The sequence below is a fragment of the Delphinus delphis genome, chromosome 11 (assembly GCF_949987515.2).
Source record: "Delphinus delphis chromosome 11, mDelDel1.2, whole genome shotgun sequence".
Taxonomy (NCBI): Eukaryota; Metazoa; Chordata; class Mammalia; order Artiodactyla; family Delphinidae; genus Delphinus; species Delphinus delphis.
Window position 1 is genome coordinate 4,444,092 of NC_082693.1, and position 144,179 is coordinate 4,588,270.

General features: G+C 50.5%; 1 protein-coding gene across 1 annotated transcript; it reads right to left on the bottom strand.

The window, feature by feature from the left end:
- Nucleotides 1-6,767: 6,767 nt before the first annotated feature.
- CRACR2A (calcium release activated channel regulator 2A) lies at nt 6,768-108,971 on the bottom strand. The gene is made up of 18 exons (XM_060024134.1): nt 108,827-108,971; nt 76,568-76,818; nt 66,941-67,052; nt 65,664-65,847; nt 61,888-62,034; nt 47,579-47,669; nt 43,937-44,032; nt 42,397-42,584; nt 36,586-36,657; nt 33,757-33,802; nt 31,446-31,552; nt 28,048-28,366; nt 24,510-24,642; nt 19,303-19,384; nt 19,082-19,196; nt 10,632-10,733; nt 8,395-8,471; nt 6,768-6,886 (listed from the first exon to the last, which is right to left on the bottom strand). The coding sequence occupies exons 2-18, from the start codon at nt 76,781-76,783 to the stop codon at nt 6,802-6,804; spliced, it is 2,172 nt and encodes a 723-aa protein (XP_059880117.1). The 5' UTR covers nt 76,784-76,818; nt 108,827-108,971; the 3' UTR covers nt 6,768-6,801.
- Nucleotides 108,972-144,179: the final 35,208 nt, after the last annotated feature.

The following is a 144,179-nucleotide window of genomic DNA, read 5'->3' on the forward strand; positions in this document are numbered from 1 at the left end:
CACCCAAACTTTACAGAACAGCCCGGCAACCCATGGACTGCCATGTTGGATCACCCCAACCCTCTGCCCGTGACCTAGCTCTACACCTGCTCGTTGAACCCCACTTCCACAGTCACATGACGCCAACTCATTCTTATGCCCCTTGAGCACCATGTTTCAATTCTTCTTTCTGAGTCAAAAAAGATTCCATCCCCTCTCTCCATGTTCTTTGGGCATTTTTGCTTAGGAGGGCAGTGTTTTTATGTGTAGTATGTATTTTTATAGGTCAGATGGGTGCAGTCATAATCATTGTGATAGCACAGGCCTCACTGGACCTAGGAGTCTTTATTTTGGGGGAGTGGAATCTCCCAGTGCTGTGACAAGGGCCTGCAATGACCACTTCTGGATCAGAGCCCGAGCCCTGATAAAGCCGCAGCCCTTGGAGGGGATCAGTCCCTGGACCTGACCCAGTCCTGCCCAAGGATGATAAATGGTCCAGCCTCACGAGCGCTCCTCAGGCTCCACACTGACCTCTGGTCCTCTGCCACACACCGTTCGGGTCCTTCCTAAACAGGGCACTTCGATTATGTGCCCTATTTGTGTGAAAGGTAGAGCTATGGTGTTCTTTGTTACTGCTGCTGCTAATTAGCATGTCTATTAATAGAAACATTCATAGTTAGGAAGTGGGGAGGTCTAGAAAGCTCCCTATCCTGCCGACCAGCATCATCCTCACCCCACCAACACACACCCCAGGATAAGGAGGGAGGGAATAACTAACGAGTATGGATTTTGACTGAATTGGTTGGAATTTGTAGAGCCACTTTCTGTTCCCCAGAATGACAGGAGGAGAAATAGCAGGAAACCTAGGGCCAGTCAGCAACAGGACAGCTGAGTCATGGTTTTTGTATGCTTATATACTGTGATTTCATTATTTTGAAGTAATTAAACTGCTTTTTAAATAAGCTTCTGATTTGCAGTCTTCCCACACCTATCCCTTGTGAGTGAAGTTTTGTGGAATGTCTGGATTCCTGGCAGGAGGGGGAACACTGCGTGAGGATTTCTGGCCTCCCTTCACTTCCCCAGGGAACTGGACACCTCCTTGAGCGGCTCATCTTCAGCAGGGCAGCCAAAGGCTCGAGGTGGAGGGGAGGGTTTCTCAGATCTAAACAACTTCTGATTTTAAGGTCCCTCCTCCAATCTAGAAGAGAAGAAAGACTTTGGGGGGGAGGTTTGGGATGGGGCTAAGGAAGGAGACCAGAGTCCTGGCTATGTTGTGTGAAGTGGGAGAAAGAAAGCAGGGATGGCAAGCAGAGCTTCATTTGTGCACAGGGCAGAGGGCTACCAGCGTGAGGTCTTTGAAATTTTAAATCCAGCTATTTAAAATATGTTCAAAGACCTAAAGGAAACCATGTCTGAATAACTAAAGGAAAGTGTGAGAACAATGTCTCACCAAATAGAGAATATCAATAAAGAGACAGAAATTATCAAAAAGAATCAAACAGAAATTGTGGAGTTGATAAGTACAATAATAAAATTCACTAGAAGTACAATGAAAAATTCACTAGAGGGTCCCAACAGCATATCTGAGCGGGCAGGAGAAAGAATTAGTGAGCTTGAAGATAAGGCAATTGAGATTATCCAGTCTGAGGAACACAAATAAAAAAGAAAGAAAGAAAAATGAACAGAGCCTCAGAAACCTGTGGGACACCATCAAGCATGCCAACATATGCACAGTCAGGTTCTATAAGGAAGGGAAAGGGAGAGAGAAACAAAAATAATATTTAAAGAAATAATAACCAACCCCCCCCAAATTTGATGAAAGCCATTAATTTATGCACCCAAGAAGCTCAGTGAACGGCAAGTAGGATAAACTCAAAGGGATCTATTGTTAGACACATAAAAATCAAACCACTGGATGACAAAGACAAAGAACTTTGAAAGCAGCAAGAAAGAAGCAACTCATCGCATACAGAGGATCCTCAATAAGATGAACAGATGATTTCTCATTAGAAACCATGGAGGCCAGAAACAGTGGGATGGTAAAGTCAAAGTACTGACCGGGGCGGGGAAGAAACCCTGTCAGTCAAAAGTTCTATATCTGGTAAAACTATCTTTCAAAACTAAAGGATAAATTAAGACATTTCCAGATAAACAAAATTGAGAGAGTTCGTCTCTAGCAGACCTGCCCTACAAGAAATACTACTGAACTAAAAGGACACTAAATAGCAACTTCAGTCAACATGAAAAAATAAAGAGCACTGGTAAAATTACATAAATAAATTAAGATGCTATAAATGTATTTTTTATTTGTAACTCCTTTCTACTGACTTAAAAGACAACTGCATAAAGCAATAAATACAAATCTATGTTGATGGGCATAAAATGTATAAAGATGTAATTTATAATAATAACAGGGAGGGGGGAATGGAAACTATACAGGAACAAATTTTTTATACTATTGGAATTAAGTCATTATTAATCCAAACTGTTGTAAATTGAGATATTAATGGTGACCCCCAGGGCAACCACCAAGAAAACAAATAAATTATACATAGTAAATAAAATTACAAGAGAATTACAGTTGTATAGTAGAAAATAACTAATACAAACAACAAAAGAAGGCAGTAGTGGAGGAATAGAGGAACAAAAAGGACATATGAAATACAGAAAAGAAATAGCAAAGTGGCTGACACAAATCATACTTTACCCATCACATTAAATATAAACAGATTAAACTTTCCAATTAAAAAGCAGAGACTGGAAGAAAAGATTTAAAAACGTGATCCAGCTACACGCTGTCTACAAGAGAACCACTTTAGATTCAAAGGCACAAATAGGTTGAAGGTAAAAGGGTAGAGAAGATATATCATGCGGAAGATGTATCAACCAAAAGAGCTGGAGTGGCTGTACTAACATCAGACAAAATAGACTTTAAGGCAAAAACTGTGACTAAAGACAAAGAAGCACATTTTATGATGATAAAGGGTCAATTCCTCAAGAAGAGATACAATTATAGACATACAAGTGAGTGAAATAAGTCAGACAGAGAAAGACAAGCATCATATAATATCGCTTATATGTGGATTCTGAAAAAAAGAGTACCAATGAACTTACTTACAAAACAGAAATAGAGTTACAGATGTAGAAAACAAACTTATGGTTACCAAGGGAGGGATAAATCAGGAGACTGGGATTGACATATACGCACTACTATATATAAAATAGATAACTACTAAGGACCTACTGTAGAGCACAAGGAACTCACTCAATACTCTGTAAAGACCTATATGGGAAAATAACCTAAAAAAGAGTGGATATATGTATAGGTATAACTGATTCACTTTACTGTATAACAGAAACTAACACAACATTTTAAATCAACTATATACTCCAATAAACATTTTTTTAAAATATACAAGAACTTAGAAATAGAGCCCCAAAGTACATGAAGCAAACAGATCTTTAAGAGGATACAGGAGAAGCAGCTCTCTCCTAAATATTTGACCCCCATGACTCATTAGGGTGCTTAATAGTCTAGCACTAAGGATTTATTCCTTCGAGTTAAAGTTTTCTCTCCTTTAGAGTTCTTTGTTAAAGTATCAATATGGCCCTGAACACCACTGGCATTAACACCTTAGCTGAAATTGGTTTAAGACCCTTTGGAGCAGTGACCCCTCATGATAGAGACAAAGGGTTGAGCCATTTATGATGGAGGATGCAGACGCCGCCTGTAGGCCTGGGGGAGAGAAGGGGGGAGGGGACTCCAAGATTGGGCAGAGGTATGAACACTGGGGAAAGAGTACAGGGCGGGGAGAGTGGGAGAAAGTCGGGGTATCACAGAGGAACAGAAAAGACCCCAGAGGGGCTGTGAGGGGAAATAAGTGCGGGACAAGGAGCAAAGCGACAGGGCTGTCGGTGTGGTGATGGAGCTCGTGGTGGCCACTCAGGGTGAAGGCAGCAGCAGACCCGGGAGAAGCCCAAGGAATCAGAATCGGGGAGCAAGCATGGGGCCAGGGATGCCGACGTGCACAGGGCATCCCTGGGTAAGCACCGGGAACGGGCTGAGTCCGGGAGCACCACGGCAGGGAGGGAGAGTGGTGGGACGTGGGCCCGACTGGAGAACCAGGAAACCCGCAGGACAAAGATGGGCAGGGCCAAGAGGCAGCGCTGGACACAAGCTCAGAAGCTGGGGGAATGGGCTGGACAAGCAGGTGCACAAACGAGGTGGTGTCCGTGCAGTTCCCAGTTATGGGAGGACGCTTAGTGTTAGCTGCTGCTCAACCTGAAACTGAGGCAAGGCCAGGGGTCTGGGCAGAAACTCGACCTTGACCATGACCACAGCCCCTCCTTGTCAGCACCTATGTGTCCTGGGCACTTCACACGCACTGCCTGCCGTGATCCCTAAACATCCCTGTGAGGTAGACATGGAAACCTCCCGTCTACAGACAGACAGGAAACCTGCTTAAGGGACTTGCTCAGGGTCATGCCAGCAGCAAGGGGGTGGAGCTAGGAGGCTTTTCTGACACACTGTGCTAGGCTCTGGGCCGGGCTGGCGGCCACTGGGGTTGCTTCAAAGGAATAGGGAGGGAAGGGGCAGCTGACCCAGGGACACAGAACGTCTGAGAGTCTCTCTGAGGTCCCTCTCTGCCATTGTTTTTTCAGGTGGGGCTGGAGAAGGAAGCAGCAGAGGCCTAACGACCCTTCCTGCCCCTCTTTCTGCCTGGATCTTTGCGGGTTCGTGGGGATTTGCCCAACATGCCGGAAGGCCAGGCACTAGGGCCAGCCCACCCTGCTCGAAACCCAAGCCAGGGACTACTGTCTGGGTACTCAGGGAGCCCCGGCTACAGCCTGCTGGCCCCATGAGTCCCGTTGACGTCTCTGTTTTTTGTCAGAAGTGGGAGAGCTTGTTCACTTTCTCCACGCTGTCCCCTCTCTTCTACCTGCCCTCCACATGCACACACTGACATTGGAGAGCCACTTCTGGGTGACCCGTCCCACTATGAGACCATCAGCAGTGCCCTCTCTTAGGGAAAGGAGCTGCCTGTGGGTCCCTGCACACCCGGACTGGGGGCCAGCATAAGTTAGACACAAGCCCTCTGAACAGGAAGAACCTGAAGCGTGAAACAGCCCACCCCTTATTTTACTGATGCGACGGGGGCCCGGGAGGGAGCAGGCTTGCCCAGGGTCCTGGGCACCTCCTGGTGCCCAGTGCTGGCTTTGTCCCCCACTTCTGTGGGCTCCCAGGGGCCTACGAAGGCTGGACGAGAGAGAAAGTCTGCACGCGGCGGCTGCCGCTTGCTTGTGGCCCATGGGCTCTGACCCTGAGGCTGGTTTGGGAAAGAGGCCACAGGAATACCCTTGGGAGCTCTGGCCAGTGGCTTTCCCTCCCGCCCCGCGGTCGGGCTGGCTGTGTGCAGGTGTCTTGAATCACCTTCTTGGAGGCCCGTGGATACTCTCTGCTCCCTTCCTTCCTGCATGCCCCACCGCACATGGACATCACCCAGTTTCCTACGGGGGGCCTGGGTCTAGCCCTAGAATGGTCATAGGCAGTGATATTTATGATCATTGCATTCAAACTCCCAGCCGGGGCAAGAGTGCCCTTGCCAACCCCCTGGACACCAGCCAGTGACGCTGGAGCGCTGCCAGGGGTTGGGACCTCACCACCTAGCGGACGGGCCCCCACACGGGCCCAGATCAGTCCCCTCCATCCAAGTGCCCTGTGCCGGGGCCCTCACAGGGGTGCCAAGGCCGGCAGCTACCCTCTGTTCACGCTCAGACCCCAGCAAAATGTCAACATCACAGCCACACTTTAAAAAGAAAATAGAGCCTTCTAGAAAAAAGTAACATAAAGTGAAATCAGTAACTGCGGACCTGGTGTTGGGCCTCCCTGCTCGCCTGTCAATCTGCCCTGTTAATCATCATGTACGAATTTTGAAGAGCTGTTTTGAGAAACATTTAGAAGATGGCTCTTACATAGCTACATATCCTTATTTATACCCTCAGACATGGCCTCTCTGTTCAGCAACAGATGGCTTTGTTGCCCTGGTTTTCTTTTCGTCTCCTAGTCAAAGTCAAGCAGTTAGAAGCCACTCGCTGACCCCAGGCGCACATTTATCACCCACGCTCCAGCTTGGCGTCAGGGGTCTGGGTGGGCGGCGGGGAGCAAAGACTGTGGGTTTTGGAAGGCGTGGCTTCAGAGAACCCCAGGGGACAAACACTGGAGGCATGGTGGCTGCTGAGAGAGGAGGGGCCCGGGAGCTTGGGAAGGAGCAGGACCAGCGCAGGGAGAGGCTGGAACAGGATGCAGGTGCCCCAGTGTGCTCTTCTCAACACCCGCGGGCATCTCGACGTCCACGAAGCACCTGCCAAGGGTATCCCACTGCCATCCAGAGAACAGGCTCCGAGGCCAGACCAGCTGCCCCAGTGCTGTGGCTTTGGCCTACAGGAAGCAGCAAGTCTGCCTTGCTTAGTTGCCATGGCAACCTCAGTGCCGAGGCTCCTAAGGGCAGGGGGCGAGAAGGGAGGTGGGAAAGGCACGTGGTGGCTTCTCTGGAAAAGCCCATCTGTTGTCTCCCCAGGAAACCAAGCTGGGGGGAGAAACAAGAAAGGAATAGGCAACTGGGTCTAGACAGAGAAGGGGGAGAAAGACCCCAAGAGGCTCCAAGAGCAGCTTTCCTGACGGGATGTGTTTTCCTTCCTTTGGGGTGGGGGACATCGCTGACAAGGATAAAGGTCTGGGTGGGCCCTGGTGAGGGCATCTGTGCAGGAGGCAGGGTAGGCTCTGTGGCCTCAGGCCTGGGTGGGAGTCCTAGGGGACCTGTATCAGCCGCAGCAGGCTTTCTTCTTGGCGGGGCGGTCAATCTGAATGGTGTCCTCCCTCACTGTGTCTTCTTGTTCCTTGAGGATCCTGGGAGAGGGGAAGGTAGAGTGTCAGCAGCAGAGAAGCTGCTAGGCACCTCAGGTTACAGGGTCATGAGGAGGGACCCACCCTCCCCAGAGCATCAGAGAGTCCTCCAAGTCTCCCCCGGCGAGCACAGGTGCACGACTATAATTTGTAAAGCCAGAGTGTAGTCAATATGCGTCCTTCATGACACCTCCTCCAGGAAGTCTCCCCTGATGCTCTGATAGCATGTGGATCCTTTCTCCATTATAGCCCCATCACTGGGTGTAATGCCCTGCTTCTGTGCTGGCTCCCTCAGCAGAGGGTGAGGCTGATGGCAGAGACTGTATCTTTTGTCTCTGCAGCCTATCACAGTACCCAGCACACAGCAGAGGCTCAGAAATTATATTTATTGGTTATTAACTTTATGGTGGGGCTTCCCGCATGAGCACAGCTCCAGATTAACTATAAGAGGTGAAGGATTAAAAATAGCATTAAGTATCTTATCCCTGCTTTATACGTTCCAAGAGCTTTCACCTGAAGCATGTCTTCTGATTTTCACAACCCTTGAGTGGGCAGGGAAAATACGATGGATGTTCCTATGCTGGGGGCAAAGCTCAGAAAGGCAGGGTGACTTGCCCCGGGAATCAGTGGCAGAGAAAACCCTAGAATTTTCCCCATAGCTCCCTACGTCTTCCATAACCCCAGCGCCTCTCCAGTGCATTGAAGAAGTTGTCCTGAGCTCTTAGTTACTCAAATAAAAATATTTTTTAGATGCCCCAAGGTGAAGGCTGAGCGCAAAATGAGCGCTAGTCAGTATTTGCCGGCTGGATGGATGGACAGATGGATGGAGGGAGGGATGGATAGATGGATGGAGGGGTGGATGGAGGGAGGGGTGGACAGATGGATGGGGGGAGGGATGGACAGATGGATGGAGGGGTGGATGGATAGATGGATGGATGGAGGGAGGGGTGGAGGGACAGATGGATGGAGGGGTGGATGGAGGGAGGGATGGATAGATGGAGGGAGGGGTGGATGGATGCCTAGATGGATGAACGAGTGAATTGCCCAAGGATTGAGATGGGGCTTGTGTGGTTCTGTTTCTTTACCCTCAGTGTAGGCAGAGTGGGGCCGATCTTTTGAGTGCTGTCCTCTCGGGTGCCTCTGTGTCCCCCACCGCAGCCCCTCTCCTTGGGTTCCCCTCCCCCTCCCCCAGGAGCCCACGGTATAACCCAGCTGGCTGCCAACTAATCCCTGCTAAAATAGTAGCCAGCATCCAGGGGCCTCTGATCTGACCCTTCCCAGGAGGATTTGCGTTTCAATAGAGGATCGCTGGGAAGAAGGCAGGCTTTACGGCTCAGAAGACTGCAGTTGGGGGGCGGGCGGGGTGACAGGCAACGAGGCTTTCTCTTTGTCACTGTGTTTCGGGGGGCTGTCCCTCACCCCTGGGGTCCCACACAAAGGCCTAGGCCTCCAGCCGCTCTACCCAGATGGCTCAGATGGACAGAGGGACCGGCTGAGTGGTGTCCCTTTACCTGGCCAGATGGAGCACGGACTCTTGGGTGTTGTGACCGGAATAGGCACTGCATTCGTAGAAGATCAGGTTGTGCTCCTGGAATCAGAGAACAGAGGGCATGAAGGAGAATATGGGGGGGGGGGCTGGAGGGAGCCATGGGGGGCATGGGAGAATGCCCCTCTGCACTTACCACACCCTCACTTCCTTGTGTCGTCCCCTCCCCACTCTGTACCAGGTTGATTTCTGTCCCTCCTGCTCCCTGACTGATGCAGGCTCTGGAACTATCTCTCAGGGGAGCCGTAACAACTATAAAACAATAGGACCTACACTGCTGCCTTCGTGTTTTACACTTTCTGGAATTGCTCTCCGGGATGTACGGGCTCCTTTCTTTTCACACCAGCCTGTGATGCAGGCCGAGACACAGAGGCCAGGGTGGGCAACATCCGTCCCACCTTACAGGCAGGGAAACTGAGGCTCAGGAGGGTATGAATGGCGGGTGGGCCTGTTTGGGTCACAGCGGGGCTCCCAGCAGCCTGCTTTCCCCAGGACACGGGCACAGTTAATTCATACACCAGTTAATTAATACGCCACTGCCCGCGCCATCCGCACTGGCTCCACAGGACAATTGTCCATCACTTTGCTAGGCAGAAGCTGGACTGTGAGAGTGGAGGTAGGGGTGTCGTGGCCAAGGCCCATCTTATTCCACTTGTCACTCCCATTAATAGGTTTCCTGCTTCCTTAATGACAATGCTAATGGCATCTGGCATGAGCCCTGGAGGCTGACGCCCTGGGGGGTCGGGTAGCTGAGTGCAGACACTTCTGTGGTTGCAGATCAGGAGGCCCCGCGAACGCTGGCCCAGCTCCATCCTCTGCCTTCACCTGGTCTGGTCCCTGCACGCCTCGGTTGGGCCCTGACTCCCCTTCCATCTGTGGATGGTTTAAGGCTTTGTGTGGGTGCGGGCAGCACGCAGGACCTAGAACTGGGAGACGTGATTTGCCTTCCAGCTTCGAGTCCTGACCCCACCCCTGGGGCCGGGTGAGAATTTGAATAAATCACTTAACTTCTCGGAGCCACAGGGTTTTTTTCCACTAGAAAGGAAGAGAGAAAGAGAGAAAGACAGAAAGACAGAAAGACAGAAAAAGAAAGAAAGAAAGAAAAGAAAAGAAAATGGGATGACAAACTAAAAACACAGGTCTGCACTTCCTTAATCAAAAACCTTGGATCCAGATGCATTTTGGAATCCAGAATTTTTGAGTTTTAGAAAGTGAATACTTGTCTATAATACATATTATATAATAGCCTCTGTGGATCTGGGATAGCAGGCTATAATCAAATATATTAATAATTCTTCAGTGAAATATTTGAATATTTATTCAAAGTGAGGTAAACAAAACCCATAAATAGCCTCACATCGGTTCCGGTCAGGATTTTTCTGCCAAACGCAATGCAAAAACCTCTGTGCTCAGAGCTCCTTGGACTGGGAATTGTGGATGCAGCCCATGGACATGCAGCTGTGGGACTCTCTTCTTCCTTTTTCCCTTGAGTTTCACCACCTGTGCCTGCTTTCCTAGCCTCTGAGGTCCTGAGTCCCTGTCTGGAGCAAAGCACACGGAGAATTATGGAATCCTGGGGCTGGGAAGCCCTATCTCCCCAGACACACAGTTCCCCAAAAACCACTCTGAAGCAGTAGAGGAAGCAAGGAGCGAGCATGGCTTTTGTTGCTGCCTGATTGCCATCACGCCGCGACAGTTCCCTGCTTGGGCAAGAGGGTCGATGCTCATTTTAATGGCTGGCTTTGCAGTGCCCGCCCTGAATTTATCTGGAGTTTGCAGCTTGGACGCTCAGTCTCGGTAGGAAGGATGGATGCTCTAACAGAGCTGCCCAAGGAAGAGCACGCTGCCCGACAGGCAGTGAGTGTTTCATCCCTGAAGGCAACCAAGTAGGGAAACACAGATGATGGGATTCAAGGATCAGCTGGGGGACTGAAATAAGTAACCTCCTACTATCTGAGGATTCATAGTTCTGAGTTCCAAGGAAGAGAATCTGGGAAATTCCCCACACCTGAGTCAAGTTCTCTGCGGAAACTTCCACTTGCGGCAGCTGGACCAGCCCCACGATGCCAGGACACCACCCAGCCCGCCTGCTGACTTCACAGGGGGCTCCCAGAGAAGGTTCCCACTCCGGCTCTGGGGTGCATGCCCGACTCCCCTCGGGGTCCCTCCCTGTCCAGAGAGACGGGGATGCGCGCCCCTCACCTGGGCCAGCTGCTCTCCCAGGCCCCGCGGCACTTCCCGCTCCTTCTCGTTGTCAACTTTGTTGCCCAGCAGAAGAACGGGAATGCGGTCTCCCACAGCTTCCTGCGGAACAGATAATCCCCCAACTGAGAGAAGCATCCTTAAGGAGAACCGGGAAGGGCAGGTGGAAACACTGGCTGCAAAGACACAAACTAGCTTGCGAACCCACTGCTGCCACGAAGGCTGGTGGTAGCAGAGTCACCCCAAAGCACAGAGGGGACCACCATCTCCCAGAGCCCCAGTTTGCCGGGCTTCTGCAAGGTGCTCAAGGCTGCCTCTGGGTGCCTCCCAGCCCTCTCAGTGCAGGGACCCCCCCTTTACCCCGCTCCCCGTGACCTGGCACTGGGAGCAGGCTAGGGCACAGCTGGCGCTGGTACAATAGGTGTCCGTACGGAGCCCCCGAGGGCGTCCCCAGGTGATCAGACTTGATCGATGTGACCAGAGTGAACAAGGAGTTGCTCAAGGGGCTTTTGAGGAGGCCCAGGGGCTGCACGGTCAGCAGTGTACCTCTGGCGGCCTTGAACTGGGCACGTAGCTCCCCGAGGGCTGGGTCCACATCCGAGTCACGGTCTTGGGTCCACAGCACGTGATCCGTGACTGTCATGTGCCTCCCTGGAGGTCACCCCATGGGGACCCCTGTCCTGGGTGCCCTGGCTCTGAAGGAGCCCTGATCTGCAAGAACGGGAGCCACAGCAGTCGCACTTCATGGGCCAGAAGGACAGGTTTATTCCAGGGCTCAACCCTACTGACTCCTCCAGGGGCTGTCCTGTGTCATATCAGCCAGGGGCCTGCACCCCAGGGTGTCTGCACCCAGGGCCCCTGAACCCTAGGGTCTTTGCACCCCAAGGTCCCTGCACCCCAGGGTCCCTGCATCCCAGGGTCCCTACACCCCAGAGTCCCTATATCCCAGGGTCCCTACACACCAGGGTCCCTACATCCCAGGGTCCCTACATCCCAGGGTCCCTACACACCAGGGTCCCTGCACCCCAGGGTCTTTGCACCCCAAGGGCCCAGGACGCATAGCTACTGAGTGAGTCAATATGGTAATGTTCACATTTACGCAGGTTATTTTTGCTTTGTGAGATATTTAATTAGGGGCTTTTAATCATAATTTGGTAATAAATAGTTATTCACTGCAGCTCTGTTTCACTAAGTAGAGAAGGCCGTGGGACACCAGAAGCCTGCCGGTGGCTACTTTCGCCAACAGTTCGTCTGCTTTACCCTAGACCCCATCAAATAAATGTCCATGGTCCGTCTGACAGGTCACCTGTTTTGGGTTTAAATAGCATCACATTCGAAATGAAGCGTCCGTGGTTCCTCAATCTACACATTCATTTTTTTTTATTTTATTTTTTTGCGGTACGCGGGCCTCTCACTGCCGTGGCCTCTCCCGTTGCGGAGCACAGGCTCCGGACGCGCAGGCTCAGCGGCCATGGCTCACGGGCCCAGCCGCGGTGCGGCACGTGGGATCTTCCCTGATCGGGGCACGAACCCGTGTCCCCTGCATCGGCAGGCGGACTCTCAGCCACTGCGCCACCAGGGAAGACCATCACATTCATTTTTATTGTAGTTCAGTAGTGAAAAGCCTCTCACGTATTAAATGAGAACATTAAAGCTCAGAGAATCCAGGAGCACCCGGCGAAGTCAGCGCTCTGAGCACCCACCCTTTAGTGCACGGGGCCACCTTTCTCTAATCCTTCGCTCTGAACTACTATTTCCAATGACCTCTCTGCTATTTAGTGTCTCATTAACCGGAACTCTCTAAAGGCAGTATTTCCACATATTCGTGGTGACATGGTAATGAACATTCGTGACGATGACTCAGAGGCCCAAGATCGTACAGTGCCCTCAGCAGTAGATTGACTTACGCACATGGTGGTGGATGTGTTGGGTAGACTTGGCCACATTCCAGTTATCTGCAAGTAAGAAACCCACTGATGGCTACGTGTGTGGACCATAAGGCTCCCTCTTAACCGGACTGCGGGTACTGGGAATACCCTGCTCCCCACCTGTGCTGTGCCGCAGAAACTTGCGTGAAGAGTTTTTCACAGAAAAGGAAGAAAAGGGGAAGAATCAGGAATGTGGGCCAGAAGACTTGCTATTTGCAGCACACGCGCGCGAGAGATATTTGTAGATTGATGTGTGAGGAATGACTAAGGCTGGTGGGATTTCTTGACATGGAAATGCTCTGAAAATAAGAGCATCAGACTTGAAATCCCAGGGTGGGATTCTAGCCTGGAACCTGGTATTACTTGTTACGGGCGATGGCTTGTTCCTCCCTTGTAAAGGGGATGCCAGGTCCTGAACGACCAAATAGGATGAGGTAGGAACAGTCAGCCCAGCATCTGGGCCCCGCACCATGAGCAGCCGGGCTGCCTCTTGGAAAAGGAGAGGCAGTCTTCCTTCCTAAAGTGCTTCCTGGCTAAGAAAATAAAAATAAAAGAGCTTAGAAGGAGCAGGAAAAAAAAGCTCAGGCCCCAGCTGGAGCGGTGGTTTTCTGCCCTTTGCAGTGTTCCCCTCTTATACAGACTCTCTGGACCCCTCGTTTCCCCTCCCAGGGCCCTGGCCTGTGCTGATGTAGGAGAATCAGGCCTATCTCCAAAGACGTGGCAAAAATAAGTGAGAACACACATAAGGCCAGGGCGTGTGCTACCCGTTGCTGGCAGCCAGGCACCCTCACCACGGCCCCAGGTCACCCTTTGACACAGGAGGCACTGGGGCTGGGCTGGGGGCTTCATGGTCCTCTCCGACTTGAACCTCGAGACGTGAGCTTTTTGCCTACACTTTACATCATTCACCTACTTAACGAGGGTGTTGGCCTGTCCGCTGCTTGGACAAAGGGGCTCATAATTATCCACCACATGAAGCCACACTTACTTTTAAAAGTCCAAAGGGCACCTCCTTTGGTGACTAAGTCTAAGGCCACCCAACGTCTGTAGACATTTTTTTTTTGCGGTATGAGGGCCTCTCACTGTTGTGGCCTCTCCCGTTGCGGAGCACAGGCTCCGGACGTGCAGGCTCAGCGGCCATGGCTCACGGGCCCAGCCGCTCCGCGGCATGTGGGATCTTCCCGGACCGGGGCACGAACCCGCATCCCCTGCATCGGCAGGTGGACTCTCAACCACTGCGCCACCAGGGAAGCCCTGTAGACATTTTTATAGATGTTGCTGAAGTCCCATGGGCACACCAGGTCAGAGGGACAGGTCTGAGGGCAGCTCCCGGGCTGGGCACAGGCTCTGTGCAGGAGGCCCAGGCTCTGTCTGGCTCTGCCACGTCTCTCCGTGGGACCCACCCGGATCCCTCCTCTCTTCCCTCCCTCTTCCCTGAGCTGTGAGGGGGGCTCCAGAGCTGGTCTCACACACAAGCAAGTCTCTCCACCTTCCACCACTTCAGTTACCTTTCTCTGAACTTGAACTTCGTGGAAGACAGACTTGCTGAAATGCAAAAGATTCCCCGTCTCTGACTTTCGCTTACAGAAGCTGTCAACTCAGAGCAAGGGCTGGCTTTCAGCTCAGGACGTGCAGCTGTTGCATGTGGTTGGTTGCTGTGTGTGCGTGTGCGTGTGCGCGTGTGCGTGTGCACGTGTGCGCGTGCGTGCGTGTGTGTTAATATCTATTTGCTAGGAGGCAAGAAAAAGCACTTAGTGCTGCTATTTCTCCAGAGGCAGAACAAAAAAATTTCTCAGCACATTAAAGCATGCATTTATGCTCAGAAGAAAATGACTGCAAAATTATATATTGGGGGTTTCCATATTTATCCGCCCCCCCGGACGATGAGTCAAAACAAGGTTTATTTGCGTAGTTCGTTCTCAACCGCCAGCACTTTGAGCTCAGCTCGGAACGTGGGGAAAAGGAAAATCAAACCGCTGTTTTTTGCCGTGTGCTGTACATTGTCACCGGTGGCAAAGATCACAGAGTGAGAGCCAGTCAGCCGTCCAGGAAGGGAGAGGAAAGCTGCAGAGCTATAAAACAAGAGGCTGCGTGAGATTAATCTCCATGGTTTTTTCTGGCTCAGAGGCACTGGTCCTGCTGGTTGATGACTTGGGTCAGATGCCACTTCCTTGATGTACAGGCCTAACAGGACAGTGCTCCTGGGGACGACAGAAAGATCCAGACGAGAAGTTAACACGCCAGGACTGCAGACAGTGCGGACCAAACATCTGGATTCGGGAGGAATACCAGCCCATCGGGCTTGTACCATATCCTATCTTCTCTATCTGACACAGGCCCCAAAGTCTTCAGATGTCCAGGGTGCCTCACGGTCTAAACATGGGGCCCTTAGAGCCTGACCAGTTTCTCCTCTAGATTGGACTGGTTAAACCAGCACCACGCAGCCGAGATGTGGTGGTCAGGAGAGTGGGGGGTGCTGAGTCGGTAGGAAGGTCTAACTGCTTTGATTCCCTGGACGTGCACAGGAAAGCTAAATGGCGGGAGAATCAGCACAGAGCGTGTGTGGGCCCCGCTTGGGTCTTTCCTGCAGGAGACCTGCGGGCCAGGTAAAGGTGCTGAGGTGGGAGAGGAGGGGCTGTGGGGCAGGACACCTCATAAGGCAGAGCAGTCGCCCCTTCTCTTGTGCCCAAGGCATTCGGTTCCCTCTGGGCTGGCAGGGTTCTCCCATCCACACACACCTGCTCCATCCCGGCCCCCCAGAGAGTCAGGTGCCAGACCCTATAGAGCGCGGGGGCCAGGAGAAACCTTCCAGACCCTCTGGTCCACCCCTTCGTGGAGTGACTGGCCCACGTTTCACGGCCAGGTGGTGGCTGGGCTGGGACGATGAGAATATCTTTTGCAGGGAACTCCACGCCTCCCCAGCCGCTGTTCCTGCCCGTCGCAACCTGGGAGTCAGTCTTTGCCGTGTATAATCCGTGGCAATGTCAGCCCTTTCCTTGGGTACGGCTTTTCAGGTTGATGGGGGAAGGGGCGCTGGGAACAGCTGGCCACCATTCACTTAATAATAAGGCTTCTGAACCCAAAGCCTGTCATTAAAGCTCCCCCTCCACCCTCCCTTCTCCTGGCAAGGGGCTGGCGAAGCGCTGGGGGTGCTACGGAAATTCAAGGTGCGCCACAAACATCAAGGGCCGATTATTCTCAGGTCCCCTCCGATCCAATTAGGTGTGAAGTTTTAATCTATCACCTGATGTCTCTGATGGCTGGTTGCCAAGGCGGAACGACTTAGCTTTTCAAGAATCTTGAGAACAACTGCATTTATGACGCCACGGGTCCATATCCTCAACACACAACCCCACCTGACACAGCCTCCAGCACCCGCTCGCAGAACCCTGGGGCCGCTGCACCGGTGCATCACACTGAGTCCCCCAGAGCGCGTGGCGCGGGCTGGGCACGTGGGTCGTGCCCCGCAAATTACAAACATCTTTGAAAAGGATTTAGAATCTTGCTTCTCCAAGTGTGGTCCCTGGACCAGCAGCGCTGGCTTGTTGGAACTTGTTAGAAATGCAGCATCTCAGGCCCCAGCCCGCACCTGCTGACCCAGGGTCTGTATTTTAACCAGGTCTCCAGGAGAGGCTTCGTGCATATTAGAGTTTGAGAAGCACTTGTTTAGGCTGGAATCCGTGGTGGCTGAGAAACAAAACCACCTGGGGGACTTTTGCTGTTTGGGGGTTTTTTGCATTTCCGGGACCTGAACCGTTCTCTTTGGGCCCTGGTGTCTGTTTTGTTCGAAAGCTTCACAAGTGATCCTGATGTCCATCTAAGTTTGGAATCATCATTTAAAATTTACCGGTACCTTCTGCTAAGATTTTAAAGCAGGAAAACGCAAACTACAAAGTGTACAGAGGAGCCCCATCCACATGGGGATAATTCTGAGTTAGCCACAGGTGGATCTGCCATCTCAGCCCAGCTTCCACTGGGGAGTGGCTCTGGCGGGGTGCGTGCCGGAGATGCTTCCCAGCCCTACCCCGGGCAGGATCAGGCCAGCCACGCAGTGCTCGACCCAGCGTTCTGCAGAATGGCCGAGCTCATGCTTCAAGCTGCAACGATGGCCCTCTGACATTTCTTCACCTCTACCACCTCCTTCCAATTCAACCAGACGCTCCACTTCCTGGCTAGATCCCGGGCTCTCTGCAAAACAGGGGCCTTAGAAACTACAGCCCCCTACTAATGGCAGAAGGTGTAGTTCTGTAAGTTTCTCTCCATCCATCCCTACTAATCCCAGACTATCTGCATTGCCTCTTCCCAGCTCTAGTATACGGTTGTCCCTCCCTATCTGCAAGGGATTGGTTCCAGGACCCCCGCGGGTAGCAAAATCCACGGACGCTCAAGCCCCTTATATAAAATGGCGTGGCCCGGTCAGCCCCAGCCCGGAATCTGCAGGTCCTGCGTCCTCGGGCTCAGTGCACGTGGAAGCCCCACTGTGCACTTATCAAAATTTAGATACGGGGAACGAGTAAATGTCTGTGGCTGGGAAGAGAACAGGAGACCTTGGCCAGGTCGGGGCCTAAATGTCTTCATCTGGAATGAGACGGCTGTCTTATGTCAGTCATTTTCAGAGGGAAACCCTCTTGTCTAACAAAATTGTGGCTGAACTTCCAATAAGCAAAACTGAAAGTCGTAGAGGGGTTCTGAGGTGGGGGGAGAAGGCCCAGACCTGTGACCACCACCCTTCCCTGCCTGTCTCTGGCTGTGGGCAAGGTCAGCCTGGTTCCGGGGCTCCAAGGAGGAAAGTTTCAAAACCACCGGGTTAGGTCATCCCTAAAGTCTCTCCTGGTGCTTAACTTCCGCGAGGAAGAGGAATCTGCTGGTGCTATCAAAACTCATGGCATAGGGCTCCCCTGGTGGCGCAGTGGTTGGGAGTCCGCCTGCCGATGCAGGGGACACGGGTTTGTGCCCTGGTCCGGGAAGGTCCCACATGCCGCAGAGCGGCTGGGCCCGTGAGCCATGGCCACTGAGCCTGCGCTTCCGGAGCCTGTGCTCCGCAACGGGAGAGGCCACAGCAGTGAGAGGCCCGAGTACCGCAAAAAAAAAAAAAAAAAATCATGTCATAAATTACAAAGTTTAAAGAGGGTTCACTTCCGGATCACCCCACCATCTGTCTCCACTCTTAGCTCGGTATAGAGCCATTCACTACATTTCAAAACGTACATTTTCTCTATTGTGTTTTAGACGCAATAATTTTGAAAAATAACTTGTATCGAGCACATTTCTGAGAAACTCCTGCATCTGGCTTCCATTCCTGCTCCTCATTTTTCTTGGTAACGACAAGGATGTAGATTAACAGGAGAGAAAGGAGCGGCCCATCCAATCCAAACTTCAAGAGAAACAGATTTTGGTGCGAGGAAGCACAAATCTTAGGGTTGAAACAAGTGAAATGAACAGACCCCCTATCCCGCCTGCACGGTGACACGGCATCCACGCACGCATCCAACATTTGCCCAGCACTGGGGGACCCAAATACCGGTCACGATGACAAAGATGTGCAGAGGGCAGCGGGGGCCCGGGCTGGCAGCTGCGTCCCGGATAGCAGTGTGGCAGCCTGAAGGATGAGTAGGTAAGGGGCTGGCCAAGGCCTACGGGCTTGAGCAGAGGGTTGAACATAAGCTCCATGGGGAGAGGAACACTGTCTCTTTTATCTGGTGCTGGAATGCCCAGACCCCAGAACAATGCCTGGCAGTGTTTAGAACAAATAAACGAACAAAGCACGGGTCCTGCTGATGGAAGGAGCTGGGACCATTTGACTGTCTGTGAAAGAATCGGGCGGGAGGGGGCCTGTGAAAAATAATAAGTGGCTTGGCACACTGCCCTTGGCCTTGAGACATCTGCATTCAGTGGCAGAGGAGGACGTGCAGGTGGTCGGGAAGTAGAAAGCGCTTACAAAGCAGCATGTTGCAGGGATAACAGCGAGAGAGCGGAGTCTTACAGAGAATCCAGAATTCAAGGAAGAGCCCCGTGTCTCGAGGGCCCGGCCTGAGGTGACTCTGGGGGGGGCCTGGGTCCCACACATTGCAGATCAGCCTCCCCTCGTGCGAAGGGCTGTGACCCAGGCCCCCAAACCGTGAGCACAACGGTCCTGGGCTGGTCACGGCGGGACCCCCTGAAGCTAGAAAAATGCAGGAGAGGCGGTGGTGACTCAGTTTAAATGCCTTGGGAACCCACCCATCCTTGACACTCCGTCCCCTAATCCTACCCCGCTTTTCACAATCTTAATGACACCATTATTGGTTTAATTGGTATTTGTCCTGTGTCCTTCCCCCAGCCCCCTCCCCCCATGAGGGCAGGGACCGCACCTCTCGTGTTCACCTTTGGGTCCCCAGTAACCAGCCTGGTGCCGGGCACTTGGGTGGACTGACGCATGGACGCCTGAACCGGTTTTTTCCCGGAGAAGGTGGGGTGTGAGTCAGGTGTCCAGAGAGGGCAGCAGGCCCAGGAAGAGGGGCTGCCCGTAGGCCCCCAGCTCACCTCCACGCTGCTCAGCCACGGGCGCACGGCCAGGAAGGACTGCCTGGCTGTGAGATCGTACATGACCACGACGCCGTCGGCCTTGCGGAAGAACTGCTGGGTGATGCAGCGATACCTGCGCAAAGGGCCGGGTCAGGTGTGCGGCCTCCTCTGCCGCCACAGCCCGCCCCCGCGGGGAGAGGAGAGGCGGGGTTACCCGGGGTGGGGGTGGGGATCCTCACCTCTCCTGCCCCGCCGTGTCCCACAGCTGCAGGGCCACCCGCGAGTCGTCCACACGCACGGTCTTCATGCGGTAATCGATGCCTGTGGGGGGAGCCCAGCATCATGTCCAAGTCCGGAACCCACGCCCCAGCCTGGAATCCCATCAGCCCGAGGGCGCAGCCCTCACCCTGCTGCTCCTGACAGGTGGTGTGCGCGGGACAGAGCATTGGACCGGGAGGCCCGGGACCTGGCTTCTGGTCCTGTCTCTGCCACTGACCGGCTGTGGGACCTTGATCCAGTCATGGAACCTCTCTGAACCGCAGGCTGCTCCCTGCAGTGTAATCCAGACCCTCTTTAGGGATCGAATGAGATCACATATGGAAAAGCAATCTACCAACGCAAAGAATTATCATTCACTCCCTCCTTGGGAAGATGAAGCGACAGAAAGACTGTCCTCAGATTCCTTCCTCACTCCCTCCCTTTTCTTCTTTCTCCCTAAAATGCTTTTCAAAGTTCCCATAGTACAATCCGAGTATCCCTGGGGGATGGATCGCACTCCCAGACTCCCACCGTGGTGATGCAAAGGTAGGTGGGGGAGGAGGGCGGGAGGGGAGGGCTTGGCAGGTGGAGGGAGGGACAGAAGAGAAGGAAAGCGGTGGGGGCGGGAATCAGAGGCAAAGCCCCCTTAGAGATGGAATCAGAGCTCCTAATCCCAGCCATCAAGCCACTTGCAATCCTCCCTCTGAGGCTGTGACCCTACCTGGAGTCGTGGATCCCAGAGAGAGGATGCAGGGCAGGCAGGTCCCACAGCAGCCCTCAGACAGAGGACCTAAAGGCAGGTGCTTTGATAACAAACATTCCTCCCTCCTACACCCTGTGAGAATGTTCACAGATGCTCAACCAGGTTTAAAACGTTTTTCCCCCTTAAGGCATCAGATCTTGGAACCAGAGGGCATCCCCTCCCAACCTCTAAAAGGCCCAGCCTCTGGGGTCCTTACCCTGGAGGGCTCAGGTAGGGACAGCAACAGCAGCCTGGCCAGACAGAGACAGACAGACTGACAGACAGACAACCAAGAGGCAGTTGATGGAAAAGGGCATCCCTGCCACGGTCTCCAGGCAAAGGCGAGTGTGTGAGGGGCTGGGCAGGGGAGGAGAGATGGGAGGGTCATCCGCTCCTAGAATGTTAGCAGGACTGCAGAGGCCTGGGCTCACAGAAGAGAGTCGGAGAGAGGATGCGCGTGTCTGGGTGAGGAAAAGAGGGACGTGTCCCATTGGTAGAATGCTTGGCATCCCCAGTTTCCATGTGCCACCTCTCCCTCTTCACCACGCTCCCCTGGGACATCCGTGTGCGGGTTGCTATCTGCACACACACGCACACACACACATACCCATCCTCACACGTGCACACACGTGCACCCCCCTTCTCCTCCTCAACCATAGAAGGATAAAGAAGCGGGAGCCCAGCCTTGCCCAAGCTGGTCAGCAGCCTCAATGACTTGCAAACCCAGTTCTGAGGCTCATTCCTCTTTTCATAGCAGTACCCTGGGCACAGGGTCCCTGGCAGCTCCGTTTCACCTAGAAAGTCCAAGGCTAAATGCTCCCATCAGAACAGATGGAAACCAAACCCAAGGGTGTTTTCTTAGCTAAAGCGGTAGGGCTTCCCCCATCTGTGCTCTGGGAGGCCGGGGGGCTGCCCACAGCCTGATAACAACCCAGGGGAAAGCCAGCCTCAGTCATCACATCTTCGGGGCCTGATCTGAAGCCCCCGAGGATGAGCCCTCTCTCTGATGGAAAGGCAGGTGGTGGAGGGACGGCTGGGTCCCTCGACCTCACTGGTAATCGCTCTGCTGGTGGACGGGGAGCTTGGCGAGTGTCCGCTGGTCCACGAGGTACCCGTCCCTGCAGCCTCAGACCCGCAGGCCGGGAAGTAGACCAACAAGCCCAAGGGATGCGTGGGGTTTGGGAGGACACGGGGAGTCAGCGTCCAGCAGGCTGCACAGAGTGACGAGGGACCAGAGGGATTTCTGAGACCCCCCCGCCCCGCACCCGTTCCAACGGTCCGGGAGCCCAGACCTCATGTTCCTGCCTCAGTCCTGCCTCTGACCAGCTGTGTGGCCTGGACGACGTGACTTCCCCCCATCTGGGAGGCTTCGCTTTCCCCATCTGTAAACTGAGGTGTGACGCGGGTGCTGGAAGGGAGTTGGGTGTCCATGGTTTTACGTCCAGCTGTAGCGTTCGGCAAACACGTGGAGGTGACCCCCGACTTGCAACCTCAGTGGTTCCTGAATGAGGACTGGACCTCGGGGGCCCTGTCACCGTGGAGTGTGCTGTGTGTGGGATGTGTGGGTCAGAGCTGTGGGTGATGGACCCCAGGAAGGGTGTCCTTTCTGGACAGGACAGGTCATTCCAAGCAAGAGGGATTGGGAGCGGGGAGTGCCAGTGAGCTGTCCCGGAGGGGAAGCTCTCGGGATTTCTCTGTGGAGTGGAGGAGAGGGATGGCAACAGACTGGTGCCCAGGAGAGGGCAGAAGAAACACCTTGGGCCATGGGCCCTGGTTTAAAGCAGGGCCATGAACCAAGGCGGGGCCTCGGGAAGGGCTCTGGACTCAGAGTCCTGGGTCCTAGAGCCTTAGCCTCTAACAGTCAGTCTTCTCATTGACAAAATGAGCTCCAATGTTCTGCAAGAACATTTGACGTCTCCAGGACACACGCAGGGCCCACCCACCTGCTTTACAAGGGATCCGCTGGTGCTAAGGTGGGGAAGGCAGGGGCGCCCCAAGACAGACTGTTGCATGATGGAAGCCACTTCACGCACAAGCCGGAGGTCGAGGACGGGTCACGTGCTCCTGAGGGGCTGGGCGATCGGGAAGTCCCTTCGGTGATGGAGGAGAGCGTTAAGGCACCACCGCGCCCCTGTTGGTGCTGTGCTGAGGGTCCAGGGCTGCTGTGCTCGACAGGGGTTGGCCTGCTTGAGCCCCGGGAGCCCAGGACTCGGTGGCTCATCTGTGTCTTTAAAGGGAGCATCTTCCAGGCGGCTGGTGTGACATCAGCGCCCTGACACGTGTGCCGGGGAGGCTAATTCCAGCTGCTACTCTGGCTCGTTTTGCACAGCTCGATGAAGGGCGTCCCAGATTTGGAGACTTTGATATTTTTCCCCTTCCTAAATTGTAGGTGTTTCCATAATTGGCCTCCTGGGGAGTGCGAATTAGTCTGATTTTCTCTTTTTCAGAGCTTTCCATCTCGGGGGCATCAGTTGGAGGCGTAAGCAGACCCCGATTCCCTGATTTCACCAACAGGAGAGGCACCAGGTGCACTGCCAGAGGGCCGCCCCCGGGGGTACAGCATCCCTCCCCTGCCCCCACAGCCTACGCCCGAGCTGTGACCTCAGGTTCTGGGGCCTCCCCATGGAACGCTCCAGGGAGGGCCAGTCCAGCTCTGCAGCCGCTGTTTCCTGTGTCACCACACTCGGCACATGGGGGTCACTCCTAGCCATCCCTTCCAGCCGCACAAGGCCAGGCTCTTCTGAGCCGTCTTCCCATCAGAGTCCCGATTCTTCACCGTGGGATGCACCCAGTCTCTGGGTGGAATGGGGCGCGGGGTGGGGCAGGAGGGGGCTCCGGATTTGGAAACTGCAGAGGCTCAGCAGTAAGAACAGGGCGCCTACAGTCGTGGGAAGAGACCCATCTGCAGGAAGAAAGTTGCAAGGAACGGCCCATTCAGGTTATCCTGGAGGAAGAGACCAGACTCTCCCCAGGCAGGCTCTGGGGCAGGAGAGTTTGTCTCGGATTGTCTTGGAGGGCCAGCTTGTGAGACCTCCAGGGGTCAGAGGTGGTCTGGACAGAGCCCTGGGCTTGGAAGCAGTCTTGGCTGGCCCGGTTCAAATCTCTCATTTTTCTCAGGTGAGGAAAGACTGAAGCCGAAAAGGAAACACCTCCTCCCGAGGTCACACAGCTGGTCGGTGGCAGCGCTGAGATGAAGGCCCGGGACCTCCGATGCCCCATTGGACCTTAGCGGCCTCCCCTGCCCGTGCTAGCCTCCACCCGCCTCCTGTGGCAGAAGCTGGGCTCTGAGCACGCACAGCGCAATGTTGTTAGGGAGGCAGTGGGCTGGGACAGCAGAGGTGCATGGGGTTGCGGGGGGACCAGTATCAGCACGGCCAGCTGGTGGGAATGAGGACCCGTCTCTGGGCCTCAGCATCTTGGTCTGTCCATTGGGCTGACAGCAGTGCTTGCCTTTCAGGGTTGTTGGGAAGACAGATGGAAATGATAAATATCAAAATCCACGGTAAATATTCAGATCATATCAATGTATTTTTGTTAGTTCGTTTGTTTGTTTGTTTTTTTCCAGTACGCGGGCCTCTTACTGCTGTGGCCTCTCCCGTTGGGGAGCACAGGCTCCGGACGCGCAGGTTCAGCGGCCATGGCTCACGGGCCCAGGCACTCTGCGGCATGTGGGATCTTCCCGGACCGGGGCACGAACCCGTGTCCCCTGCATCGGCAGGCGGACTCTCCGCAATGTATTTTTAACATAGCTGACTTAGCGTGGTTAAATGGCACATAGCAGGCACCCAAAGGATTCATTTTTTTTTGCTCGAGTGATTCACCTGGGGAGAACCTAGAAGGCCAATGTGCCTTTGTGTCTTCCCACACACTCCAATGCAAGGAGCACCTCTGGGTGAAGGGGCAGAGGCTCCTGTCTAAACACAGAATTACCCGAGATGATAATGGAGGCGCATGAAGCCCTGATCAGCTATTAGCAGCTGAGCCTAACGAGTGTCTACAGTGGACTCCAGCTGTTACCCAGCAGGCCCGGATGCGAGACGGGGAAACGTGATGGGTAAAAGAAGCCCCCAGAGCACTGTCCTCCATCCTGCACGTCTATACACGTGTGCATGCACGCGCATGCGCGCACACACACACACACACACACACACACACACATGCACACACATACACAGAGAAAGTCGGGAAGGCATGACTGAAGACAGACAGGCTCAGAGAGGGAACAAAGGGCCGGAAGTCCATCTCTGCCAACTTCAGAGCCCCTCATCTTGGGCATAGGAACCGTTCGTGGTCCCACAGCCGTGGAGCACCAGGCAGAGGGGGGCCTCGCCTACCAGCCCAGCCCTCAGCCCCTCCTACGGGGCTCCAAGTCCCTCCTGGGCACCCTTCTCACAGCCGCCCCTTCCCAGAGGTGGGCTGGGGTCCAGCCCAGGGCCGAGAACTCACCCATGGTGGCTGCTGAACCCGGGGAGAACTTGCTGTCACAGAACCGGCTCAGGAAGGACGTCTTCCCCACGGAGGAATTGCCCACAAACACGATCTTGAAGAGCCGGTCTGGGGTGGACACAGAGCCTTCCTCCTGTGGAAGACAGACAGCAGGGTCACATGCTGGGACGGCCGCCGGCCAGCCCTGCCCCTGACCTGTCCCTGCGGTGTGCAGGGAGGGACCCGCAACCAGCACCGGGGAGGCTGCTCGGGCCTCGGAGGCAGGAAGCTTCGGGCTCAGCGCACCAAGGCTCCTTCCAGCTTCAGCAGCGGGAAGAGAGACTTTCACTCCACCACCACTGCTGCCCACGTGCTGCGCCGCAGGCCCTGCGCTGGGCCGGGCATGTGGTGCAGGGAAGGCAGCCACGCGTACACATAGTCACGGCACGATGTTCCGAGTGCCCAGAGCACGGACCAGGAATCAAGGGGCTCGGGCTGCGGGGGGGCTCTGGGCTGGGGCTTAAGGAGGAAGCAGAGATCCTCTGCAGGGGCTGGGTGGGGAGGACAAGGTGGAGTGTTTGAAGGGGAAGGGGAGATACAGAAGATACAGAAGGCTTATCTATACTCGGGGGCAGAGGCATCCCAGGCTGGGGTCGGGCCTCTCGTTTCTGCCCCGTCACTGGAAGCCGGGACCGGATGGAGGACACGCTCGCCTCCCTGCATGCTGCCCTTCTGTCCCAGCTCACCTTCCATCTAGGGTCCCTGTCTGCCCTGGAAATAAGGCAAGGCAGTCTCCACTCAGTAGCTTGGGAAACCCCAAGATGCCAGGCTACGGGAAGAACGTTCCAGAACACAATCATGGAGGTCCTTCTCCACCCGGCAGCGGGACAGACTGGGAACTGGCCTGCCTGTTACTCTGGCGTGTACGGTCCAGCGGGAAGTGGACTTGCTCCAGGATGCTGGGTGAGTGAGAAGCAGAGTGAGGACCGGCACAGGGCCCTTCCTCCGAATGGTCATTAAGTCCAGAGAGCCGCGTGCTCCCCCAGCACTGCCAGGCCAGATGAGGAGGCTTTGCAGAATCTATTTGGAAGTGGATTTGGGGGGAATTAGCTCCTTTCACCGAGCAAATACTATAGCGGAGTAGCAGCAGATATTAGCAGTACTTGAATTTCAGAGAAAAGCCATTAACAGCCTTTTGGGGAGACATCAATTCCATGCTGTACTTAGGAGGGAATTCAAGGTCAATGACAGAAACTTAAACCCAACTTAAAAAAAAAAAAAAAGAGAGAGAAACCCACACTCAGAAACGCTGCCCTGGCCCCAGTTTCTTTATTGCTGCGAAGCACAAGCACCGCTCTCTGCCAGGCTCGTGCTCCGTTTGTCCTTTGTTTGAGACCGAAGCTCAGTGCAGCCACTGGCCCACTGCAGGCCCGGGGCCGGTGGGAGGAGATGGTCTTGGCTGCAGACGCAGTGGCGGACCTTCTCTGTGCTCCCCTCACCCTGGCCCCCGCCTGCGGCAGGACACTTATTCCGCAGACAGGATATGATCAACCCGGTGATGGCTCCGTTTGGGGAGGGACCCACCTCACAGGAGCAGCGAAGCTGTTCCAGTTCTTGCCCTTAACCTGGGGGACAATCCACCTGCCCGCGAACGACAGTGAGACAACAACATTGTGGGGAGGGGCTGGAGAAAGGCTCCCTCCACTGGCAAGTCAGGGGATCTGTTCTCATTCTCCTTCCCACCACTGTTTTTATTTTTTTTAAGCTTTAAAAAATGAAAGTAATACATACTAATTTCTAAAATTAGGAAACTTAGCAGAGAGGAAATTAATGACTATTCATAATTTACCCCCCAACCCTGAAACGGTCACTATTCCTATTTGGATACATTTCTTCCAGATTTTTTTTATATAGATGAATCAATATATGTTTTTTTGAGAGAAATTTGAGGTACTATGTATACTTTATTTATATTATTATATATAATATAAATTTATGTATAATTTTCTATTTGTTCCTATGTTATTGAATTTTATATAAATATTTCTGAGTCACTGAAGTTTTCCAAAAATGTGATTTTTAATAGCACTATAACATTCTATTAAATTACTATAGTCTAATTTATGTCCCTACTGTTGTTTTTTCAGTTATTTGCTCTTATGCACTTACATTCTTGGATTAAATTTTTGTCTGGTTTTGGTTATTTCCTTAGGAAAGGTTGCTAGAAGTAGGAGGGCTGGTTCAAAGGAGGCGGACTTTTAAAGTTCTTGATTCCTATTATCAAACTACTTTCCCAAAAGCTGGTACCAATTGATGGCTCAGCGGCCTTGCAAGGGGCCCTCTGTGGAGGCTGCTGTGTGACTGGCTTCCAGCAGACACACTTCCTCTCTGCTGCAGCTTCTGTCCCAGCTAAACAGCACCGCATCCCGGTGCAGCCGGTGGGGATGCAGAGCGGTGGGTGCGAAGGCTGGGCTCCCCTCACTGCGGGCTGGGTGGGCCTCCTCGCTCTGGGCTCTACTTCCCCACCCGCCTGAGGGGAGAACAGATCTCTGATGCCCATCATCCAACAACCGCAAGGATCAGGTGCCATGGCAGACACGGACGCTCAGCCTCTTCCTTCACCCCATCTCCCATGGCCCTCTTAACACTTCTTTCACATTTGGGGGGCTATCGTGGGGTATTTAAAGCCCCATTTGTGCCCACTGCCAGCAAGTGTAGTCTGTCCACTTTTGGGGATGTAGAAGGGGGTGTAAGGGGGCTGCCCCACCCACCAAGGGCCCTTCAGAGGAGTGGTTTGTAGGCATGAATCTTAATCCAGGCCCAAGAATGATAACCGAGGCCAAGAAGTCCCCGTGCAGGGGCTGGAGAGGGCTCACCGGCACGCACGCCAACGCCTCACTCGGACCGCTCAGCTCTGAAGGCCGCCACAGGGTGAGGGAACTGTTCTAGAGGGTCCGGCGGCGGGCAGGGGGAGGGCTGAGGGGCCAGTTCCAAGGCCTGGGTCACAAACAAGGTAAGGAGTATCACCTGTGATCCAGAGGAGGACGGTCCACGCGGCCCCCTTCTCCCGGGGAACTCAGCGGGGAGAGCTGGTGGGGGTCACGGGGATGGAGGGTGGGAGTGCAGCGTCACACTGCCGGGAGGGCCGAGCTGATTAGGAACCGAGAGAGAAGCGATGGTGCGCAGACTTGCCCCGCAGGGACTGGCCTGCAGGGGGCGGTTACAGAACGGACCAGAAGAGGTACCATTTTTAAGGCGTGTGACAGCTGACGCTAATTGCCCAGCAGAGGCTCGGTCCTACTCTATAAATGCAGAATCTGAATCAGAACAAAACACATAGGGGCCAACAACAGAAGTTGTTAGGAGAGTGTCCCCAGACCCCCGAGTCTCCACCATGACACTCGGCAGAGCAGAGAAGGGTGGTACCCGAGGGACACAAACTTGCTGCGTCACCAGGCCTGCTGAGTCTGGCTTCCTGAGCGGCCTTGGGGCTCTTGGGCTCACACTCGAGGGACAAGGCCCAGGGTGACCTGCAAGCCAGTGAGGGATGCACCCTTACCTCAGATGGGGTCTCTTTTCCGACAGGCTGCCCTCGGGGAGACGCAGGCATGAGTTCCAGAGGTCGGGACGGCCCGATTTGTCCCTCCGCCCCCTGGTCGGAGGCCTCCCCTTCTTCCGGGCATTGGCCCAGTGGCTGCTCAGAGCCGCCCCCCAGCAGCTGGGGCAGCGGGTCCTCTTCAATGGAGATGATTCTGCGGAGCGGCTGGGAGAGCAGACCCCCGGTCCCCGGCCCCTCTTCTGTAAGGGGGTGCCCACTCAGGCCCAGGGAGCTTCTCCTCCGCAGGATGCCAAACACATCTTCCTCCTCCTCTGACTGGCTGTTTTGGAGAAGAATGAAGAGTGGGGAGAAGATTGTAAAATGTATCAGAATGGAAGCTGGGGGTCTGTGACAGAGAGCTGAGGAGCACACTTTTTGGGGGCAGAGAGGAACCAAGAAAGGGAAAACCAGACCCAGCATTGTTCCGCTCATTCATTCAATGTCCTTATGATGAGGGTGAGATGAAGGCGAAGGTGATGATGAAGGTGAAGGTGGTGAAGGTGATGATGAAGGCGAAGGTGATGATGAAGGTGAAGGTGGTGAAGGTGAAGGTGGTGAAGGTGATGATGAAGGTGAAGGTGGTGAAGGTGAAGGTGGTGAAGGTGAAGGTGGCGAAGGTGAAGGTGATGATGAAGGTGAAGGTGGTGAAGGTGAAGGTGGTGAAGGTGATGAAGGTGAAGGTGGTGAAGGTGAAGGTGAGGGTGGTGAAGGTGATGCCGGCTCCCAGGTATTAAGCTAACGACAGTCAGCAACAGGTGCACCAGCCCCGTCCTCATGGAGCGCTTAGCTTAGCAGGGCCAGAGCAGTCATGACACACTCACTGCGCTGTCCCAGACTGTGGGAGGTGCCGCAAAGGAGAAGCAAAGGGTGAAGAAAGAAGCACAACAGATGTGGAAACAAAGCCTCCTGGGTTAAAGGGCGGTGGCTTCTGCCCTGGTCCCATGCCAGCCCTTACCAGCTGTGTGTCCCCAGGTAAGACACCAACTCTCCAGGCCTGTTTCCTCACCCTTCCGCCCTGCCCACCTCCCCAGTAAGCCAGTGCATAAGCCAGACCCGTTAGGGAAGCAGCCCTCGGGATGCAGGCGAGGGAGACCACTGCTCTGGGAGGGACCCCGGCACGGCAAGCGTCCACCACCAGCTCAGGGTGGAAGGAAGCCCTCCACCCGCTTCTCCTTCCTTTCTCCTTAGGATCAGGAGCGAGTGGCCTCAGAGGTCTGAGTGCACGTTTGCTTCCAGAAACACCTGAGCAACAGAACAAGGAGAAGCAGCGGGGGGGTGTGCAGCACTCGGGCACCAGACGTGGGTCCAGGGCACGGGCTGTGTCCCCAAGGTTTGTGAGCAGAGGCCCCACGGGCCCTCCTGGTGCAGCCCCCTCTCAGGCCTTTATGAACAAGTCAAGCTGAGGACTGTTTTACGGGGAGGAACCTGAGTCCAGAATCGAAACACACACACACACACACACACACACACACACACACACACACACTCGAGAACTAGAAAATCGAGCAGGATGCGGTGGTGAGGCGGAAGTGGGCGACGGACACAGAATATGCAGCACAGGGAAAGCCCCTTCACTTTGCCCCAACTCCCGCCCCCCCCCCCCGCTCCTAGCATTTCTGGCCCCTAAGGACCAAAAACAGAAAAAAAGAGAAAAAAATGCGTGTGTCACTGTTCTGAACTCCGGACACTTCTAAGATAAGTTAAGGTATAGCGCTTGCTCACAGAAGTGCTGACTCAGCTCGGATCCCCTGATATAAACTAAAGGATCTGCAGCAATTCAAGGACTCTTACACTTATTTATAAAATCAGCTTTTTACGGAAACTGACTGCCATCTTTCTAACAAATTTCTTCTACATTCTGACGAGCCTACTAAGTGCCTAGCCACGTCGGCACACAATTGGTGCTCCCATCTGCTTTCACTCTGCTCACACACACGAGTGCACCTGTGTGAACACGTGTTGTGAGCATGCATGCACGCGCACAGATGCAGAGCATGGCTTTTCAAAGGCCTTGCAACTAGAAAAGACATGGACACTGAAATGACCCTAAATGAAGCGTTTCTTGGCAAAAGCTTCTTACTTGGGAAATTCTCAAGCACTATTACATTCCAGAATACCTTCAGCTTAGCATGACTGAGCTCCTTTTTGGTTTTGCCACCAAATGCTATGCACCAGCGGCAGACAGCAGTCACCTCTGACAAAGTCTGCATGGGAATTCGGGGTTTGCAATTTATCGATGACTCATCAATTATTGTCTGTGTCCTCCACTCAATTATAAGCTCCATGAAAGCAGAGACGGGGTCTATTTTGTTCACTCCGTACCCCCAGCACACGGCACTGAGTCTTGCACAGGGCAGGCACTCAGTAATGGATATTAAGGGCAGGCCTCGTGTCTAATCGATCTTTGGAGACTTCCCAGAACTCAGAGAATGTCAGTTACAGAGTAGGCAATCAGTCTCTGCTTGTTGGAAGCACATATTCCGTTCCGAGGAAACAACAGGTGAACTGTTGATGCAGGAATCTGGCTCCCATGTTGTGTCTCCTGGTTCAGCGATTTAGAAGAGGAGTTCACGATGGTCAGGTTCAAGGTCTTGAGCCGTCAGCGGATTGACATCCCCAGGGCACCTCCGCTTGGCATGTCTATTTCATGCTTGCTGTCCCCAGGGTCTCCCAGATGAGCAGCTTTACACACTTCGCCCCAGGTTTGATACGTGGGGGTCTGGCAGCCTCCACCTCTCTGTGGCCACATCCATGGGAAGAAGCACGTGCCCCAGAGAAGACAGGGCAGGGGGAGGGGAGGGAGGCTGGCGTGCCTCCTTCGGGGAGCAACAGGCCACCCCTCTGGGGACTTAAATGCAATCGTGTGCTGTCCAACAACAACCAAGCAAGTTATCCCTGAGTTAATTAAATATGAATTATTGAAAGGAGTCTTGTCAAGTACAGGCCCCGTTCTCATCTGTAAAGGACTTCAACGATTGGAGATTCCGTACTACACTCTAATTACCCTTCAGACTCACGCAGTCCTGTCCCTGGAAAACCAAGAGCATCCGTTCTGCTCAACAGACAGCAGAGCCCGCCCAGCACCCACTCCCTCCCTCTCTCTGACCCCTCTGTCCCTCCCCTGATCTGCAGCCCCTCTTCAGCGCCCCCTGGCAGGAACGGCCTGTCCTAAGTGCTTGCCCTGCACCTGGATGTCAGAACAGGAAGGCACGCGTCCTCCAAGACTCAAGGGGAGCGATAGTGGCTGACCCCAGGCTTCCCGCCAGGGCCAATCTGCACTCAGCTTGGGCTCAGAGCCTGCTCGCAACCTGGCAAGACCCAGGAACAGGTGATGAATGAGCACAGCAGGGACGCCTTACCTTCTGAGCACCCCTCCGCCATCCACGTATTTGCCGATCACAGAGCCAGATCGCTGCTTCTGGCTTGCCTTGGAAGCAGCTGTGTTTGCCTTGGCTGCCTTGTCTTTCTGTAGAAACACAAAATGCCCTCAGATCCACGCCTACTGATTTGTCCCAACGTTGGAGCAGAAAAGGGCTCAATTCCCCCACCTCATAGTACAGGCTTCAAATAAAACTCTAAAGGAAGCAAGCGATGGCCTGGGCTCCCTGCGAGCTAGCCTTCACCCACTCTTCCCTTCTGCTGTCATCTCTCACCATAATTCCTCCATCTCCCATCTAATAAGCTAATCAAAGTTCCGAGCCTGGGGTCTGCCAGGTTACCCCTCCCAGGAGTAGTGCTAATTTGCAAGAGGACAAGCTAAAGGTGGGATGCACTGGAAAAACATGTATGGGCAGAAAAAACGCTGTGCGTCTTTAAATCACACACCTTCTGCAGTGGGGTTTCAATCCCTCTTTATTTCCAAACCCCCAGATAGGAGGATCAATGAACCCAGAGCCTTGTCCACAGCTACGAAGCCAAGACAGGGTACTTCAGATCTTTTGTGGAAGTAGGCTGGCTGTAGGTAAATTGCTCACGTATCTGCAATGGAGAGACTGGGTGGAGTGGGGGGCTTACACCTGCCTCGCCAGGGCTCCCCTGACAGATGTCTTCCAGATAAGGGGGGGTTAGATCACAGGAAGAATCTCTCATTAACCAGCCAGCCCCGTGGTTCCCAGGGATTCTTCCTGAAAGAAGGAGGGGCTCCAGTGCCCCAGGGCCCCCGCAGGTATGGCTGTGATCCCAGATTAATCTTTAATTGTGATTCGGCATGAACATGATTTTATCCCTCTTTCTTCCATTCCCCACAAGGGTTCTTACTCCCTTAATTCCATTCCCTTCTCAAAGCAGAATGAGTTTGGCAGGTGAAGGGAAGCCAGGTCAAGGAATTAAGGTGACATTTGTTAGGAAGTTTTAAAATAAATTTGGTGTTACTTCTTAAACAATTAGAACCATTACCACCATCAAACAAACGTGTAGGCTTAAGCCTTGCTCTGATAGTACACATAGGTGGGCGGCAGAGACGTGTTGCTGACAGCCAGTGGTAGAAAAGACATTGTGATGTACAAGGTCCCTAAAGGATCTGCACTTCTAAACTAGGTTGCACCGAATCCGGGGCAAACTAGCTGCCGTGTACTGACCACATTTAGGGCACTGAACAGCTCAGAGTCCAGCGCAAGACCTTCCTTTCCAAGAGTTTTTCACACGCACAAAAATCCCTACAGTATGGAAAAAAGGATAGAGAATCTCCTTCCTCATGTGATAATGGGGGTCATGGCCCAAGGAGGCTAACGATTTGCCCGAGGACACACGTGAAATTCACCGTGCGATAATCCTGAAAATCAGAATGTCACATCAATCCATCCTGCCCGCCTTTTCCTTCCCTTCACGGCTTCCACAGCTACGGTCTAAAGGGGAGGATGTTAGGGGAATGAGAAATCCTAGATTCTGTTTAACGCAGCCGGAAGTGAGATTCTTTAAATAAATACAGGATTTTCGTGCTATTTGGGAAAGTATGTAACTGTGGCAGTCAGGGTCAGAGAAGCATCGGTCCCCATAGGGTAAAAAAATTGTACATAAAATCAACTATGTAAATATACTTTTTTTTTTTTGCGGTACGCAGCCCTCTCACCGCTGTGGCCTCTTCATTGCGGAGCACAGGCTCCGGACGTGCAGGCTCAGCGGCCATGGCTCGTGGGCCCAGCCGCCCCGCGGCATGTGGGATCTTCCCGGACCGGGGCACGAACCCGGGTCCCCTGCATCGGCAGGCGGACTCTCAACCACTGCGCCACCAGGGAAGCCCGAAATATACATTTTTAATTCTTTCTACGACAGTGTGTAAAAATGAAAAATTTTCATCAAGCGATCAACATGTTAATGAAGAAAAAAACTGAGCATTTTGGTTTAAAAGTCATGGTGCCATTTCAACTGCACCGTCTCATGGATGGTACGATCATTTCTACATCCAAGAAATGTGGGACCCTCCCAAGTATCCTGGTCTCGTGATGCCAAGAGGAAAGTGTGTCACTTCACGGGAAATTAACACACTATGACCCTATAGGTCAACCTGAATTTTTACTATTTTCAAAAAATCTTATGCCACCGTCCTGCCCACACAAAGGAGTGACCAGATTCCAAGCCTAGAATCTTCTTGGGCCAGTCCCAGCGCAGGTCTGGCTGCCACTGGACCCCAGTCTTCGTCTTCCCCCAGGGGAGGGGGCACTGGCCCATTACCTGAAAACATATGTCCCGTTCATCCCGAAGATGCTTGTTCCTTTCCCTGTGGATGGAAAAGGGGAATCTATTCAAACATGGGGCTTGCAGTCAACAGATCCAATAGCATTGGTTTGACGGTCAGATGGGTACAGAGGAAGGCCGGGCATGGAAGGCCCGGGGAGGGCGCGGAACCGCTTCCCTTAGTGATTGTGGCTAAGGGAAATTGTGTATAAGTCAGGTCAGAGGCAGGGGGATACACAGAATGGCCTTGTGACACCCAGGGCCCTTCAGGATCCTGCATTGGTCCATCTGATCACGAACGGAGCCTTCCACAGAGCTGACCAGGTGTTCCAGCTCCGCCTTGAACTTGCTGTGGCCCCCCCCCAAACCTTTCATTCATGAGTGCATGTGTGGCTGCATGCCACACGCGTCTCCCTGAGCCCACACTGTGTGCCCAGCACTGCTCCAGCTGTCAGGGCTACACCAAGGAATGGAAGAAAAAGTTCCTGCCCCCAGGGCATTTGTATTTCATTGCTATTGAGAAAAATAAAGCGGGGAAGAAGTGGCATAAAGAGGGCCAGAGATGGAGGGTGGTCAGGGAAGACCTCACTGAGGAGGTGGCATCTGAGCAGAGGCTTAAAGGGTGCGGAGGAGAGAGCCCAGCAGGGATGGGGGAGAGCGTCACAGGCAGAGGGAACGGCAAGGGCAGGGACTGGGGTTGGGAGACACGTGGTGTGCAACCAGTGGAATGGAAACGAGGGAGCGGATGCTCAGAGTGAGGTCAGAGGAAAGATGGGGGAGGAGGGGACCTGCCATCCCCTGCCTGTGGGCCACTGTCAGAACTCTGAATTCATCCCAATGAGATATGAAGCCATGGGGGGTGGGCTTTGGCCGAGGAGTGTCCTGACCTGACTCAAGTTTTAAAAGGAACCCTAGAAACGCTGGGCTAAGGGTGATGTGCTGGGGACAGGATGGGGCCCTGAGAACTGGCCCATATTTTAAGCAACGTGGAGGTCATTGGGTCCACGTTCGGTGGAATAGGGGGAGAAAAAGCCTGGTGGAGGGTTGAGAATGCGAGGCTGGGAGATGGAGGCGGCCGAGTGTAAATGGAAACAACTCCTTGGGAAGTTGGGGAGCCGCGCCTGCGTCTCTTGTCTCCTGGAGCATCTCCATGCAGAGGCTCCGATAGGCAAGGGAACGTTCTGCTCTGCACATGTGTCCTCTGTCCTTCGTGGCACGGCTCTGTAGCGACGGCCGCACACCATCACCCAATTCTCCCAGGAAGCCTGCGACACAGGCATGTCCAGGTTGTTGACCACTGCTCAAGGTTGCACAGGTGATGAGGGGCTGGGCTGAGTCTGGAACCAGATCCAGCTCCAAAGTGCACGTTCCTACCAAGCGCCCTGAAACTGCTTCCACGTGCCCCCATTTCCCTTAGGACGGCAGCCCCTCGCCGCTGGGTCACACCCCGGCCATGGTCCCGATCCCCCCCCCAACAATTCCCGCTGTCCTCCCACCCCACCTGCTCCCAGCTCTCTCTGTCTCTCCCTGATGCCCATTTCCCCCGGCTCTCTGTCTCTACCCGGAGATCTCACTGTGGAGGAAGAGTCTGCCATGGGCTCTCCCACCACATCCGGGCTCTCCCCGGCTGGCTCGGGGACCAGGTGACAGCACAGCAAGGTTCAAGCTGGGATTCTGCACAGACGCTGGTCTCCATGAAAAAGACCCCCAAGTGTTGGCAGAGTACTGCCTCGTCATCCTCCCCTGCGCCTTCACACTGAATCTGCCTCTGTATTTTTTTCTAAGTACAATAGAAAAAAGGGAAAAAACCCAACCAAACTCGTTCTTGTACATCTTATTCTCTGCCTTCACTAAAGCCTTCCTGAGAATCCACACCTTCTCTCACAGGGATTAAAACTTGGCCCCTAAGAACCACTTCCATCTCCCTGGCCTTTGGAATCACATCTTGAGGGAAACAAATCTGAAATGCATTCAGTTTGAAGAACTTTTCTATTTGGTGGCATCAAAGATGCCAGATGCAGTGATCTTACCTTGCTTTCAAATTAAAAAAAAAAAAACAACCTAAAAACCTTCGAAAGGTACCCAATTCAAACCCACCTGCACTTTAAAAATCAGGACCCAAATTTCATCACTATTCCCCAAGAGGTGTTTGACAGGCAGCAAGTATAGTAACTTAGAAAGCTCAGAGGCAAATTGAACATTCCATTTTCCCCACACCTGTTTGCGTTTGGTTGTTTTTGGGGGGGGGATAATCCAAACCAAACCAGTGAGCTTTGAATCTACAGGTAGTGTAACAGGCTGAGGACTCTCCGAACGCCCTTCTTGCTGCTCTGTTTGTGACTCACTTACTCATTCAACAAACATGAACAGAACACGGCAGAGTAAAGAGCGCCAGCCAGCTGGGGACTCAGTTCCGGCTCTGGCCGCGAGCGTCCGGGTCACTCCGGTAAATTACTCCATCTCTCTGATATCTGCTTCCTTGATGGCTAACCCCTGTATTAACAGCTGCCCTACTTCCCAGGTTTTGTTGAAGATGAAGGAGATACTACCTCTGGCATGGACTAGATGCTCCATAAACTCAGTTCTCCTCCTACCTGAGCAAGTACCGTGCCAGGTACCAAGCAGGAGGAGGCAGCGCCTGCCTGCAGAGGTACAAACTGGAGAGGGGGCTGGGCACCTGTGTAAATGGACCAAAGGTAATGGAGAGGTGGTGCTCAGGTGTCCAACAGTATGTTGGGGACCAGGGAAATGTGGGTGCTCCCTCAGCAGGCAGGGGAGACTCTGGGGGTGCCCCTTCCCACCCAAGGCTCTGGGATGCGGACGCACCTTAGGAAATCCAGCTGTTTCAGGAGCCCTGACTTCTCCCGCTGCAGACTCTCCGTGACGCGGTACACTTCCCTGCAGGGGATGCAAGATGGCAGTGATGAGTGACATGTGGCGGGAGGGGGTGCTACCAGGGCACGAGGCAGTGATGAAGTTGGACCCGGAAGGTGGTGCCTGGGCTGGCCTTCCTCTGGAGAGCACGGCCTCGTGCAGGCCTTATAGCCAGGTCTCACCAAGTCATCTCAGACACTCTATTTGGAAGGTGAAATGATCCCTGTTTTTTGGGGTTTTTTTTTGCGGTACGTGGGCCTCTCACTGTCGCGGCCTCTCCCGTTGCAGAGCACAGGCTCCGGACGCGCAGGCTCAGCGGCCATGGCTCACGGGCCCAGCCACTCCGCGGCATGTGGGATCTTCCCGGACCGGGGCACGAACCTGTGTTGCCTGCATTGGCAGGCGGACTCTCAACCACTGCGCCACCAGGGAAGCCCGATCCCTGTTTTATAGACACAGATAGTCAAGTAGGTTTGATAACTCTCCCTGGCAACCCAGGACTGAGCCAGGGTCCTAATCTAGACCCCCAACTCCCTGTCCCAAGGATACAGCTTGATGATAACTGCACTGTTTTCTCAGGCTCCCAGTGGTCCTGCCCCGCCCCCACCAGAGGTCAGGGAATCAGAATCAATACTCTTCTCCAGCCCAGCCTCGGAGGGTGAGAGCAGAGCTGGTGTTTCTCCCTCCCCCCGTCCCCCCCCACACTGGTTTAGTTTGTATGCAGGAGCTATTGAAGACCTATCTTTCCTTCCCCACTTTCCCCCAACAGTCTCCAATCTGTTCCCGGAGATCTGGAATTTCCACTGTTGCACATTCATTTCTTTGACTAAAATTTCTTATCTCTAGCTACAAAGCAGAGATTTAATGTATCAATCATAATCCGTCATTTACATCACAGTGTGAGCGTGTCCACCATAGGAGTTTTGAGGAAGGGGAGAGAGAAGCTGAGACGTACACAGCGTGGCTGGAGGGCAACGCAGGCTGCGAGGCAGGGGGCTGTGTGTGCCTTGTTTACATCTGTATCCTCGACTCGGTGGCTGGCTTGGAGGTGCAGTCAACAAACAGCAGTGGGAAGAGAAAAAAGAGAGAGGGCTAACGGAGGGGCGGGGAGGGCAGATGGCAGGGATGGAGGGAGGAAGAGAGCTGGAGGGGGAGGGGCGTTTAGGAGGAAGCCAGCACCACTCAGAGAAGAAAGGAAAAGAATAAAGCAGGGCTTCCCTGGTGGCGCAGTGGTTGGGAGTCCGCCTGCCGATGCAGGGGACACGGGTTCGTGCCCCGGTCCGGGAGGATCCCACGTGACGCGGAGCAGCTGGGCCCGTGAGCCATGGCTGCTGAGCCTGAGCGTCCGGAGCCTGTGGTCCGCAACGGGAGAGGCCACAGCAGTGAGAGGCCCACGTACCGAAAAAAAAAAAAAAAAAAAGCAGAATGGGGTGATGTTGGAAAATAAACCTTGCTTAACTGCACAGTTCTGCTTCCATCCTTCCCTCTGTGCTCTGCACCACAGTTCAGAGATTTTAAATCTCCCCCAAACTTACGGCAAAGGGTCCCGTATTTCCAAGCCACAGCCTAGTAAATGCGTCACTGCCACGGGCCGTCAGGGCTGCCTTGACTGTGCGCAGGCTGAGCTGCGTAAGGACGGTCCCCTGGCAAAGCCCATCCACATCACCACGAGCTTGCTGGGGCCACAGAACTCGCAATCGCCTTATTCCTTGAGCGGTATCTGTGGGGTTTCCCCCTTTATAGCAGAATTATAAAGTCACTTCGCGACAGTAACAGACTGTCTCAAATACCAAGTTCACCTCAGACAGTGCTTATTCAGTAACAGAACTTCTCTGGCTCCTGCAGAGCTGCAAACTCCCAACATTTTATTACCAATTATATTTAATGTTAACTGGAGGGAAAACAATGTCTTCCCTATTATCCAATCTGGGTCCCTAAACGCCATCTGGGACTCTGCTCCGAAGGGCACCAGGTGAGCACAGCTGTCTGGTCGCAGCCTGGCGCCCTGGGAGCTCAGGTTACCTGCGTCGGGCTTTGGGGCTCCGCCACCCCCATCCCAGGTCCTGCTTCTTCCTGGGGCAGCCGAAAGCAGAGGGCTTTCCCCGCTGAGGACAGACACTCACACCGGAGACCTAACCTAATGGGTCCTCACAGTGTCTGACCGAGTGGCCAGTTCCTCCACAACCAAGAGGACCTCAGTCCAAGCCTCCTCTGGCCCTGCTTACAAGGCACCAGGGACCTTGGCACCGTGCACACACACACAACTACACACACATACGTGGTATGCATCGGTGCAAACCTACATCTGTTTGTCTAGTAGCCACACATCTGTCTAAACATGCACACATATGTACATTCAGATAGATTTTTTGTGTTAACAAATAGAAAAGCATTTCTGCAAAAAAAAAGACACTTGGATATTTGACTAAAATGACCTTGAAAGTCCTTCTAACCTAGATGTTCCACAAGTTTACGTCTGGCTAACAGGTGAAGCGAAGGGCACAGAACTTGCCATTTTGCGGTGGTAACTGGTGAGAGGTTTCTGGCTGCTGGAGCGAAGGGCTGTTGGCTGGGTTTTTATGAGAAAGAAAGAAATATGGAGCGTTCTCCAAAGGATCCGTCAGTGGAAAATGCAGGCGAATGTAGAACTGTGTGTGCTGTCGCTTTGTAAAGAGTGTGTGTGTGTGTGTGTGTGAGTGTGTGTCTCTGTGTGTCTCTGTGTGTCTGTGCCTGTGTGTGTCTCTGTCTCTGTGTGTGTTCGTGTGTGTCTGAGTGTGTGTGTCTCTGAGTGTGTCTATGTGTCTGTGTATCTATGTCTGTGTCTCTGAGTGTGTCTGTGTGTGTGTGTCTGTGTGTGTGTGGGGGGTCTGTGTGTGTGCGTGGGTGTGTGTCTGCGTGTGTGTCTGAGTGTGTGTGTCTCTGTGTGAGTGTGTCTGTGTGAGTGTGTGTGTCTGTCTCTGTGTATCTGTGTCTGTGTCTCTGTGTGAGTGTGTGTGCCTGTGTCTGTGTATCTGTGTCTGTGTCTCTGAGTGTGTCTGTGTGTGTGTGTCTGTGTGTGTGGGGGGGGGTCTGTGTGTGTGCGTGTGTGTGTGTGTGTGTGCGTGGGTGTGTGTGTGTGTGTGCACGCGCACATGTACAGAACAATCTGGAAGGAGCCAGGACTGGTGCCCTCTGGGTGACGGGAGGCTGGGAGTCAGGGGTGGGGGGCAAACCTCTTTCTGCCACATTTCGCGCCTTGTCATAAACCACCTCTCCCCCAGATACAAGTTAATTAACAAAATAGCGGTGTTGCCTTCCAGCCGACCTTCATCTTTATATTGTCTCCCCGGCTCGACTGCTCCTTCTTTATCTGATTTTAAAATCTAGTTCTCCTTCCTTGGGCATCTTCAGAGAACAGGAAAATTCATTTTGTCCATTCAGAACTCCAGCTGATACATGACAGGGTCTGTTGATCTAGAGGCCCACTCTCCCCCCTCCCAGCAGCATCCGGCAGCTGGACATCATCGGGGAAGCACAGGGTATCAGGAGGACAAGGCTCTGACCTTCTTTTCTGACACTAACTAGCTGGGTGGCTGCGGGTTGCTCACTACCCCTCTCTGAGCTTGTTTTCCATTTGTGAAATGAAGGGGTGGCTTCCAGCACAAAGGTCCTGTCGGCTCTGCTGGTCTGGGATCCTGCTCTATGGAGGACAAGCTAAGCCTCTCCCTGCCCTTCTCTCCGGGCCGCTCTGGACGACACACGCTCTCCCGGGCTCTAGCAGGTTCCCCAGCTGCACAGCTGCTGCAAGCTTCTTATTGAAACAAAGTCGCGAAGGTTCTGGACTCATTTATCTCTCGCTCCTAACCCTCCTTCCCTCTTTTTCAATTCCCAGCCTCCAGAGATTGTGTGTCTGGCTTGCTTAATTAAGATAAGACTTCAGAAAGATTTTAATCCTCACGCTGTGATTCGTTGCGCCGGCTCCGGTGCTCATTTCCATTTGCGGTTCTCATGCCTGTGCCTTTCAGATGTTTGTCGCCTTCAGGACTTGATTGAATTTTAAGAGCCTGACTCCTTAATTCTGTATATAAAGTTAAGCACTGGTTGACCTGATCTCAACGGGGAGGGACCGATTTTGCTTGTTTACAATGAAATATACTGTCCTTCCGCCGGGCATCCAAGCCTTGAATGGAGGGGTTGATTTTAGTCAGCTGCTTGGGAAGACATATCTTTTGCAACTGGAGATGTCTTCCTAGGGTAAAACTCTAAATCCAAACACATCCCCTCCCTCTCACTCTAGATCATTCCCAAACAGTACAGGACATCATACGTGAGGCAGACAGCAGAACAATTTTTTTTTTTTTTTTGCGGTACGCGGGCCTCTCACAGTTGTGGCCCCTCCCGTTGCGGAGCACAGGCTCCGGATGCGCAGGCCCAGCGGCCATGGCTCACGGGCCCTGCCGCTCCGCGGCACGTGGGATCTTCCCGGACCGGGGCACGAACCCGCGTCCCCTGCATCGGCAGGCGGACTCTCAACCACTGCGCCACCAGGGCAGCCCCAGCAGAACAATTTGATTTAGGTTGAGGCACCGACGATTGGCCAGCCGTCAGACAGTCAGGGCTTTTGAACAAAGAGAGTCAACACAGGTAAACGTCAAGCATTGGTGAGACTGCCCTGTTTTTGAAATCAGACTTTATACCTTCCCTCACCCAGGACCAGGCACCCAGGTTCTGCAGAATGACTACATGAGTCCTCGAACAAACGAGTGAGTGAAGGGTGGCCAGTCCTAGTCCTGGGCACAGTTTCCCGGCTGACTCATTTGTCACTGTGGGGAGTCAGCAGCGTGTGTCCAGCACTTAGCGTCTCAGGACAGGTACTTAACACCTCTGAACCTCAGTTTCCTCATGCATAAATTAGAGTTGATAACAATGGTACCTGGCACATCAGGGTGCTGAGAAGGTCAAATGAGATAATGTCAGATTTTCGACGTAAGTGAGGTACGCTGAGTGCCCAAGACAGTGTTGAAAGCACTGAGTAGCTTTCAACAAATGTTGCTGATGTGAACCCGGCAGTGAATGCACTGGTACGTGGGTGAACAGATAAGCAAGTGAGATTCCGGGGCCTCAGAGAGCCCTTGTTCTCAAAGCCTAACACTCCTGAGACCGATTCCTCACTGACTTCTCTGGGTCAGGTGCAGACCCAGCCTGGGACTGTTCCCAGGGGCACCTCCATCCAGCAAGCTGAACCCAATGGCTGGACACCTAGTTTATCAGCAAACCAGTCCCCAGAGATGTGGGGCTGCCCACACAGGGCCCACACAGAGGAAGGCTGAAAAAGGAAGGAAAAGGAGGAAGGAAAAAAGTGGGCAGAGCTGGGGTGAAGCGTCCAGGGCACTGTCACACGCCCTGTCGAACTACATGCTGACCTCGGAAGTCTTCCTGGCCCACCCTGTTCTCCCAGGTCTCCGAACCGTGACAGTCACTGTCTGGTCGTTCCACTCCCTCAGGATTTTCCCCCAGACTGCCCCCTATTTGTTGGCTGGATAACGTCTTTCTAATCACATAATACATTGTCTGAGAATGAGGCTGTACGTTTCTCATCAATCCTAGGGAGTGCTCGGCACAGAACTGGTCTGCTTCACAGTCTCAGAATCCTAGAAGGTTAGAAGAGGTCCCAGGGACCAAGGAGCCCCATCCCCATGTTATGAGCAAGGAGAAGGGTCTGGGGGGCGGGCTAACACGCTCACAGCGGGGGACGGATGTGGAGGGCACAAGGGTGACACTCACATCTCCTTCTCCTGGTGGAGTTTTCGGGCCTCTTGCTGGAGGCTTTCCAGCTGCTGCTGGGCATCCTGCAGCTCCCAGGATGTCCGCTCCAACTCCCCGGCCAGCTCCTGGTTGGTGAGTTTCAGCTTGGTGTTCTCAGCCTTGGTTTCGTGCTTGTCGTTGTGCAGGGCGGTGCACTGGCCTTCCAGCTGGAAAGGAACGGGGGCGTTGTGCAGAGGGGAGCGATGAGCGAGCTCCGCCCCCCCATCAGGCTGGCCTTTCCCAGCCGCGCCTTGCTTCCTCCACCTGGTGAGCGGGAACCCATGCTACTGCCCCTCACTGCCCTCAAGCCTCAGTCAGCTTTGTCCTGCCCCTTAATGCACACGCACACACTTCTGGAGGCAGGAAGGATAAATTCAGTTTAATGAATGTGGCCAGTCAGCGAAGAAGGAAGCGACAACAAGGAATTGTGTGTGACTCTCAAGAGGCCCCTGAGTAATCAGGCAAGCATGCAGTAATTAAGTCGAGTGGCAATCATTCATTGGAGGGATAAATCTAATTGGTAAGAACTTAATGCATAATAGTGAAGAGGAAAGAGAGGAGGAGAAGCCAGGTACACTGTGCAGGGCGGGGGTGGGGGTGGGGGAGGGGGAGGCAGCTGGCAGTGAGAGCGTCTTGCTGCAGGAGAGAAACCGAAATCTACAGGTTGGGTACTCAGAGGACTGGAACCGTCTCCAGCCTTAGCATGGGGGTGTCTTCAAGTGTATTTTAATGTGCTGCTAAAAATATCCCTTTCTATTCAAATGGAACCAATGTCTCTGTGTCTGTCCAGGGCTGGATGCCTTCCAGCACCAGACAAAACAAAACAGGAGGCCAAGCGGCATCCGGGCCTCTCTCTCCTACGAGCCCCTTGCTTTGGAGACGAGGCTGCGGGCGCGAGGTTTGCCTAGGTAACCCATCTCCCTGGGGTCCTGAGCCATGCACTCCCAGCCACAGTGGGTGGACCCTGGGACACCACCCAGCCTGTCTCTGGGGACTCAGGTGCACCAGGGGCGCATCTGGTGTCTGCATCCACCCTGCGGGGTGAGGGGAACTGTCCCAAAGGAGGCTGACGCACCTTGTACGGGCACACAGGAAGACAGCTGGAGGCACCCCTGGCCCTCCTGGCAGGAAGACATCACAGTCTGCAGCCTCCCCCCAGATATCAGTGTCTGTGACCCCTGTACCGCAGCATCCCCCTTATCTCTCATACAGGATGCAGGAAACAAAGTAACGATTTGGCATTCTGGCGGCTCCTGGGCATAATTATACCACAACGCCTGCGGAGGGTACTTGGGAGAATTCTTGGCATTTTTTCCGAGTTAAACACCAGGCATTGGAGAGTAAAGGCTTTATCTTGGGATCACCTGTGATTTCAGATGCTCTCTTTTGTACAACTAAATGGTTCTTCTCAGATTTAAGAAAAAAAAGTCCTTAAGTGAACGGCAGGGAAAGCGGGCAAGCGCCAGAGGAGGGGATGGAGTGCAGAACAGGTGCTCTGAGGACATGGACACGAACATACCCGCTTCTGCTTCTGGATGAGCCGCTCCAGTTCCTGCTCCTTGGAGAACAGCTTCTGTTCCAGCTCCTGACTGCACGCCTGGAACCTCTCCGTGTCCTGCCAAGCCAGGAAGAAGGACACGTGAGGCCCAGATGCACCGGGAGGGAGACTTTTTTCCCCCCACCTTGAACCTGCTCAACAGCAGGGAGGGGCCCGCCCATCCTTTGGGGTCTTCCCACAACATCCCAGGGCTTTGGTCACCCGCCTGCCCTGGCGGATGGAGAGTGTGCACGACGCCAGCTCCCACCACGTATGACACGTCGGATGACTGCCTCTCACGAGAGAGGCAGCGTCGGTTAGTGGGCGGGTACCGAACGGGGAACAGAACAGGGGCTGAGCTGGAATCTCAGGCCTCAGGCTCCTGTCTGTCCACTGGAAGATGGAATGTCCTTCCGGCTGGGATATTCTGTCCATGTTGGGCGCAGTCATTCAATCCTTTAAACTGCCCTCCCTCTGAAAACACAGGGGCCCCACTTCTTCCTCCTTCAGGTGGGTCTACGCCCTCGCTGTGTCCCCGCTGGGACGGAGGGCTCCCAAGTCCCGGGGAGGGTCTCTCTCGTGAGCTCCACAGCCCCTCCCTCCTGCCCTAGAACCGGCCTTCCCCACTCAGGGATGCGGAGACCCCAGTGATGCAAGCGGGAAGGGGCCTGGTCGTGGGACAAAGAGGAAAGTGTGTAGCTGGCAGGATGCCTGACACTCACCAGAGCCTGATCTGGTGTAAGGGCCCTGAGTGGGCAGCGGGAGACTCGGGGTCCAGCCCTTGCCTTGCCCAGCCTCCCTGCTTTTTCCTTCCATGTCGCTGTTTCTTGGGAAACATGCTCTCTGCTTGTCCGAGGCATGGCCGCGGCGCAGGCCAGGTAGGAAGAGGAGAAAGCGTCACAGCCTCCATGTAACCCACCACAGGAGCCCCGCGGGCCTTCCGTGCCGCGGAACGACACCTCCCCAAGGAGGACAGTGGTGAGACGCAGCCCTGGGGGCAGCCCTGTCTGGAAGCAGCAAGGTGAGGGGACAGCAGCCCCCGTCAAAGCCCAGGGCTCTTCCTCAGCCCCTCATCTGGGGACGCCACCTCGTTCCTCAGCCTACTTTTTTTTTTTTTTTTTTTGCGGTACGCGGGCCTCTCACTGCTCTGGCCTCTCCCGTTGCGGAGCACAGGCTCCGGACGCGCAGGCTCAGCGGCCATGGCTGACGGGCCCAGCCGCTCCGCGGCACGTCCGGGGCACGAACCCGCGTCCCCTGCATCGGCAGGCGGACTCTCAACCACTGCGCCACCAGGGAAGCCCTCTCTGCCCATTTTGGACAGGTCAGCGGGGCTCGGGGGGAGCCCGTGACCGTCCTCGTGTCGGCCACACCTGACGGTGGAGGCAGGGTATGACCAGGCAGCCTCTGCTCCCAACGTTTGCTGCAGGGAATCTTGTCCACCCCACTGGCTGGGGGTGGGGCGAGCAGCTCCAGGACCCCCAGCTGATGCCGGCAGCCCCACAAAGACCAGACGGAGTGTCTTAGCGGCCCTGCCGGGCACAGAGTGCTGAGGGGGTCACGGCCAGTGGGATGCCGAGCGCCAAGCCCTGGCCAGAGGGTGCAGCCTCTCACGCTGTCATGAACTGCGGACCACCAGCCTCACACGGTGGCCAGGCCACGCCTGCGTGCCCCAAGGCTTCACAGCACGGCCGAACACGTGTTCACGGCTCCCACGCGTACGCAAACAGCATACATCGCAGCGCTGAGCCTAAAAGGCGTTTGGGCCTCAGAGGCCTTGAGAAGGGAGAAGCCGGGCTGGGGGGTGGGGTGCGGCAGCGGGGTCAGACCCCCCAACTGGGGCAGATTTGCCCTGGAATTTCCACCCCCGCCCCGACCTCTTTCCGTTCCAGTCCCCAGGCGTTGACCCACCTATTGCTTCTGGAAGCAGCATCTTTCCTTAGCTATGACCTTTGACTTGTAGTCATGGTGGGGGGGAGGGGGCCGAATGCCGCCCCCCCGCCAGAACTCGGCCCCTCTGTGCACAAAGCCACTGGGGTAAAGGGAGCGGGTCTACATTGCAGGGGATGCGGGGGGGGGGCGGGTAAGGCTGAGGCTCCCGGAAGCCCCCCCACCCCCGTAGGGTCTGCTCGGTGAGGAGATGCGTGTTCTCTCTGCCTGTTCTGTTCGCCTTCACTAAGGCTGGAAGTCGGGGGAGGGCGGGGTCAGCCAGGATGCATTAGCGCTCTAAAAATGGAGGCGAGAGGGAGGTCTGGAAATACTGCCCAGCCTCCAGAGGGCTCTGGGTGGAGAACACAACCGGCTTTTTCTGGAAAGCATTCTGACGCCCTCTCAGCTGGAAGGGCATCTCTGATAAGAAACGGGGCCCTGCTGTGGATAATGGGCAGCATGAAGTGAAACGCTGGTTTGGACCCACCTGCCTTAAGGAGCAGGGAAGTGATGTGACAGCGGCTCCGCAAGCCGGTGATGGGGTCTCTGTTCAAAATTCATACGTTGAAACTTAACCCCAAGGAGGTGGGCTCTTTGGGAGGTGATTAGGTCACGAGGGCAGAGCCCACCAGTGTGGGATTAGTGCCCTTGTCCGATACCCCAGAGAGCCAGCTTGCCCACGTGAGGACACAGAGAAGTTGGCAGCCTGCAACCCGGGACGGGGCTGTTACCTGAACCCGACCACGCTGGCACCCTGATCTTGGACCTCCGGCCTCCAAAGCCGTGAGAGATGAATGAATGTTGCTTATAAGCCACCCAGGTTATGATATTTTTGTAATGGCCCGAACTAAGACAGGAGGCCACCTTTCAAATCCAAGACTTTTCCGCTGAGAACCCAACAAGTGGATAATCCGAAAATGGATGAGAGGGAGTTTCCTGTAGCTCCGTCTGACGAATATGTTCCCCGAAAGGATCCTGCTTAGCCTGGAACAGGAAGGGATTTCACCAGTTCTGAGCTCCCAAGACAAACGGCAGGGCTTGGTGGAAGGCTGAGTGCCTGACTGAGAGCAGGAATGTGAGTTTTACATTTTCCCCCGTGGAATTCGAGAAGAGTGGCACTTGAGTTGTCTTGGGAATTAAAATTTCTAGGCTTCCAAGGGGAAAGGATGGGAAGCATCGGCTCTAACAAGGGTCCCCTTAGGGGAGCTGCTGGGCGTGGAGTGGCACGGGCTGCCGCGTTCATGCAGGCTTGCCGTGGAGGTCTCGGGGGCAGCCAGCGTCGAGCCAGGCTTCAGGCTGCTTCAGCTGGTAAAGCCCCTGCATCCTTCTCTGCACTGATTCCTTGTTCATTCATTCACTGATTCAACAACTCCTTGTTGAACGCCTGCCTGCTGTGCTCCAAGCACGGTGGAAGTGCTGAGGGTACATTAGCACGTAAAGGTAAAGATCCCTGCTCTTTGGGGCTTACATCTTAGTAGGACGAGACAGACCACAATCAATAAAAATAAACCGGGAAATCATATGCCATATTTGAAGGTGACAACGGCCTTGAAAAAAATAAACAAAGCAGGGAAACAGGAAATCAATAGTGCCATGGGGCACTGCAATCTGAGATCCGGGGCTGGGGAGAGGGCATGCTCAGAGCAGGTGGTACCGCAGCCTGGCCCGCAGAGCCAAGCCCCGGGAACGGACTCTTGCCTTCAGGAGAAACTGCTTTTCCTCGCTTTTGATTTGCCGTTCCATCTCCTCGTAGAGGTGCTGGATCTCTTCATCATAGGCAGCACTTTTCCTGCACAGGTGACAAAAAGAGAGCGTGATAAGACGCCTTTATCCCCCAGTGGAGCTCTGGGTGGCGTGGGCGACCATGGCGGCCGGGTCAGCCAAGGCTGCAGGGTCAGCTCCCCAGGATCAGCTGACCACTGGGGCCCAGCAGGACCCTCTCATCCTCCTGTCTCCCAGCTGTCCCTCCCAGGCATCCCCGGCTCCACCTTCCTGTCCTCTGCTTTATCTCAGCACCCATCCACGCAGCCTCTGTGACACTCACCGTCCTATTGCCCACTGACCCCTATACGCTTGTTGACAGCATAAAGGTGTGCGGTGTGGGCTTCTTTTCTGCTTGGTTTCTTGGTGTATCTGTTTCCCACTTTGGGCACTTTCTCTCTACCTGGTTCCATCAGTACCACCTGAACTGTACTCTCCTGGAAACTATGTGCTGAACTTTGCGTGACCCTCATTTCTCATAGGATCTCAAAAGGTTCCATGGTGGCGACCACCGCCACCATCACGACACCCCTAGAAAGGAAGGGGGCCACACCTGTCCAAGGGCTCACCCATCTCGGCACCGGGCCATGGGAAGGGTGAGGCTGGGTAAGTGCTGATGGCAACAGTGACACGCTGGGTTCTCAGCGTCCCCTCCTACTCCGACGAACCCCGCAGGATAGGAAGTACGTAGCTGGCCTCTTTGCTCCTACACGGAGATGAGGACAGATGCGGCTCTGGGGACAAGGTTTGTGGGTCACCCCGGGACGGCTCCTCTTTCTCTCCCAGTGATAGATCCTCCTTCAAGTACTCCCCCAAGTTCAAACGGGAAGGACCAGGTATTAGCATTCGAACCAAGACTGGAGACAATCACATGTGACATTCCCAGGGGGTTGCACCTCTACACCTCTTCTCTGACTGGGCATGGAAGGCCCTCTCTGCCCCTCGCTCCCTGCCCTCTGTCCTGTTAAGGAAACTCTAGGCTCCAGCCAGCAGGCTTACGTCATAGCTCTCCAGGGCTGGTTTGAACCTGCAATATACACACCTACTGCCAATTCTGGCACCTGGCATTCTAAACTCAAATGCTGGCGCGCCCTTGTTCTTTATTCAACAAAGGAGGCTTTTAAAATTGAACAAACAGCCCTGGTTCTCGGTTCTGAGAGGTACCAGAGAGATTTCGGAAGAAAACATCAAGGATAGGAAAGCATTCATTCCCCTGAGCCTTCCATCATTCAAAGTCCCACCTCCCTGTAAGCCCAAGTCCCCCGGGACTCCAGTCCAGCGCCAGGCCTCCCCCCCCCGCCCAAGGCTGCACCACAGCCCATAGGCTGCCCCTCCCTCACTCGCTACCTGTGCACCACATGCACAGGCCGCCATTTTGACTGGCATCCTTCCAGTTCCACAGAAACCACACAACTGACCCAGACGAGGGAACCGGTATGGATCTGCACGGTCAAGGTCACTCACCTGTCTGAGTTCCCTTTCTTGGTTGTATCCCCAAGACCACAAACCCCACTCTGAGTGAGTGTGGCACTGGCCCAGGGTGTGCTCCGCAAGAGGACATAGCTCTCCAAGACTCCTCCAAGCCAAGGCTCTGTGTTCACCACTGGGCTTCCCATCCCAGGAGTAACAAACGCCTTTCTGGTGAAGAGTGAGAACTCTCTTCTTGGTAAATGACAAATGTTTGGATTGTTACTTTGGTTCTTAGCTAGCCCATGACAATTACAAGAAAACCTTGGCAGGAAATAAGGAGCCGAGGTTCCTGCTGTTGCATAGGGACACCTCAGGGACAGAAATGATACAGTGGAAAGGAAATTTCAGAAACAGAGATGGTCTTCCCCTGGTGCCTGGAGTGATCTTCCTGTGCTGGAAGAAATTCCAATGCTACGAGGTAAACGGTATCCAGGAAAACTTTAGAGACAGTGATTCCAGCTATATAAGCACCAGGGAACTAATAAAGTGATATGAGAAAAACTTAAAAATGGATTTGACGCTGCTAAAACAATACTAGTTACAGTCAGGCATATAAGCTGTGTACCGTTTAGGCCTAATAACCATGCAGAGCATTAATTCCACACTATCATTAAATGTGTTATATTAACTTGAAGTTTTATTGGATTAAATTAATAAACTCTATGCTTCTCATGCTCACATGTCAGTCTGTTAGTCGTGAAGTAATTTTGCAAATTGCTACAAACAAACAAATGGGGGGAAGAGAGATGTAGCCTCTGAATGGCATCTGCTCCCAGCCCTCAACACGAAGGATGCGCCCACCACAGAGAAGTCCTGGGATGCCGGTGGGCATCCGCGATCCTGCGCCCACACTGGATCAGACATGGAGCTCCTTCTTTGCAGACGCTCTTGAACAAAACCGGCCAGCATCCCGGGAGGCTGCCGAGGCCTGAATGTCTTCAGAGGATGAGCCCTGACCCAGGGCCGGACACCCGAGCCTCGGCGATGAGATCATTAAGGCGCTGTGCACACCACTCCCATCACCAAACCAGCTCAGAGGGCAGAAGACCTCCTCCGATCCCAAAGTAGCACCTGTACCCCCGGTTCCTCCCAGCATGATCTCGATGACCAAACGAGAGAGCAGGTGTGCAAGGTATTTGAACTGCAAAGTCCTAAATGGATGTAAGGGATTATTTATTATCGTAATTATTATCATGGGCTGCGGGGGGCAAGGGCTAACACTCCCCAAGGGGAGGAGGGTCTTTGTTTCAAGAATAAAAGGGTTGCTAGGTTTGGAAAGGGTCAGAAGCAATCAGCAAGATGGAGAACAGGAAGCTTAGTCAATCAAACCTCCCGTCGGAGCGAGATCCATTCAAGATGCAGGCTGTGTGTGAGCAGGGGCTGCAGAGAAATTATTTTTCTGGGAGAAACAATGGCTAGAGACACTCTCAAAACACCTGGGCAGGGCTTCCCTGGTGGCGCAGTGGTTGAGAGTCCGCCTGCCGATGCAGGGGACGCGGGTTCGTGCCCCGATCCGGGAAGATCCCTCATGCCGCGGAGCGGCTGGGCCCGTGAGCCATGGCCGCTGAGCCTGCGCGTCCGGAGCCTGTGCTCCGCAGCGGGAGAGGCCATAACAGTGAGAGGCCCGCGTACCGCAAAAAAAAAAAAAAAAAATATCTGGGCGTATGGCTTACGGTGCTCCAGCCGGGCTCACCACGTTCTGCCATCAGAGGAAAGAGGCAACGGATTATGTTTGCTTATTATACACCCCTTTGTTGCCACTATTTCTAAAACCACTCAGATTGCCTGACGCACACAAACACAGACTTTGAAGTCTTCTCATGAGTCCGTTCCAACGCGCTGACGCCCTTCTCTGACCTCGGAGGACACCGTAAGTCTTTATTTGAACATTTCAAAGTCCTGAACTACTCTTTCTTTTCGGTTTATGCTGTCTTCACTAGGTTACGAACACTCAGACATTGATGTCACCCACAGGGCCTGTGCTCAAAATGTTAATGCTGAAAATCTGCAAGAAATAAATTTAAGACTTTGGATACCAGACTCAGAAGTCCATGGGTGGACCACATGGCAGGAAATACCAGATTCCAAAGAATTGAAGAATTTCGGGGTTGGAAGGCTTGTCTAATCCAACCATCTATTTTTCCAGTGTTAAAATCCTCGCCACAATATCTCCACCAAGTATTTACCCAGCCTGGGTTAGAACACCTCCAGGGAGAGGGAATGCTGGATCTCTAAGCAGCTCTTTCATCTATGGACTATTCTGGCTCATAGACATGTGTCTTTCTATGACCCTATCCTGCCTCTGTGTAATAACCCTTCATATATTTTAAAACAGCATTAAGACGTCAAGGAGTAGCCTTGGGTTGCGGTCATGCCTCTCCACTTCCTCCAGCCATGTCTCACATGGAATTTTTCTTTTGGAAGTCCCTTCACCATCCCCTTTACTCTTCTCTGAACGGGCTCTAACTGAGCTTTCTCAAGCCATCGAGTCGCAAGCTGAACGCCCAGTGTATGAGGGCTGGTCGGTGCAGATTAGATCTCTCTCGCTCTAGCTGCTGCCTACCTATTCGTGCAGCCTAAGAGCACATTCACTTTTCTGGGCAGTCACATCACATAGTTGATGAACGCTGAACCCATTTGTCGACTAAAACCTCGAAACTTGATGGCAGAGTGATGGTTTTTGTTTTAAAGATGGTGCGACTGAGGGACTTCCCTGGTAGCACAGCGGTTAAGAATCCGCCTGCTAATGCAGAGGACGTGGGTTCAAGCCCTGGTCCCGGAAGATCCCATATGCCACGGAGCAACCAAGCCCATGAGCCACAACTACTGAGCCCATGTGCCACAACTACTGAAGCCCATGCACCTAGAGCTTGTGCTCCACAGCAAAGACAAGCCACCACAACGAGAAGCCCACTTGTTACAACTAGAGAAAGCCCGTGCACAGCAACGAGACCCAAAGCAGCCAAAAATAAATTAATTAATTTAAAAAACAAAGAAAAAGATGGTGTGACTGAATCATATCTCTCCCACCTTGTGCTTTGGCCATTGGTGTTTTGGATTTGGGCAAGATCTCAAATGTAATTCTGTTAGATTTTATGCCTGTTAGATTCAGTCCATCTTTCTCAACTGTCACTATCTTAATGGATCCCAACTGGTGGCCCAGTGTATTCAATGACCTTCCAAATTCTGTTGATACTTAAAGTTTTCAATCATAATGTAATCTAAATAACCTATAATGTTGGTTTTGATTAGTTAATTTATCTGAGATTTACTTAGAAGAGCATTTTAGGGACTACTCTGGTGGTCCAGTGGTTAAGACTCCGAGCTCCCAGTGCAGGAGGCCTGGGTTTGATCCCTTGTCAGGGAACTAGATCCCGCATGCTGCAACTAAAGAGCCCCCATGCTGCAACTAAGGAGTCCACATGCCACAACTAAAGCTCCCGTGTGCCATGACGAAGATCCAGTGAAGCCAAATAAATAAAATACATAAATATATTTTTAAAAAGAAAAAAAGGAAGAGCATTTTAAAAAATATATAAACTGTTGGTTTCTAGTTTTATTGTATTATAGTAAGAAACTTTATTGGTAAGGGATTACTTTTTGGAATCTATTAGCCTTTCCTTTGTATCCCCATATTGTCAATTTTTACATAAGTTCTATAACAAGAATGTGTATTCTACTGCAAGGCACACAACTCCCCATTCATCTCTTAAATCAAGCTTGCTGGTTGATGGTTTCAAACACTTTGTATATTTGATGTGCTTTTTTTGTTTGTTTGTTTGTTTTGCGGTACACAGGCCTCTCACTGTTGTGGCCTCTCCCGTTGCGGAGCACAGGCTCCGGACGCGCAGGCTCAGCGGCCATGGCTCACGGGCCCAGCCGCTCCGTGGCATGTGGGATCTTCCCGGACCGGGGCACGAACCCGTGTCCCCTGCATCGGCAGGCGGACTCTCAACCACTGCGCCACCAGGGAAGCTCTGATGTGCTTTTTGCTTGACTGATATGTCAAATTTGAGATAAGTTTGTTGAAGTCTTTTAAACTTTTAAAACGCTTTTAAAGTCTTGTTTTTATCAAATTTTCTTTGTTTTTCTAAGTTTCTGCTTTTCGTGTTTTGCTATGATGTTTGGCACATACAGGTTTATATTTGTTGTATCTTCTCTATGGATGGACCATTTTTTTTTATTACTACAAAATATTCTTCCATATCTCCCTTAATTCATGCCATTGGTAAACATGTTGAACACAAGAAGAACAGTGTGTAATAGAGCTCTCTGAGCTATCACTTAATTACATGTGGGCATAAATATGCAACCTGTCTTCTATTAACCACTCTGAAAACACTCCCTTCCCCCAGGGCAGTGTCTAATGATTTCATTCTATGATATCTATGCCTAGTTATTTTGAACAACACAGGGAGGAGGAGACAGAGAAGAGATAGATAAGAGAAGGGAGGGAGAGAGATGAGAGTTCTCAGGGGGGCGGGGGACATATGTGTGAAGGAGCCAGGGAGAGTGAGTAAGAGTCACGAGCACTAATTATTTATCCTCTCCCTTCTGTCTCACTATGACAGCTGTGGAGCCTCTCTTGTGTAGTCCAGGGTCGTGTAGGTCTTAGCCCCCTGCTGACACCTACAGTGGGCTCAGAGTTCATTAGGGCCAGAGTGAGAAGTTCTCGGTTCAAATCCTGCTTTTGACATTTATAAGCTTTCTGGTCTTGGACGAGTCACATTACCTCAATGAGCAACCAGATGGTAATACCTGTATTAGAAAGAAGTCATGTGTAAAAAATGGGTACCCATGAACTTATCTACAAAACAGAAACAGAGTTACAGATGGAGACAACAAACTTATGGTTACCAGGGGGTAAGGGGGGGAGGGATAAATTGGGAGATTGGGATTGACATATCCACACCACATATATAAAATAGGTAACTAATAAGGACCTACTGCATAGCACAGGGAGCTCTACTCAATACTCTGTAATGGCCTATATGGGGAAAGAATCTAAGAAAAGAGTGGATCTATGTATGTGTATAACTGATTCGCTTTGCTGTACACCTGAAACTAACACAATATTGTAAATCAACTAGACGCCAATAAAAATATTTTGAAAAGAAAGAAATCATGTGGACTTAGTAAGATCATGCATGTGGAAGTGTCTAGCAGGCCCATGACGTCACCACCAGCATTAACAAGTACTGATTGACTACTTCATAAAACAACATTCTGGGCAACATAATTTAGACTTACCGAATGGTCTCTGCCCACCAGGAATTCAGCATTTATGAACTCCAAGTCTGTGCATAAGTGGCGTGGAGGAAAGGAACAGGCAGAAGAGGCCACACACCGCCCCACGGTGCCAACCCCACCCCATGGTGCCTTCCTGAGCTCCAGCCGACACAATTCTGTGACCACACAGCCTTGGTGAGTTAAGTGGAGGAAGCTACCTGCTCCGGCAGTGGGGCAGGTGTAGAGCTATCAGGGGAAAAGTTAAGAAAGGCTGAGTCCAGAAAAGGGAGATTTTCAACAGTGGGGGGAAGGAGAACAATTATATACTGAGGATGCTGCAAGGGTAGTGATGGATTTGAAAAGGATGGAACCTACTGGAAGCCAGGGTGAGAGGCCCAGGTCTGACCTCGAGGATGCAATGCCACCCAGGACGTCTGACTGTGGTGGATGCCCCCTCTCAGAAGGATGACGTATGTGTGTGGGTGTGTAGTGTGCACGTGCATGGTATCAGGGGTACTGGAGATCTAAGGATGGGACACGTGGGAAGCAAAATGGGCTGGGAATAGTGACGCTCATGTCAATACAAGGCTTAGGTTCAAAGAGGCCTTCAGAGAGAATTTGCAGCGAGCAAGAACTTTCCCTGCCAGCCTCCCACAGGTGCTGTGGGAATTAATTAAGCTTCACAAAGCGCACTGCACACAGAGAGGCAAGGTGCCAGGCTAGAGCAGAGCATTAATACGCAGCTCCACCGGGCTTCCAGCTAATGGCACACAGGCCGAGCCTTTCTGCTAGAGAATATTACTTGGTCAACATATTTTTTTGCTGTTCCCTCTCTGCTTTGCCTTCACTTAGGAACAAAAGGGTCTCAGAAAGTCATCTGGTGCCGCCTCTAGGCTCTAGGCGGCGTGTGCTGAAATCATTCAAGGAAGAAAAGTAGCATCTTCCTTCCCTAAATGAAAGGATAGTCTTAACCTTGGACAGAACAAATGGCATTCTTCTACAGTTCAGATAAATTTCAGAAGCTTGAACTCAAAGCAGAGCTTCAGAAACGGCCACTGGCCTTGGAGAGCAGTCGCTCCGATCTCATGTGGTTCCGTGTGGACCGACAGTGGTCTGATCCACGGGACTCTGGTTTGCAAAGCCTGGGGAAAGGCAGATGCCGAGAGAGGAAGAGTTCCCCTCCCATCACAGACAAGTGTCCTGTATCCCATGTGAAGGAAGTGAGGATCGGGGCAGTGCAAGCGGCCTGTGTGTGGTCACCTGGTTCCCTGGGCCAGAGTGGGGGAAGGATCCAGGCCTCGACTCCCACCCCATGTGCATCTACAGCACCGCACTGCCTTCCCACCATCCTCAGTTTTAAGACAAATATCATACGATATTATTTGTGGAATCTAAAAAAAAAAAAGATACAAAAGAACTTATTTACGAAACAGAAATAGAGTCACAGATGTAGAAAACATCTGGTTTCCAGGGGAGAAAGGGGTGGGGGATGAATTGGGAGATTGGGATTGACATATACACACTACGATCTATAAAATGGATAACGAATAAGGACCTACTGGATAGCACAGGGAGCTCTACTCAGTACTGTGTAATGACCTATATGGGAAAAGGATCTAAAAAAGAGGGGATCTATGTCTATGTACAACTGATTCACTTTGCTGTACACCTGAAACTAACACAACATTGTAAATCAGCTATACTCCAATAAAAATTTTAAAAAAAGAAAAAGAAGGAAAGACGAGAAAAGAAAAAAAAAACCTGACAACTCCAAACCTCTGCATAGGATTGTCAGCATCTAAATGCCATCTGGGGTCTGTCAATTGTGGAGTGAGCACGCCCTGGGGTGAGGAATGGGGCCGAATGTCTGGAGGTTGCCCCCTTTCCCGGGTCTCCACCCACCCCCCCGCCCCCGCCCCTCACGTTCTGATCACGGAGTGAAGACCCTGGGCCAGAAACATCTCAGCGAGTCTGCTATTTGCCGGAGAAGAAAATGGAAGCAAGTTCAGCCTCCGCCAGCTTTGCCGTGGGGATGAGAACAGTCGTGAGGGCCTCAGACTCACCACTGCCCCCTGCCGCCTTCCCCACGCAACTGCGGTCTCCGGCTGCAAAGGGAGGCTCTTACTAGAAAAACCCACTTAGGGTTCCCTTGTTCCCCTGAAATGAGTCTCTCTCAGTGAAATCAGTCTCTCTCAGTCTCTCTAATGCCTCTCTGTCTCTGTCTCTGTCTGTCCCTCTCTGTCTCACATGCACACTGCCCCACACGATTAGGGTAGGGGTGAATGAAAGGCAAACATAAGAGTTTGTAGAAAATTCTGCAAAGGCTGTAAAATCGCCAATTGGATCTTCAAGATGGATGGTTTCTCCCTAATTAGATTCTGCTGCCTTGTATAAACCAGCTTTGCAGCTCTAGTCCATCCGATAAAGCAAACCATTTCTCATCAGTCAGGTTTACAGATCACGCCCGCGGCGCACACAGCGCACGAATCGACCTCCCCTTTCCATCCGCTCTCGGGGCCAAGTTAACAATGTGCTTCTGCCTCCGATAATAATACACCAATAAAAGGACACGTGCGTGACTAAGCTGTGGCCTTATGGCCCGGAGCCCTCCCCGAGAACGTCCCTCCACGCTGAGAACAGGAGTGGGGAATTATAGACTGGAAGGGCTCCTGGACGCGCCTTTTGCAGGCTGGTACCTTCTGGAGAAACAGGCCAGAGCAGCATTTCTCAGCGGGGTCTGGGGTCTGCCTGCATCAGAACCCCAGGGGAACGTGTGCTAAGATGCACATTGCTGGGTCCCCTGCCCCCAAAACACACTGATTTAGACCCCCTGGAGGAGGGACCTGGGAATTTACTCTCTAATCAAGAGTCCCTGGTCATTCCGAAACAAGCTAACATTCAAGAACCACACAGCTAAGGCTCGCAAGTGGTACATAAGGGCCACCTGCCATGTGTACGATGCTTTAATTGCTGCCCTACCTGGAAGCAAGGCCAAGGAAATGATGACCTCCCCGCCCGCACACACACACATCACAGAACACCAGTTCCCAGGCTGTGTCAGGTGCCGGGATCACGGCTGGGCTGCCTGTCAGGTTGTGAGACACATTCCCTCCTGGTCTGGACACCCTTGCAGAGCCGAGGAAAATTGGTCTAGACAGAAAGCAGCAGGATAGTGGCCGGGTGGGAGCTGCAGGCGAAGCCCTCCCAGAGCCCCACCCCCCATGCTCCCGAGAAACTGCCCGAGGCCTGAATCATTTGGACGAGGACAGACTGTGCAGAGGAGGGACTGATGCCCGTGAGGGTGTGGGGAGCTTCGCAAAACTTGTCAAGGCCAAGGGGGGTCCACCGAGGATGCAGAACAGGCTACTGAGCTGCAGAAGACTGAGAGACGGCTGCCTTTAATCTCGAAAGCACTTTTCTTCAAAGAGCTCAAAGCACTCCCCAGACACAGCCTAATCCATTCTTACCCCCATCCTCCACGTTAGATCTTGGTAAGGAACTCAACCAGGGCAACTCCTCTGGCAGATTCCAACTCGGGTCCAAAGTCAGAATCCCCCAGGATATTTTATACGCGCAGACTCGGAGCCCTCACCCCAGACCAAGGCAACGAGGCCCTCCTGGAGCAGGGCCCCAGCATCCCCTACTGGTGAAAGGTCTGAAGTTCCTGCTGCCTCCAGGCAGCATCGTTCTACTTCTGGAGAGCTCAAGTTTTTTTTTCCAGATCAACATAATTGGGCAGGGTGCTTTCAGTGGCAAAGGAATTCGTAGCTCTGACGGCCAGAAGCTCCTCCTCACGTCAAACCACGTCTCCCACGGTAAAATGTAAGGTTCGCCAAGCCTCCGCGTGGTGCACACAGAGAAAAGCGGCTCGGCTGCAATCTGACCCTCTCCTCCTCCGAGGGAAGTGGAGGGAATGCAGTCACTCTGGAGGTGCCGCAGACGAGCTGGGCACCAGCCCAGGGCCCTGCGTTCCACCTGGCCCCCACCTCACCCCGCCGGGCCGTGGCTGCTTCTCGGTGGACACGCGCCAGTGTCAAACACGGAACCCAGAGTCTAACTCAGATCTGAGGTTTTCTCAACTTCTGTCCCAAAGGCAAGAGGGTGGGAGGTTGAAGGCCCCCAGGCTTGCCTCTTTCCTCTGCTCCCGACATGCAGGGTCAGAAAATAAAATACACGGCCGGGAGGAAAGGCCTGGAGTTGCTTCTGACACTGCCCTAGAGCCTGCGCCTCTGGACATCAGCTTCAAGATGTCAAGCCCAAGCACTGCCCCCGCTGCATCCTCCCTCCTAGAGGCTGGAGGTGACCCTGGAGGATGCCGCAGGGGGGCCTTTCTCACTCACTGCAGTGAAACTGTAACCCTGAGGGACACGGCTAGGCTGGGGACCTGGGACCAGGACTCCCCCCAGGTCGGTCGCAAGTCTCTGGGCCCCGTGAGACAGAGAAACGAGGTGTGTGGTTAGGAAAAGGGGGAGGCAGCTGAGGCCACTGCTGCCAATGGCCACGCTGTCAGGTGTTTCAACAGCACGGGGATTTCCTGGTCAGCTGTGCGGCAGAATTTTTACGGCTCTGCCTCACTGGTGTGATCGTAAACTCCTCAAAGACGGGGACTCTGTGCTCCGTTGGCTCAGCTCAGCCTGGCACAGAGTAAGTGCCCGTTACATGGCAGCTACTAGTCACACGCGACGGTAGCCCGGTGCCCAGCCCTCGGCTGTGCACAGCAGTCAAGTCTCGTCGCCCTCTCTGGGATGAGCGCTCATTTCCCAGATGGAGTGACATGTTAGCCCCTGGACTGAACAGCCGGCTAATGGCGGAGCCCGGGAGATGCGTTGACAGTCAGGGCTCCCCAGACTGCTGCCCGAGTCAAACGATGCCCCAGACCTTCCCTTCTCTCCCTTCACCAGCCAGAGTGGGCCCCTCCTGCAAACAAGCCCAAACCCCCAAACTCGCCTCCTAGATGTCCCAGAATCACTCAGCCTCGTGCTGAGCCATTTGTAAACCTCCCATCTAACTATTCTGCATCCCATTGGGGTTTCAGTTTTTTCTTTGACTTCTACGCTGCAAGGACCTTCAGGGATCCCCTGGTCCAGGAGGAACCTGGAAACAAGATGTGAACAACCTTTTTCTTTCTTTAACAGAAGAGAAGAGAACACAAGAGACTCTGAGAGAAAACCTCAGAGCCCAGCACATGTCACGAGGGTGAACACGTTTCATGAAACTTTTGTCTCAGTTATTCACACACACAAATGTGTGGGAGCTGCAAAGTCAAGCGCGTGTCTTCTGGCCAGTCACAATCAGAAAGTTTGAACAACACCAATCCCGTTCTCGAATGTTGCCGGTAAGGAAACAGATGCACAGAGAGGTAAAGCACATTGCCTGAGGTCACACAGCTGGTCAGTGGCGGTGCCTGGGCAGGACCTCAGGTTGCTCCTGTCTCCTGTTGCAGTGCTCTGCTCGCTACAGGTCTCTGGGAAAAGGACTGCCAGAGAGCTCAGTGAGCCCCGAGCCCACCCGAGTCCCCCGGCCGGAGTGGACTCCATCAGCTGACCTGGGGCAGGGGTAGCTGGCAGGCATATGAACGGAGGATGGGCACAGAAGACTGGAACTCCTGGCTGAGCTAGTTTCGACCATGCAGCTGAGAGTGACCTTGACCTTCAGCTCAAGAACTTTTTAACCATCATTGAATTGGAACCAAAACACGAATGCAGGCCACTTAGAGATGGATGTATGGCCCAAGAGGCTCTGCAGTAAGTCTCTCCCTGCGGAGGTGTAGGCCAGCAGAGGGGCCCCCTGCAGGTAAGATTCTGGGCCCCGAGCTGGGTCACTGCAGCCATTCCGGCCCTCGTCTCCTTAGGAAACAAGGGAGCCGTCCCCTCTGGGGGTGCCCCTGACTTTCACTGTGGCTCCTTGGGGTGAGCAGTGCTGGACTCAGAGAGGGGGGTGGTGAGGGGCAGAAAATAAGCCTCATTTTACACGTGAGACAATCGAGGCTCAGAGAGGCCAAGAGACCAGAGCAAGGTCACAGAGCTAGCTGGTTGGAGAGCACACACGACTCTGACCCAGAGCTCCTGATTCCCTGGGCCTGCTTCTCACATCCACGCAAGAGGCACCTGGACATCTTGTTAAAACGCAGAGTCGGTAGGCCTGGGGCGAGGCCTGAGGCTCTGCATTCCCGAGAAGCTTCCAGGTAATTCCATAGACTAGACTTCGACAGCAAAGCTCTACACTGTGTTGTCTGGAAGGATAAAGGGATCCTTATACTTCACCTCCAGCTCTCCACTTCAGCCAGGCAAATCCTCCAAGACTCACAGACATACTTATTTAAAATAGTAATAAATGTTATTATTTTAACGTTCATCGAATACTTACTAAGTGCCCACACTGTTCTAAATGCTGACATGTAATCCTCACAGGTCTATGACACGGGTATTACCGTCTCTATCTTACACATAAGGAAGCTGCAACTCAGAGAGGTTAAGTAACTTGGCCTAAGTCACACAGCTAGTAGGCAGCAGAACCAAGATTCGGACTCAGCTCTGACTCACAGCTTATTCAGCTAAAGGCTCTATAGCGTATACCCTCAACCCCTCTCTCTCCCAGCCCTGGGAGCCTCACCCCAGAATGCTCTGAACACTCCTCTAGCCCGACCGTGTTCCCTCCAGCACCACACGGCCACGATTGCTCATAATTCAGGGTCTGAAAGGTCCTCTTCCAGACCTGTGTAGAGCCAGTGGGCCTCAGCAAGTTACTTTAGAGTTGATGGGGGGAGGCATGAGATGAAAGGGAGCTCAGGGCGGTGCGTGGACAGCGGTCCGCACACTGTGGGTCACAACATCGAGCTAACGATCGTTGATGAGTGTGGACAAGCACAGCGCCCCGCTGGCACACTCGTCCCCGCAGGCCAAGGGACACCCACCTGGCGAGCCCGCACCTGCGGCGCCCAGGGCCTGGCCACTCGGGCTCGGCTCCCAAGCAGCTTCTTCAGGTCCCAAGCACGTTGCCTGGGGCGGCGTCCTCCAGTACAGGAGGAGTTCTAGAAAGCACTAAATATCTGGAGAGAGCCCGGGGCCAGGAGGGCAGCAGGAGAAACTTAAGACCATGACGGAAGTGAGAGGGCAGGAGGGCCGGGGGCTGGTCCAGAGATGGGGTAGGTCCCGTAGGCCGGGGCCTTACCGCCCCGAGGCAGACACAGTGGTTTCTAATGGGTCTCGGACACCAGACCATCTCGCTCTGAGTCCTGGCTCTGCCGCTTCCACACTGTGTGTTCTGGGGGCGTGTTCCTCACCCTTTCAGTGCCTCGACTTCCCCATTGGTAAATTGTGGATAATGATAAATGCCCCAATGGGTTGTGTAGGAATTTAGGATCGCGCCTAGCACATGGTGAGGGCCTAATACATGTGAGCGGGGGCTTAGAAATAGATACCGGGGACAGCCACAGGCCCCCCCCGCTCTGGAGGGTGGTCATAAGGTGGCGTCACCGAACATAAGACAGAAGAGGTGTGTCTGGTTTGCACGCGTCTGTACAGAGGGCGGCTGACACTGGTACCCACCTTTTCAGGGCGCACTCCAGCTCAGTCTTCTCCTCGTGGGCTTCTAGGAGCTGCGAGAAGATTCTGGTCAGGAAATCCTCAAAGCTGGACAGTAAGTGAGGCTCGTCCTTCTTCAGCTGCAGCCAGAGTTGCTTGACGTCATTTTCACTGTGAGAGAAAAAGGAGCATTAGGGTGGGGGCGTGGACATGAGGCTTCGTGGGACACACGGAGGTCCCGGGTGTGACACCGATGGCTAGAGCATCATTACCACCGTCCGCACAGTGACAGCAGGGGCTGACATTTATTGAGCGCTTGCTGGCTGCCTTATGCGCGTCTGCTCACTTGACCTTCCAGTGAGGCAGGTGCTGCTAACACCCCCGTTTACGGGGGAGGGGACGGATGAAGAGGGGTGAGGCGATTGGTCTCGGATCACTCCGCTGGGAAGTTATGAAGCCAGGAGTCATGCCGGCCTCCTAATGGCCACACTCCACAGCTCTGCTTTCTGTCTCCTGCGATGAGCTGGTGGTGCTGAGCACACAGCCGCGGACCAGGAGCATCTCCAAACGCCAGGAGGCAGCGGGAGGACGGGAGCCCCGCGCGTGTGAGGACAGGCGCCGTGGAGCTGGAGCAGCGAGCCTGTCGCCCCAGGAGGGATGGGCCTCACAGCTGAGAGCGAAGGACGTGGCATCTGACGGATGGCAGGAAGCGGTTGTCACCGCAGGGAGTGGAAGGGAAGATGCAGCAGCCCACTGGGGCCCGGAGGCAGCGGGCGTGACAGGAGAAAGCAAGGGAAGGAGCAAGCCTGAGAGATGTGTGTGCACACACGGAGAGACAGGTGGGGAGTCGGGAGGACGGAGCCTGGCAGAGAGGCACAGACACAGAGTGGCGTGCCTAGAACCGCTCCCTCCCCAACAGGCACGCTGGCGCTCACCAGAGGAGACACACGGGCCACGGTCACGGTGATGGGGGTGGGGGCGGGAGGCGGCACACCCATGGACCTGCTCTGCCTCTGGAGAAACTCAACAGTCTACAGCCAGTGATCAGACAGACAGCCAGAGGGGCATCTGATCTCACTCATTAAATTCTAAAACCACTGTGATCTGAAGGCAGCTACAACTAGGGACCCTCAGGATAAAGAATAAAATCCCTTGTGCTGTGTAACAAGCACTATATCTGAGAAATTTTACTCAAAAGTGATACTTGATAGTGTCATGTTAGTAATGTGCCTGGGGTGTAAGTGTTACTCTCTGCGCCCAGCAGAGAAGAGGCCCACTGAGAAATGAACCTGCTTCTGGTCAGTTACCTGATCATCTATCCAATCATCCCTCCTTCCCTCTTTCCTTCCCTTGCTCCATTCCACCCAAACATCCACCAACTCATCTAGACCATCCATCCATCCATCCATCCATCCATCCATCCATCTATCCTCCCACCCATCCATCCACCCACCCACCCACCCATCCATCCACCCACCCACCCACCCACCCATCCACCCTCCCATCCATCCATCCATCCACCCTCCCATCCATCCAACCAACCATCCATCCCTCCATCCACCCTCCATCCATCCTCCCATCCATCCACCCAACAAGTATTTATTATTTGTTGAAAACCTAGCACTGATCTGGATGACATGAGAGATCTAGAAAACGAGAGAAGGGGAGGTAAGGAGCCTCCTGTTTCCCAGAATAATTTCCATTTTCCCCCATACAGAACACGCTGTGGCTGTCGCTCTACTGGGCTGTAGATACAATGGGGATTGCACAAAGGGTTCCGAGATAAAGGGTCTCTGGGAGATACCACGATGACTTCCCCTCACTGTGGCAGGTTGCCCCTCACAAGGTAAATGCATTATGAAATCAAGATGCACCTTGCTGGCCGAGGTCTGTCTGCTCCCATCCCCTGGGTTCCTGCTGCAGCCTGGCAGAGAACCATTAGGGTGAGGGCCTCCAGTGAGATTTGCAGACCTACCTGACGCTCTTCCAAAGCTACCTGGACCTCCTGGTCGTGGCCACATCACCTCCCGCCAGATTTCTGGAGAAGGGATAAGTCTCTCAACGCTGGATGAAAATTAGGCCAAGGCCGATGAGCTGTCTAATCACTCAGCCAGTCGGAGCACCGAGAAGAGCCGGGAGCCCAGGCGCTCTGTCCACCACTTCTGGACAAAGCCAAGGCCGCTTTCTTGGAAGGATACAGGGGTGCAGGGTGAGAGAGGGTTCCGGGTGGTCAGTCCATCCATCTCCCTGCTTCCAGAACAGTACGCAAACCATCGTGGTCGCTGAGATCTTTAAAGACCTCTGAAGTTTTCCAGCCTCCTCTGTTTCCTCATCTGGGGTCCTACAGTCTGGACCGTTTTCCCTCACGCTGCAGCAAAAGCCCACTTCCTTCTTGTTTAACTTCAAGGAGGATGACAGTGGCCGGGCACCATCTCCTGTTTGTGGGTTTTTATCGACCACTCTTGGAACCTTCCCCAGAGCCTTCTCTTCTCCAGGAGCTCTCGTGTTGGCTCGGCCCTGCGCGGGCCTTTGTCTGACGTCCTCAGAGAAACCTCTGGTGAACTCTGATTTGAGAGCCCTGCAGGAGGGTGGCGGTCCAGAAGTGATGGGTGGGCAGAGAGATGCCTGTCTTTCATGACAGTCCCTTGGCTCACCCACACTGCCCTCTCCTGCCCCCTCCTCCAGGACGAGCCTTCACGGGGTCGTGGGCATGGTCACTGGGCTCTGGTCTCTTGTCCTTGGAGCAGTGGAGCTAGTGTCCCCTCTGGCTTGCCCAGGCTTCTGCCAGCCTGTCTCAACTCTGCCACAACCTAAAAGACGCCGGGAGCTACACATGCTTTCTTGGCCTGCATGCTGTGTGAAGGCCCCTCTCTCTTGCTTCCCCTTTATCATTCTCCTCCACAGTCTTCTTCTTCCCAAGCTCCAGACACATCAGCTCCAACCATCAGGCCATTCCCCCCTCACTCATGAAACACACACCCAACCCAAGACCTGGAGACCCCAACACAAAAAGGCAAGGGGCGGAAGTTGCTCCATGTTTTTCGGGCGACTCTCTGGTTTCCACTAGCTACAACATCACTTGACTTCATTTCAATTAATGGCAAAGGTCTGGGTTTACATCTATGCGTCTCTTTCTTACAAAACACTTTTTGCAAAAAAGAAAAAAAAATGGGGGTATGACGTTTGGTTTGAAGCGGCAGCCACCTAAAATTTTCAGCTGAGTTACTGACCACCCAAGTGATCAGCTGGTAGAAACAGGTTCACCTCCCACCTCGGCTTCCAGAACAGGGCTGGTTCGCCTCAGGGATCTGACGCGCAGGCGCTTCCGTGTAAGGTGGCTTTGGCGGGAGCACAGCACGTGGGACGCACTGCGGCCCCAGAGACCCAGCAGAGGTGGAGATGCTGGTGAGCTGATGGTGACAGGAAGCCTTCGGCGGGACGCACCGAAACCCTCAAGGGTTTCAACCCTTGCACAGCCCTCTGATGGGCGGGCAGCCCTCAGGGAGCAAGGCCAAGCCAAAGACTGTACTGACTGTGGACGGCAGGGGCTGAGGAAGGCGTGTGGGAGATCAGGGGATAGGAGCGTTTCCCTGAAAATAATGCAAAAAGCAGAGGTAGAGCCCTAGACCCTGACGCAGACAGGTCATGGCCAAGGGCAGGCTGCACGGGGCCGGTGGCCCAGCTGGAAGCAGGGACCCAGGGCTTGGCTGAGGGCTTAGCAGGCGTTAAGGTTGGACAGAACAGATGGGGAGGCTGCCCCTAGGCTGGGCTCCATCCCCCAGACCACAGTCGCCACTTACTCTTGCCAAACCTTTTGGGCTCCAAGCCTGTCCATCAGCATCTGGAACTGGCCTTCCTCATCTCCGTCCATGTCACCCAGATCCTCACACCCTCTGGTCTGATACACCTTCTCTTCCTGGAGCTGGGCCAGGTGCTCAGCTCCATCTTCCTCACTCGGCTTCTTCTGGCTGAAGAAGAAGTGACCTGGGGGACGCACGGGCACGAGATCTGGATTAGGCAACACTCGCCCAGGAAGACCTGTGTTTCCTCAGCTGCCAGGAATCGACTGAGGTTCAGCTGAGAGGAGAAAAGGGGAGGCCAGACTCCCTGTAGCCAAGCTCCTTGGAGGCCGTGCTCCGGATCTCATGTCTCTGCTACCTGGATGAGATTCTGCCAGAGATGCTAGAATCTGGGAAGGGCAGAGCGCATGGCGGGTACTACGGCACCTTTGTGGTTCTTAACCTTTGAAAGGCCGGCTTAGAATCGTCTCTTCATTGATTTCTTCTCTAAACAAGACCTTTCCCCCGTCGCACTGAGCAGCCTGCCTGCCCACGCTCTGTGTTATCACCTAGTCATCCTGGCCGCCAGCATCACTGTGCTTCACATTTACACGAACGTAAGTGAATTCAATTGTATGAATTCAATGATAAATTCCTGGAGGTCAGGAAAGGCCTCAGATACTTCCAAGCAAATACCTGGCACCTTGAAGGAGGCACATGTATGGTGATTTATCTGACCCATACTTGTTGTAATCAATATCTGATCAGTATTGGATCTGATGGTGTATTTGTTTTTCTTTTTTTTTTATCTTGTTCACGCCTCTCAGTTGTTTTTCCTCCTGGTCACCTTGAGAACGACTGGTCTATTCCAACCCTTTACAAATTCCTCTGAAAGCTATTGCCCCTCAACCTGGAGGACTCAGCCACACTCAGGTTGAAACGAGCCGCACAAGCCTCCCACTCTTGTCCACTGCTTTCTCGGCAGAAACGGACAGGTTGGAAATCCCGTCTCAGCCCCCTCTTAAGCTGACCTTCCCGCGAGAGCTTCTCCGCTCATTCCTCGCCACTTTCCAGTAGGAGAGGACCTCGCAGTGACAGCGCGGTGGGCACCGAGGGGGCAGTGGTGTGAGCAGCGGAGGTGGACCATGAAAAGAGAGCAAGTGACCCGCAGCCTGGAACCTTCAGGAGGCAGGAAAGCCTGTGCTTCATGGACCCTCGGAGCTGGTGGGGCAGGGATGCCCCTTATATGGCTTTAGGCCAACCCATACCCTGGGGCCCCAGCGTCCACCAGAACTTACTAAATCCAGTGGTGAACTCCGCTGGGGTCAGAAAGCCATTGCCGTCAGCATCCAGGGCATCAAACACATCCTCCAGGTCCTCCAGGCTGAGGGGCAGCTCCTCATGCAGCCTCTGAAAACGATCCAGACCGGGCTGGTTAACGCCGCTCATCACGGACGGCTGCCGAGGGGGGCAGCGCCTTCCGCCCCGCCGACAAAAGCCGGAAGCCAGACTCTGAAACCTCACCACCCTTCTCCTCCTCTGAATATCAGGACATCCACCATCTCTTGGTTGCCTACTCACGTGGTAGGCAACTTGCGGGATGATTGATAAGTAAATATGTGTACATTTATTACTATATTTATATATAATTTATTACATATATGTTTGCATTTAATTCTCACGACAATTCTTTGAAGTGGGCATTACTATCCCCCTTTTACAGATGAAGCATGATGTTAAATGACCTGTCCATGCCATTAAGTGACACGGCCGGGATCAAATCCAGGTCTGATTTCAAAACTGGCACTGCTCACAGCCGTAAAGGACCAGAACTGCATGGGACTGAATCCCGTTTAGGATAATACCTGCATGACACGGTGTGGTCCAGTGGGATGATGGGATAATGAATGTAAAGAATATTGCACAGTACCCGGCACAGGGAAGGCATTCAGTAAAACGTATGAGGGAGGTAGAGAAAGAAAGGGGGGAGCAGAAGGTCCCCACCAAGGCCGCTGACCCACCAAGGTCACTCAGTGAGTGAACGGCACAGCCAGGTTTCACTCTGGTTTCACCTGCTCTGCCCAAGCCCCTCCCTCTGTCCCCCTGTTGCCATGCAGGTGTGGGTCACACTCTCAGAAGCCTTCCCTGATGGAGGCCACTCATGTCCCAGGGCTGCAGTTTCTGTGGACACACACTATGGTCCTTTAGCTCTGAAGGGGAGCTGGACAAGGCCACTGGGTGACACGCACCCACCATAGCAGCCTGCCCCCCACTCCTACTCCCTGCTGGCCCTCAACTACCTCCTGAAAAGACACGAACTGCCACCGCCTTAAGGTATGGATGACAGTATTTGTGTGGGACTTCCCGGGCGGTTCAGTGGTTAAGCCTTCGCCTTCCAATGCAGGGGGTGCGGGTTCGATCCCTGGTTGGGGAGCTAAGATCCCACATGCCTCGCGGCCAAAAGACCAAAACGTAAAAGAGAAGCAATATTGTAACAAATTCAATAAAGACTTTAAAAAAGGTCCACATCAAAAAAAAAAAAAAAAACTTAAAAAAAAAAAAAAGAGTATTTGTGTTGTAAAAGGGAGCTGGCCAAGATGGGGTGTGAGGTCACTGGACCTGAGTGCTGGGCTGCCCCAGACCACGCAGGGAGAGAAGGGCAGACGCTGATGGCTGAGGAGCAAAGTGGCTGAGCTGTGGCTGCTTCCCTCTGGCCTCTGTCTGAGGCACCGGCGGCCCCAGGCCAACGTTAATTTGCATCGTTGAAGCAAGTACCCTCTTCTACCCTAATAATCAAAACCTCCCAATGAAGACTCCCCAAGGGAGTTCATTACAGCCCAGCTGACCCTCCCCCATCCTCCCAGCTCCCCGAGGGACGACTGCACAAAATTGCCGCTGTGGAAGTGACTGACAGCTGGAGACAAGGACCACGGGGCCACAGGAAGGAAGGTACACGCCCATCTGAACAGTCAAAAAGAGCTGGCAGGTGGGAAAGCCCATAACGTAACTTGCGAGACACTCGGTTTGACCCTCAGGCACCCTTCTAGCTGAGAAGCCATAACGATTAATTTGGCAGGTACTTGCATTAAGAGAGACGATGATGCATTACAACGTGGGGAGACAGGATGATGTGGGAGCCCTTTAGAGTCACTGAATTACACAGGAATGAGGTTTTTAAAAAGGAAGGTAAGTGAGAGTGTGTGCAAGGATTCCAGAAGTGCGTCTGCTGAGCAAACAGCAGAATCTCTGTCTTGTCAACAATCCATAAACCAGCTGTGTCAAAGCCACAGGCAGAGAATGCAGGGTGAGGATGGGGTCAAGTTCGCAAGCAGGAAGTTCATTAGCTCCATCTGACGCTAAAGGCATCACATTGGAGGCAGGGTGAAAACCCAAGATTCCAGTCCTTTCCTTGGGATAATCCTGCCCCCTCCCTACCCTCTGCCTGAATGTGATCTCTAAAATGTGGTCTCTCACACTGTGCTGGACCCAGAAAGGGGCTGAAAGGAATTGCAGAGTCAGTGGGCCCCTCAACTTGCCTCTTGCCCAAAATACCCACACGTGGGCACCCGTACTCTTGTTAGCATCACCCAGGAAAAGCTAGGTCACACCCCGCCTCAGGCGCCATCCCTGAACCCAACAACACTTCTGACCCCAAGTCCTTCCCATGCTCTAATCCCATTCCTTGTCTCTGTCTCAAACCAGCTTCCTCCCCTTGCTGTCACTGAAGCTGGGGAGGGCAGTATGACATTCTCCAAGTCATCCTCCCTCTTCACGTCCTGCCAACGTAGTACCGAGGGCTTCTCCAGCCTTCTCTGCAAACTGCACATGCCTGATGCCTCAACCTCTCTTTATTGGCCCTACCCGAAAAATCCTTTAGTCTTCATAACCATAATTACCTCTTATTTATCTTTCTTCTCTGGGCCTGCAGAGCCATGTAAAACCAACTTATTCTGCTCTTGTTCCCTGGGTACCTAGCGCTGTCTACATTTTTAACTAAAGGAGCCAAGCCGGGTGGAGAGGGACGCGACGATTCATTCCATGGTGCTGACAGCCCATGAAGCTCTGAGATTTCCCTAAAGTCACAGTGGAGGCCAGGCTGGGATAAAGAAGCAGTTTCCCCTTCGGGGCTTCCGCTGTCAGCTAAGGGCTCTCCGTGCGTCCATGCATCCTTAATTCCTTTCTCTCATTGCTATCCCACCCCTGCCACCAAAAGTCTGCCCGGCCAGCAGCACCCGTGCCAGCCTTCCAGAATCCTGCTTCACGGGTGGATCCTGTCTCCCACTCCCGCCTGGAAGAGCAGGTGGGGGGGGAGGGGGTCAGGGAGAAGGCAGGCTCGCCCCCCTCACTCTGTCCACGGCCCAACCAGTGGCTCTTCACGATTCCACGCTCCCTCCAACCGTGGCCTCCCTCCACCGCCTTCCTGTTCACTCTAAATTCCTGCTTCCTCTGAACTCTGAATTCCTGCATCACTTCCTCAGGAAGGCTCTGCAGCCCCGGCTTGGACCAGCGATCCAGACGCGCCCCCAAACACATTTCTTTCGTTCATAAGTCTCACCTCACTTTGTACTTTACATACTGATGGACGCGATTAGTGGATGAATGTCTGCTCCTTCAGTGGCCTGGAAGCTCTGGGAAGAGGGACCCCGTTCACTTTTGTTCACTGTCATGGCCCCAGGATCTAGCCCAATGCTGACAACCAGGTGGTATTTAGATACTTGTTGAACAAGTGAATCAATAAACGAGTGACTACGAGTGATAGCAGGCGGTCCTGAGCTCCTGTCCACGGAGCACTGGTCTAGACCCCATCCACTCTAGATCCTGACCAGCCCCCGTCCCCCACCCAGGGGTGCTCGGCGAGGTCTTACAAACTGGGGCATGGAACAGGAAGCAGTCCTGCAGGAGCCATGCTGAGGGCGCAGGCTCCCAGAGCCAGGGGAAAACGCTGTCTCCCGCTACAGCCCAGCTGGACCCTCTACCTTCCTGGTCACCAGCCCGCAACATGCCTCGTGCAGCTTAAAGCCAAGGGTTGCACAGCTTCACATGCATCTGAGGGAAATGCTCATTAAAGAGAAAACCAGGAGATCCACCTTTACAGCCAGATTAATCTCTCCCTCTTTCCAGGCTCCCAAAGCCTCCTGTTCAGACCCTTCTCCCAGCACCAACCACTCTCTTCCCTGCGGTAGAGCCCAGAAGCACCAGACATCTTCAGGATGGGACTGTGAGGTCCAGAGGCGGGATCTCCCTTGATTCTGCCTGGTGCCTTGATGTGCTTGGTTCAGGCTGACGGCTGGGTGCAGACGGGAGTCTCAACCTCCGTGCTATTGACATCCCGGGATGAATTCTTTGTTGGAGAGGGAGGTGGGGGAGGAGCTGTCCCGTGCTTTACGGGACACTTAGCAGCATCCCCGGACATCACTTAGTAGACGCCCGTAGCATCTCCCTCTCCAGTCATTCCAATCAAGAATGTCCCTAGACATGGCCAAATGTCCTCTAAGAAGCCAAACTGGCCTCGCTCACACAGACTGGACACAAACAAGAGCAGCACCAACTAGAGACGAACAGAAGGGACCCTCTCCAGCAGAAGTGCCCCTTCTTGATCTCTGAGGCAGACAGATGACTTGCACTTGACCTCCCAGTACGACAGTGCAGCCGCTGCGGAAACAGTGTGGGATCCCTCAAAATATTAAAAATAGAATTGCCATATGACCCAGCAACCCCACTTCGGGGTCTATACCCCGAAGAACTGAAAGCAGGGACTCCAGGAGCATTTGTACGTCCCTCTCCACAGCAACGTGATTCACACCCTAGGGTGTGAACCAACCCAAGTGCCCATCGACGGCCAAATGGATAAACAAAATGTGGTAAATAGATAAAATGGAATCTTATCCAGCCCTAAAAAGAGAGGAAATTCTGACATGTGCCACCATGTGGAATCTTGAAGACATTTTGCTAAGTGAAATAAGGCAGTCACCAAAGGACGGATACTGTCTGATTCTACTTAGACGGGGTCCCCAGAGGAGTTATATCCATAGAGACAGAAAGTAGGAGGTGGTCCTGGGGGATGGTCAGTGTTTAATGGGGACAGAGCTTCTATTTTGCAAAATAAGGAGAGTTCTGGTGAGGGTTACACAACAATGTGAATGTATTGAAAGGCACTGAAATAGTCACTTAAAAATGGTTCAGATGGGGAATTAATTCTGTTACGTGTATTTTACCACGATTTGGAAACATCACAGAGTGGAGGACACTAGGAATTGTGATAAGACTCGGGGTATAAGTCCCCCCACCCCCATGGCGCATGCGCACACACACACACACACACACACACACACACACACACACACACACACACACACACAGGGAGCGCTTATGGAGAGATTTCCAGGTCCCAGCTCGGGGCTAAGTGCTCTGCGGGTACACACGCGCCTGAGTCTCTTCTAACGCTGGGAGTTAGTTATAAATAATTCACAGATGAGGGGCTACAGCTTAGAGCGCTTAAGAGACTTACACAAATGCACACGGCTAGTAAGTGGCAGATTCAGGATTAAAACTCAGGGCAACGTACCACAAAATTCCTTAAGAGTCTCTTTGTTCACCTAAATCAGGCGTCAACTAGCAGCCCCTGTAAAGGCCAGGCCGTGCGTATTTGAGGCTTTGCAGCCCTTTGTCACAGCTTCCCAAGTCCGTGCTGTAACTTGGAATCCGCCGTGGATGGTATGAGAAGGAAAGAGCCCGGCTGCGTTCCAATTACACGGCACTCACAGAAACAGCGAGCGAGCCAGGTTTGGCTGGCTGGCCAACTCCTAGATGGTTCTTCACGGTTTGGCTAATCCAGGAATTCCAGGCAGTGTTGCAGGGTGGGTACTTGGCGTTGGTAATAACCATTACACTCCTCTAAGAAATCAGAGGAACAGGGTTTAGGAGGCTGCTGGTGTCTTCAGAGATCTCCTGCCCGACCTGTCCCCATCTCCCTCTCCCGACTGGAGGGGTCCCTTCATGCCCTCTCCAGCCTGGTCCTCCTGTGTCCCTCTGCCTCTCACTAGGGACCCTCCGGCTCACGACTGTGGTTCTCTAGGGGACCCCTCCCTGCAAAGCAATCTTCACCCCAGTTCTGCCTGGAATGATCTCCATGGGACACACAGAGGGGTTTATTGTGGAGGAGGGAGTGAGGTCTGGGGGGCCACGGGTGGAGTTGAAGACCCTCCAACTCCTGCCTAAACTCTGCGCTCACAGGTCAGTATCATCCATCCAACGTCCCGTAGCAGGGCCTGCTCGTGCACAACCCGAGCTCTGGGCGGCTTGCATCCTGGCCTCAGCCGGGGGACCTGCTCCTTTCCGTCTGTGGTCCTGCTCTGTCAGGGTGTCTGTTTGCTCACGGCTGCTGCTCTCCGATCACCTCTCAGATGCCTGGGTTTCCCCACCTCTCGGATGGCTGGGAGCCTGTCTCAACCCCTGCAGGTGGAGTTCTTCCGTTACTCAGGAGAAAGAAGAATGGGGGCACGAGGGGAGCAGCCTCGCCCCTCCCCCCCCAAAGGATGGCAACTGTGTGCGGTTTTGTGCCAGCTCCCCTCGCCCGCCGGCCCCTCCTGCCCAGGCTCCCCAGCCCGACCCAGCCACTCTCCGCCTTAACAGGCCTTTCCCTGTATCTGGATCTGGGTGTGCGTGCGTGCTGTGAGCTCTTCTCCAGGTCCCGAGAGGCCGTGCTGGGAGCCGAGGGTGAGAAAGGGGGTGGTGACCAGGACCCAGGGGCCAGCCACCAGCTGCCGCGGTACGTGCAGGGGTGACAGCAGTAGGTAGATGTCCTCAGTCCTGCCAGGAGAACCAAGGGCGCGTGGACCTCACAGGGAACCCAGGGTGGACAACAAGAGGGTGACTTTCTTCCCAAATCTTCTTCCAGCCCATCCTCCTCCAGACGTGACCGTGAAAGCGGCAGAGAGGCGGCCCTTCGATGACATGTTTTGTTCTCTTGTGATATCATTCTCTCAGCTAGAAGAGCTGAACTTTTCAAATGCTTCGCCGTCCACAGGCACGCAGGAAGTTCAGGAAACCGCAGCCGGCAGAGCTGAATGCCACGGACACAGCAGACTGGCTGGTGGGAGGCCCCGCCCTCCTCCTGCTGTCTGGACCAGGGGTGAGGCCGGAGGGAGCAAGGCTGCTGTGGCGTCTCTGGGATCTGATGCTTCTGACTTCATGCCGGGCCCAACGCAAATGATTTCTTCAACAATTGACACTTTACGGTTTATCCCGGCCTTCATTAAAGAGAGGGCTTTGGCGCAGGTTAATGGGGGTATATTCAGTGAGAGTGCTGAGTTGCACTGTGCATGTGACCCACGGTTGACCCTCAATAAAAGAGAATTCCCTTTTCTTTCTTTCTAGAAGGAGAAGCACAAATGAAACATGCCATTAAAACCACTCCTACAAGCACCATGGCCACAGGCCTGTGAAGGACAACTATGAATTCCCAGGCTGGGGCTGTCAAGGTTTTCTCAAGACACACCTAGGCTGGACTTCTAGGTGGGGTGAGGCTTTGGGGATGAGTATCAGTGGCAGAAATTTACCAGGTGTCAATTGCTGAAAACCAGAGAGGCCCAGGCTCTCTTGTGGGCTAAGGTACCACTGTTCCCAGGTCTTTCCCCTCAAATCCTGAAGCACCTACTGGACGGGGGAGAGTCTGGGAGAAGCCAGAATATTCCACCCCGTGGGCTGGTGGGAGAAAGGCCTGCGGTGCTCCATCCAGGTCACAGGCCTCCGGGCCACGAGGCTCACACAGCGAGTGGAGGCGGGACGGATACGAACGAGGGTCTGCATTTCATGGCCCAACTTCAGCGTACTCTGAAAAACCAGCCTTAAGGAAACCTGGGCTTCACTGGTGGCGCAGTGGTTGAGAGTCCGCCTGCCGATGCAGGGGACACGGGTTTGTGCCCCGGCCCGGGAAGATCCCACATGCCGCGGAGCGGCTGGGCCCGTGAGCCATGGCCGCTGAGCCTGCGCGTCCGGAGCCTGTGCTCCGCAACGGGAGAGGCCACAACAGTGAGAGGCCCGCGTACCGCAAAAAAAAAAAAAAAGAAAAGAAAACCTGCCCATCGCGAGTCTTCCCCCGCTTTGTGCAGCTGTGTGTCCCTCCCCAAAATGCCCCTGACGTACGAGTGATGGGAGGGCGGTGTGGAGAGAGGCTGTCAGAGCTCCAGTGCAGCCCGCGCTTCCTTTATTCTCGGGGTGAAATCATGACTGCAGCATGAGAGACTTAAGGAAGACACTGGGAAGGCACCAGACCAGGGGTGGGCAAACCACACCCCGCCCTGTAAATGGGACCCAGTGCCTGTTTTTGCACAGCCAGAGAGCTAAGAATCGCTTTTCCATTTTTAAATGGTTGAAAACAGTATCAAAAGGAGAATAATGTTTGGTGACACATGAAAATGACATACAATGTACACTTCAGTGTAGGTAAGTAAAGCTGTTTGGGAACAGGTCACGCTCTGCTGTTTCCACACTGCCTGTGGCTGCTAGCGCTGCTGTAACCAAGCAGGACCTTACGGGGCCTTCGCGGGACAGACGCTTCCCCATACCCTCTGCTTTAGCTCCTCTCTGGAGGGCCTGGATAATAGTATCTGATGTACATTTCCTGAGTTGTTTTCCAGATGCTAAAACCACCACCAAACGGAAGACATTAGCTACTTGATGACCACGAGCACATAGCCCCCAGGCCTCCTGGAGCCTAAGGATTGATCGTGTGAACCCCTGTGACACCGCCCTGGGACCACCACCAACCAGAGAACTGTGCACGAGCTGATCACATACCCCGGGACTCCCCTCTCTCACCTGGCCTTTAAAAATGATTTGCTGAAAACCATTGAGGAGTTCAGGTGTTTTTGTTTTTTTTTTTACTGTGGACCATTTTTGAAGTCTTTATTGAATTTGTCACAATGTTGCTTCTGCCTTATGTTTTGGTTTCTTGGCCCTGAGGCATGTGGGACCTTAGCTCCCTGACCAGGGATCAAACCTGCACCCCCTGCATTGGAAGGTGAAGTCTTAACCACTGAACCGCCAGGGAAGTCTGAAGGAGTTTGGGTGTTTTGAGCACTAGCTGCCCCAGACTCCTTCTTTGGCACCTGCAGTAAACACTGTCCTTTCTTTCACCGCAATCTGGGGTCAGTAGATGGGCTTTACTGTGCATGGGCGAACAGATCCAAGTTTGGTTCGGTGACACCGTGACAGAGCTGACTGAGAGTCATGGCACCTTGTGGGAGTGGCTTGTGCACAGCTCAGAGCTGTGTTGTAAAGCAACAAGTCAGTGCCTTTCCACCTTTGTTCCAGAAGGTTCTTCTCTGTGTCTCACTTAAGTTTCTTATATTGCTGCCACCATTTTCCACAATTCTGGGGAGTTACTGACTCAGAGAAAATAGCCCCCGAGACTGACACCAAGTGAAGGCCAGAAAAAGAATGAACCCAGGAGATCTAGCTCCCAGGAGAGTTTAGGCCGATGCCTCCTTCCAGGAGAGTTGACGGCACCTTTTCTGTTAAAGACGTCACCTCGGGGCTTCCTGGGTGGCACAGTGGTTGAGAATCTGCCTGCCAATGCAGGGGACACGGGTTCGAGCCCTGGTCTGGGAAGATCCCACATGCCGCGGAGCAACTAAGCCCGTGAGCCACAACTACTGAGCCTGTGTGTCTGGAGCCTGTGCTCCGCAACGGGAGAGGCTGTGACAGTGAGAGGCCCACGCAACGCGATGAAGAGTGGCCCCTGCTCTCCGCAACTGGAGAAAGCCCTCACACAGAAACGAAGACCCAACACAGCCAAAAATAAATAAATTTATAAAAAAATAAAGACGTCACCTCCCGTGGGGCAGGCCCCAGCCCAAGAAAGGGAGACCCATGCATTCCAGGTGGCATTCCAGGTGGGCAGGTGCAACCCGGGACCCTCTTACCTGCATATCCCTCCTGGTGATGAAGCCCTTGCCCTCGGCATCACAGGTCTGGAAGAACTCCTGTGCCTTCCTCAGCATGGTCAGCTGTGCCGGTGCCAGCTCCTGGGTCCCCTCACGTGGCAGGTCGTCCAGGGAGCCCAGGCGGGCCCCGCTCCCCTGGTGCCCCCAGCCAGGTCCCCGGGGTCTGGAGACCACTCTCCTGTCGGGCGTGGCCATTCAGATCTGTCAATTTCTTCGAGTCGTTTCAGAACCTGAAGGTGGAAGATGAGAGAGAGGAGTGGGCATGGTAGGGATGGAGGAAGGCTGGATGGAGGAAGGCTGGAAAAGGATGAGAGGGGATGGGAGGGAAGCAGAGGACCGCTCACCAGTGCCCGTTTCTCTCTTCATCAGCACAAGCTCGGAACAAGGGGAAATGTGCCCTGATCATTAACAGATCAGCCAGCCCATCAAAGAGAGCAGAGAAGAAGAGGGAAAGGAAAACAGACATTTCCAGCTTGAAAGGCGGTGGCCAGAGAATTCCTCCCGATCTACATCAACGGCAGGAACACAGACGCTGGTAGATCAGCTTCCATTTCTGGAGTGTTTACTTGGAGGCAGACGCCACACCATGGTCTCTATATACATTTTCCCATTTCCTCGCCCTCTAATGGTGGATTTCAGTCATGGTGACCGGCAGTGGAGGAAGGTCTTTGGGGTTGGGTTCCTCCTCTATAGCCCTCAAAATAGAGTGCATGGCAATCCACTACTACTGACCAGCCGTGTGAGCTTAAGCGAGCCCCAAAGCCATTCTGGGCCTGGGAATTAGTAAACCTGATGTCTCCGTTCTAGGTCTGACTTTCTCTGGCTCCCAGCTTCCCTGGCCCATGTCACAGGCGATGCATGGCATGAAAGAGGCAATCTCACATTTCTAAAGAGGTCGGCTATGAGCACTAGGAGAGAGGCACCTCCTCTTATTTGATTTTAACCCCAGGTATCAGCCCAAAGGTGGTATAAAGTCAGTGCTCATTGACTCCCTGTTGAATGAAGGAAGACAGCTCTTTCGTAGATTCTTTGCAGGGATACCTGAAAGCATTGGTATTTCAGTCAGGAAGCTCTTTATATGGGATTTTCATCTCATAAAGAGTAAGTCCAGACTTCTGTTTCCAGAAAAGATGGAATAACAGGGACTGGATTTATCCTCCCAGTTGAAATAACCCGAAATCCAGATTTTATATATTTATTTATTTATTTATTTATTTATTTATTATTATTATTTTAATGGTTTTCCAGATGCTGGATATCAGGCAATGAAGGATAGTGACCAGCAGGGCTGGGACTAGGGTGAGTGGAGGGAGGCCCCTAAAGTATCAGATTAAGAGGCGTTGGGTCTCAGGTCCTGACCCTGTACCCCCACTCTTGAGAACGTCTTCTTAAGGTTCAAGTAGAGGATTCCACTCTCGAAGCTGTGTATCTGAGAGTGACTAGCTTCTTAAATTTTGCTCCCTGCACCACACTACTGAGCCTGCACTCTAGAGCTCGCGAGCCACAACTACTGAAGCCCGCGCACCTAGAGCCCGTGCTCTACAAAAAGAGAAGCCACCGCAATGAGAAGCCCGTGAACCACAACAAAGAGCAGCCCCCACTCGCTGCAACTAGAGAAAGCCCGTGCGCAGCAACGAAGACCCAACGCAGCCAAAAGTAAATAAATAAATAAATAAATTTATATTAAAAAAAAGACACAAATAGGTTAGAAGTAAAAGATTGAAAAAATATATAGCATGTTAACACTAGTCAAGGGGAAGCTGCATATTAATATCAGGCAAAGTAGATTCCATAGAACAAAGAATATTAATGGAGATAAAGTCATTTCATAATGATAAAGAGGGCGATTCATCAATAGGATAAAACAATCTAAACACATATGTGCCTAACAACAGGTGCAAAAAGCAAATGCATAAAACAAAAACTGATAGAACTTCAAGGAGAACTAGACAAATCCACAGTCACATTCAGATTTCATTATCCCTCTATCAATAATTAATAAAACAAGAAGACAGAAATCAGTAAGGATACAGAAGACTTGAACAAAACTGTCAACTATTTTGACCTACTTGACATTTATAGAACAATCCACCCAAAAAATCCTGAACACACTTTCAAGTGCACATGGAACATTTACCAAGACAGTCCATATTCTGGTCCACAAAACAAGTTCCAATAAATTTAAAAGGATTTAGTCATACAAAGTATGTACTCTGACCACAATGGAATTATGTTAGAACCAATAACAGAAAGACCTCTGGAAAATCTCCAAATGTGGAAACTATGTAACATACTTCTAGAAACCCACGGCTCAAAGGAGAAATGAAAATGGAATTTAAGAATAATTTGAACTAATTGAAAATAGAAGTACAATATTTCAAAGTTTGTAGGATATTGCTAAAGCAGTGCTCAGGAAAAAATTTATAGCCCTAAACAAATATATTAGAAAGGAAGAAAGGTCTCAGGCCAATGGCCTCATCTTCTACCTCTAGAAACTAGAAAAAGAAGAGTAAATTAAACCCAAAGTAAGGAGAAGAAATAATAACAATCAGAACAGAAATCAATGAAACAGAAAACCATAGAGAAAAACAGTGGAGAAAACAAACAAAACTAAAAGCTAGGCCTTTAAGAAGATCAATAAAGAGAGAAGATACATATTATAGTATAAGGAATTTAAGATGACATCATTACAAATTCTACAGACATTTAAAAGGATAATAAGGGAATATTATGAACTACTTTATGCCAATAAATTTGACAATTTAGATGAGATGGACAAATTCCTCGAAATATCACAGTAAATATCAAAGCTCACTCAAGAAGAAATAGATAGCCTGAACAACACTATGTCTATTTTAAAAATTTTAAAAGAAAATCAACAACTCAGTTGTTTTTAAATGGACAAACATTTGAACAGGCGCTTCACCAAATAAGACATATGGATATCAAATAACCACATGAAAATGTTCATCATTATTAGTCATCAGGGAAATGAAATTTAAAACCAAAATGAAATGCCACTACACACTTGTTAGAATGTCTGAAATGAAAAAGATTGACCAAGTCTTGGCAAGGATGTGGGGTGACGGGATGGAACACTCATATGTCGCTGGTGGGAATGTACACAAACGTACAATCCCTTTGGAAGACACTTTGTGGTCTCCTAGAAAAGTCAGACAAACTTCTACCATCTGATACAGGCATGACACTCCTCAATATTACTTGAAAAGTCAAACAAACTTCTACCATCTGATACAGCCATGACACTCCTCAATATTACTTACCTAAGAGAATTAAAGCATACGTCCATACAAAGACTGGTCCATGAAGGTTCACAGAAGCTTTATTTGTAGTAGCCAAAACCAGCCCAAATATTCATCAGCAGGTGAACTGGTAAGATTGCGGTACAAACACACAAAGGGATGCTATTCAGCTTTGAAAGGAAGGGACTGTTGATCCAAGCAAGAAACCGTATGAATCTCAAAATAATCATGTGAGTGAAAGAAGCTGGACTAAAAGAGTGCATCCTATTTGATTCTACTTCTATAAAATTATAAACAATGAAGACTCGCCTACAGTGACAGGAAAGAGATAAGGGAGGGTGGGGAAGGGTGAAAAGGAGGGATGACAAATGGGCAAGAGCAAACTTTTGGGGGTGTGGATATGTTCAAAATCTTAATTGTGGTGATGGTTTCATGGAGATATACATATACATACCGATAGACACACATACTCAAACGTACATACATGTAGATACAAATATATATCAAAACATCAAATTATACGTTTTAAATATGTGTGGTTTATTGTAATGTCAATAGTTGACTAGATCTATTTTTTTAAAAAAAGAATAGGTCAGCCAGACCCTTCTCATATTCCCCGGGACTTGCAAATCTAGGCCTGCCTACTGTGTTTATTCCCAGGATCCTGTTTCTTCCTCTTACCGTCAACTCTGGCAAGCCGGAAATGGCTGAAAATTAAGTAATTTCCCTGTGAAAATGCTCAGTCCCTTAGTGTAGGGAGCTAAATGAACTTGGGAAGTAAGGGAGCAGGGCAGAGTCCCTCCTGCAGACAATTTCCCTTTATGAGTTCGCCTCCTTTCTCCTCTGGCTTTGACCTGCAATCTTCCCACAGCATCTGTGGGGTTTCCAAGTAGAAGGGAAGACAAAACAACAGAGGTGCTTCTACTTTCATTTCAAAATAAAATGGAAGCCCTGTGATGGGCTTGGCTGCCTCACACTTGGATGAAGCCCTGTGATGTCCTGGGCCCCGGCTGGACACAGCTTTCTGTCTCCAAGATGTTTTTTGGCCTCCAGACAGTACACCCATAAAAGGGAAAAGGGTGTGATGCGTTCCAGAGGCAAAGGGCAAAGGCCATCACCATCACAAAGGGAAAAAAGAGCCCACTTTTATCTGCCTGTCTCTATCAGAGCCGGGAAACTGCCACTCTCCCTCCAGAATGGTTCCATGAAAGTCTTTATACACAGATGGAAATTATCCAGCCCTCAGATATTTCCAGGAACATTTCCCAGACCTCCAAAGTAATTCACAGCTTAGTAACTGCTGTAATCAGAACGTTCACGGACCAAGCCAATATCCCTTCTGAAGGCCCTAAGCTCCCTTCCCCGTCACTCTGGGCTCCACGGAGCTGGAGAATGGCTGATACCTTGCGGCACACCACGCCCGAGACCGACTTGAAAGTCACCCTGATCTCCCTTGAATCTCTCCTGCAGCAGACAGTTAGGAAGTCAAGAGCCCCAAAGCATCTTCAGGATTCATTCAAATCCCATGAATTACCCAGGCTCCAATGGAGGAATATCCTCTACGTGGCAGCGCCACACATGTCCACCACTAACTCCGCGTTGGCTGTGTCAAAGAGAGGTGGACGGGCCAGTCGTGTCGAGCTGTGAGGACACAGGAGGGTTGCTGAGCAAAGGATCTGAAAGGGAGCTGCACCAGCAAAGGACGTGAGATGCTCACAGGTCTTACCGGACCCCTGGGAGGGAACAAGTTAAGGAAGAATCAAGGTCTCAGACAGGAGGTGGGTTAGTCTCCTAGGGCCGCTGCAACAGAGGACCAAACGCTGGGTGGCTTCCACAACAGAAACTTAGTCTCTCACACTTCTGGGGCTAGAAGTCCAAAATCCAGATGTCTCAGAGCAGGCTGTGCTCCCTGAGACTCCAGGGAGGATCCTGATTGCCTCTTCCCAGCGTCTGGAGGTGGCGGCCACCCTGGAGTCCTCGGCTTTCGGCCGCATCTCTCCTGTGAGCTCTGCCTCCTTCATCACGTGGCCTCTCCCCTCCCGTGTCTGCCCCCATCCTCCTCCTGTCTTATCACCAGTCGTATGGATTAAGGGCCCACTCAATGACCTCATCTCAACTTGACTAATTACATTCATAATCACCCTACTTCCAAATCTGGTCACATTCCGAGGTCCTGGGGGTTAAGGCTTCAACATACCTTTCAGGGACACAATTCAGCTTCTAATCGGTGGTGTCTTAGAAGACACTGAGACAGGGATTTGGGTGAAAGTGGCTTGTTTGGAAGGGACGCGGGAAACACTGACCGGGGAGTGGGAAGGGAAGCAGCCTGTGAGAGGCACCTTCTCCAGCCAACAACGGGCGAGCAGCTGCTGGGGCTTGGGGCCTCCCAGGAACTCGAGGGTAGATCACAGGTCTCAGGGATCCAACCCCAGGGGAAAGGGTCAGGCTACTTGTATGTCAACCCCTCAGTCATGGGGAGGCTGCCCCTGAGGGTGTTAACCCCCAGTGCTCCAGTGGGCCACGGGTGATGGCTTTGGAGAAAGCCCCCAGGCAAAGGGACAGAGGCCAGCAGCTGGAAGTGGCCACAGGACAAGGAAATGGTCAGTCCTCCCACCGTGATGAGGGCAGGCCACCAAAAGCATCTGGTACATAGGACGTGGGGGAAGGAGAGGCTCTGGGCCACCCACATGCCATCCACACAGGCCCTAACCCTCAATCGCCCCATCTGTAAAAAAGCAGGTGACAGTACCTACGTCCTGTGAGGACCGGGCAACGTATAAACAGGTAAAACACTTGGAAACGATGCCTGGCACACAGAAAGCAGTTGGTAAGTGTGAGCTCTTACAATAATTTCTAGGGCATTTTCAGTATTATTCTTTTTAGTTCGAAATTCTGATAGTGAGATGACTCCTTGGGAGGTGATAAAATAATGAAAGACATATAAACTCATAATGATGCTAATTATATTTCACAGTTGAAAAAGAACTTTCACTTGTATCATCCCATTTCCATAGTGATCCTGTGAAGCTGTCAGGACTGGCTGTCTTTTCCCTCTTTTAGTAATGAACATCTCAGTCTCCGAGAGGTTACGTGACCTGTCCAGGGTCATCAAGAAGAGCTGGGACTCGAACTTACCACCGCTGAGAGTACATGAGAAGACCAGAGGCATACTGGGGCTGCGTTTGTTTTCTAGGACTCAATGAAGGGCAGTTTTCAGTTAGCCCTCCCTCCCTGTAAGAACACTCCACAGTCTGCGCCAACTCTCAGCCTTGTATGTGCCTTCAGGGCCCAACTCTAAGTCCGCCTCCTCCAAGAAGTCTTCCCTGACTCCCTGGTCTGGACTGCTTTGGCCTCTGTCCCTCTGAGTACTTACTCTTTCATGCTTTATGCATTAGAACACCCGGCTTGATCCAGTTGGCTAGATTTTCAAGTGCACGTGATATGTCTTATTTCTTCTGCAAAAGCAGAAGTCCTATCAGTAAATCTTAGTAAGTGTGAAATTGATATTTGATCATTTAAATGAACAAATTCTCAGCCTGGTACTTTGCGTGGAGCAGGTGTTCAGTGAGTGTGTGCTGGCTTCCTAACTGGCCACTGAGAGTGAGGGCTGAGAAGGGAACGTATTGGTGGTACAAGGAAAAATATCTATCTGGTCTTTGTTCCTGGTGCAGAGTTCCTAAAACCCTAAGAATTTCCTGAATGAAAGAAGGGCCTTTTGTCATTTACAATGAGCCCCTTTTCAACTACACCTGAGTTCATGCTAAGGAGTGACGCTGGGTGGGTTTCAGGAATGGGGGCTGGTGGCCAGAGGAACCAACCGTGTGATTAGAAGTGGCGACTGAAAAAAATGCACGGCCTAAAAGTTCACAATTATGTTTTGTTTGAGGACACTGTTGAGGGCCCTAGCACGGGAAGGCAGCCTCTCAGATCGCTCTGTCCCAAAGAGGAAAGGAAGGAGGCAGGACACATAGGAGTTTTTGCTGAAAAATAAAACTTGTAGTCGAAGATCAAAAGATTACTGCTAATCACAAAAAACAGACATCTCAAGTTAATGACTTTAGGACTTTTCTATGTTTGGGAAGATGCAAGAGTCTGGGCTCATTGAAATTATTCCTTTCATATGCATCGTAAATATCTAGGGCCAGTATCTTGTTTTTCACCATCCTGCATCACCTCAGGGTGCACGGCTGGGGGTGGCTGCAGTGGCCGATAGCTTGATGGTCTCCACACTGTTGTTTACTGAAATGGTGACATTTTTTTCCACAGTAGGTTGGAACTTTCAGCCCCACCGCCAACCTCCAGGAAGGAGAGAGAGGCCGGAGCTTGAGTTAATCACCCATGGCCAATGATTTAATCGATTCTCCCTACATAAGAAGCCCCAAAGGATGGGGCTTGGGGAGCTTCCGGGTTGGTGAACCCGTGGAAGATCTAGGGGTTGCCACACCCATGCCATACCCTATCTTCCCTTGCCTTGGGCATTTCTTCCTTCTGGCTGGTCCCCAGTTGTATCCTTTATAACAAATGGTAATAATAAGTAAGGCACCTTCCTGAGTTCCGTGCGCTAGAGAGTTTTTGAACCTGAGGAGCGGTGGTGGGAAACTCAGAATTTACAGCTAGTCGGTCAGACTTATGGGGGTGTATGATGAGGCCCCCCAAGGTGGCTGCTCTCTTGCTCTCTGTACATCCCCTGCTCGACCAGTCCCTGCTGCACCCACACCTACTCACATGACTGACCTTCCCTCTTAATCATACAGCCTAATCAATAAATGCCTAGTACTTGCCCCTAGCCCCAGCTAGTGACTGTTCTCATCTTTAGATCAGAACGTCTCCACTATGATAGTTGATCAAAGGGGTGGTGAGGGGTGTGTCCCTCTGCTGGTTTTCCTGGTAACCAACTGATGGGCCAACCTATGGCAATCCCGTCTATAACTGGTAACCTTCCTCTTGCCCTGGGAGTCAACACCGCTGCCAGGTCCTGCCTGCTGTCTGCCGTGCATGGCGGGGTGTCACTCCAGGACCCTTTTGCTTCCGACATGTAAAATCCGCTATTCAATAAACCACTGATGTCTCTGTTGCTGTCTCCAGGCTCTTTTTTTGGTTTTGAGGCTGGGCGAGTACAGGGCTTGCAGGTCTGCAGGGTGGAGCACAACAGGGTAACAACTTGGGACCTGCAGCTGTCATCTGAATGGGGACAGTCTTGTGGGACTGAGCCTTTACCCTGTGGGGTCTGTGTTAGTGTTAGAATTGAATTGTATCCTAGGACACACATGTGGCCCCACATATATGGTGGGGCCACATGCCCCACCAGCCCATTTAAAGGGGCAGCTGTCCAGAAGCACCTTTGAGAGGGCAGCTCACCACTCTGCCTGCTGCGGCTTACGCAACCACTATGTTCTGCCTCCTTTTTCCTCGAATTAGGTCCAATTTCCTTGTCTGGCCTCAAGGGAGACAGGGAACAGCTGTCTCTACCTCTATAAAATAACTCTTCCAACTAATACGCAGCGGCACCATTCACACTTCTCTTGCTATATTATAAGATACGTTAAAGGCCTTGATAATGGTTTGGAGGTCTCCACGACACGGCTGCTGTTCACACCAATTCGTCTCATAATTAGTGGTTGTAAACCACTTTGAAGATAAAAGGCGTTTTATAAGCGCTAAGTCCTATCATGATTAGCTTTCCAATATGTCCTTGCGGATGAGTACATCAAAGCCAAACACAGGCTCAGCGTGAGATCTGGTGGTTAATCAGATGTATTTCAAGGCGGCTGGTATATATTAAAGACACTGCTGCAAAATTTATCAACATTAAAAAAGTGCCTCCTTTCTTCCCAACAGAACAAGCTCTTTCCCAGGACTGTCAGTGCTGATGTCTGACAGACGAGCGATGACCAAGAGCTAATATATCCTCTGGGCCTGGAAGAGAATGATTCCATAATGGCACCTGGCTTTGTAAAATGTCTTGATTATTGTCAACATGGTTCTGGGCCCCCTGTTCTCATTTTATTTTGTTTTCACAATCATTCTATGATATGGGCAAGTAAAATTAACACGATCCCTGTTTGACAGATGAGGAAGCTGCAAAGTGGTACAGCTGGACACAGTTACGGATACAGTTACCAAGGCGACACTATGGATGCCCCACCCACATCCCCTCCAATATTTGTGCACTACCCACCCCCTCCACCGTCCCCGCTTTTGTTCTAGCTCCCTGCGCCTGTGACTCTTAGAAGGCACATCCTTGGGCTTCTGGAGTTGCTTTGTCTCATGGACAGAGCCGGAAGTGTCTGAAGTTTTCCAGTCACCCCTAAACAGCCCTTGGCCAATACCTGCCTGGTGCAGAAGAAGGGAAGCCCATTCTTCCCTGCCTCAGTGGGGAAGACTCTGAGCTGGGATTTACACTTTTGTCAGGCCAGGCTGAAGCTGGAACTCTGCCCCACATCACACTCTGGCTTCCTCCCCTCTCCTGTCCTGTGTTCCACTCCTTTACTAGGTCTTCCTGGAGCACCTCCTTAATAAACCACTTGCCTGGTCAGCCCTCTCTCGGGGTCTGCTTCCAGGGAACCCAACCTAAGTCAGCTCTCTCGACTCAGCATGAATGATAATGTTTTGTGTGTTTTCTATTAAATACGTGCTCCCAGTTCCCCTTAGTTCCAATCCTCCCCTGCCAAGTCTCCAAAGCAGATGGAACGTCATGATCGAAGGGAAAACAGGGGCTTTGAGAGTAAAGAGCTAAGAGCTAGGGGCATTAGGGTGGACACAGAACTGTTTCCCACCTGTCCCATGGGACAAGGGTCAGATGGAACACTGAGTATGAAAGTGAAAAGTGATATTGTACACAAACGCAGACGCATCCTCACCATTGCTATGGGGAAGGGCGGAGAGCAGAGGAAGAAGGGCAGAGAGATGGGCATGCTCCACGGGGAATCGACTCCTATGAGAAGTGAGTGCCTGGCACCAGATCCTCGTGGAGAGGGGCCAGCAAAGGCTCCAGGCTCTTCTGCCCACATGTAACTGAAGGGCAAAAAGATCTAGGCAAAGTGACAAGCTTCCTCTTCCAGAGGCCTCCTTTAAACAAACTTAAGTGATATCCACTTGTTTCACCAACTTCCCCAATGGGGAAGGACAGACCTCTGTCATCTAATACTTAAGCAACTGTGTCCTCATATCCCTGATGAACACAGATGCAAAAATTCTCAACAAAATACTAGCAAACTAAATTCAACAGCACCACTGAATGGATCGTGCACCATGATCAAGTGGGATTCATGCCTGGGTTATAAAGACGGTTCAACGTATAGAAATCAATCAGTGTGATACACCACCTTAAGAGAACGAAAGATAAAAATCGTACAATCGACTCAAGAGATGCCAAAAAAGCACTTGACAAAATTCAACATCCATTCATGACAAAAACTCTCAACAAACTGGATATGGAAGGAACATACCTCAGCATAAGGAAAGCCATATGTGACAAGCCCACAGTTAACATCATACTCAATGGTCAAAGGTTGAAAGAATTTCCTCTAAGATCGGGAACAAGACAAGGGTGCCCACTCTCACCACTCCTACTCAACATAGTACTAGAAGTCTTAGCCAGAGCAATCATGCAAGAAAAAGAAATAAAAGGCAGGCAAATCAGAAAGGAAGACATAAAATTGTCTATGTGCTGATGGCATAAATTTATATATAGAAAATCCTAAAGATTTCACCAAAAACCTGTTAGATCTAATCAATAAATTCAGCAAAGTTGTAGGATTCAAAATCAACATACAAAACTCAGCGGCGTTTCAATATACTAACAGTGAATTATCTGAAAAAGAAATAAACAATCTCAATTACAATAGCATTAAAAACAATAAACTAAGGAATAAATTCAACCAAGGAGGTGAAACATCTGTACACTGAAAACTATAAGACACTGATGAAAGATACTAAGAAGATACAAATAAATGGAAAGATAGCTCATGTTCATGGATCAGAAGAATGAGTATTGTTAAAACGTCCATGCTACCCAAAGCCATCTGCAGATTTAATGCAATCCGTATCAAGGTTCCAATGACATTTACTTGCAGAAATTTAAAAAAAACATCCTAAAATTTGTTTGGAACCACAAAGACCCCTCATAGCCAAAGCGATCCTGAGGAATAAGAACAAAGCTGGAAGCATTAAACTTCCTGATTTCAAACTATATTATAAAGTTATAGTAATCAAACAAGTATGGTACCAGCATAAAAACCAGACATATAGACCAATGGAACAGAATTGAAGGTCAGAAATAAATCCACACATATATAGTCAACAAGGGAGCCAAGAATATTCAATGGAGAAAAGACAGTCTTTTAAATAAATGGTGCTGGGAAATTAGTCACATATTATTCAGCCATAAAAAAGAAGGAATTCTTGCCATTTGTGACAACATAAACCTTGAGGGCATTGTGCTTAGTGAAATAAGTCAGACAGAGAAAGAAATACTGTATGATCTCACTTATATGTGGAATCTAAAAAAAAGTTAACTCGTGGATACAGAGAACAGATTGGTGGTTGCCAACAGTAGGAGGTGGGGAGATGGGTGCAGGGGGTCAAATGGTACAGACTTCCCCTTATAAGATAAATAAGTCCTGAGGATGTAATGTACAGCAGCGTGACTAGTTAATCACACTCTATTGCATATTTAAAAGTTGCTAAGAGAACAGATCTTAAAAGTTCTCATCACAAGAAAAAATTATAACTATGTGAGGTGATGGATGTTAACTTAAGTAAGTGTGGGAGTCATTTCACATATATTCACAAACATACACCAAACCATTATGTTGTACGCCCTAAACTTCTATAATGTTATATATGTCAATTACACCTTAACAAAGCTGGGGAAAAAAAGAGAGAAAGAAGCTGTGCTCAAGAAAGCTTGGAAGAAATGGCGACTCTGATGAACTTGGTTTCTCCAGTCTAAGCGTCCACAGACGATCCTCATGAATATTAAACACAGCATCAGAGGCACCAGCACAGGGCCTGGTGTTGAGGGCTGTGGGATGTGGACGAAGGTCCTGGCTCTTCAGAGGATGGGTAAACCCTCACACCTGGGGGACAATTTTGCTACCGGTGACTCAAATCCCACCTAGGAAACACACAGAGATGAGAACGCCTTACTTTCCACTGGGGCCGCAATTTTATGACAATTTAGAGAAAACTGGCAGAAAAAGCCCCTCCTGATAGGGCTGCAATGTCTCAGAAGAAAACGGACTCAGTCCTATCCTCTTCCAGGTTTGGGGGACGAGGAGGTGAGGACGAGGGTAGCAGTGGGCTGTCTGCTTAGCCACGGGAGTCTGGAGACTGTCCCCAGCCCAGTGAGGGCAGACCCTTGTGCCTGAGAAGGGGGTGGCCTCAGGGCAAACTAGACATCCCCTCCAGAAGCCCCAGCTCTCAGCTGTGAAGCTCTGTGCATGCAACCCACACATGTCGTCTGCATCACTGAAGCTCAGCCTTGAAGACTGAGACGCAGAATTGTGGCATCCCTACCTAAGTGAGACGTGCAGAGTATTTGTCAGAGGAGCATAATGGCCCCAGGAGGAGAGCCAGCTGAGGATGCTGGGGGAGGGCCAGGCTTTGGGACAGGGAGAGGATGGGGCTCCTGGCCTGGGGCAGCTTGGGGATGCTAAGACCGTGAACCTGGAGAGGGACCTGGCAGAATGCCTTGGCCACGTGCTAAGCCACAGGGTCTGTGGCATGCTTGGAGTGACTGACTTCACAATTTTTATTGGAGGACGGCTGCTTACAGTGTTAGGCAGTGGTGATGGCCAAGGGGGCGAGGATCATCTGCCACACCCGGCCGAAGCTCCAGCCACAGCCGCGACTGCAGACCAGATGGGTGTCCCCAGTGACTGTGGCCTCTGCTCAGCTCAAAATATGCACAATTCATCCGAAGCAAATCCTTCTTATTCTGTACAGCATGTGGGTGCTCACTCATTCATTCATTCAATGAATATTTACTCTGGGCAGGCACTGTTTTAGGTGCCAAAGAGGCAGCAACAGGCAAACCCAGCAAGCTCTGGACCTCGTGGAGCTTATATTCCAGTGGAGAGAGGCAAACAGTAAATCTCTAAACCCAGTCAGCATTTTCAGATGATAGAAAGTGCTGGAGGAAGATAAGCCTATCCCTAGAGCACCCCTCTACAACCCTCACTGGCACTGCTGCCAGCTCTGCCCCCCGGGATGCTGGAAGAAAGCAGACTGGGGAGGTTCCTCCTTCTAGTGGTTTCCCAGGCAGAGCCGTCAGCAAAGTCAGGGCACTGGGAGGACACAGGAGTGTCGCCGTGTCTGCTCCCAGCTGCTGACACCTGGCAAACTTCGGTCACATGTATTCCGAAAAAAACTCATTGAGGCTGTATATAAGATGTTAATAGTGTTAGATCTAGATGATAACCTTAAGAGATGTTTGATTTTCTTCTGAATTTTCTTTTTTTTAAATTGAAGTGTAGTTGACTTACAATGTTGTATTAGTTTCAGGTGTATAGCAAAGTGATTCCATTATATATATACACACACACACACACACACACACACACACACACATCCTTTTTCATATTCACACACACACACACACACACATTCTTTTTCATGTTCTTTTCCATTATGGGTTAGCACAGGATACTGAATATAGTTTCCTGTGCTGTACAGTAAGACCTTGTTGATTACCTATTTTATTTTGTTTTTAACATTTTTATTGGAGTACGGTTGCTTTACAGTGTTAGTTTCTGCTGTACAGTAAAGTGAATCAGCTATGTACATATACATATATCCCCTCTTTTTTGGATCTCCTTCCCGTTTAGTTCACCACAGGCACTGAGTTGAGTTCCCTGTGCTATACAGTAGGTTCTCATTAGTTATCTATTTTATACATAGTAGCATATACTTGTCAATCCCAACCTCCCAATTCATCCCACCCTCCCTTCCCCCCTTGGTAGCCATAAGTTTGTTCTCTACGTCTGTGTCTCTCTTTCTGCTTTGCAAATAAGTTCATCTGTACCATTTTTCTAGATTCCACACATAAGCGATATTATACGCTATTTGTTTTTCTCTTTCTGACTTACTTCACTGTATGACAGTTTCTAGGTTATATATAGTAGTTTGTATCTGCTGATCCCAAACTCCTAATTTATCCCTCCCCTTCCCTTTCGGTAATTATAAGTTTGTTTTCTATGCCTGTGAGTCTGTTTCTGTTTGTAAGTAAGTTCATTTGTGTCATATGTTAGATTCCACATATAAGTGATATATGGTATTTGTCTTTCTCTGTCTGACTTACTTCACTTAGTATGATAATCTCTAGGTCCATCCATACTGCTGCAAATGGCATTCTTTTTTATGGCTGAGTAGTATTCCACTGTATATATATATACCACATCTTCTTTATCCATTCATCTGTTGATGGACATTTAGGTTGCTTCCATGTCTTGGCTATTGTGAATAGTGCTGCTATGAACATTTGGGTGCATGTATCTTTTCAAATTATAGTTTTCTCCAGATATATGCCCAGGAGTGGGATTGCTGGATCACATGGCAACTCTATTTTTAGTTTTTTAAGGAACCTCCATACTGTTTTCCATAGTTGCTCCACCAATTTACATTCCCACCAACAGTGCAGGAGGGTTCCCTTTTCTCCACACCCTCTCCAGCATTTGTTATTTGTAGACTTTTTAATGATGGCCATTCTGACCGGTGTGAGGTGGTACCTCACTGAATTTTCTAATATTTTTGTAATTTCAATGTGTTATTTTTGCAATAAAGGAAAAAACATATATTTTTTAAAAATGAGAGGATTAGGGCTTCCCTGGTGGCGCAGTGGTTGAGAGTCCGCCTGCCGATGCAGGGGACACGGGTTCGTGCCCCGGTCCGGGAAGATCCCACATGCTGCAGAGCAGCTGGGCCCGTGAGCCATGGCTGCTGAGCCTGCGAGTCCGGAGCCTGTGCTCCGCAACGGGAGAGGCCACAACAGTGAGAGGCCCACGTAACGCAAAAAAAAAAAAAAAAAAAAAAAATGAGAGGATTATTCTAGCTAAATCAAATGAATAAGAAATATGTTTGGACAGGTAGGCACGGACCAGGTGATGAGTAATATCCTTCCAGGCCACTTTACGGTTTACAAAGCAATTTCACAATAAATACCTCCTTCGACCCTCACAAGACTTTCTCAAGGTTACATAGAAAATAAACTTCAGTACAGGAAAATGCCTGACCCTCAGGGCCCTGACTTCAAGGCCAATGTGTTTTCTGTTATTCCACCTGTCCTTCTGTAACTGACCTCACTTCTCTTTACAGCTGAAGCCCTCCAAAAGCCGCTGAGCACCCCAGCTCCGGCCCCTCTCCCCGCCACCGCCTTTGCCTCTCCTGCAGTGACCAAGCTGATTGACTCATCCACACGTTATTAAACTCTAGTCTTCCCCAAGCTCCTGCCAGGTTCTAGGGGTATTGAACTGGGTCTTGGGATACAGTGCAGAGCCGAAAAGGTCTCCAGTGCAGGAGAGAGGTTTTACCAAATTAGTGAATATATACTACAGATCATGGTCATTGCAGTGAAATAAAAGTAAAGGGTATTACGCAAATGATCAGCATCAGAGGAAGCTGTTTGGATCGGGGCACTCGCCCTTCCTCCATATGGAGCAATACATTGTCACTGAGCCTAGGCCAGGCAGACATCCTAATTGGAGGCCAAGATCACAAGAGCACAGTTCTCAAAGGACGTGTATTCTGGATGGAGAGGCAGCGCACAAAGCCGGATGAAAACTTAATGACGGGCAGCGTGGGGAAACCTCCCTGGCGGTCCAGTGGTTGAGACTTCGCGCTTTCACTGCAGGTGGAGTGGGTTCGATCCCTGGTCAGGGAGCTAAAATCCCGTATGCTGTGTGGCACGGCCGAAAAGTAAAAAAAAAAAAGGGGGGGGGGTCAGCACGGGCACTCACAGCGATGGAACAGGCCCCGGAACCCTCTCCGGAGCAAAGCAGAATTTACCAACCAGATCACCAGGGATGTCACAAGTCAATTCGTGATCGTCACTGGGAGAAGCCACAGAAAGAAGGGGCACGGCCATACAGAAAACGTGTAGCTAACAGTGCAAGTCCTAAGTGAGGGTCCAGGCCTTCAGCACTACAGGACACTAGAGATGGGACAGGATGGGAGGGGCTGACAAGGAAGAAAGTCTTCAGGGTAGGAGGGGACATTTAAAGTGGGCCTCGGAGAGTGGATGGGATCTGGATGTTCCTCAAGGTCATCCCATTCAGCAAGGCCATGAGGATGCCCGGAAAACCCCCAGCACAGCTTGTGGGCCCTTCCTCCTCCAGACGTTGGTGGCTGGCTTCCTGGCCGCTCCAGCACGTCAGGGGGTTTTTAAGTGTCTCTCCCGCTCTGCTCTGAAGAGCCAGGCATGCTGCTAGCCACCCCAGGCTGAACGTAAAGAAGATTTCAGCACAGGGCGAGCTGGCAAATGCTGGGAACACCTGGCTAACTAGGTCACCTGCACAGCGGATTCTACTGCGATACACGCATGAGCGAACTACCAGACCGCCAGGTGCTGGGACACACCAGAGCAGACAACTCAAGGCGTGTTGGTTGCCATTTGACATTACAGGCACTGCTGCAGTGATCGGGGCTACGGTGAGTGAGCCAGCCACACAGACTCAACCCTAACAACGGTGATAACCACACAACGACGACAGCAAGCTTCGTACGGTGCTTCAGAGTCAACAAAGATGTCTGTCATCTAAGCCTAACGGCTAACGTCGTATTTGTAACACAGACATGACTGTATAGCACCCGAAGCTCGTGCTGTCTTATTTGTCATAAGAACATGCCAGCGGTTACGGCTTCTGGACAACAGCTGGTGGAGGGCCAGGCCCGGGGTGCTGGACGTCTCCCGTCTACCTCTCCTTGGGACACTGAGTCACCCGTGGGGAAACCTTCATCTCCAAGGCCTGTGAGCAGAGGAAGAGAGCCTTCAGCGGAGGCCGGAGAAGCTGGGTTCATCCGGGATCTCATTCTGCGCTCTCTCTGTGTTCAGAGCATCAGGCTTTGGCTTTAGGAAGCCCTGGGTTCAAGCCCTGGGTCTGTTACTTGCCACATGTGTGACCCTCAGCAAGCTCCTAGCTTCTCTGAGCCACTTTCCTCTGTTAAACACGGATAATAGGGCTTCCCTGGTGGCGCAGTGGTGGAGAGTCCGCCTGCCGATGCAGGGGACACGGGTTCATGCTCCGGTCCGGGAAGATCCCACGTGCTGCGGAGTGGCTGGGTCCGTGAGCCATGGCCGCTGAGCCTGCGCGTCCGGAGCCTGCGCTCCACAACGGGAGAGGCCACAGCAGTGAGAGGCCCGCGTACCGCAAAAAAAAAAAAAAAAAGAAAAAAAAAGATACAGTGCTTAGCCCAGGGCCGGGCCTATGCTTAGTACTCATTAAGTACTAGTTATATTATTACTATTATTACTATTACAGAGAGGACAGCTCAGTGTCATTCCCTCACCTGAACCCACAGACTAGGGCAGCACCCTGGGGCATGGCATCTTCCTCTCTCTGGATGAAATCAGCAGCTGGGGGGAGGGGCAGAGCACCCAGGGAGGGGGTCCCCCTTTCCCGGCTGGCAGCGTCCTCCTGCGAGCAGCGGGGCCTGCAGTGAAACGCTTCCCTCTGTTTTCACGGTTGGTGGGGATGGCGGACTGTCACCCCTGAGCCCCAGAGCCACACTGCTCGGCACAGTCACCACGAGGCACACCAGGCTGTCCAGCACTGGAAATGTGGCCGGTCCAAAACGAGATGCACTGTAAGAATAACCTAGTTCCCAAAAAAGGAATGTGCGATGTCTAATTAATAAAGTTTTAGGTTGACTACATGCTGAAATGATAACCTTGGAGTATATTAGGTTAAAGAAAACGTTAATACAGTTAATTTCGCCTGCTTCCTTTCCTTCTTCGTCAGTGGCAACTAGAATATTCGAAAGTTCGTGTGCTCACATATACTTCGGCTGCACGGTCCTGAGCTGGAACACGAGCTCCATGAAGCCGAGGCTCTGTCGCTCTGGTCCACTGCTGCGTCCCCAGCCCCCCGGGACAGGCCCTGAATGCACGAGCACAGGGAGGTGTGAGGCCTGGAGGAGAGCTTTCAGAGCTGGAGGTCAGCTGGAGGAGGCGGGGGCAGTTTGGGAGTCATACACAGGAGTACGCTGAGTCTGAGGAAAATATTAAGAACGTATCCGTATCCCCAAACGGCAAAATCCAGTGCATCCCAAACCTACGTTCTTCCTACTAAATCCCTTTACCACCCACAGCAATGCAGAGTAGAGAAAGAAAACTAGATTTTGGACTTCCTCACAAAGCACGTTCCCTTCCAGCACCACCAGTGTCCTGGCTTTGGGCCTCGGGCTCCTGAGCGCCCCTTTTGCAGCCACCAGGGCCCCTCAATTTCACGTCTCATCCTGGCGTTTAGCCTGAGCCCTAAATATTTCCATGCTCTCCTCTCCACGCTTTGGCTCCCAAAGAGCCTCTCTGGCTGAGATGCCTTCACGTCACCCATATCCGTAATGTGTTAGCTTAAGGTTCCCTTTCATTTCACTTGGGTTTCAATACTTTCCATCAGAAGCCAAAACCTCGTAGACTTTTTCCTCGATCTTGGCATGAAATTCCCTCAGAGCTATTTGATTCTAGAAACAGCCTCTGCTCTGCCACATCTCCTTGAAAGAAAAAGGACATCTAAATAACAAGCATCCTGCCACATTCACATACAAGTCTCAGAAGGCAAGTGGGTCTGTCGCCCTCATATCTGTTCTTCCTGTTCGGTTGCCATTTTTACCGATGAAGGGCCTACATTTTATTCCCCAGAAGGAAGGTAGTCAATACGCCTCCAGCCGCCCATGGTCTCCACGTACACCTTGAAGGGGTCCTGATGTTCTGTGAACATTTTCTGCTGCCTCTGTCCCCGTGAAACCCTCCGGCGTGCTCTGCTCTGCTCCGCTTCCCCCTCTGGCCTCCTTCTGACTTGACACTACCCACCTCCCTCAAAACCGAGCTTCTCGGAAGCATCTGTCATTTCCACTTCCAACCCCAGGTCAAGAGTCTCTTGAGTTTTATCTGAGCAAAGGTATTCTAGAGCCAAAACTGATATCTCAGAGAATAAAAATCTCACTCCCACCTTCCCGGGTGACGCGCCGACACTATTTTTGATCAGAGAGAATAAAGGATTGGCCAGAATCAACCGTGTCATTCTAACGCAAGAAAAGGACCCCCATCAAATAGCAGGGGTAGAGCTGCTCTCAACTCAACCCGATGTGCGACGCAGACCGCACTTAATCACCCACCCGCGTTGCAGCCGCTGAATTGTTACGGATCTCATCCCCTTTCCCGGCCACCCAGCAGAGCGCCTGACGGGCCAGCAGTGGCCGGTGCTTGAGGAACGCACGTGAGTGTTAACCAACCAGCAGAGCCCAGGACAGCACATCTGCCTTCTCAGGATAATCACGTGCTGCATCCCAAGGCCAAATGAATTCACCCGGCAGTTCTCGTGGGCTAACATTTACAGAGGCCCCTAGTGCAAGATGCTGGGTTAGGGGACAGGGATAAAAAGTGAGTGACACGTCAGCTGGGCCCGCAGAAAGCTCACCGTCAAATGCAGACAGATGCATGTGACAACCTAAAACATGAGGTAGAATGGGGCAAGGTAATAAGTGTGTGTGCATGTGTGTGTGTGAGTGTGTACTGAAAAAAGAAAGATGGGAAGGAAATATACCCCAATGTTACTAGTGATTATCTCTGTTTATTGGGTTTACGGGTGATTTTTTTCTCTTCTTTACTGGTTGCTACATTCTCAGATCTTTCTTCTTAGGATAAACATGTGTGTGATCTGGTGAGAAGTGAAGACTTTGCAGAGGATGGGGTACCTACATGGGCCGTACAGGATAGGGAGAATTGGGCAGGGAGGAAACGAGGGGAGGAGATTCCAGGCAAAGGGGCCAGCATGAAATGGCCCACCAGGCTGCAGCAGGGGGAGGCCGATTTGGGGTAATGAGCACGAGGAGACTATGCCTGGGCACTCACGTCGAGAGAGGCAGGACTGGGGCCTGGGAGCCTGGGAGGCCAGGCCAAACGGACTCAGTCGCTTATTCTGTGCTCCTACCGCCCTTGGTGTTTGCTGTTAGTACATCACTCATCACACTGCGTTACGCTGGGTTCTATTCAAATCTATCCCCCCACTAAATTTTTAGCTCCTGGAGGTCAGGGATCCCGGCTCGCTCATTCTGTAGCCATAGCACTAGCACAACTGCTAGCACAGAACGGGAGTCCACAGAAGCTTCTTGGATGAGTTGAATGCTAAGGGGGTCATTCTTTATTTCGTCGGTGATAAGGACTTATCATGGGTTGCAGAAACTTACGCACATGCCAGGCGCTGTGCTGGGTGCAAGGACATTGTCCTAACTGATCCCACTTACAATCGTGTGTGATATCGACCACCCTCATTTACACACGAGGCTCAGAAAGGTCAAGTCACCTGCCTGAGGTCATACAGCCAAGGGTAAGAGAACCAGGACAGTTTGAAGACAGTGTGGAGGACGGAGTCAGACAGAAACCTCGTAGAAACAAGGAGACTAGAGCAGCGAGGGGCTGTGGTGACCTGGGCTGGCCCAGTGGCTCAGCGTGGGGAGGAGAGGGGTGGGGAGGGGAGGGGAGGGGAGGGAGAGGCTGGAGGGAGCCTGGAGGCAGTGCTGACACCTGAGCACACAGACCCTGTCTCGGCTGCCTCCCAAGCATGCTGTTATTTCTGATGTCAACTCAGGGACAAACAGCTCCACAGGGACTCACCCATCCCTTGGAAGAGCTCCCGCGTCTCAGAAATAGGGCCTGTGGAAAGAGCCCCACGCCAGCCCGGGCTGCAGGCACCCCTGCCACTCCCCCATCCACCGCTGGGCTTTACGACTTCCTGGACCTCGACACTGTCCCGACAATGTCCGTCAAACTGGCCCCGACCACAGCAGACATGAACTCCCCCGGCCGAGGTGGACACAGAATTGGGAGCCAGTTTCCTCATCTGTAATGGGGAGGGTCCATCTGTAAACAGGGCAGATCTTAAAGGGGCAGATGCCCTTTAAGACCCTCAGACTAGGTTTACTGTTGTAGGTTCTCAGGGACCTCGACCCCTCTCTAGCGTGTATGCCCATCGTAACAATGTGTAGCGTCAGTTAACCTCTCTCTCTCCTGCGGGACCTAAGCTCCCCGCGGGCGGCGTGGCCTGTTCCCAGCAGCACCCTCAGCCTGTCCTGAGTGCTGAGCACGAGGCCGCACCCCGTGTCTGTCCACTGAACCGACCTGTGGCTGGTCTTGGGGCCGCCCTTCTCCGGGTTGTCCCCCGCTGTGGGAAGGCATCCCATCACAGCAGGGATTCTCCGGGAGGCATGACTCCCTGGGGTCCAGTTTCTCCCCACAGTTCAGGGGGCCAGTTAGTGTCAGATTGGTGGGTGATCTCCACCCACCCCGGGAAAATCCCTCCGGTTTTCTTGCCAATAGGACGACATCGGAGGTGGAGGTTTTGAAGCAACCTGTATGTCTGCGTTCAGAATACTCTGCTGCTCGACTGAAAACATCTCCACTGGTGCCCTCTCTCAGGATCAGAGTGAGAGGAAGGCTCGAGAGGGGGCAGCTCAGCGCCCGGGAGGCTTAGCGGCAGCAGTGGTCCTCCGTCCCCGGCTTCAGCATCACGCTCCCTTGAAGATGCCCTTCTTTTTCACAACCCATAATGGGCAGGGGGTCCTGGAAGCGGGAGGATGCCCAGAATGACCTCTACCAGAGCATCCTATCCAGGGGACCCCAACATTGCACCTCGGGTCAGCAGCTGCCTTCCGACCGGCACCCAGCATTCTGCAGCCTTGCCCTTGGCAGTAAAACAGAAGCCACTGACCTCACAGTGTCAAAGGGGGGTGTCCATGGAGGAAGTGACCTGCTTTCTTTTTTTTTTTTTTTTTGCAGTACGCGGGCCTCTCACTGTTGTGGCCTCTCCCGTTGCGGAGCACAGGCTCCAGACGCGCAGGCTCAGCGGCCATGGCTCACGGGCCCAGCCGCTCGGCGGCATGTGGGATCTTCCCGGACCGGGGCACGAACCCGTGTCCCCTGCATCGGCAGGCGGACTCCCAACCACTGCGTCACCAGGGAAGCCCGACCTGCTTTCTTTAAAGACATTCATCCCCACAAAATCAAATGAAGGTGTTCCTGTGTCCTTCCTTCATATCTGGGACACCAGGTGACGTTAAATCCCCAACACGGCTGATGGGTGGCTGCTCCCTTGTTTCTGCTTCTCTCTGCATCCCATCCAGGCCCCCTTGCCCACTCCCAGTTCAGGGCACTGTAGTCCCTAGACAGCTCCTGCCAGGCAGCATTTAATCGCTTCTCCACCCCTAAGGCAATCATTCTTAGGGTGACCTCTCTGCTCCCGTGCTACTGGTCCTTTCTGAGTCTGCTATTCAAAACAATGCCTGGGAAATGCACACCCGCGACCCAGTCACGTGATTAGTGAGTTCCAGTACAAACACTCTCACCCGTCAGCTCCCGCCGGGCTGGCCAAAGAGTCAGGGAGGACTCTGGTTTCCCAGGCTCCGTAAAGAACGTTTCCCTTGCTTGTGTTGGCAGAAAGTAGGGTTTGGGTCTGGGTTTCAACGCAGTGCCCACGAGATGCCTCCAAAAGATAACTGGCTGGTTATTAACAAAGTACAGTTGGCATTGTGCGTGCTTGGAAGCTGGCTGCTCTCCTTCCAATGCGGTGGGCTGAGGACGGTCCCTCTGGGGTTCATCAGAAGGCACGGAGCTTTATTTAGGGGTCTGCGGAAGGGATCAACTTCTAAGACGTCGGCAGATCCACCCGCTGATGTTGGTGAAGTCACCCAGACCTCCCGGGCTAGGAAACAAATGCTTCACTCAAACTCACGAAGCCGCCATGGAAAGAGGTTCTCCCCCCCCCCACCCCCAATGCAAGGAGGGGCGGAGAGCAGAAGGGACCCAGTGTTGAGACATGCAACCCCAGGCCAGGCAGGCAGGCCTCCAAACATCGCCACATTGCTCCCTCCTCAGCATCCCTCGGTAGCCCCCATGCTTGTGGAAGGAAGTTCAAACTCACTTCCCAGGTTCCTGGGCCTTTTGTGCTCTAAGGAGGTGTGGCAAAGCCAATTCCCTGAAATATGCCAGGAGAGACGGAGAGGAAAGGCATCGTCAGCTTCTGGGGTGCTCTGGGGGGGCTCTGTACAGAGGAGTGCCCACTCGTCTTGGGAACAGCCCTCTGTGGTAGCCACTCTGCCTCTGTTCTACCTCTAGCCGTGCCTTCTCAACTTCATTCATTTTGCTTCCATTTCTGAAAAACTCCTTTACTCCCTCCATCTCACCAAAATTTTTTTAAATGGTTCTTTTTTTTAAAAAATTACTTATTTAATTTACTTTAATTTTGGCTGCGTTGGGTCTTTGTTGCAACGCGCGGGCTTCTCATTGCGGTGGCTTCTCTTGTTGTGGAACATGGGCTCTAGGCATGCAGGCTTCAGTAGTTGTAGCGTGCGGGCTGAGTAGTTGTGGCTCGCAGGCTCTAGAGCACAGGCTCAGTAGTTGTGGCGCATAGGCTTAGTTGCTCCTCAGCATATGGGATCTTCCCGGACCAGGGATTGAACCCATGTCCCCTGCATTGACAGGAGGATTCTTAACCACTGTGCCACCAGGGAAGTCCCCATCTCGCCAAATTTTATCCACCCTATAGGCAGAGCATTCGTTTGCTGGGGCTGCCGAAACAAATGATCAAAAACTCGGTATCATATATACACTACCAAATGTAAAAGAGATACCTAGTGGGAAGCAGCCGCATAGCACAGGGAGATCAGATCGGGTGCTTTGTGACCACCTAGAGGGGTGGGATAGGGAGGGTGGGAGGGAGGGAGATGCAAGAGGGAAGAGATATAGGGATATATGTATATGTATAACTGATTCATTTTGTTATAAAGCAGAAACCAACAATTGTAAAGCAATTGTACTCCAATAAAGATGTTATAAAAGAAAAAAAGAAACAACTAGGTATCTTAAAACAACAGAAGTGTATTCTCTCATAGTTCTAGAAGCCAGAAGTCCTAAATCAAGGTGTCCACAGGGCCATGCTCCCTCCGAAGGCTCTAGGGAGAGTCCTTTCCTTACTTCTTCTGGCTCCTGGCGCCTCCCGGTGTCCCTTGGCTTGTGGTTCCATCACGAGAGGCTCTGCCTCTGTCTTCACACGGCCTTGTCCTCTCTGGGTCTCTCCTCCGTGTGCCTCTTATAAGGACACCTGCCATTGAATTTAGGGCCCATCTGGATAATCGGGATGGTCTCACCCGGAGATCTGTAGCTGAATGACATCTGCAAAAACCTTTTTCTGATAGGCTCACATTCATAGGTTCTGGCAGTTGGGACCACCAGAACCTCTCAGTACATTAGAATCATCTGGGGACAGTTTCACATGGTCCTGAGTGGGGTCAAAGTGTGATGAGCGGGGTCGGGGAGGGGAACAAGGCCTTAGAGTTTCCCAGGCTCGAGGACTCACAGCCTCCCATCCACGCAGACATCATGGGTGACACCAGCTTTCACTGAGAGGATGGCTTTCAGTTTACTCACAAATCACACTGCCTGTCATCTATTGTTTATTCAATGTTGCACAAAGAAGGTCAGAGACCTCCGAGATCATTTCGTCCATGGTGCCCCGCCCCCTCCAATCTACACCCCATTTTTTTTTTTTGCGGTACTCGGGCCTCTCACTGTTGTGTCCTCTCCCGTTGCGGGGCAACAGGCTCCGGACGCGCAGGCTCAGCGGCCATAGCTCACGGGTGCAGCCGCTCTGTGGCACGTGGGATCTTCCTGGACCGGGGCACGAACCCGTGTCCCCTGCATCGGCAGGCGGACTCTCAACCACTGCGCCACCAGGGAAGCCCTACACCCCATTTTTATAACAAATATTTGGAAACGCCCCCTTCGCCATCGGAAATGAAACTCCTAGATAAATCAGTTGAGCCATATGCATCATTGAGCTCTAATTGTAATCTGAAGGAGAAGAGGGAATGCCATTTGTAACAAAATGATAACTTTCCCAGTAAGGAAGTACTCGTGCATGACTGCCCTGGAACCCAGAATGAGGTAGACAAGCCTTATACCTACTCGTGATGGGTAAGGTTAGGCTGAACAACCCATATAAGGACCACAAGGAAATAAAAGAGCAGCGGACGACAGAATGAGACATGTCAGGATGAGAAGTAACAAACCCGTTTACCTGTCTGCATCTGATAACAGGAAGGAAATCACCTCACTGTGAAATCAAATTACAAGTGTGGAAATAGAGAAAACAAGGAAGTAAATTATTCTTGTGACTGAGCTAAGCCTTATATACAAGTAAGATGTAATATACTTTAGTGTGCTGAGACATGGAACAAAGTATCATGGAGAACAAGTCTCTAACCTGGAAACTCCACCCATGGAGGAGGGTAGGCACACATATTCAGTCTTTTTTATTATTATTATTTTTTATTTTTTTATACAGCAGGTTCTTATTAGTTACCCATCTTATACATATTAGTGTATATATGTCAATCCCATTGTTCAGTCTTTAGCATTAAAAAAGCCTTGGAAACATTATCCTTTTCCTTTAGGGAGAGGGGAGAGGAAGATGGATTGGAAAAAGTTGTTTGGTAGATCTCTAATGAGAACGTCAGAGTCAGAGTGAAACACACAGGCAACCCCAAAGAAAATCACTGTAATGTATAAATTTTGCAAGAAGTTTCTTATCATTGAACTCCCTACAAATATGTATACAGATAGATTAGATTATACATATACATACAGTAGACTATAAACTATTTCAAAAACAGCTTCTATAAAGAAGTTCACTGAGATGGTGGCATCTCAGGTGCCTGCTAATTTAATAATGTGCTGCCCTATGTCTGTGTCTGTAAGACGGAGTCTCGAATCTCCTGTTACAAAGGCTTCCTTGCCTTTGCAGTAACTCCACATTGCACTGAAACCCTTTTCAGTTAAATGTATGTTTGGAAATGCTCTAAACTAGACAGAACGCGTGGAGTGGGGAAATTATACAATAACCTCGGGACTCTGCCTTTATTCCATTTAGGCTTCTCGTCCCAAAACAACCAGCTCCTAAATTACTGGGCTTTGGGCATAACTTCTTTGAAAATGTTTCACAGTACTATGTCAAAGGTACTAACTGATTTCTCTTTGTGTTGGATTGAGTTTGGCAGGGCAGGTAACAATTCTTCACTGATGGGGTCGATTTGCACGTGGAACCACAAGGAGTATCCCTAACCCTAACACTAACCCTAACCCATACCCTAACCCTAACCCGTACCCTAACCCTAACCTGTACCCTAAACCATACCCTAACCCTAACTCGTACCCTAACCCGTACCCTAACCCTAAATCTAACCCTAACCTGTACCCTAACCCTAACCTGTACCCTAACCCATACCCTAACCTGTACCCTAACCCTAACCTGCACCCTAACCCGTACCCTAACCCAAACCCTAACCTGTACCCTAACCCTAACCCTAACCTGTACCCTAACCCTAACCCATACCCGTACCCTAACCCTAACCCGTACCCCAACCCTAACCTGTACCCTAAACCGTACCCTAACCCTAACCCGTACCCTAATCCTAACCTGTACCCTAAACTGTACCCTAACCCTAACTCGTACCCTAACCTGTACCCTAACCCTAACCTGTACCCTAACCCTAACCTGCACCCTAAACTGTACCCGTACCCTAACCCATACCCGTACCCTAACCTGTACCCTAACCCTAAACCCTAACCTGTACCCTAACCTGTACCCTAACCCTAACCCTAACCTTAACCCGCACCCAGTCAATGCCAAGGGCATCTCTTAGTCTCCTGGCAGTTCAAAGCCACCCCACAGACTTCCAGAATGCCCTGCGGGGCTTCAACACTCAAAGCACTGTGGTCCTGGGACCAGCAGTAGCACCTGGGAGTCTGTTGGCAATGCAGGATCTTCAGCCTTGGACTAGACCTACCGCATCAGAATGTTCCTTTTATAAGGAGACCCCCAGGTGATTCATCCACTCACGGAACCCAGCGAGGCACTACTCCACCGACCCCATTAGGGATCCTCACCACTGTCAACCTCATTCATTTCTCCAATGAGAAAACGGGCCCAAGAGCGCACGTCAGCTGTACATCCTGCTCCTCTTTTTGTTTTTTTCCAGTTGAAGTATCACTTGATTTACAGTGTTGTGTTAGTTTCAGGTGTATAGCAAAGGGATTCAGTTATACATATACACGTATATATGTATATATCTATGTTCTTTTTTCTTCGATTCTTTTCCATTACAAGATATTGAATATAGTTCCCTGGGCTCTACGGTAAATCCTTGTTATTTATCTCCTCTCCTTGTCACTAAGTTCCTTGAGGACAAGAAGGACACAAGACTCTTCTCTTGAATGTCCACCTGGCTGCCAGCACGGAGAAGCCCACACAGCTGTGGCCCTAGAAATGCCTGCTGTCTGTATTCCCTCCGGACTCCAAATTCTCCTTTGTACCCAGAAAGCAACTCGCTCCCTTTGCTCGTCCACAGAAGCACAGGCCACATCCCCCCCCCCGCCCCGCCCTCACGGTCACTGGGGCACATCTACCAGCTCAGTCTTGTCAGTTTCACCACCAGCCCCAGCTGCACGGAGGACCACAGGGTTTGAAGAGGCACTGGCTCCCTCCCCCTCCCCCTGCCCGTAGGCCCTTGTGGTTAGCGTCACACTCGAGAAAGAATAAATAGAAAGCAACCCCCAGCCCGTTGTTCTAAGATAACCACAGAGATGACAGATGCTGCAAACCTGGGGGAGATGAAAGACAGACAGTGACAATAAAAAACCAAGAAAGGCGCGTCCCAGCGACAAGAAGCCCCGGCTTGCAGATCCTTCTGCTGGGGTGTGATTTCAAGCCTGTGAACTGTGCCCTCCCGGCCCCATCCCCGCCCCCAGGCTGGCCGGCCGGTCCTTCACTGGGGAAGAGAGTCAGTGCCTCACAGGGAGGTAAGCCCAGCTCAGCTGCTCAACAGATGACCAGGAAGGAGAAAAGCTGAGCTGGGGGACAGCGAGGGGAAAGGCGGCTTCCTTCCGGCCGCCTCTCAACCCCGGCCGAGGCCATCTCTAGGAGCCCACGGCCTCGGAGAGGAGGACCGACAGCCTCCCCAAAGGCTGCGGGCAGAAGGGTGGCTCAACACCTGAACTCACAGCCTCCACTTCCGGGCCCTGCTTCCTTCCTTCATCAGGCAACGGCGGACCCAAGACAGGAAACCACCCACCTCCTTGCTCCACACTGAATTTGTTTCTTCTGTCAAGAAATTCAGGACCCAGCCTGACACGTTCATGTACCAGGTGGCACTGCAGCTTTCGGTCCACATGTCCTCACTCGGCCCCTCCGACCAGGATGTGGCTCTTTCGTCTCGTCTCTCACGCCAGGCACAGGGCCTGGCGTGCACCAGGCGCTCCATAGATGTTTGGGTATAAAAGACCCTCAGGGACAACGAAGCCAATTCCTCTCTACACAATGTGACAGACCACAAAGGATGAGCCATCGCCTTTGTTAGGAGAACGAAATGGCATCCTCCTTATGTGCCTTCTTTGGGGCACATCGCCATCTCACCCATTTTCAGAGATGTTCTCTTTGTCGTGACCGTCCTCACATGCCACCACTGACAACAGTCACAGAGGTGAGAGGTGTAACCGTAAACCACACCTCTTTTGTAAGACTTTGGAGGCAGCATAATATATCGGCTAAAACAACAGGTTCTAGAGCCTGAAATTCTTGGGTCAGGTCCTACGTCTGCCGTGTACAAGTTATGAACCTTGGCCGAGCGACTTCACTCCGTTACTGTTTTCTTGTCTATAAAACCGGAGTAGGAATACCGTGTCCTCGTGGGGTTCTGGTGAGATGATATATGTCATCGAACAGTACTCTTGACTGTCGTGTTCGTTTTTACTGCTGGTCTCTGAGCAGCTGAAGTTCTCCAAGCAGAGCAAAAGCAACCAGTAAGCAGAGCTCCTTCCCTCCTACTCTGAGATGAGAAGAAGGCCGGGGCCTGGCAAGGCAGGGGTGCGCTCAAGCGCTCAGACGATAACACACAGGGGCCGACCCATCAGGTGCAAATGAAGCAGAATCACATCCACGCAGACGTCTGCCCTTCCCTTTCTTCTGGAAAAAGACAGCCTCCCTGGCTTTCATTTTCCATTTTGCAGAGACATTAGGACGAGAGCAATTTCCCTTCCTTCTTAATCTACTATGAGAAAAGCAGCACCTCATGTGCTCCGTGAAAGTCAACACTTAGCCTTAGTGGAAGAGACAGAGAGGGGGTGGAGAAAACGTTGGATGTGGGCAGGCTGGTCCCCAGTTAGGGACCCTTAGAGACAGCTGCCACTCGCTCCAACCAGCTGTCAACATACAGTCATTAGAACCCAGTGTTTCCAGCCCTTTGGATCATTCAAAGATATTTCCGAATTTTAAAATGTTGTACATGTTCAGGTACAGGACGAAATACAGTTTTATTCACTGCAACGTTACTTGTAATAAACACCAGACAGCTATAAACAGCTTGTGTCCATCAGCAAGGATTGGTTGAATCAATGACGGTGCATCCCTACAACAGAACACTCACAACCATACAAAAAACTGCTGCCTCTATGGGATGCAGCAGCTCTTGGAGGGAAGTTCATAGCGATACATGTAACGGAATACTACACCCCTGTGAAGAAGAAGGAGAAAGCTCTTGGTTCACTGATAGGGAAAGGTCGCCAAGATCAATGAAGCGAAAAGAGCGAGGTGAAACAGCGAGTAGAGTGTGTATACTATAATTATGTATGAAAGAATGGGATGGAGGGAGAATGTATGTTTGTACTGCTTCTTCTTTGCAATAAGAAAGTCTAGAAGGGTGTATAAGAAACAAATAAAAATGGTTACTGGGGAGGGGGCAGGATGGGCATATGGAGGCTGGTATAAGAGGTCACTAGATATCTTTCTATAATGATTTGATTTTTGAGCTATGTGAATATAGCACTTACTCCAAAAATAATATAAAAACAATGTGAACACCAGCCACTGTGAACACCACACACCTACAGGCTACACATGGCCTGTTGGCCTCAGCTTTACAACCTCTGCACTAAGGGGTCCCGACCGGGAGGCAGAAAGTTGGCAGCAAGGGGTCCAAGTTGTGTTGGGTTTGAAGACCAGCAGGTTGTTCAAATCTGGCATCTGGAACACCCTCTGGGTTGCCTGGCAATGAGCTGGTTGGGCCCAGGAGCTCCTGTTCTCCCAGGAGAAGGGTGTGCCGCTCTCCACCCGCTTCTGAGCTTGGGTTTCTCCACCTTCCTCCAAAGTTAAGGCTGACCGGAACCCAGACGGTCTGTTTGCTCCCTTCTGTTGAGGCCTCTCCCTGACTTGTCCTATAAAAAAGGTGCAGCGATAGGAGCGTGGTGTCCCTCCACTGGCCAGAGCGTCATGTGTGCTCCACTGGGCCCAGCCACGTTCCCTGAAGGACGCCGAGAGAACAGAGGACACGGCCCACTGATTCATCTCCCTGTTCCTTCCACCTGCACGAAGGGACACAGTAACTATTCACCCCGGCCCCAGGTACGTCCTAGTCTTGTCACTGAAAATCACTCGCTTAGTGTCCCAGGTTGAATTACGATCCAAGAAAAGGCACAGTGAAGTCCTAAATCCCAGGACCTCAGAAGGTAGCCCGATATGACCGGGGTCCTCAGAAGAAGACAGTCACGTGAAGACAGAGACACACGGGAATAACTCGTTTGACAACGTTGGCACGGCGTGGATTACGCGGCTGCAAGCCTAGCGAGAAACGCTCAAGATTGCCGACCGACTGCCAGAACAAGGAGGAAGCCAGGAAGGACTTCCCCTGCAGGTCAGAGAGGGAGCAGGGCCCTGCCGACACCTTGGCTTTGGACTTCCACCCTCCAGAACCGTGAGACGACACATTTCTGCTGTTTTAAATCACCCGGTATGCGACACTCATTAGGGCAGCCCTAAGGAATGAATACACTCAGGCCAGCGCTAGTGGCCAAGGCATCTGATGTTCTCCCACCTCAGGAGGTGCTCAGGAGATGCTGATGGCGACTCTGCCCAATGAATGAAAATTCTACGCCCTGACCGATCACGTTTTATCACGTAGGTATACGGCGAACAATCAAACAGTACGCAATTACTGAGTGCCGACCCCGTGAAGAATATAAGAGAAGTAGAGTATTCTGTGACTGCCCTCAAGGAGTCGACAATCTGAAGATTTGAGACAGACACATAGAACGTAACAACACACATCACAGGGGCCAAACAAGCATGACTTCAGCCCCCAGCGGACGCTACATAGGTCACCCGTAACTCAGCCCCACTGTGCGGCCATCCGGACTCCATGTTCTACTGTATTTCCTTTTGGCCGAAGAACTGGGGAAACTAGAATGTCAGGCTAGCAGACAACGTCTAGAAGCTGTCACCCCTGCTCCTGGCCTGGAACTCAAACTTCTAGCCCACCGCGGAGGCCCACTGTTGTCTGTGACATTCATCTGCCACCCCTGAGCGAAGGCTCTCACGTTGGTTGCTCACGCACTTCCTTTTTCTGTTCAGAGAGGCAGGCCCTGGAGGGACAGTGAGCCTTTTCTGCAGCCCTCCACAAACCCGGCGCGCAGCAAACACAAGGGCCACATGGTCTGGGAGTCCACTTTGGTGAGCTGACCAACAGTTTTGAAGAGGGGCTACAGAAGACGAGAGATACTGTTTCCTGTGGCATCGTTCAGAACCTCTGCTCGTTCGGCCCAGCCTCCCTGCAGGTGGCTGCTCGCACCATACCTGCCTCTAGGAACCTCTGATTCTCACCATAAGAAGCCTCGTGTCCAGCGACACGCCCGGGGTGGGCAGGGGTGGGGACAGCTCACCTTGACTGGTCTCTCCTGCGGTTCCTCTGGATCCCGGTCTCCGGGCTCCTGCTGCACCGGGGCTCCTCCTGGAGCTCTCTCCGTGGCCGCACCGAGTGCCAGGTGGAGCCCCAGGCCGGGCTGACGAGGCAAGGCGGCAAGTCGCCACTGCCCCACCCTTGACAAGCAGCCCAGTGGCCCGACCGTGGCTCCAGGCCAGTCTCCTGAAGGGCAGCTGTGGTCAGGGCGGGACCTGCCGGCAGAACACACAGAGGGAAGGTGTCCTCAGTTTGGCTTCAAGTAACTCATTATAGATCTCAGGACAGAGACGCCCTGGAAGCCTCTTAACTTTCCTCCTGGCACTTCTGAAATCAGCTACCAGCTGTGGTCTGGTCAGGTTTTGCAGCAGACCCCGGTTGCCTGCCTAATATCACTCATTTTTCCCTTCCTCCTTTCCAAAAAGATTCCAATTTTGGTCATCACTCAGGGTAATAAGCGACCTGCTCAGCTCAGGGCCCCATCCAGTCAAAGCAAGTGCGGGCCCTTGCCAGAGGGTGGTGGGGGTGGGTTTCTGATCCCCCGCTGGCCACTGAGACAGGAGACGGGCTTCGTGGGAGGGACCCTGGAAATGTTTTCCTGGCCCCTAAGGGAGATGCAGGCCCACCTTCCTCTGGTATCAGGGAAGTGGCAGGATTAAGCTTTGTTCTCTGGGATGAGATCTCTGACTTTAATGCTGACCTGGGACTCCACCCACACAGCCGTGAGAGATCACTGAAGCTACACCTAAAGGCTGCAAGAGACAGGATCTGACGTGCACTTTTAAAAGGCGACTTGGGCTCCTTGTGGGAATGAATTTAGGAGGGGGAGGAGGGGGCGTGGACACACTGAGACCCGTCAGGGGAATATCACAGTCCAGACAAACGCTGGTGTGTCCTGACCAGGGCGGAGGCAGGTGAGTAGGTACAGGTGAATGGGTGCTAAGTTATTCAGAAGCGGGATCAAGAGGATGGAGGGGTTCGAGGCGGCAAAGGCGGAGGAGAGGCGGAGGCTGCCTTGGACTCAGTGGTCCTCTCTACATCCAGCCTGGAAACTCTCAGAGATAAAATGACTCCTGAAAATCTCCTCCTCTTGTTTGGTCAATGCTCCTTCTGGCATCACGTCCTCGGTGGGTGGGTGCTGGACAGAACAAGTCTCTGCTGGGTGAGCCACGCCATGACTGCTCCTCAATGAGGTATCTCACGAGCTGTTCGGGGCGCTCCCAGAAGCCTCTAGGTACAGGGTGGGCTTCTAGGTCCAGAGGGCTGACCTCCATTGGACTGCTTTTCCCTCTCCTAATTTTGTCAATACTAAATAAATATGCTGGACTTCTATTTCCCGCATTACGGCAGGCTAAGTACTTAGACTGAACCTCCCACTGAAAATCTTGTATAAATGATAAAAAAACAATATTTCTGAAAGCATGGATGAGCTGGCAAGAAAGGAAGGAACTCACTGGCCAGGCATGTCTTCAGATAATGGGATATTCAGATTCTGACTATAATAATGACTATAATGTAATTAAAGAAATTAAAGACAAGCTAGTAAATATGAACAGGGAACAACAACAACAAAAAAAAAAACATGAGAAATAATCAAGAAGATTTCAAGAAAAATGGACCCAAGAGAATTTTTAGAAATAAAAATTAAATAACTGAAATCACAAACTGCGGACAGACTTAATAGCATAGTAGATACAGCCTGAGAAAGAAGCAGTGAACTAGAAGCTACGTCAAAATAAATTAACCAAATGCAGCCCAAAAAGACAAAGACTCAGAAAAATATGGGAGCTTAAGAGACATGAAAGATAGAGGCTAACATATTCTTAAAAGCAGCCAAGGAGAAAGCGTTCCCTTTCAATGGTTACAACGTAGATTACCTTCCACCCGCTAAGCCAAAATAACTGTCATCTGAGAATTCTAGCCTTAAAGAGTATGTCCTCTAAGAATAAGAGAAATGAAGACATTCTCCAATAAATAAAAGTCTAGTTTGTCACAAACAGACTCTCATTAAATGACATTTTTTAAAGGGGTATTCCAGATGGGAGGAAAGATTCTAGATGGAAGATCTGAGATTAAAGAAGGAATGAAAAACAAAGAAAATGAAAATAGATTTTCTCAGTCTGTTGTTGAGGAAATAACATCAATTGGGAGTCAGACATATTTATCTCGCATCTTGCTGTCATTTCTTACTATCTGGGAAGTTTGAATCACGTTCATCTCTCAGAATCTTGATAGCCTCATTTTAAAAATACATAAGTTGGGCTTCCCTGGTGGTGCAGTGGTTGAGAGTCCGCCTGCCAACATGGGGGACACGGGTTCGTGCCCCGGTCCGGGAAGATCCCACATGCCGCGGAGCGGCTGGGCCCGTGAGCCATGGCCGCTGAGCCTGCGCGTCCGGAGCCTGTGCTCCGCAACGGGAGAGGCCACAACACTGAGAGGCCTGCGTACCGCAAACAAACAAACAAACAAACAAAAACATAAGCAAGGTCTTTGTGAGGAATAAATGAGCCACCACATATAAATGCTCAGAACATAGATTCTGCATTTAGAAAGTGTGAAATAAATGTTCATTTCTTATCTTTTCAAAAATTAATAAACAAGCAAGTAAATAAGATGTTGGCAAGAAGGAATCCCTCCCTCTGCTTCAAGTGTGAGATAGAACTCTATCGCTTTTCCACGTCGTAAAAGGCTGCACTGCAGAGCTGATGCTTCAGAAGTTTTCTTTTCATCTTTTCAGTAGCAAGCCTAAGATCTTTCAGACAAAATATTTATGATTTCTTTATTTTATAAATACTGCATGTGAACACACAAGCCCCAGGGATAGACCCTGGATTCCAGCTTAACTCACAATTTTAAAATAAATTTGTGTTCACAGTTTGATGAGATCATAAAATACGTGCTGGCCCACCCACGGGGGCAAAATGGCCTGTCCTGCCCACCCCTTCCCAGGGCTCTTCCGCCAACTAGGAGTTAGCAGCACACAGAGGATCCCTCCGTGCAGCTCCTGCATCCCGCCCCCTGCCCCCCTGCTGACAGATACCCTCCGCAGCTCCACCCCTAACTTCACTCTCCTTTTCACTTAGGACAAGGAAGCCAGCTAAGGAAAGCGAGCTTAGCCTCCTTTAGATTCTCTGCCTCATTTTCATATGGTGCCAATTTGGTGGTGGCGGGCAGGAAGGAGAGACGGGGACGGAGAAGGGACAGATAAACTCAGAACCAGTCTCCCTGATGATGTCAAGGAAACAAACAGCACCAGTTAGGAGGTCCTAGGACCCGCGCTGGCATCCCTACTCTGCCCTTTGTCACCTATGTGTCCCCAGGCAAGCCAGTGAACCTCTCTGACTTTATTTTCCTCACCTGTAAATTGGAGTCAGCAATTATTCCATATTTGTAGAGCATTGTACAATTTCCCAACTGTCTCCTCAGTCGTAATTTCATTTACTATGCACCGTCAGGTATATAGTCCCCAGCATAATGCCCACTCACTGCCGTAAAGATTGCAAAGCAGAGCGCGGACGGCTGTGTACACGGCAAAGAGCTCCATCCGCATGAAGGAGCATCACCAGTGCTGCATGGCTGACCCTCTTAAGAGCGGGGGCTCTGCTGTCCCAGCGCCCGTGCTTGGATTGATTCTACGCTGACCGGCTGTGTGACCTTGAGCGAGTTGCTTAGCTTCTCAGTTCCTCACTTCTAAGTGAAGGATGGTAACATTGGCCCCATCTCGCAGCTCAGGGCTCCGTACATGGGAGGCTCTCTGGGAATGAGAACTGACTGTATCGACACCAACTGAAGCCCACGGGTGTCTGACCACACACATCCGCGCTCCCTGACTCCCAGCATCCTCCATCCTTTCCTATCCGTGGTTACATCCACTCTCCCCACGCCTGGGCAAATATTTGCAAAGGGAGGGCAGAAGCTCTGAACAACAGGACCCACTGTGGACGGCTTCCTGAAGACAACCAGCCTTCAGATTCTCACTAGATTTGTGGGTGTCTCCAGGCTGCTCTGGATGGAAGCAGAGTCCAGGCTCCCTAAGGTCCCAGGCAGCCCGACTCTTCCCACTGCCAGCTGAGGGTCTTGCTTCGGCGGGCCAGAGAGTTCCGGAATATAGGTCGCCAGCTAAGCCTCAGGCCCCTAACTGGGCCGTGCGGCCACCCTGTTAAAAGGCACCCAGGCCTGAGCCCACACCACGTGGACCTGTTAGATGACCTACGAAGCAAACGGTTAATTAAGCCCAACTTGATGAATGGATGGAAACCACTGGGCTGCAAAAAACATAAGCAGCCCCACTTCAAGGCACTTTCACCTCGTCACTGCTTCATCCCACTGTCGTGACCGGCCTACGAGATGGGAAGGACAGCTAGTTCATCAGCGAGGCAGCCGGGGCCCACAAGCGGCACACGGAAAAGCTCCTCCCGACACGAACCTGCCACCAAGCACAGCTGCTCACCCATCTGCCGGCTCTGGCCCCCGGCACCGAGTTCTAGAACTGCATCCTAGGAGGGCCGCATCAGGACCCCGGCAGATGGGGCAGGGCCAGAGGACGGGAGCTGGGCACTCAGCTTGTGTCTTAGTCCCAGGAGAGAAAACACACGCTCGGTTGGCCTGGAGGTCAAGCTAAGTGCCGTTGGCAGTGGGGTGGGCACACGTGTCCCCTGGATGACAGCGGGATGGCCAGCCAGGACCACCACTGTGCTAGTTAGCATCTCTTTCTAAAGTGACTCTGGACAGCCCAGCCCAGAGACTCCGCCGGCCGCAGACGGAGCGTGGCACCCCTGCCCGGTGAGGGGCACATCACAGCCCCGGGCAGGCAGGGGCAGAGAGGTCTCCACCAACCATTGTGACCAGACCTCGGACGGGGCCAACTGTGAAAAGCTGCCTTTGGCCCTATAACCAACCAGGGCTGACAAGGCAGCAGACAGGAAAGAAATCAACAGTGGCCTATTGTTAGAAGGGTATCACCTGGCTTTTCCTTGCCGTCCGTTTTGTTTGGCTTTCCTGGTGGATAAGTGTGTACGAAGGGAGTCAGTCTCTGAGGGTGGGCCTACCTGCTTCGCCCTCAGCCCCACAGCACCTTCCATGGGGTTCCGATCACCATCTCCTTCCTAACGGAGCGCGGTCCATGTAACACACACCCACACCCATGCAGGTTCTAGAGATTCCCCCCTCCAGAGCAGACACTCGTGTACCAGGCAGGGCCAGCTGTACTTGATTCTATACGCAACCTCTATCCACAGGAAACAGGAAGGTTCGGAGGGTCCAGGGCGCATCCTGGGTCCTCACAGCTTTTAGATGGTAAACTGAGTCAGTGGAGGCCAGCCAGAGGAGGTGACCCTTAGAAATACGGGGAGGGTCAAGGCACATCTTACGGCCTGGGCAGAACTTCATCGGTCTAATTTCCATGCAGACTGGTCCTCAGACGCTGTCTACTAAGATGGACTGAAGAGCCCCCATGGAACATTCTTCCAGGACCCCACCACTCCCATTTGCTGAATTCCACCATCCTGGCAGGCCCTGCTCTGTTCTCGTCTAACTAGTTAAGCCTCTCCAAAGCCCGTGTCCTTCTAGAGAACATACAGTCTGTCCTGCTCCCTCGGCAGGGGTCTCCTATGCTGTCAGAAGAAGTACTGCGGCCTTTGTTCTTTCCCCCAGTACCATGCACTGCACACAGTAGGTGCTCAACCATTCTGCTTCTGTTCTGGAGGGATTTTTGGGGGGCGGATGCATTAACATTCAATAAAACCGCATTGATCTAGTCCCTCCAGTGTCAGGAGATTCAGATGTGGTGCGGAGTAACACGATCACTATTCAGTACAAATTAGAGCTTTTGATTCTATTTCTAATTCCAGTAAATAGGGCTTGTGCGTTTAAAAAAATATTTTTAGTTTGCAATGTGTGATTACATAATGGAGGCCTAGTCTTTTTTTTTTTTCATTAACATTCATTTCCCTTAGCAGTTCCTTTCTGTGCCTTTGTTTCTGATTTGAGCTGTGGTTCAATGTATTAAAATTGCATTCCTTAAAAAGAAGTTCCAGAGCAGACTTTTTAACTGGCCCTCCCCACCCCTGTATTTCCGACTGGCCTGTGCCTGGGGCAGCTCAGCTGGTGTGGAGTCAGGGGATCTTACAGGTGTGTTAACAGAGCTCTGGTATCAAGCAGAGCCCTCCACTCACCAGGGCAGCTCTCTGCAGGCAGCCAGCGGTGGGGTGTCCCCGAGGGAGGTGTCTATACCAGAGCTAGGTGTGTGAACTCAGATGACCTATTTACCTCTCTGAGCCTCGGTTTTCTCATCTGTAAAATGGGGATGCTAAGTCCTAGATGAGAAAAAGTGCCTGGCACATGGCAGGCACTCAATATGTTCTCTTATTTGCAGGGGTCCCTGTGGGAGTCTGTTGGGGGCCTTGCTGCTTCTCCAGCTGCCTTCACCCCCAGAATTACACCACATCTACTGGAGCCAGAAGCCCGAGCCCCGAGCAAAGATGAACCCCCAAAATCTGAGTACAGGGCAACACAGCAGGGGCTAGTATAGTTCACGGAGATGGTAATGACAAGCAACAAGAAACGTGCCAGACAGCTGGGCGTATATCTGGAGAAAACCATAATCTGAAAAGATACGTGCACCCCAATATTCACAGCAGCACTATTCACAATAGGCAAGATATAGAAGCAACCTAAATGTCCCCTGACAGATGAACGGATAAAGAAGATGTGGTGCATATATACAGTGGAATGCTACTCAGCCATAGAAAAGGATGAAATAATGCCCTTTGCAGCGACACGGCTGGACCTAGAGATCATCACACGACGTGAAGTAAGTCAGACAGAGACAGACATCATATGATATCACTCATACGTGGAATCTAATTAAAAAATAGAGATAGAAATGAGCTTATTTACAAAACAGAAACAGAATTACAGGTATCGGAAACAAACTTATGGTTACCAAAGGGGAAACATGGTGGGATGGATGAATCAGGAGCTTGGGATAAACATATACACACTACTATATATAAGAGCCTAGTGCATAGCACAGGGAACTCTACTCAATATTCTGTGATAACCTATATGAGAAAAGAATCTAAGAAAGAATGAATATACATATATAAATATATATATATGTATAACTGAATCACTTTGCTGTACACCTGAAACTAACACAACATTGTAAATCAACTTACTCCAATAAAATTAAAATATTAAAAGTTCATTAATTAATTAATTAAATGCCTTGCTGAAACCCTCCCCCCAACAAAAAAAGAAATGTGCTAGAGAGACACAGCGCAGAAGATAAAAATGCTAGAAAGAATGCCTGCTGGAGAACTAGGAAACACACTTAGCCACGTTTGTAGCAGGACAACCACACCCCAGAAATAAAGTACCTTGCCCTGGGCAGACGCAGGATCAGGCGACAGCAAGACACAAAGAGGGGACGGAAAAGCACAACTGATCACAATCAAGAACAAGAGCTGGTGTGGTGACCCAGCCCCTGCCGGCCAGAAAAGTGAATCCCGAGGACGCATGGCTGGTTCGAGTCAGAACTGTTCCCGGCGCTCAGCATCCCGAGGGGCAGGCTGGGTTGAGCCCGTGACCCTGGGGCCAGGTTGTCTGGGTTCAAATCCCAGCTCAGCCTCTTAGGAGCCGTATGACCTCAAGCAAGTTACTCCAGCTCTCACAGCCTTGGTTTTCTCATCCATAACATGGGGAGAATACTACTAACAGTCACTTATCTTGCAAGGCTGTAGTAAGGACAAGTGAGTCCACTGGAGCCAAGCTCTTAGCCATGCCTGGTGCATTTCTGTGCATCCAGCCTCAAGGCACAGGTGGGAAGGGGGTTCCTGACATTCTGTGTTGGATCAGGGTAGCGCTGCGGGAAGCTGGTCTCATTCCCCCACCTCGGCACCAATGTAACCTTCCAAACCAGCGGGCAAGGGTTTGTGTTTACCCAGCTTCAACGTGGCAAAGCTCCACCCACTCACCAAATCCCAGAGCTCAACACAGAGTGACGTCGAAAGTACATAAAGTGAGAATAAGCCCATCGCCCGTAGTAAGAGACTTTCCTCTTGTCTGCCCTGGTAATTCAGCCATTGGAGCCAGCCTCCTATTCCCCTGAGTTAAAAAGGGAGTTCAGGAAGCTGCCTGGCCAGAGATGCAAATGCAGGTCTGGGAGGCGGGCGTCCACACCGCTGGATCCTGGATGCAGCAGGTATCGGCACACCCACAGCGTGTGCACTATGTCTTGCCCTTCTCACCTTTCCTCTCGGCCCAGCAGGACAGGGAGCTGCACAGACCCAGGGGTCCCGGGAGCAGAGGGCCGGGCCAAGGCAGCCAGCCACAGGGCTGCTCTACTATGCAAATAAGGGGCCTTCAGCACAGGCTCAGTGGGTTCAGAGGCCCTTGGAATCTGAGCCTCCTGGGACACCTGTCTGCTCCCTCCTCCCTGCATCTTCCAGAACTGCTGGAGTGTCACCAGAGTCAGGCTCTGCTGCCCGACCAGGATGTGTCAACAAACGGGCAGGGGAGAAAGTACCGCCGACCCGCTGACGTTCTGAGAAACCAGGGCTGGGAGCCAAAACAAACTGACAAAGGGAAGAATCTGTCGCAAAAGAAAAGCTCATATTCCTCAAGCTGGGAGAGGCCCCTGAATGTCACTCAGTCCCCCAGACGGTGGCCCCTGAGAGTCCCCTCAGGCAGACAACCCACTCCCCACACTGGCCTTCAAGAGGGTCTTCCCAGATATGGGAACATGTGTATATGCATGGCTGATTCGCTTTGCTATGGAGCGGAAACTAACACACCATCACAAAGCAGTTATACTCCAATAAAGATGTAAAAAAAAAAAAAAAAAGAGGGTCTTCCCGTGTCTGACCCAGTCCATCCGTCCCCGTGACCTTGTCTGAACGGGCAGAGCGGTTCCAAGGCAAGAAAGAAGGGAGAGACCAGCCTGAAGCAGGTGCAGAGGCCACAGAGGACAGAACCAGCAGGGCACTTCCTCCCCATCACCTCGGGCTCAACCACAGATGAAGTCAGGCTAAATCGGCCTTTGAGAACAGCGGGGAAGGGATGACAAGAACCAAAAGGTCACGAGCTGAGTCGTGGAAAGGGACAGGGAGTCTTGTCTGTGCCGAAGCTGTTGGTGCTTCCGAGCCTCCAGGGCCAGTGAGGTGCGGGCCCCGGCTCGGGGGCAGCCTGCTGCAAATCCTGCCTCTGCCGGTTACTGGCTGTGTGACCCTGGGCACGGTGCTCTGCCTCTCTGTTCCGCATGTACTCTTCCTATAAAGCGGGAATGATAGCAGCGCCTACGCCACTGGGTTCTCGTGAGGCTTTAACAAGCAGATCCGCGTCTGGCGCTCGATGTGTGCTGGCTGCCATCGGGACGACAATTCGTCCAGGACAGCCTAGCTTCTGCCCGTTGTCCCAGCATCATTGCCAACACTCTGCCTTTCACTCTCAAACGTGAACGTGAACGGGTTGCAGGATGGATGGTCAGGCTGAGTAGCTCTTGTCTTTTTTTAGGTCCCCCTGGTTACCTCCCTGCTCCACACTGTCTGAGCATCGGACAACCAGGTCCCCAGAGGGTGTGTCCCCAAAGGTAGCTCTGCCCTGTGCCGGAAACTTGCTCAGTTTTCCTTTCTTCCTTTTCTCTTCCCTTTGTCTCCCGGTCTCCCGCCTGTTCTCTCCGCTGCTTCCCTATGGGTGCCACCTTATTTACAGGCTGACTTTAGTGGGGACTCCCCTGGCTCTGCACACGGGGATGGGATGCTTTCTGGCTCACTGACTAGACTAGGTAGGTCTCACCACATTTCCCTTAGAGAAATGGAAACCCTCTGAGACGTCAAACATGACTTGACCACCAGACGGGTGAATGGAAATCATTTTCCATTTTGTGTATGGGTGTGAGTGTGTATTGTTTAACGGGGAAAAAGAGAATAACAGTTGGAAAGGGTCCATCTGATGCGGGGGTCTGTCTGTGAAAACAACCCCCTGGGGAGATTTTATAAAGGGAGAGGCTGGAGGCTGCCCCCCGCACGGCAGTGGAGAGGGCCAGGAGCTCAGGGGTGGGCACCCTCTCTGCCACTCACTCACCACTGGTGAAGGACCGTGATTTCTGAAGCCTCAGTTTCCCCATCTGTAAAACTGAGCACACTTGGCCCTAGGTCACCCAGATGCTCTGACACTGTAAGAGGCCTGGCCCTGTTCTTAGGATCCTGAAAAGGCACTTGTGGAATTCCACAATATTCTGCAAACACATCTTCAGGGTCTGTCCAGCCCTTTTCATGGGTGAAACACAGGAAGGAACCAAGGCCTGGGACAGTGTGACAACCTGAACGAATTCTCGCCCAAGGAGTAATGGCAAATGCCTGAGGGCCCTGAGCACGGGCACAGCACGCACGCATGTTCTGTGTGGGCGTGAACTCAGCGACTGACTTACCAGATCCCTGGGGGATCCCTCACCAGACTCCCTCAGCCCGGCCACCCCCCAGCTGCCTGTGGGCTCAGCAAACCCATGACGGGAGCCTCAAGGCAGGGGCGCAGAGCCATAGCTACTGCAGCCCCGATCCCGGTGCTTGGGACCATCACAGGCTCACACATCTCCAATCACCACCGAACCCGACCCTGCTCCAAACCCGGGCTCCCCTGTGCAGCACTGGAACCCCAGTCTCCATCACCATGGTCTCTTCCTCTGCTCAGGCCTCTAACCTTTATTTAGCTGCCAGATTGGATCTATTCCAGCTTTCTCTGGTTCAGTCCCTGCCCCACCACTCACGTGCTGTGTGACCTTGGACAAGCTGTTGACCTCTCTGAGTCTCAGTTTCCTCCTTTACAGAGTGGAGACAGTAGTAACAATCTCTTCGTAAGGATGTTGGGAGGACTAAAGGGGATCCTGGGTAGAAATGCCCTACCACGGGTGCTGGCCTATAACAGATGGTTTCTCCTCCTACCCTGGCCCCTTTTAGCAGCAGCCCTTCTCTGCACGCCCTGCAGCCCTGCTCACCGGCTCTCCTTCCCGGGTTCTCCTCCCACAGCATCCTTTGCTTCCCAAATATCACTGCCAAATGATAAGTTCTTCTGAACCCCAGTGACCTCACTGCCCTTCTCAGAACCCATCCAAAAATGCCCAGGCCGAATAAGAAGTGCAAGTTTCCTGGCCTGACACACCAGGCCTTCCCCGACCTCGTCCCAACCAACGTTCTGCACCACACTGTCCACTGCGTTTTCCCTGGTCCCCAGACACCGCCACCTCCCCGCCTCTGCTGAGACGTCCCTGCCCCCCAATGCCCTGACCCAACCTTCTCCTCAAGGCCCAGCCGAAGCGCCATCTCCAGAGGGCCACTGACCCATTCCTTGCAGAGGTGACCACCCCCTCCTGCAAACTCACCCTAGACTCACGTTGTTCATCACCCTTTCCAGTCAGTACTGAGAGGCGAGGGGACCTCAGAGGGCAGACACCAGCCTCTCACCTATCCCCCAAAACCGTGCACAGAGCAGCTCTGATGGGCAAACACTACCCAACATGCCCGTGCATGGTAATGTCACCCAAAAAAGGACACGAACCCTGGGCCCTCAAGTTAAATAATTCCAATTCTATACGGAGTACGCTGCCCTAGCAAGTGTCATGTTCCTAGGCCCACGGCCTTGATAAAAGGATTCTTTGGTACATGCTGGTTTCTTCCAGAGACACAGGGAACTCACCGCCTCAGGAGTCAGGCTCTTCTCCTGGACTGTGATCGGCTCCCCCTTCCGGGGACCCCCGCCCTCCAGGCCTTGCCTGCTGTCTGCAGCCACTCAGAACTAAGTCATCTGGGGTCCTTGGTATCCTCTCCAGATACCAAACCCAGGGCAGACTCCCAGCAAGGTCACTGTGTGTATGTGGACAGCCGTATGTAGTCAGAGGGCTTTCCCGTGCACGTACACACACATGCACACACACATCTAGGCCAGAGTCAGCAAGGCTGGCTGAGTCACGCAGCCAGACCACAGCTCAAGCGGGGCCAGGGAGGAAGTGCCGCCCCATTTCCTGACCCTCCTTTGCTCTGGGAGGTTCTCTTTCTGTCTCTTTGTCTTTCTGACTCCCTCTCTCCCAGCGCTTTGTTTCTACTCAGGGCCACAGCCTGCTGTCCTGGCCCCGTCACAAGGGCTCCCAGCAGCGCTGACCTCCAGGTGAGGACTTCTGGCTTCCAGACCTGCCATCCTGGACAAGTCACTTCACCACTCTGAACCTCGGTTTCTTCTTCTGTGAAATGAAGAGGCTGGGTGTCGCGACAGGGTCCCTGAGGTCCCTTCCGATCTCAGACCGGGGGCTTCTGGCCCTCCTCTAGTCTGCACAGGGTTCAGAGCGTCATGGGGGGGCCAGGGCCAGGCGGGGCCTGGGGACAGGGGTGGGGAGTCCAGCTGCTCCCTGGGGCGCACACCTCGGAACTCCATGTGCTGCACACACTCGCTGGCCCCCGCGGCGGGCCAGAGAGCAGGAAGCGCCACCCAGGCCGGCTGCCCGGCAGGGAAGCGGGGGCGCCCACCCGCACCTCCCACTCCCTCCCTCCCACTCCCTCCCTCCTCCGGACCCACCTTGCACCAGCCGCCTCGACTCCGCAGCCACCGTGCGCCGCCGGCCCACAGCTGTCAGGCACCGCCCGCCCTCCCGCCGCTCCGCGAGACCCCGCGCCGATGAACCGGCCCCCAGCGGAAGCGGCGCCGGGAGCCGCCGCCTCCTGGGCGCCCTCCGGGATCTGCGCGCGCCCGCCGCGTGGGGACCGGGCCGGCGGCGACCTCTGACTGCCCTGCGGGGGAGCCTGGGTGTCGAGGGCGGGGCTGCTGGTGACAGCCTGCCTGACTGGTCGGGCTTCCTGGGCCCCTCTGTTCCGGAGTCCCTGAGGCCTCTTGCCCCCATTCCAGGATGTTTCCAGGCATTTCTCTAAAGGTGGACATCAGTCCCCGGCCTTAGCCGCTAGGAAAAGTTACAGACTAGCTGAGTCGCCCTGAACACCTGCAACACCCAGGCCCCCTCCAGCCGGCATCTCTGGGGTTTTGTCCTTTGTACGTTTCTGCCTCTTCTGTACATTCTACCGCGGCCACGAGGGCTTGTGTGATAAAAAGCATCCAATTAATAAAGCATTAAATGAATCTTCAAAGGCCTCCCGAGGCAGTCAGGCTGAAGGATGGCCCTGAGCCTGGCACACAGGGCCCTCCACGCACACTCTCTGGACACGAGCTAACTTTCCAGACTCACAGCTTCTCCCCCAAACACACACATGCAGCCACGCCCTGGCGGCCACACACCAGCCGCCGGGGGCTCCTGCTTTGCCTGGAATGCGCTTTCCCATTCTTCTCTGCCTGCGCACGAAATCCTACTCATCCATCCAGGCCCCACTGAAATGCCCGCTCCTCAGGGAGCCCTTCCCCAGACGCCGGCTCCCAAAGAACGCTCAGCCCCTTTTTGGTGAACCCACGGTTCCCTTGCTGGTTTATAGAGTAGCATCTCCTTTCTCTCCCCGGTTCTGCTCCCCTCCCCTCCACGCCAAGCCCCGTTCCAGGAGGGATGGAAACACGCGATATGCTGTTATAAATTGCTATGTGCTGTGGACGTGCCTCTCCATGAAGCCCGGGTACCACAGGCTCACAGCCTCCCCTCGCCCCGCCCCGCCCCATACCCCAGCGGCAGGGATGCACCAGAGCCGTCCCCACCAGAGGTTCAGAAGGCTGTCAGGCCTCACTCGCCCTCCTTCTCGCACCCCTGCGCCACGCACTGGGTTTCTCTGTCCCTGCTCTGGGGTATGCCTGCTTGCGTCAGCCCCAAGGTCAAAGACGACTGTGTCCATCTCTGAGTCTTGTGCTGTCCCGTCATACACATGTGAGGGCTGGGCTTCCAGGTAGCAGAGCCAGCTGCACAGATGGCCTGCCCTTCCCCCCGCCCCTGAGGGGAAAGGAGGACCTTTATTATGAGCATCCGAGGATTGCAAGGCCTCGTGTAGCTCATCTGATGTGAAGCCTACCCATCCCCGAGGGCAGAGAGATCAGGGGCATCAGAGGTACCTACCACTGCTGTCGTCGTTGTTAAAAGGTAGTATTAATACTGTTACATTGCGGGTTGAGGTTGCCTTTCGAGTCCTAAAGCCATTCCACGTACTGATGCTTGTTTGCCCCTCTGGGTCCCACGAGGTCTTAAGATATTAGCGGTGAAGTACACGTCTAGAGCCAGAGACCTGGGTTTGGACCTTGGTGCTCCAACCTGTCTGCTGTGTCCTTGACGAGTTCCTGAACTTTCCTCCATTGCTAGCATGTAGGCAGTGACAGTTCCTGGATCACAGGGTTGCTCTAAGGATCTAAATAAGAGTGTGCCTTTAAAGGGTTTAGAATAGTAGCTGGTACATAAAAAATGCCAAGTGCGTTGGCTCTTACTGACTCTTTGCTACTGTTCATTGTATTATTTTACAGGTGGAGTAACTGAGGGTTGGAAAGGCTGAGACTCATCTAAGGAACCGCTGCTTCCAAGGGGCTGTTTTTCTCACCAAACTCCGCTTATTCTTTGTGAGGGAGCTGCTGCCCACCCGCCCCGGCGGGGGGGGGGCACGTAGAGCAGTCCGTGGGCTTGCAGGGCACGCTTCAGGGAGATGCGCTCTCCTCTTCACCCCCGCCCTCCCCCACCCTCGCGTCTCTGTGTTTTCTTGCTAATGTGCTGCTCTCAACTATAATGGGAGGCCAGTTGCTCGTGTGTGGTCCCCCAGGGGAACCGTGGAAACATTCCCTGTCCCAGTGCAGGAATTTCCTGTTGGCCCTTCTTCCTTATTATGAGCGGCTACGATGACAGAATTTCCAACAGGTGGAAGCCAAAAAAACAAACAGACCTTTCAATGTTGACTCTCCCGGGCACCGTGCAGAAGGACCGCATCTGTCTTGCCTCCCAGAGAAAATGTAAATGACCTATTTTTTTAAAGCTACAGTTGTCTCTTGACCCATTGGGAAAGAAAAAAGAATCAAGACTACAACTGCTTAACGTTATTTCAGGAAAAACAATACAGAGGGTATAAAACAGCTCACTAGACGGCAGTAAAAGATGAGATTTGTAGTAGGATTTTGCTACCGATTCAAGAGGTTGTAAGTCCTCCTAAGTCCCATGGAATCTCCTTGGTGACGCCTTTGGCCTGCCCCTGTCTCCTTTCGCAGTTCGTCACCTGGGCTCAGGTTTCCTCGCCTCTTTCTGCACAATGACCTGGACTGTATACTTTTTTTTTTTTTTTTTTTTTTTTGCGGCAAGCGGGCCTCTCACTGCTGTGGGCTCTCCCGTTGCGGAGCACAGGCTTCGGACGCGCAGGCTCAGCGGCCACGGCTCACGGGCCCAGCCGCTCCGTGGCATGTGGGATCCTCCCGGACCGGGGCACGAACCCGTGTCCCCTGCATTGGCAGGCGTACTCTCAACCACTGCGCCACCAGGGAAGCCCTTGACTGTATACTTTTATTCTCTCCTGCACCCAATGCTCCCTACACAGGACGGCCAGATGATGACAAATGCAAAGCACGGTCTAGACCTGTCCCCTCTCTGCACAAAAAAACCTTCCATGAACACCCTTTCTGTGTTTTCTGAATGAAATCCAAAATCTTTAGGCTGGCCTCAAGCCCTCGGCACCTGTGAGTTTGCTCCTTCTGACTCACTGACGACAGGCCTTTAAGGGCCCCTCGTTTGCACTCCAGCATCAGTGTTGTGCTAACTTTGTTCTCCTGCCCAAAGGGCCCTTCCTGGCTGTCTCCATCCAAAGTCCAAGGCCAGATCCAGCTCCCACGCTGCCCCTGCGCAGGAAGCCTCGCCCTCAGCGGGAGGAGCAGCCTACACCCCACCCCCGACTCCCAACCATGTCTCCCAGAGACACCATCGCACGGCCGCCTTGCACCCAGTTTACTTCTGGAGTTGGCGTCCCAGAGGGGAAGGGGATAGAGTGGGAGACACAAACTAGCTCTTTGGCTTTGAGCAAACCGGGAAGCTTCTCCCATCTTCAGTTTCCTCATGTATGTTTCCTCCTCATATGTTGTTGACGCAGGACCGACCTGATGAGGGTGTCGTGGGGAGCAGAGGGGATAACTCACGTAGGCAGCACTTAGCCCAGAGCGTGGGACTATGTCAGGGCTCACAGTGATAGAATGGAAGAAATGAGGAGAGAGACAGGGTGGGGGGAAGGCAGGGCGGGGGGACAGAAGAGAGGAGGGAATGGAAGGAAAGAGAAGGGAGAAAAAGAAATCAATTACCTCCTTTTTCTACCGGAGTCAAAGGACTTGCCTCTTCTTAGATGAAACACACACACATAACCTTCCTTGGAGACAAAGTTTGACATAAAAATGACATCAGGATCAGGGAAAGGGTGAAATCAAGTAATATTTTTAGGTCCACTGTGCACATTTATGAGCTGAATTCTATTAGAGACTTAACATTTTTAAAATGGGAAAAATGGTGGCAATCACCCATCCACCCCCATGCTTTCCTGCTAAGGAAATGGCAAAGGGCAAGAGCTGGTTAAGAGGCAGAGTTCAGACTGAAAAGCTTTCAGCCCAGAGCTCTTACCTTCCTTGTACATCACTTCTCCAGGCTTGGGAAAGACACAGTAAAAATCTCCTGCTCAGAGGGTAACTTCCAGCATGAGTACGTAAAGAGTTGGATAAACCAGTTCTCCAAAAAGCAACTATAAAGCTTGGTCAAAACTGTCACAAACAACCATTTCAGCCCTCCAGAAATTGACCGAAAACATGCTACAAACTGAGAAATGTTTGTCCACGAAAACGACTGAAGCTGCTCGCATCCCCAGAAGCTCTGTTGTTTGATGGTTCAACCAGGGCAGACTGGAAAAATGAGCAGCGTTTTCTCATTGCCAGAGTGGCCTCTTTGTATTTGGAGAGGTGTCAGTTTAAACAGTGACCTCAGAAGCAAGCGGACAGGGAGGGCCAGCAGCTCTGCTAGCTTGAAACTGGTGAGCAATGGACTGGTGATTACCTGGAAATTTAACAGGAAATTGAGGGAGGTGAAGCAGCCATGGGGAGATGGATAAACTCTCCACGTATCACGGGTTGACCCAGGTTGCAAACACTGCACAGACAGGAACAGCCCACGTCACCCACACAATGCTGGCCAGTGGAACCTGCCCACATGTACGGTGGCGATGCAAGGGCTTGATGGAAAACAGAAGCCTGCGCAGACTTGAAAAAAAAAAAAAAACCTGTACATTGGAGTGTGCTGCCCAGCTCACTCACAGATTTATCAGCAGAGAGTGGAAGTCTTACTGGCTCGCGGTACTTGAGCTCAACCTGTGACCAATCTTTGGTTGAACACTGATCTAAGAAGACAAAGGATGACTACAGAAAGCTAGGCTCAAGAATAAAACACAAGAAAAACAAAACAGCAGAGGCCTTCATGGATGTACCCTGCAGAGGTGGTAAACTTAGCAGATTTAGTGAGGGCAAGTTATTAAACAAACACACACATACCAAAAACCAACACCATTAGCGGAAAATTAGAAGACATCGTCGCTAAATATACTATGTAAAATACCCAGTTTTCACCAAAGAAATTACAAGACAGGCAAAGTAACAGGAAAGTGTGACCATATTCAGAAAAAAAATTGCAGTCAAGAGAAACTGTCTCTGCGTGTCCCTAAGATGTTGGGTTCATCAGACAAAATCTTTACGGCAGCATTTATAAATACGTTTAAGTAAGTAAAAGAAACTATGCTTAAAAATTTAAGGAAAGTATGACAACAATGATTCAATGAATTTTAAAAGCCTCAATAAAAAGGTAGAAATTATACAAATGAATCCATTCTGAAACAATGGAGGCCACAGAGGAATGGACTGGCATATTTACAGTGCTGAAAAATATCTGTCCACCGAGAATTCTATATCCAGCAAAACCATCCTTCACAAATGAGAGCAAAATAGAGATATTCCCAGATAACCAAAGACCAGTATAATGTTTTACTAGCAGACACACCTTACAAGAAATACTAAAGGAAGTCCTTTAGGCTGAAAGAAAGTAACACCAGATAATACTCAAAACTACAATAAGAAATGAAGAGTTCCAGAAATGATAAAGATGTGCGTAAATACAAAAGACTCTATAAATATATTTTCTCATTTCTTCTCCTAACTTCTTTAAAAGAAGTTGTATAAAGCAAACATTATAACACTGTATTATTGGGTAGAAACAGCTATGTAGAAATAGATATGATAATAATGGAACAAAGGAGGGAGAGGAGAGGAAAATACATCGAAACAAAGTTTCTAGAATTAATTTAGTGTTATTCTCAATTAGATTGTAGCAAGTTGAGATGCATATTATAATACTTAGAGCAACCATCAAGAAAGTACTAAAAATATAGCAAAAAAATCAACGCAGGAATTAAAATGATACACTAAAAATAGTTATTTAACACAAAAGAAGGAAGGAAGGGAGGAGGAGAGGAATTAAAAAAGACATGAGAAAAATAGAAAACAAATACCAAAATAGCAGACCATATACCAACCATATCAGTAATTACACTAAACGTAAATGGGCTACTGCGATATTGTGACTTATGATAAGAAATATTTATTTGGTCTTTGCCCATGGTTTCTGACTCACAGCTCCCAAAACCCTTGGGACTTCCTAAGTGATTAGAGCCATAGGGGCATCTTTTGTTATAATATTTGGTCTCCTGTCCTCAGTTCCCCAAATAGCTTCAGAGTCAATAAAGGTAAAAAGGGTGTCGTGTTATTTATAACAAGCCCCTTTCCACCACAACTGAGTTTATATTAATGAGATGACTTTTGGAAATCCCCTAAAGATGGGGGAGCTAGCTGGCAGGGGAACCAACCATGAACTGAGAGTTGGAACTTTCAGTCCCACCCCCTGATTTCTGGGCAAGGGAGACGGGCTGAAGGTTGCGTCAATTACAATAGCCCACGATTTAAACAATCATGCCTGTGTAATGGGGTCTCCATAAAACCTCCAAAGAATGGGGTTTGGAGACCTTCCAGGTTGGTGAACCAGAACACTTCCATGTGCCACCATGCTGGGCGCCAAACTCCACCGGGACAGAAGCGCTTTTGTTTGGGACCTTGTGCTGTGTATCTCTTGATCTGGCTGTTGATTTGTATCTCTTGATATCCTTTGTTTCCTGAGTTCTGTGAGCAACTCTAGCAAAGTAATCAAACCAGAGGAGGGGGTCGTGGGAGCCTCCAGTTTATAGCTGGTTGGTCGGAAGCACAGGTAACAACTTGGACTTGCAATTGGCATCTGAAGTGGGGAACAGGCTTGTGCGACTGAACCCTCAACCTGTGGAATCAGATGCTATTTCCAGGTAGTGTCAAAATTGAATTGAAAACCCGGATGATGTCGGAGAATTGCTTGGTGGTGTGGGAAAAAAGACCCATGCGTGGAACTGGGTACAGAATTGTCACTAAACACTCCACTTAAAAAGCACAGATTATCAGACTGAATAAAAAAGAGCAAGACCCAACTATATCCTGTCTACAAGAGAAGTGGCTTGGAGTCAAAGAAACAATGAGATTAAAAGTAAAAGAATGGAGGAATTCCAGTTCCAGCTGTAACAGTAAAGAGCTTGGAACTCATCACTTCTATACTTGTGATGAGATAAAAGCTGAACCAACTGAAAATAAATGAATATCTTAGAAAATGAATATCAGAAAATGGACGTCACAGGCAAGGCACCATCCTGGGGGAACAGGTGAATATGGAGAACCTCAGCCTTGATCAGCTCATCTGGGGAAGAAGTCGCTGTGGCCATAAAAGGGTAGGAACACTTAAATGATAATTTTGATGAACTGCTGGAGGCTGAGTGTGGATTTGCTAGGAGTGAGAATCTCCTGGAGGTGCAGTTTTAGGGAGCCCCCCCCCATTTTTACTAGTTCTACTTTCAGGAACCCACTGGATTCTTAAGGTCAGGACCCGACACAAATTCCTTCATGTTTCAGGCAGAGGTTGGGGGAAGTGACCATTTTTATATATGCCCAGAACATTCTCCATAACGAAGTTCTGCTCTCCAAGGGACCAACTTTACCAGAGCCTTATCCACTGGGCGGTGGGGGGGGGGGGGGGGGGGGCAATTAACCAGCTCCAGTTCCCTAGAGCCTTCCTGTCTCACCTGAAGGTATTACACTCTATTATATATAAAATAGATAACCAACCAAAATAGATAACCAACTACTGTATACTACAGGGAACTCTACTCAATATCTTGTAATAAGCTATAATGGAAAAGACTCTGAAAAAGAATATAAATGTATATATATAATGTGTGTATGTATAACTGAATCACTTTGCTATACACCCGAAACTAAAACAACATTGTAAATCACGTATACTTCAATTAAAAAATAAACGGAAACAAAGACAAAGAAAAAGACAGGAGGAAAATGACATAGGTCAGAAACTTGGATCTGTATGATCAAAGAGAGAACATCAGGAAAGGAATAAGTGAAGTAAAATAAAATATTTTACTTATCTTATTCTTAATTGATCTAATTGATAAATATTTGTTTAGAGTAATAGTAATAACAATATTTGGGGTGATTATACCATATAGATAAGTGAGTGACAGCAATATTATAAGGGACAGGAGGAAGAAATTGAGAAGGAAAAGAAAGAGGGGAAAATAAAAAAAGAAACAAAGGACAAGTGTAACAAATATAAGATGGTTATAAATGCAGTAGATATTAATCCAATGTTATAAAATATCACTTAAAATATGAATGTCAAATACAGAAATCAAAAGACCGAGATTGTCACAATGAGTAAAAACACAAGACCCAACTATATGTTGTCTATAAGAAACCTAATTTAAATATAAAGACACAGATAGATTAAATGAAAGGGGTGCACCACGCTACACTAATCAAAGGAAAGCTGCAGGAGCTACGTTAATTTGGCACATCAGACTGCAGAACAAGGTAGGTTATCACGGATAAAGAAGGACATTACCTAGTGATGCAGGAGTCAATTCCCCAGGAAGACGCAATCCTTAACATGCATGCACCTGACAGGAGAGTGGCAAAACAGAAAGCGTGGAGAAAGAGACAAATCCACTATTATAGTTGGAGACTTCAGACCCCTCTTTCAGTAACTGATGGATTCAGTAGGCAGAAAATCAGTAAGGATATAGTTGAACTGAATAGCACAATTAATCAACTGGATCTAATCAACACTTCAACAAAAGTAGAATACACAGTCTTCTCAAACTCACATGGAATATTCAGCAAGATAGACACATTCTGGACCACTAAACAACATTTATACACAATTTAAAAGAATAAAAATAATACAAAGTGTGTTCTCACCACAACAAAATTAAAGTAGAAATCAATAACAGAAAGATAGATGGGAAATCCCAAAATATTTGGAGATTGAATCACACGTTTCTAAATAACTCATGGTGAGAGAAGTCTCAAGTCAGTCTACCTACCTCTCCAACCATTACCTACTTTCCTGTCTCAAGAGAAATTTTAAAATATTTTGAACTAAATGAAAATGAATACAACTTATCAAAATTTGTCGGATTCAGTGAAAGCAGTGCTTCAAGGGAAATTATAGGATTGAATGCATATATTAGAAAAGAAGAAAATCTAAAATCAATAACCTAAGTTTCCATCTTAGGAAACTAGAAAAAGAAGAACAAATTAAAGCTAAAGTAAGATCTTAATAAACAAAGGTGAAATGGTCATGGATGGGAAGACTCAATGTTGTTAAGATGTCATTTCTCCCTAATTAGATTTTTGGTAGAACTGACAAGTTGATCCTAAAATTTTATATGGAAAATGGAAAGACCTAGGGTAGCCAAGACAATTTTGTAAAAGAAAAAAAAAGTTGGAGGATTTACAACACGTGATTACAAAACTTATTAAAAACCTTCAGTGATCAAGGCAATGTGGTATTGGCATCAAGACGGGCATATAGATTATTGGAACAGAATTGAAAGTCTAGAAATAAAACTTTACATTTATGGTCATTTGATTTTCAACTAAAGTAACAAGACGATTCAATGGAGATATGATAATCTTTGCAGCAAGAGGGACTGGGATGGGGGATATCCATAATCTAGATCCTTCTCTCACATCACACATAAAAATTAACTCAAAATGGAACATAGTCTTATGTGTAAGAGCTAAAACTATAAAACTTTTAGAAGAAAACATAGGAGAAAAATCTTTGCGAAACCTTGTGAAAATCTTTATGGCTCCAACTACAAGAGCCATAAAAAATGGATAAATTGCACTTTATTAAAACTAAAAAACCTTTATGCTTCAAAAAACAACCTTAACAAATGGAAAAATCCAGCCACAGACTGGGATAAAATATTTGCAAAACATGTATTTGATAAAGGACTTGTATCCAGAATATGAAAAGAACTTTTACAACTCAATAAGAAGACAAACAACCCCACTGAAGAATGGATAAAAGACTTGAATAAACATTTCACCAAGAAAGACATATGAACAGCTAATAAGCACATGGAAAGGGGCTCAAGGTCATTAGTCATTACAAAATGCAGATGAAAATCACAGTGGGATACCACCACACACTCACTAGTGTGCTCTATCTAGAAGGACGGTATTGACGACGATCTGGAGAAATGGGAACACTTACACCTTCCTGGCAGGAATGAAAATGGTACATCTACTTTGGATATAAACCTACCCCAAACCCAGCAAATTCACTCTAAGGAATCTATCCAAGAGAAATGAAGATGTGTTCACACAAAGACTTGTAAGTGAATGTTCACGGCAGCATTATTCATAATAGCTCTAAGTTGGAAATAACCCAAATGTCTCCCAGCTGCTGAATGGATAAACCCAATGGGGTGTATGCACTCAACGGAATGCTGTTTGGTGCTAGAAAGGAGTGAAATACCCGTGCATGGATGAACCTAAACAAATCATGCTTCAAGAAGCCGGTTGCAAAGCCTATATATATTATGTGATTCATGTATATTAAATGCCCAGAAAAGGCAAATTACAGAGACAGAAAGCAGATCTGTGACTACCTGGGTCGGGAGGTGGGAGTCAGTGTTGACTGCAAATGAACTTAATGACATGTTTGGGATGACAGCAATGTCCTCAAACTGGCCTGTAGTGATGGTTGCACAACTCTATACATTTCTTAAAAATAATTAAATCATATACCTGCAAGGGGTGAATTTTAAGGTATGTCAATGATACCTCAGTAAATCTGTAAAAACAAAGTCTGATGCCCAGGACTGATTCAGCAAGGGAGACGTGCCCTCTGGAAGACGTAAGCCCAGAGAGACAAGTACAGACAAGGACATCCTGCTGTGACATAAATTCCCTCTCCCTCCCCATGACCCACCGGGCTGAGTGAATGGTAGCCCCAGCCAAAGCCAGACCTGGTCAGGTCACACCTTTCCAGTGGTCCATTGCCCCTGTGGGCCCTTGGATTTCACTGTCACGAGCTCTGGGACATGGTGTCAGGTTTCAGCCGCCTGCTCAATACTTTTTAGCATCACGATATAGAGATAATTCTGATACCTGTGATACTCCATGTGGATTTATTATAAATCTAACAAAACTAGATTCTCGCCTACAATCTGGCTTTCACACACAAAAAGAACTAAATGTACTTTAATGCTTTGTACTTGCATAACCTGGGTGACACTTTCTGCCCCAACAAGAATACTTACCAAGCATCTAAAACATACTTGTTGTTTGTCCCCCAGGAATGAGTGTATGCGTGTGTGTGTGTGTGTGTGTGTGTGTGTGCGCACGCGTGCACGCTCCAGGAGACCTACGTGGTAGATGAGGCCTGGAGATGTCATTTGGTGTCTTGAGTGTTCTTTGAGGGACACATCTGGGAAGGAATGAAAGGCTGACGTCATCACTTCCTCTGCCAACTTTGCTGCTTTGGGACTTTTTTTTTTAAGGAAAGAATTTTGTTAGGGCTGCAGCTGGCTTCCTCCAAAGAGGGATCAAACCAGCACATTTCCTGCTCTTGACTTTCTCTTTTACTCTGGACTCCGTCGCCAGCTGAGTTTTCCAAAATTCCTTAACTACTCATTTCTTGATTCTCATTCATTTCACAACAGATGTTTATGGAGCTCCTAGTTCGTGCAAAAGGCTATCTTAGATGCTGTGGGGCATACAGAGATGGCAGAGAATGGCCCGTCTTTGGAGAGTTTACAATCCAGTCGCAGCAGGAGGTAGACAAGGTGCACACAAATACCTAAACTGGTAGCTAACGTGGTAACACTGATACAAACTGAGCCGTCAGAGTTTTGAGGAGGCGAGAAGCCTTTGAGGGGAAGAGTCAGGAAAGTCTTTATGGAGAAAGTATTGCTGAAATCAGACCTTCAGGGTGGATGTAACTGTGAGTGACAGAAGCAAAGATACGTACGTGGAAGTAGAGGCTTTTAGAAATGGGAAAGCACGTGATGTATTTGGGAGAAAAACCATATCGTTTTGCTAAAATACAGAATTGTGCCAGGGAGCAGTAGCACGAGTCTGTAAACATAAGTTGAAGTCCAATCACGTGGGACATCGACTCCCAGGCCAGATTTTGATTCACTTCTGGGCAGGCAACGCGAACCTTCTCTGACTCAAAAGGCACGTAAACGATGGAGATGCAGACTCGGGCTCCATCCTGACCAGCTCCGTAAGTCACACCTGGAGAAGGTCCCCATATGGTCACAAAGCATGGATGGTTCTCCTGGGTGGCCTTTAATTCCCATGCAGCCTGAGACTGAAGCCTGGGGGGCCCTGGGAGGCCATGAATGGAAAATGAACTCTCATCTTCTGAGGCCCTGTGTGGCCACAGCCAAGTGTGGATCTTGGGGATAAGAGCTTGGCCACTGGGGGATGTGCCCCGGACGCGGTCTGCTCACAAGTCAGTCTCTTCTGAAGCTTAGAAAGCGAGGATGGCCTTCCTGCATGCATGGTCTCTCGTGTTTCAGGGACCAGCTGGGCTGGTCCCTACCGCTAGCACGATGGTCAGCCAATACGGCGCGTGCGCCCATGCTGTTTCAGGATCTGTCCGATAAATTGGTATTCATTCCACTGTACAGACAAAGGTTCTTAAGTGGAAGAACCAGGCAGGCTCAGGTAGGCTGTCGGAAGAGTTTAGAAGGTGACAAGTATGCAGAATCTCTCCCAGCTCTCCTCCGGGGATCATTCCCTAGACGACTTGGCTGCTGGTTCCAGGAATACAAAACACCTGCTGGGGCCCGAAGCCCTGCAATGGAAGCAGAAGGGGAGGGCGCAAGCGAGGGTTCCTACCTCAGAGAGAGGGATGGAGGGGTCAGGGATGCACTAAGCCAGACGACTGACTTTAAAAAAACATTTTATTGGAGTATAGCTGATTTACAATGTTGTGTTACTTTCAGGTGTACAGCAAACTGAATGAGTTATACATATACATATATCCACTCTTTTTTAGATTCTTTTCCCATATAGGTCATTACAGAGTATTGAGCAGAGTTCCCTGTGCTACACAGTAGATCCTTATTAGTTATCTATTTTATATATAGCAGTGCGTATATGTCAATCCCACTCTCCCAATTTATACCCCCCCCCCACCCCGCTTTCCTTCCTGGTAACCATAAGTTTGTTTTTTTCATCTGTGACTCTATTTCTGTTTTGTAAGTAAGTTCATTTACAAGACAGTAGCTTCTGCTTAAATACCGTGGATCGGCCCTGAAATGGAAAAGGATGAGGGTGGGCGCTGGCTGTGACAGCTGGAAAATTAAACTGAGTTAATACAGAGACCGTGACAAGCCAGCAAAACACAGGCCACCAGCATTCCAGAGAAGCTGCCGTCAGAAGCCAGGTCGAGATTCGGGCTGCTCAGTGGATTGAGTTAGCTGGACCTCCCTGGGCTCTCTTCCCACTTCAGCCATTGGCAAGCTCTGTTGAACGTGGGCATTTTTTCCTCTGCTGAACTGATGACCTCCGACGTGCCACCCACCCCTGAAACTCTCCACTCCTTTACCTCAGTAAATTTCACTACCTGGGCTCAAAGGATACGAAGGATCTGAAAAAGTCACGTGGTTCTGGAGATTTTAAATGTTTTGAAGCCAAAAAACTTTATATTTAAAAAAAAAATAGCAGAGTCCTGATCGGACAGTTAAATTGGGCTACTCATTTTCTGGCATTTTCTTTGAATGTATCACACACACACACAAAACACCATTTCTAAAGGCAGAAGAGAAGACAAAGAATTAGAAGTAGACTCAGATACGATATTTTAGGACATGCCTAACCTGCAAAAACCTGGATTTTAATTGAAAATATCTTCAAGTCTAATTAAACTTGTAAAATTTTTCTAGAACGGAAGCCAATTCTACAAATCAGGCCGTCAGTTCTCCTCATTCCTCTCCAGCCGCGAGCTTCCACGCGTCTCCATTCTCATTCCTACCCCTTGCTCTGGACTGTGCATCAGAAATCGATGGCATCACATCCACCCGGACAAGAAAAGTCTTTCACTCCTTTTCCTCACCCTGACACCCTCAGTCAGCAAGTCCTGCAGATTCAATCTTCTGCATGTATGCTGACTGACAGCTCCCCTGCTTCCCATCCTGACACTGACTGGCAAGGTCAAGGCCTCATCATCGCTCACCTGAACTATTGCCATGGCCCTGGAAACGAGCCATGTCTCCTTATTCAGGGTGTGCACCCTGCATCAGGCTCTCTTAGGCCCGGGACACCGTGATGAGTAAGAGAGCCTCACTCACACGCTTCTGGACAATACAACCTCTAAGTTTTATTAAGTAATGAAACCTCTAAGAGCCGGACAATAAAACCTCTAAGTAAGATCACTGGAGATTAGGGTAAGCTCTAGGAAGAAAGCAGAGGGAGAGGTAGCCGAGGGCCGAGGGGCTACACAGACAGTGCAGCTCTAGGAGGACATGGGGAGCTGAGGCCTGGAGGAGGAGAGGCCGGCCTCACCCAGAGCTTCCCAGGAGGAGGAGGAGGTGTAGAGCGTTCTGGGGACCCAAAGACAGGAGGCTGGAGGCAGCAAGCAGGAGAGGCTAGTGCAGGGCGAGGCTCGGAGACCGAAGGATAGAAAGCCTTGCGGTCCTCAGGTTGGAGCTGGGATATTTTTCTAAGTGCAGTGGATACTAATGATAGGTTTTAATCAGGGGTTGGGGGGTGTAATGTAATCTGACTTATGTTTTTTGGAAATCACTCGATTAACATTTGGCCAGTGGACTGGAGGGGGTGAAATGACTGAAGAGAGGGCAGTTAGGAAACTACTGAGAGGTCACTGTGGCTTCGCTGAGCCGGATAGTAGAGAAAGTGGGGAGAAGGGGATGGATCCACTATGTGTTCTGGGGAAGGACCAGTCTTGATGTGTTGGTGTGGGGTCATGAAAGAGGAAGAGCATGTCTGATGGGAACTCACTGGTAGATGGTGGTGGTATTTATTATGCTGGGGAAAATGAGGGGGAAAGCAGGTTTTAGACAGTCAAGTGGAGGCCAAGAAGGCTTTTAGATACAGGATGCTGTGGGTCAGGAGAGAGGCTGGAGATATAAAACTGGGAGTCATCACTCAATAGATCCTATTTAAATCAGGGACGAGGTGAGATCACCTGGCAGCAGTGGAGGGAGTGCAGCTAGAGAAGACAAGACGTGAGAAAGGGAGGTATGAGAATGCCCAGGATGGAGCCTTGAGACCCTCCAGTATCTGGAGGTCAGGAAAAGGAGGGACAGCCAGCAAAGGAGGCTCTGATCTTCTCAGAGCTTAATCCACCCTTCATGCTGAGGCCAGGGTGACCTCTCCAAACTCAGATGTGGTCCTGACTCCTGCCTGCTAAGGCTCTCCCTGGTTCTCTGATGTCCCCCCTCCCCCGAGTAAATCTAGCCCCTTAGATGGTACACAAGTCCCTTCACAATCTAGACCTAACCTTCCCTTCCGGGGTCCTCTTCCTCCCTGCTTTTATCACACACTTTAAAATCATGTTGATTATCTGGGCACACATCTGTCTCTGTTACTAGATGTAATTTAAGGGAAAGGATTGTGTCATTTGCATTTTCAATGCCTGGCATATAGTAGGGGCTCAATGACATTTGCTGAACAAGGGGAAAGAAGGAAGGAAGGAAGGAAGGGAAGGAGGGAGGGAGGGAGAGAGATTCTTTGTGTGAGAACCAAAGAAGAATACATGGCAACGTCTGTGCCATCTTCTTCCCTGGCATTTTTGGAAACCTTGAAATCTGGGTTGGGATGAGAAGACTGCCATCCAGAGGTAGAGAGATGCAGGAATGGACCCTTTCTGAAGTTTTCCCAGAAATGTAAACCACTGAGCAGGCAAAGCTGGAACTTACACCAAAGTAACCTTTGTAAGAAGCCAATTAATAATAGCAATGTTTGCAGTGACATGGTACTATATATAGAAAATCCTCGAGACACTACCCCAAAACTGTTAGAACTAGTAAATGAATTCAGTAGAGTTGCAGCATACAAAATTAATATACAGAAATATGTGGCATGTCTATATGCTAATAACAAACTATCAGAAAGAGAAATTAAGAAAACAATCCCATTTATAATCACATCGACGAAAATAAAATACCTAGGAATAAATCTAACTAAGGAGGTAAAAGACCTGTACTTGGAAAGCTATTAAGACACTGATGAAAGAAATTGAAGACAACACAAACAGACGGAAAGATGTGTTGTGTTCTTGGATTGGACAAATTAATAGTGTTAAGTGACCACACTACCAAGGCAATCTACATATTCAGTGCAATTCCTATTAAAATACCAATGGCATTTTTCACAGAACTAGAACAAATAATTCTAAAATTTTTATGGAAACACAAAAGACCCCCAATAGCCAAAACAATCTTGAGCTGGAGGAATCAGGAGCCCAGACTTCAGACTATACTACAAAGCTATAGTAATCAAAACAGCATGGTACTGGCACAAAAACGTATAGATCAGTGGAACAGGATAGAGAGCCCAGAAAAAAACCCCACACACTTATGGTCAATTAATCTAAGACAAAGAAGGGAAGAATACACAGTGGGGAAAAGACAGCCTCTTCAATAAATGGTGCTGGGAAAACTGGACAGCTACATGCAAAAGAATAAAACTGGACTACTTTCTCACACTATATACAAAAATAAGCTCAAATGTATTAAAGATTTAAATGTAAGAACTGAAACCATAAAACTTCCAGAAAAAAACATAGGCAGTACATCCTTGGACATTGGTCTTGGCAATATTTTTTGGATATGTCTCCTCAGGCAAGGAAAACAAAAGCAAAAATAAATAGGACTATGTCAAACTAAAAGGCTTTTGCACAGTGAAGGAAACTATCAACAAAACATAAGGCAGCCTACTGAATGGGCAAGGATATTTGCAAATGATATACCTGATAAGGGACTAATATCCAAAATTTACAGAGAACTCACGCAACTCAACATCAAAAAGACAAACAACTCGATTAAAAAGTGGGCAGAGGACCTGAATAGACATTTTTCCAAAGAAGATATACAGATGGCCAACAGGCACATGAAAAGACGTTCAACAACACTAATCATCAGGGAAATTAAAACCACAATGCGGCATCATCTCACACCTGTCAGAACAGCTACTATCAAAAAAGACAACACACATACACACACATATATATATATATATACATACATACACATACATATTCACATATATATACATGCAATGTATATTACTGATGAAATATTACTCAGCCATTAAAAAATGAGATCTTGTTATTTGTGACAACATGGATGGATCTAGAGGGTATTATGCTAAGTGAAATAAGTCAGATAGAGAAAGACAAATACCGTATGATCTCACTTTGTGTGGATTTTAAAAACAAAACAAACAAAGAAAACAAAATGGAAACAGACTCATAGATAACAGAGAACAAATGAGTGGCTGCCAGAGAGGAGGGAGGTGGGGGGACAGGTGAATAAGGTGAAGGGAATTAAGAGGTACAAACCTCCAGTTATTAAATAAATAAGCCACAGGGATGTAATATATAGCATAAGGAATATAAATAAAATATTGTAATAATTTTGTATGGGGACGGATGGTTACTAGGTTTATCATGGTGATCATTTCACAATGTATGCAAATATTAAATCACTACCTAGTACACCTGAAAATAACATAATATTATACATCAACTATATTTCAATTTTTAAAATTAACCTTGTGCATGCCTATGTGAAATATCACTGTAGAGAATATTTTTATGTTCTAGTTTTTATCTGAGTCAATTGTTTCAGGAAATACGCAGGGCTGGTTTGGCTCTGGAACACTATACCCCATTCACGTATTTATAAAAGACCCAACTTACACCCTGTTTCATGGTTCGGCTAAAACCACTAAATACCACAAGTAATAGAAAGAAGAATGGAATAGGAGTAAAAGACTGAATCTTATCGCAGTTATGTGATCTCAGGAAACTCATAGAATTTTTTATCTGAACATTGGATTTCTGAAATGTGAAATGGGAGAATTTTCGTGGCATTCCTCTGTCAATCTGTTGTGGAGAACAAACAAAATAATGTGTATGAAAACATTTTTTAAGTGTTAAGAAAATTTTATTGAGGAATAATTTGTACGCAATGAAGTTCATAGAGCTTAAGTATACAGTTCAATGAGTTTTTTTCAACACATGTACACACCTGTGTAACCTACACTTCAATCAAAATGCAGACATCACTACCACCCCAAAAAGTTACCTCTTCCCAGTCAATATTCCTGGGCCCTGCTTCAGATCCAAACACATCTCTCTTTTTCTTCACTGTAGATAATATATATATATTTTTTTAATTTTAATTTTTTTTTTTTTGTCTATTCTGGAACTTCAGATTAACAGAATAATACAATATGTATTCTTGTGTGTCTGGCGTTTTTCCCCAGTATAATGTCTGTGAGATTTATCCACATTGTTATACATCAGTAGCTTATAACTATTTATTATTGAATAATATGCCATTATTTATCCATTCTCCATTTTGAGTGCAATTGGATGCGCTTTGGCAAATATATATACCATGTAACCATCACAACAAGACAGAACACTTCCATTACCTCCAAAAGCTCCCTTGTGCCCCTTTTACCACCAAACCTTTCTCACACCATGACCCCAGGCACTACTGTTCTGCTTTTTATCACTATAATTGTGCCCTTTCTAGAACTTCATATAAATGCACTTACACACTGTGTAGACTTGAGTGTCTGCTTTTACTTACCATGCTGTTTCTGAATTTATCCACATTGTTGCATGTTATCAGTAGTCTTCTAATGAATGAATGTATCACAATTTGTTTATCCCTTAACTAACTGATGGACACTTTGGATGTATCTAGTTTGGGGCTATTATTAATAAAGCTGCTGAGAAAATCCGTGTACAAGTAAATCTTTGTACAGATGTATGTTCTCGTTTCTGTTGGATAATTACGTAAAAGTGGGATTGCTGAGGCATTTAGTAACTTTATAAGAAGCTACCAAACTGTTTTTCCGAAGTGGCTGTATCATTTTTGCTTTCCCATCAGCAACGTATGAAAGGTCCCATAGCTCAAGGACCTTGTCACCACTTCATATTGCTAGTCTCTTTAATTTTGGCCATTCCAGTGGATGTGTAATGGTATCTCAATGTGGCTTTAATTTGCATTTCTCCAATGACTAAATAGTGTTGAGCATCTATTCATGAGCTTATTTGCCAATCATATATTTTCTCTGGTGAAGTGTCTGTTTAAATCTTTTACACTTAAAAAATAATGAATCATTTTTCTTCTTACAACTTAATTGTAAGGGTTCTTGTTTTGGATAAAAGTCCTTTATCAGATACATGTTTTGCAAATATTTTTACCTAGTCTGTGACTTGCCTTTTTATTTTCTTGAAATTGTCTTTCAAGAGCAAACTTTTAAATTTTGATGAAGTTTAATTCATCAGTACTTTTGGTTTGTTACTTTTTGTGTCCTACCTATGCCTACCCAATGTAACAAAATTTTTCTCCTATAGTTTCTTCTAAAGTTTAGAAAATGTTAGCTCTATGTTTAGATTTAGAATATTGTGAGTTATTTTTTAATGTATGGTGTGACATGAGTCAATGTCTATTTTTTCCCACATAGCTATCTAATTGTTCCACTGCTATTTGTTAAAAAGTTTATCTTTTCTCCCATAGAATTGGTGGCTTTAACAAAAATCAATCGATTATATATGTGTGGGTCTATTTCTGGACTTTCTTGTCTGTCTTTATTCCAATATGATACTGTCTTGATTACTGTAGCTTCTAATATATCTGGAAATTGGGTAATGCAAGCTGGTGCAAATCTTCTCCTTTTTCAAAATTGTCTTGACTACTCTAAGGTCTTTGAGTTTCCATATAAATTTAAGAATCAGCTCGATAATGTGTCTAATTTATAGAATAACTTGAGGACAACTGACATCTTAACAATATTCAGTCTTTTCATTCATAAGCATATAGTTTTGTTTTGTTTTGTTTTGTTTTTTTGCGGTACGCGGGCCTCTCGCTGCTGTGGCCTCTCCCGCCGCGGAGCACAGGTTCCAGACGCGCAGACCCAGCGGCCACGGCTCATGGGTCCAGCCACTCCGTGGCATGCGGGATACCCCCGGACCGGGCCACGAACCCGTGTCCCCTGCATCGGCAGGCGGACTCAACCACTGGGCCACCAGGGAAGCCCCAAAGCATATAGTTTTTAGTGTAAAGCTCTTGCATACATCTTGGTAAACTTTAAGTATTTCACGTTTTTTGACACTATTGTAAACAGTATTATCTTTATCCCAATTTCCAATTATTAGTTGCTAGTATATAGAAACACAATTGATATGTTGTGTATTGTCCTTGTATGTGCAATCTTGCTAAACTCTAGTTAGCTCTATTCACTTTTTTGTAGGTTCATTTTTGTAGTTCTGTTCACTTTTCGTAGATTTACTTTTTTGTACATATTAAGAGTATGTCAACTGTAAATATTGTTTTATCTCTTCCTTTCCAATTCACTTCCTCCTTTCCCTTCCTTTTATTCTTTTTCTACTTGACTTCATTTCCAAAGAGCTTTGGTATAACGTTGAGTAGAAGTGAGGAAAGCAAACATCCTTGTCTGCTTTCTAATTTTAGGGAGGGAGCCTATAATTGTTCACTGATAAATATGATGTTAGCTGTTGGCTTCTCCTAGATTCCGTTCATTAGTCTGAGGACGTTTCAGTCTATTTCCAGTTTGCTGTGTGTTTTCTATCATGAATGAGTTCTGAATGTTCTCAAATCCTTTTCCTGCATCTATTGAGTCGATCATGTGGTTTTTCTTTCTGTCTACTGATGTGATGAATTATTGATACATTGCTTGATTTTTAAAGATTAAATGAATATTTCATTCCTGGGACAAACTCCACTTTGCCAGGGTGTTTATTCTCTTTATATGTTGCTGGATTTAATTTGCTAATATTTTGTTAAGGGTTTTTTGCATTTATGTTCTTGAGGAGTACTGGTCTGTAGCTTTCTAGTACCGGTTTTCTCCACTCTCCGAAAGTAGAGCATTCTATGAAACCTTCTGTAAGCCGAAATGGCATAAAGCAAAGAAGCAATGACCTTAGGATACATCTTGCAAATGGATGCACAAAATAAATCGAGATAAAGCACGGATGCTCACAGACACAGTTCAAAGCGGTGGAGGCTTGAGGCTGAGATGGGGAGATGCTGAGTGTTGCTCCTGGGGAAGGAGCTTGGCCGGGCCACTCTTGCTGCTGCTCTGGGGTGCACACTGCCTCTCTAATGGCTCACTACAAAACAAGTGTTGAAAGCTGTTTGCCTTTTTCCATAACAGCAAAAATCCTCTTCGGATTTCTTTCGGTTAGCAGAAACAGGTACTAATATAGGTCTTTCATAAAAGTCAAGTGGCACAAAGCGAACTTTCAAAAAACAGAGGACACCTGTAATAACGTTGTCTGGTTTGGGTATGAGAATGATGCTGAACTCATAAAACGAGTTAGGGAACACCTTTTCTCTTTTGCTTTATAATAGCATTTTTGTAGGATTGGTATTATTTCTTCCTTAAATATTTGATAGAATTCACCAGGGAAACCATTTGGGTCTGGAGTGTGTGGACAAGTTTTAAGTTACAGATTTAAAATATTAAATAGATATGTGAATTTCCGGTCCATCGCTTTCTTCTTGAATGGGCTTTGTTAGTTTGAGTTTTTCAAGGAATTTTTCATTTCATTGAAGTTGTTGAATATATTGGCATAAAGATGTTCATAATATTCCCTGGTTATTCTTTTAACGTCTGTAGAATCTGTAGTGACATCCTTTTTTCATTGCTGATACTGGTAATTTGTGTTTCTCTCCTTTTACTGATCAGGTTGGCTAGAGGTTTATCAGTTTTATTGATTTCTTCAAATGAACCTGGTCTTGGTTTCATTGATTTTCTCTACTTCTTTTTTGTATCATTAGTTTATCCTTTTATTTTTATTATTTCCTTCCTTCTGCTTACTTCAGGCTTAACTCGCTCTTCTTTTTGTAGTTTTGAAGATAGAAGATATGATTATTAATATAAGACCTTTTAAATTCTCTAATGTGATCATTCAACGTGATAAATCTTTCCCTAAGCACTGTTTTAGCTGCATCTCACAAATTTTAGCATGTGTGTTTTCATTTTCATTCAGTTCAAAGTATTTTCTAATTCTCTTTTTAATTTCTTTTTTGACCATGTGTTATTTAGAAGAGTGTTAATTTGTAACTATATGGGGATTTTCCTGATATATTTATGTTATTATTTTTGTTGTGGCCAAAGAACATAATTTCAAATACTTTAAATTTATTGAGACTAATTTTATGGACCAGTATATGGTCTATTTTGATGAAAGTTTCATGTGGACTTCAAGAAAATGTGTATTGTGCTTTTGCTGGGTGGAATGTTCTATCAATATCAATTAGTTCATACTGCTTGATAGTATACTTTTCATTTCGGACATTATATTTTGCACCTCTAGAAGTTCTATCTGGATTTTTTTTATATATTCCATTTTCTTCTTCAATATGTTAACGTTTCTCTTTACCTCTTTTAGCATATATATAATTGTTCAAGGTCCTTATCTGCTAATTCCATCATCGCTCTCCTTTTTTGATCTATTTCTATCAATTTATTTTTTCTCCTGGCTGTGGGTCATATTCTCCTGCCTCTTTGGATCCCTGGTAATTTCTTATTGTATGACAAACATTGTGAATTTTATGATGCTGAGTGCTGGATTTTGTTGTACTCCTTTAAAGGATGTTGGGTTTTGTCCTGGAATATGATTAAGTTTATATGCAGGTATGTTTATTCTTTTAGAGGCTTGCTTTTAAGCTTGCTAAAGTGGGTCCAGAGCA

Excerpts from the sequence above, each read along its gene's own strand:
- CRACR2A (XM_060024134.1), bottom strand. The coding sequence starts at position 76,783 with ATGGCCACGCCCGACAGGAGAGTGGTCTCCAGACCCCGGGGACCTGGC. Across the intron at positions 28,367-31,445 it reads GGCGGAGGGGTGCTCAGAAG|CCAGTCAGAGGAGGAGGAAG; the intron begins GTAAGGCGTCCC and ends TCTCCAAAACAG. Across the intron at positions 19,197-19,302 it reads GACACGGCGGGGCAGGAGAG|GTATCGCTGCATCACCCAGC; the intron begins GTGAGGATCCCC and ends CCCTTTGCGCAG.